This window comes from Vanacampus margaritifer, chromosome 15 (genome assembly GCF_051991255.1).
Source record: "Vanacampus margaritifer isolate UIUO_Vmar chromosome 15, RoL_Vmar_1.0, whole genome shotgun sequence".
NCBI classification, from domain to species: domain Eukaryota; kingdom Metazoa; phylum Chordata; class Actinopteri; order Syngnathiformes; family Syngnathidae; genus Vanacampus; species Vanacampus margaritifer.
The window spans coordinates 8519958-8628677 of NC_135446.1; the positions used below are offsets into that span (position 1 = coordinate 8519958).

General features: G+C 40.4%; 4 protein-coding genes across 11 annotated transcripts; 3 read left to right on the forward strand and 1 right to left on the reverse strand.

Moving 5' to 3' along the window:
* Positions 1–2714: 2714 nt before the first annotated feature.
* Positions 2715–44274, forward strand: ptprz1b (protein tyrosine phosphatase receptor type Z1b). Of its 4 annotated transcripts, none has more exons than XM_077544168.1 (33): positions 13290–13504; positions 14664–14751; positions 16039–16107; positions 27316–27495; positions 29175–29326; positions 29402–29497; positions 30059–30125; positions 30206–30363; positions 30749–30896; positions 32165–32349; positions 32420–32546; positions 32617–32666; positions 32752–33201; positions 33437–33620; positions 33710–33895; positions 34505–34649; positions 34744–34835; positions 34913–34998; positions 37082–37102; positions 37280–37376; positions 37465–37547; positions 38165–38299; positions 38393–38524; positions 38589–38746; positions 38824–38959; positions 40898–41044; positions 41336–41429; positions 41999–42072; positions 42156–42284; positions 42369–42521; positions 42629–42771; positions 42887–43022; positions 43095–44274. In XM_077544168.1, exons 4-33 carry the CDS (start codon positions 27456–27458, stop codon positions 43236–43238), a joined length of 3948 nt encoding a protein of 1315 aa, XP_077400294.1. In that variant the 5' UTR covers positions 13290–13504; positions 14664–14751; positions 16039–16107; positions 27316–27455; the 3' UTR covers positions 43239–44274. The 4 variants fall into 4 exon arrangements, with proteins under 4 accessions (XP_077400292.1, XP_077400293.1, XP_077400294.1 ...); XM_077544169.1 differs by lacking the exon at positions 13290–13504 and adding an exon at positions 14141–14283; XM_077544166.1 differs by lacking the exons at positions 13290–13504; positions 14664–14751 and adding an exon at positions 2715–3033.
* A 68-nt stretch (positions 44275–44342) lies between these two features.
* LOC144034952 (HMG box-containing protein 1-like) lies at positions 44343–49773 on the reverse strand. Of its 2 annotated transcripts, none has more exons than XM_077544170.1 (13): positions 49742–49773; positions 48908–49014; positions 48304–48372; positions 48054–48216; positions 47816–47885; positions 47614–47725; positions 47290–47378; positions 47033–47189; positions 46812–46956; positions 46623–46741; positions 46345–46504; positions 46132–46273; positions 44343–46052 (listed from the first exon to the last, which is right to left on the reverse strand). In XM_077544170.1, exons 2-13 carry the CDS (start codon positions 48996–48998, stop codon positions 46032–46034), a joined length of 1338 nt encoding a protein of 445 aa, XP_077400296.1. In that variant the 5' UTR covers positions 48999–49014; positions 49742–49773; the 3' UTR covers positions 44343–46031. The 2 variants fall into 2 exon arrangements, with proteins under 2 accessions (XP_077400296.1, XP_077400297.1); XM_077544171.1 differs by lacking the exon at positions 49742–49773 and adding an exon at positions 49558–49720.
* A 461-nt stretch (positions 49774–50234) lies between these two features.
* On the forward strand, positions 50235–60525 carry pik3cg (phosphatidylinositol-4,5-bisphosphate 3-kinase, catalytic subunit gamma). The gene is made up of 24 exons (XM_077545299.1): positions 50235–50435; positions 51040–51259; positions 51333–51504; positions 51765–52027; positions 52486–52572; positions 52646–52746; positions 52810–52979; positions 53060–53247; positions 53990–54097; positions 54790–54874; positions 54945–55377; positions 55574–55672; positions 55738–55873; positions 56090–56155; positions 56253–56396; positions 56505–56586; positions 56745–56848; positions 56917–57063; positions 57267–57357; positions 57417–57547; positions 58037–58148; positions 58221–58378; positions 58461–58542; positions 58913–60525. Exons 2-24 carry the CDS (start codon positions 51047–51049, stop codon positions 59110–59112), a joined length of 3372 nt encoding a protein of 1123 aa, XP_077401425.1. The 5' UTR covers positions 50235–50435; positions 51040–51046; the 3' UTR covers positions 59113–60525.
* A 1484-nt stretch (positions 60526–62009) lies between these two features.
* Positions 62010–94376, forward strand: ano2b (anoctamin 2b). Of its 4 annotated transcripts, XM_077544490.1 has the most exons (26): positions 62263–62568; positions 65156–65352; positions 68596–68991; positions 73649–73747; positions 73848–73999; positions 74123–74177; positions 74260–74311; positions 76217–76272; positions 76362–76409; positions 76565–76629; positions 76821–76955; positions 77069–77229; positions 78915–78997; positions 79069–79155; positions 79804–79887; positions 83172–83246; positions 83381–83582; positions 83926–84037; positions 84105–84162; positions 84239–84339; positions 84475–84617; positions 86031–86183; positions 86837–86889; positions 87723–87901; positions 90691–90796; positions 92595–94376. In XM_077544490.1, the coding sequence occupies exons 1-26, from the start codon at positions 62532–62534 to the stop codon at positions 92970–92972; spliced, it is 3267 nt and encodes a 1088-aa protein (XP_077400616.1). In that variant the 5' UTR covers positions 62263–62531; the 3' UTR covers positions 92973–94376. The 4 variants fall into 4 exon arrangements, with proteins under 4 accessions (XP_077400619.1, XP_077400616.1, XP_077400617.1 ...); XM_077544491.1 differs by lacking the exon at positions 79804–79887 and having other exon boundaries at positions 62355–62568; XM_077544492.1 differs by lacking the exons at positions 62263–62568; positions 65156–65352 and adding an exon at positions 65748–66055.
* The last annotated feature ends 14344 nt before the right edge of the window (positions 94377–108720 follow it).

The window sequence follows — 108720 nt, forward strand, 5'->3', positions numbered from 1 at the left end:
TGTCTTATTGCCCTAAGAAAAACCTCTCACTCACTCACTCCTAATAAATAAATAAAAACATTCTCATGATAACCCCCCCCCCCCCAAAAAAAACTCTCACACTGACTAAAGAATTCTTACACAAAAAATATGACAAAAAAATTCTCAATAAAAAAAATCACACTTACACCAAAAACCCCTCTCAAACCTCTCACATAGGTTAACAAAGCTCTTACGTGCACCCAATATGTCATATAAACACCAAAAACTCCCATTCTTGCATACACACACAAAAAAACTCACACATCCACCAAATAAACTCTCGAACACAAAATATAATCACATGCACACAAAAAACACATTGCCTACAATACGCTCACATTTTTCGAAAAGCCTCTCATACACCAGATCTTCTCACACTTCAAAAATAGCTTGATTGCCTGGCACGCACCTGACATTGCCAAAATAAACTCTCCCACTTACAGCAAAAATATTTAGAATCACCAAAAAACAAAAACTCTCTCTCTATAAGAAAACACGCCTACACATCCCCCAAAGAAACCAAAAAAAACCAACAACCCTGTAACATACTAAAAACTTTGGTTGCCTAGAATACTCCAACAATCACATGCCACAAACAAACTCACAATCATCAAAGAACATCTCATATACACACACAAAAATGCACTTCCACGCAATACACTGTACATTTAGAGAAGCAAAAAGATTCTCACGTGCAACAAAGAAAACTCCTCTCATGCATACCAAGAAATACTTTTCTAATGAAACAAATAACCTTGGCTACCAGTATCTCACGCTCACCTGAAAACTCTCATTTGCACCAAAAACCACTCACTCGCCAAAGAACCTCTCACATACACACATAAAAAACTCATTCCCACATAAAAAAAAACGCCATCAAACTCACCAAAGATCTCTACACCACCCAAAAAAATCATCTTACACTCACCAAACTATCTCTCATGAAGACCATAAAAACTCTCTCACACCATTAAACTCACATTTACATCAAATAAAACTCTCACACATACCCCACTAAGACATTTTTTTTTTGTGATTGTTATTTTTGTCCTATGAGGCACCTCATATTTTCCTCATGTTCATGTTTGTAATGAAACATGCCAAATTCATTTGTCACTATCTCACGAGACAAATTCAAGCACTTTGTTAGTGACACACTCTCCCACACAGAGACCTACAGAATATTCCGGAAGCACCGCAGCTGAGAGGATATTGTAACAAACACTGGAACGTCAATGTTGGACCTACAAGTGGGACAAAAAGGCTCTCCTGGCGGAATTAAAGGAGGATTATCTCTCTTAATTTATGCTAATGAATGCACACGGGGTAACGAGAGCAGCTTGTTCTTGTGAGACTCAAGACCGTCTCACGCATTCTCTCACACAAACACTTAAAAGCTGCCACTGCAGTGTGTTTGTGAGCCATTGAAGCCTGTTGCATGTGAACCCCGCTCCCCGACTCATTCTTTTTCCCAGCGCACACACTCGGTGCTGTTCAGTCGGGTCCTTCAGGCGAATGTTGTTCTCCAACCTTTGCCTAATCCTTTTACATTAACACACACTTTATTTCCACTGTGGGAGAGTTTTGTCTCGTTCCGCTGTGTGGGGCTGCTCCAGTTCAGCGGACCAAAGCCTTTCTTGTTAGACAAATTATTCATCAAGACATACTGTGATCAGCGGGGTCTCCATGATTCTGCTGAATCCCGAGTTCCTCGAACGCACCCTCTTGTAAAAAGTAGTCCATAAGAGACTTAAATCTCTTTCTTTTGCACTTAGCAGGGACTTCATGATCATCTGTAGTTGCAGACGCCCGTTGAAATGTGTGGCCCGTTCAAAGCGATATGTCAGAACATCCGCCATATTGGATGTGGCCATCATATTTGCCATAAAATGTGCAAATAATATGCGTAAAATTGCGTTAAAAGCAATGGTTTGCTGTTAATTTGAGTTCTGGCTTGATGCTACGTCTCTGAACGAGGAATCGTCACAAATCACATCACGTTGACAATTCAATAAACACGGCATCCACACACTCAAAATGGCGTCTATGTGTATGTACTGTAAATGTTGTGTATGGTGATTCTTGCCAGGGGTTGCAGCAAAGGACACCATTCAGAGTATGGTAGCATCAAATACAGTACATGGAGCAAAGTCAGTATTGTCTGTAAGGTATTAATAATAATAAAGACTTCATTGTTTGAGTAGGAACCAAATCAACCGGTTTAATACAAGAAATACAGTTTTAGACCAACCCTTGTAGCATTGGTGGTTCCTGGTACATGACATGTACATCTGTGGAGTTTATATGGGAATTTGCGTGCCTTTGTGCAAGAAAAAGGCTAAGGGCATGGTGAGTGGGCCACCAAAGGGGGCTTCGGACAAGGCACCATTCAATCTAGGACCGGCACTGCAAAGCAGGATGTAGGATAGTTCTGCAACCAAAACGCTGATGAAAAAATGCTTTTTGATGCAATTTGTATTTGAATTATTATATTTTTTAATGTTGTTAGAATGTCATGTAATGATTTGATTTTAATGTCATACCACTGTAGGCGATGTATTAAAGTGCAGTTTATGCAACAGGAGCGTTTGAGGGAGAAAAAAAAGACACTGATTGGATGTCAAGTGCACGCACACACACATGCAAATCCCTGGAGTCACATCACCAAGACGCCCCTCATTCATTTTCATTAAGGCAGTGGGCGGCGCTCACTCCATCCCCGTTCGCGAGTCGCAAGTGCGCGTCCCCATTCATCCGGCAAGCCAGCGAGCTCCTCAGTCTCTCAGACCCGAGCCGAACCGCGCCGAACCCGAGCGTCGACTGGGCTGGCGGCGTCGGCGCACACGCACGGACACGGGAACCGGCGTGATGACCTGCTAGCGCATCTTTACGCACCCACGACACGCGTTTCGACATTCTGCCTCTTTTGCGTGTCATTTCTCTCGCGGGGGACCATGGAGACAGGATGGGTCCACGAAGTCTTCTCTCGGCTTCTGCTCCTCAGCCTCGTGGGTAAGAAAATCCGGTTCATGGACATTCAGGCTAATACGTATTTGTGTACAGATTGATGAAACTTTTTTTGGGGCAAAGCATCTCCAACGTGTCAACACTGCTTATTATTTACAAGGCTGGAATTCTGCTTGCAGAAGCAGACACATGTTGAAGAGTGACTGTAGTGATGTTGTCTGCTGCGGTGCATGCAGCCTATGCTACATTATGCACTCATTTATGGAGCCCTAACTATTTTTAATGAGTATGTCTGGCGTGCAAACTGGTGGCTCCAATATGATTTGCAGAATTTACATCTTGCCTGTCTATCTTCCAGTTGGACGCATCTGCATTGACCGTGCTCATTATTTTTTGTTAATTTGCCTCTCATCTGGAAATGGAGCGAGAGGCAAAGCAGCTCCTCCAGTTTATATAACAGAACTTTACACCAAACTAAGGAAGCCAAATGTTTAATCTCACGGTGAAATTTCTAGCTGCATCCTCTGTAAAATTTTGGATATTTTTGGATGACGTCAAAGGTGATATTAGGGATTTAAAGAGCAGATATACTGTATCTCGGGAATGCTTTGATTACCTATGATTTATTATTCAGTGTTGGGAGTCATCAATATATTTTCTACCTTTTTGTAATCTCAGCTCAAGGACAACATTTTTCAGCCTTCACTCTCACTTTTAAAGAGAGTTGTCTTTTCCACTTTGGAATACAGTACACGTTTGCACTCAAAGCTGAGTATGTCTTCAATGTTACTGATTTGGAGGCGTCGTTCCCTGCAGCGATATGACTGCAGTGTTGTCCAACCATCTGTCTCGCAGTATGCCAAGTCGGCGCTCCAAAACAGTTTCTTGTTTGACTCGCGCAACAAACACGCTTGCATTCAAATCTGTGTGATCTGGCGGATGCGCTCGTTGTGACCTTATTTGTGCTAGCAGTTCTGAAACACAGTCTGCCGCGCCTTCGGGGAGGTTTGTTGTTGTCCGGTCGTCCAAAAGAGCATTTGTGAGGATTGGGAAGTCACTGATATTGGATGACAAGGCCTCGCTCATGACCTCCAGTGGAGTAAAAAGCTGAATCATGACTTTATCACTTGCAGTGTCCGCTTGGTGGTAAGAAAGAAGCTGTAGAATATGGATGGCTGTTGCCCCCGACTTAAAGGGAAGTCAACCCCCCAAAATTGTTTTTAACAATAATATGTTCCATGCAGCCCCACTGGTCTAAATATGGTATTCTGGTTAATGTTGCGTTAGTGGAATATGAGTTAAGCAGCGAAATCCAGCCATTTTTATCCATATCAGTGGGCGGCCATTTTGCCACTTGCTGTCGACTGAAGATGGCATCACAGTCGCTCAGGTCTCAGGTGCCAACCAATCACAGCGCAGCGTCAGAAAACAAGTGAGCTGTGATTGGCTGTTGCCTGAGCCCTGAGCAACTGTGATGTCATTTTAAGTCGACACCAAGTGGCAAAATGGCCGCTCCCTGAGATGGATAAAAATGGCTGGATTTTGCTTCATAACTCATATTCCAAAAACATAACATTAATCATAATGTCATGTTTGGATTAGTGAGGTCACGTAGAACATATTGCCAAGAAATGTTTAAGGTTGACCTCCATTTTAATGATCCGTTCTGAATATCAGGCGTTGATTTACTAGCGTGGCTGTCACTGCGCCAAATGCTATGCATGTTCTCTCAGTTGCGTTCACACCTGCTGCACGTTATTCCATATGTGCTTGTATCACTAAAGAACACTGACTCCAAAGCAATCAGACCGAATTCAGTGTTGCTAAACGTGTTGTAATTCCGCTCATAAACAAATCAACTAATCGCAGCCCAGTTTATTGTTGTTGGAATGTTTTAGGCGTTCGCTTTCACCCCTTGTGACACTGAATGATTGCATTGGGCTATTGATGACTTGCTAGTGCGTGACAATTGGTGTGATGGACTCTCACGGGAAAAAAACAGCCAGCGTGCTATTGATCATTTCGCAGCTCACAAGGCTCTCTGCCAGCTATTGTGAGTGTGCGTGCAACCAATGTGGGCGTGTTGGTGTCCAAATGAGATGGAAACAAATATCTAATGAAGTTTATGTGAATGCCATCACCATATTGTGAGTTTGGTGATTGTCTTTGCAAGATAGCATCGGACGGAGCGAGGCATCCAGAAGCTTATAGGATGCCTAATAGTGTTGTAGTAATTGCCTTAAAAAAAAAAAAACTGGCACACTCACTAAGTGAAAGCATGAATAAAATATAGAGAGCAGCAATGGCAGTCTGGACCATGAATTATTGTATGGATGAAATCTGTCTGCTTCGTAGGTGTTCATTTATGCTTTTATTTACATGAAATTTATCAAGATCATTACAATCTCTGTATGGATGACGTCATACGCCGCTGTGAGCTGGCCCCAGATTATTGATTAAAGTGGTGATTAACAAGCAGCCATCGCGGTATTGGTTTCAGATGATGTCATTTTTGGATTGAACTTGGCCTTCCTGTATAGGAACAGCAAATAAAAACCATAAATAATAAATAAGTACATTGTCATCTACTGACATAAAAACTTTGAGGCTCGTCTCATTTTTCTTCAAATCAAAAGCCTATTTTTTAATTACAGCACATCATGAGATATTATTTGTAATTTGCTCCTCTTCTACCATTTAACTCCCTGCGAGAAGAGAGATTATGGCTGCACTAACTTTACTGTCCCCAACCCCCCTCACCCCCCACACCCCCTCCCCTGATGGAGTCAGGCTCTGTAAACCAGCCGAATAAAAACCTTCCGTGAGGGCAAATAAATCTTGTTAGAAAGATTTCCTAAAGCCTTCTTAGCTGTCTGGTTTTTAGTGATTTTGATAATTTCCTTTATATAGTTGTTTGAGTCTTTCCGAATTGAATGTGAGACAACAGAAGTGGGTTACACGAATGTAACCAATGAGTTGGCATTGAGACAAACCACAGATGTTATTTAAATAATTGATTTACTTCCTGCTGAGGTATTTTGCCTTCCCTCCTTTTGTCACTTGTTTCACCACCCCAAACATTTTATTCATAAATTTGTCTTTAATCCATTTACAGCCTCTTTTTGTGCTAAGAGTTGATTTGAAAAAGCCAGGCTGGGTCATGAGGACAGCTGTTCGTCTCTTTGATGGCGAAAAGCCTGGACAGGAAGTGGTTCGGGCAACACACTCCACAAAGTTTTCTCAGGAGCTGCGCTGATTGATGGAGCCAGCTCCGTTTTACTGGGATGGCGGAAAGCAAGCCAGGATTTAAGAGGAAATACAACAAATGCACCTACTGCAGCTCAATTAAAGGGGAAGTCAACCCCAAAAAATTCTTGACAATAATATGTTCTATGCTAGTCTAAATACGGTATTCTGGTTAATTTTGCTTTAGTCGAATATGGGTTAAGCAGCAAAATCCAGCAGTTTTTATTCATATCAGGAGGCGGCCATTTTGCCACTTGCTGTCGAGTGAAAATGACATCACAGTTGCTCAGGTCACAGCTAACAACCAATCACAGCTCAGCTTCAGAAAACAGGTGAGCTGTGATTGGTGATTGAGCCCTGAGCAACTGTGATGTCATCTTCAGTCATCAGAAAGTGATAAAAACGGCTAGATTTTACTGCATAACTCATATTGCACAAATGTTTTATTAATCAGAATGTACCTTTTTACAATTTTTTTTTAACACAAAATGTGTCCCTATAACTTTCTTTACTGGTGTTATTTAAACAACAATAATAATAATAATAATACATTTTATTTGTAAAGCACTTTTCAGAAGACTCAAAGACACTTTACAAAAATAAAACTGATAACAGCTACTGAGTTAAAAGAAAAATGTAAGTAGGATTTAAAAATGAATTAGAAATTAAATTTAAAAAATAATTATTTGATATCCAACTTTGGTATTCAAGTAGCACTGCGCTGACAGAATGCTTGTTGAAACAGACTGTGGAAATGATCCAGTGCTCCCAATGTGCTCATTTAAAGTGTACTTCTCCGGTTTTATTTTGACAGATGCCTCGCTAACAGCCAGCAACAAACTTTTAGCGGCCGTCGCACAACATTGGATGGCACACTGATCATAGCAGCACTGATAGTGTCCCACTTTGCAGTTTGTTAACGAGAATTGGACGGAAACTTGGGTTGCCATTTTTAATTTGCAAACACTGTGAGCCAGTCAGACTTCACGAATGAATCATTTGGCACCCGCTGAGCTTCGCATTCTGACATGGCCTTTGTTGTGATGATCTGTCGAGATCAACTTGCTCATTTGACTTCTTTTTTAAAAGTTTTGACACAATTGCAACGGTTCTGTGGGAAACAGAAGGCTTCATTGTTAGAATTGTCAAAAGTGAAATGGAACCCAAAACTAATTGAGTCGAATGAACGTGAAATGCAGTGTTTTGTATTGCGTCTGCCAGGGAGAAGGGTCAACTCGGAACTGTGACCAAATTTGAGTTGATTAACGCTCAAGCCGTCCAACTTTCCCGCAGAACCCCCAACCAGCCTTAAAACATGCTCACATTCCAATAGTAGGAGTTCAGAGAATGACAGTCTGGCCCATTTCCAGTTCCCTGCTACTCGCTCAACCGGGTGGTGGCCCTTCACAAGCAAACAACAAGGGGTACACATCCTTGTTACACCACTATAAAGCGTTCCAACACCAGCTGACGTCACAGAAATGCAATAGAATCCCGCAATCCATTTTTATCAAGGCTAAGCTTGTGGAATTGGGGACAGCGTCCTTGTGCTCTATTTTGGTTTTTGGGGCAGTGGCTGGCAACTAGTGAGTGCGCCAAACAAGTGAGGAATTGGGGGGCGGCACCCTCCGCTGAAAGACGGCGAGGAGGGGAGATTGTTGCGTCTCCATGGCGATGGAGAAAGTCGGATCAGGAAGCCGACAGGAAGTCAGGGTGCTCCACGCGCCAACGGGGGCTTTTTCGTTGTCATGGAAACTCCACTCATTCACACCGAATGTTGATGGACAACATGTTGACATGATTCTTTCATAAACATTTTCCGCTGGCAGACATCACAAATCAGATTTCAGAGTTGGTAACGTGCGTTGCTTTCCGACGGCACAAAACCACCGAGACAATCTTTTATTTTTTTATTTTTTTTATTTAAATCCGTATTAGGATGCAGGACCGCTCTGCTGAACGGACGCAGGATTACTAATCGCACACGCACGCGCACGCAGCATTTTCTCAGTTTGTGCCAAGCAGATGGGATTGCTGCATCTCACTGCTCAGACTGGGCAGGCAGATTAGTGCGCCGCACAAATGAGGTGAACTAGAACAGTCCGCTCACATGCACAGGAAGCATGCACGTTTCCGTGTTTTGGAATTATTTGTGATTATTATGATGATCAGATATAAATGATACTCGTCTCTTAAAATGTGTCCTGGGTCGCCTGGTTCGATTCTTAGCCCGAGGCTCCGATTTGAAACCAGTCAACAAGACTAGATAGTTTCACCACACACTCGCAACCCATCAAAAATATCTTAGCTGCGGGGTAGAATGCCGGAAAAAAAAGCTTATTCATCCTTTTACATTCGACTTGAACACCAGCCGGAGGTGAAAGGTTGTAATTGCAAAAAGGTTTGTGGAAGAACAATACTCCTATTGGGCTTTTGAGGCGACTGACAGAAATTTTATTGTGAATTAAACCAGCTTTCCTGATGACCTTCTGTTGTTGCGATTTTTGTAGTTAGTCAAACAGAAGTCATTCATTATCACACTGTGCCTAAGTGATGTAATAATAATGATATTCAACTCCCTGATGTTGTGCTCATTAATGTTTTTTTTTAAATGCAAATGTGAAATATTACATCCCCAGAGATATAGCATGTTACACACATAAACAGCCAACATACATGATGGAAAATAGGGCAAGTAGATGAATATGTAACATTCAGAGGCTGGCATTAGATCATAAAAGCCTACACACCCCTTTTCAAATGCCATGAGAAATCATTTGAAAACATTTCCTACCTTTGATCTGTACAACAACTCAATTGAATTTTTAAAAATATATATATATAATATAAATTATACTATTTAATCATAAGATTTTTTTTTCAATGTTACTAACTGAAGGTTTTGTATCTAAATATTATTTCTGGAGGATTTTTTACAACTACATAAAACATATGTCTAGTAGTTGTCCTATTTGGCTGCAAACCTGACGGATTAAAAACCAAATTGATGTCAAAACAAATATGTCGTAAACCTGTGGATTTGTTGGAATATTTCTGCGCACGTTCCATGTTTGCCAATGTTAGTGTTTGTCGGAGCGGCTCTCTTTTTTCATCGCCGGCATGAAGAAAGGGCTGAACTTTAAAAGCAGCACTCAAGGCGCTTCAACGAGATGAAATTGTGGGGAAAAGCTAAGCTTTCATCATGCAGAGAGTCAGGCTGTCAGAGTATTTATTCATGTGAACCGCTGCCTTTTATTAATCCTGCTGTAGTTCACCATGCAGTGCGAGAGTGCAACATTGATTTTTCTTCATCCTTAGAAGGCAAGATTACGATAAACACATGCCATGATTCAGTGTTTACTACTTCATGGTACATATTACGCCAGCAGTTACACAAATATAAGCCTTTAAACGTGCAGAGGGCGCCTCGGGCATTTTAATATTTAATAAAGGTGTGTTATACATTTGAGTGTGTGGAGTTAAAGAATGTAAGGTTCTTCTGCTGTGTTGCCAAATGGCAGACGGGCGATGTGACGAACGGGGTGTTACATTTCACTCTGTCTTTGGATGTATATGTGTGTGCGCACATGTACAGCTGTCCAAAAGGGCCCCAGCCTCTCACGGTCACCTCACATACGCACTCATGCACTCTCTCACACACACACACACAGATCCCAGTGATAAGCTTGTCTTCTTGGGTTTTAAATTGCAGCTTTTTAATGCTGCCCAGGCCTGGCGGAACAATGTACGGTTTGTTTAAAGCTCCACTGTCCTGCACTTAAACATAAAGCCTGATCCCATTAACTGCTTCCTTCTGCTGCTGGACTTGAGTGTGAGAGAGATGAAGACAGTAAAATGTCTGTTGTGCCGCCCCATCAGCAAAATGGCCCTCAAAGTGCTCGTCTCATGCCAGGTGGTTAGTTATCAACCTGGCCGTCTGTTAATTAAAAAGTCATATCACATTCTGAGAATATCGCCGGCTCAAACTTCATTTTCAGCATGTCAGTTGAAACTCATGACAAGTTTCAAGAGATAACTTGGCATTGTAAAGCAGAGAATTGGCACTACCAATCAAGCTCGGTGCATTTAATTAAATTTCTGGTACACCTTTGAATGAACTCTTTCGTGGCAACTTCTGAAGTGACAACAAGCTTTACTCTAACATTCCTATTATTATGACTAAGGCACATTCAACCAAATGACACAGAACACAGCTGAACGTCTTACGCCAGCCAGGGACATGTGGCCCTTGGATTAGTGCGGGATACTCTGTTGAAAAGGGGTTATATGACATACAGAATCCTCGCAATGCCACTCCATATATTTTAAGACTACTGTAGGGGTGTCAGGTGATTGATACGTAATTAATCGTACCACTTTAACAGTTAACTCACGATTAATCACAAATTTTATATTTGTTCTAAATGTACAATAACAATATTTTTTTAGTTTTCATACTCTTAATATTGGAAAAAAATATGGCTGCATCGTTTAGTCGTTGATACAGTAATTTCATAATTATTCATAAAATTAAGTTAAACATAAAAAGATGTACTGTACTGTAAAAAACAAGTGTGATATTGATTTGTATTAAGGTCATTATTCTGCCACTAGATGGCATGATTGCATTTGTAAGACGTTGGTGACAGCTTAGTGCATTTTTCTTTTCATATTAAGACCTATCTAATCTTTAACATGAAGTAACTTGTAAAATTCTGCACATTTTTAAAATTGTAAAATACAACTTCATAGGTTTTTGAGGCCAATGCCGATATCGATTTTTGGCAGAAAAAAGTACCAATTGCCGATTAATCTGCCGTTTATTTAAAAATACATATTTAATGCATAAAATTGTTTTCCCACAACAATTGTGTGTAAACATTGGTTATTTGAAGGAAAAACACTCCCTTAGTCGATGCTAATTTCCTGTTAGCATTTTAATGGAATTTGCCCTTCACTTTTAGCATTAGCGCTAGGCTAGCGATGTTTAAAAACTAAGCATGTTTTGTATTTAAATATAGGCTACAGTGGATGTCATTGTTATTGTTGTGTGTTTAGTTTTACAGTTAACTCCATATGGCGTGTCATTAAAAAGCTTAAAGGACGCTTAGGAACAACAGAATAACCGAAATAACATTCGCTACACACTTGCTAGTTGCTAATGCTACACAAGCGAAATGGTGCATTCAGGGTACTTTCACAGCGTCGGAAACTTCCATTTTCTTGCATGACAACGTTTTGAGGGGAGAATAATCAGCCATTTGGCTCAATTGGCCGATGTTTGAAGGTCAATAATCGGCCGATTATAATCGGCGGCCGATTAATCGGTCGAGCCCTACAACTTGCCCCCAGTCTCCACAAATATATGCATTATTATTTATTACTGCTAAATTTTGACGTAGACGTGTCTGCTGCTTTGCGACTGGAATTCCCCCAGCACAGGCTTTCCAAGTAAGTGGCGGTCATTGAAAAAAAATTTAAAAATATGTAGAGTTAAAGGAACTTTAAATTAACTCAAAATGAACGCACTGATTTTGACACCCCTATTTAAGACACTTTGATATGTGTTGCAATGCTAAAAACGAGCTAAATCAGGGGACAGAAATACCAATGAGGCACAATGTTTATTTAGGAATTATATTTTGATGGAGCCACATAGAGACATTGAAACGATAAAGCTCTTGGAAAACTAAATAGGATGACTTGGTATTTGGGCTTCTTTTAATGGGACGACTCTAAATCAGTTTGTGCGGCTATAAAGGAAGCCGACGGACGATTCCCTCATTGGAAGGATTTGGGCTAAATCAGCCCCCAGGAGTCCGCTAATCCAGTGCTGTTCTATTCGTTAGATTTCTGCTGAGACAGGCTCGATGATCCCAAAATGATCAACAAGCCCGCTTGCAGCATCTTCACACAGCTTGAGCTCATGGGAGTCGAGTAGGATTTTGTACAAAAAAGACTGCCTTGTAATTAGTGGAAAGAGAGCTGGTTTTGTTGCATTTGCGATTTTATGAATTGCTCTCAGTTTTTAGTATAACATGTCCATAGATTGGAGTCACGTTCATCTAGACTTGAGCATCACTTTCAGCAGGATTCCTACTAACGTCCCGCTTCGCTTTTCACCACATTAAGAAAAATATCACCCAGAAAGTCCATTGTGTCCAAAGCATATAGTATGGGATGTGAATTTTCAATTAACGAGCTTTGGGGTTGACAAACTGCAGGAGGCCAGCTAAGCCTCAATCTGCAATTGACTGTACAGAGCCGCCATGCCTCCATCTGTTGAGAAGAAACTTACTCACTGCTTTTCTGATCATCCTTCAGAAAAAGAAATCCCATATTGATATTTGTGGTACTCACTTGGCGGACTTTGAAACTATCTAAACCAACAATGAATTTCGGAGAGCAAAGAGAACAGTGAGTGAACATGATCCAAGCGGAACACTGTAGCACAAAGAATGAAACATTACACTGAGAATTCACCAAGCTAAACAAAGTCACTCTTTTTTTAACGTATAAAGTAAATTTTAAAAAAAGTATAGAACTGGACGATAGCACTTAATTGACGTGCGCCAAATTTGAACTATGGAAGTCATTCCGACTTAACGAGGAGGAATGACGGTGAGATAAGTGAATGAGGGCTCAATAAAAGACAGAAGACAAGAAGTAGCTGCAGGCTTGTGGCATCAGTAATTGCCTCATTAACGTCCCACAGCCGCGTTTCATGTAATGTATTCTTTGCTGCACACACACAATTGAGGCCAATTATTACCTGTTGTTTCAGTTTGAACCTCTAATAGCTTTGTAATTTAAAGGCAGAACAGTATTGTAATGATTATGTATTCAAGGCACACGCAAGCTATGTTGTTAGATATTGTAACAAACTAAGTGGTTGTGTGTGTTATGAGTTTACCATCTATGTTGAGCACTATGATGTCTGACTGTTAGTGAACGCAACACAGGTCTCGCGGGAGGGAGGGAGGGGACAAGACGTGCGGTTTGGTTGCGTGTGTTGTTGTTTTTTTCTGCTAGCCTCGTGAGTTGTTGTACTCTGTTCTCTGGCGTCGGCTACGGCTAACAGTAGACAGATTTCCATCTAATTGTTTTGAATTTTTTAAGCGAATTTACTGAAGATGCGCAAAACGGACATGCGAGTGTTTTTCTTCTGCGAATATTGAGATGAGACTCCGCTGCTATATGTGGCGCTATACACCATAGAGATGTGATCCTCCAGTAATTTCAAAGAAGAAGACCAGGAAGCAACTGCGCCGTGCGTCGTATGAGTTTGCTTTTGTAATTCTTGATCAAGTGTAGCGTTTCTTTGCTGTTTTCAATCTAAAATACCATTAATATTAGCTTCTTTAACTAGTTCACTGCCATTGACGGCTATAGACGTCATCAATTCACTTAATTAATTTTCACTATTTCTATTAGTTTAACATTTTTTTCCACTTTTGTTAACAAGAGTATGAAAACCTAGATTTTTTTTTGTACATTAAGAACAGATACAATTTGTGATTAATTGTGAGTTAACTAGTGAAGTCATGCGATTAATTACGATTACAATTTTTTATCACCTGACACCCCAATTTTTTAATAATCTTTTCTTTTTTTAAATAAATAAATAAAATAATTGTAATAATTTTTTTCAAATTTTTAATCTTTTTTTTTTTAAAGAAAAAATTAGGGGTGTCAGGCGATTACCATTTTTAATTGTAATTAATCGCATGACTTCACTATTTAAATCATGATTAATCACAAATTTTATATCTGTTCTAATACAATAAAAACAATTCTAAACGTACGTTTGACGTAATATCCGGTCTTTCCAACGTTTTTTCGCAAAACCTGTTTCCATAGACAAAATTCACATTTTCCTTTTTTCGATACGCTTCAAAATCCACCCCCTCAAAGCGTAAAAACTTTGCTGGGCCTTTTTTCGAATTTCTAGCGTTTCCATTCAGTTTTATTTTCGCATTTCCCTTAAAATTCAAATAAAAATGGGTGGATGAAAACATCTAGTGGCGTTTTGTTGAGAGGAATAAACAGGTGAGATCCCAATCAACATTTGCTTTTTCTTAAAAAAAAGCTACAATATTAAAATGTACAACAAGCTGAAAAGTTGAAATTATTTGTAATTTCTGTTTCATTACGCTAGCTCGGCTTTTTTCCAGTAAAACTAGCAAGGAAATGAGTTAAAACAATTGATGTGCAACATTGAATCCCATGTGGCTAACTGCATCGGAGTTCTCCTGAATATGCATTCATGCAGATGATTTTACACATAATAAAGAGCTTTGTTTACTGGCTCTATGCACAGTAGATCCATTTAAAAATATATTTATTAATAAGCAGCTCACAAGTGATTTTGGTGTTGGAAGTGCTCGCTGTTTACGCTATCTTTTTCATCCTGCTGCGGTAAACAATAGGATTATGCTGACTTCACGTCGTGGTTGTGATGGTAGTTGCCTCTGACCTAAATTTGACTCTGCTGAGGGTTTGCAAGTTGGAAGAGAGGTAGGAAGAAAAACAACGATCTTGTTTTATTCACCTTCTTTTTGATTTATTCATGCTCATGTGGCATCCCGCTGCATAATTCACCATCATTATCTTATTTTGCTCTTCTCATGATGTTGACTCTTCCTTCCGCTCCATCATTTTAATGCCATGACTCACCTAATTTGCCCACTTCCTCATGCTCTTCCCTACAATGACATCATGAAATGGCCCCAAGTGGATGCAGCCAGCAGTGTGCATCCGCTGAATTCAAAATGTAGCTCAAGCATGCTTTGTCAGATTATGTGTGCTGCTACAAAATAATATACTACATGGAATTCTGACTAGTAAAGCAGTCTATACAAAACCGCTATGTGGGTGAGTACCGATACCAAGTATCGGTATTGTGCCGATACAAAGCCTTATTCCAATGTACAGGTACTTGCGGACTCTTGTGGCCTTGTTATGAAAAATGTCAATTTCTAGGGTTGGTGAAGGACTCTGGTTGGTGGCCCGGTGGGTGGTGGGTGGTGTCTGGTGTCTGGTTGGTGCTGGATTTCACTTTCCTTTCTTTTCTTTGGTCCTTCCTCTGGTCTCCTGACGGGCTCACGACTCTGGCTGGAAGTGTTCGGTTTAGGTGAACGGTATGGGATTTTTTAATAGGTTTTAGGTGAACTAATGAATACACACTCACGCACACACGCACATACACATACTCACTCAAATACAAAAAAAAAAAAAGAGAGCAATGATGATGACATGTCAAATCGGTAAAATTACTGAATGAACAATACTGAGCTCTCCAGAAAAAAAGAAGGAGAAAAAAAAAGAAAATGTCCATTCATTTCATGCAATTTAAAGGAAAAATGCAATATTGAAATATATAGTATATATTTTTTAATGTAGGGATGGGCGAGTACCGATACCAGGTATCGGTATCGGTGGCAATACCAGATTTATTTTAAAGTAGTGGTACTCACGATGGCGACTGATCTTGTGACTCTTTTATGATCAGAAAGGTGAAATTAGCAATTAGAAAAATTGGTATTAATCTTGTGCATTTTTAACCCTCCTGTTGTGTTGCGGGTCAAATTAAACCTGTTTAGAAAATCTAGGGGTAAAATGGATTAATACTGAGACTAGTGGCCACTGTATTTTTTTCCCCCCATTTTCAAACATGTTAAATAAACTCAACAGGAGGGTTAAGGAAAAATGCTGTGAGATATATTATCGGCCTGAAAAAAGTGGTATCAAACATCCCTAAAAAATGCCATTAATTAACATTTGTCTTCTTTCTTTCCTCTGCAGTCGGAACAGTGGAGCCTTTGGTCCGAAACTTGAAGAAAGTCCAAGAAGATATCGACTGGTCGTACACAGGTATGCAACCGTTGGAATAAATAGATGACAGACCTCCAGCCAATAAATGCGTACAACACCGGCTGCTGCATAAACCGCCACCCATCAAAATATGTTGTGTGCCACCGGTTCCCAAACTGACAATCGACGAAACGCGTACTGACATTTAAGAGTGATCCGCTCCAACATTTTTAAAAACATCCAACAGTGACAAAAAGCCTCAGTGACAAGCCCAGCGTATGTCAGTCTCAGATCACTTGATCTGTCGGAATTACCGTATCTGTCAACATCTCCCATAGGAGAGCCTTGATCTGCACCCGGGGCCATATGCTCACATGACTGCAGCTAACTCAGCACGGAGCCCCGCTGCGCTAAGCCGGCCAGGAACAAAAGTGGTCCGAGGCAGACCAATAACAGTCCTGGTGGGGGGGATTATGGCTAAAGGAGAATCGGGTCTGAAGGGGTCATCGCTGGGCTAATGGAGGGCTATTCAACTTATTAACATCTCATGGATTTCTAGCGATTCAGTGTGTATATAATCATCAAACACAATATCTCGAATGTCAAAAGGCTGTAAAATGGCTGAATTTACATCATTATGCAACAGCATGTTTGATTGATTTACAATGCAAAGATAACACTTTTAAGCACAATCTAACCCAAGATTTTTTTTTTTATCTCTTTGTCACACACTATACTGATTATTAATTGGTGATCACAAGCAGGGACGTGCAGTGACCTTGGGAGGGGCAGGTGCTCAAAGTAAAAAAAAAAAAGGGGCACATGATAATGTGCCTGGCCTGCACTTTCCACTGACTCGGGGTTCGAAGTTCGAACCCATGCCATCGAGTCGCTCTGCGTGGGGCGGGGAGCTGGGGGGGGATGAAAAATTGATAGAGGGTGTGTGTATGTGTGTATGCACAGTATGTGCGTGCATGTGAAAAAAAAATCCATTGTAAAATTATTTTTTGAAATAATGGCTAAACATGAAAATCACATATGACAAAAAAAAAACTGTTTTAACATTTGTGCATGAATAATCAATTATGAACAACAAATTTACATAAATAAAAATGATTATGTAAAATTGTGCCACTAATTTCTGAAAACACTGCTACCTGTTTCCTAGGACCTCATTTTGGCCGCAAACCCCACCAATGTAAAAAAAAAAAAACGCACACCAAAATGTTGGGTATAATACAAACAAAGATCATGACGCAATTTCCACAGATACACAGACGATGAGCACACGTCTATTTTTTTTTACAGACTCGTGCGTGCTGCTCGCAATAGCAACGCCAGAGCTGCGCGCTCCTAGAAAACATGTAACTATAGTGTTTACATGATTAGCAGATAGCATCAATTCTATGTCTGCCTTATTGAGTTGGAGATCTGACTTCAGGAAGAGGGTTAATTAAAATTCCGACATTTTCTGTGTACCTTAAACGCATCAGTAGTTGTAGCAGATGGGGGAGAGGAACATTTGTTTTACCGGAGATTTTTGCCGTGGCGAAAGAGGACGGGAAGGATCGTGGTCTTTATTAAACTGAGGGGAACGTGTGCCCCGCGTCCTCAGTGCACTCTATGACTTTGGCTTTTGTTTACTGTGAGTGAGACGGAGCGACCAACTTACCGATGGCAGGCGCAGCGGCAAGCGACCTGGCTTCGAATGTCTTCAAATAAGAGCGCGTCTCGTAGTATGACGTAATCTTCGAGGATCTCGTGACCAAAGACATTGTAATAATAATTTAATTTATGTAAATTATGTTGAAGAATTTTTGTTTTGAAAGGCAACAAAATGACTTTCACACACACACCACCCAAAAAAAAAAAAAAAGGACAAAGGGGCACTTTGGGCATCAGTTTCAAAAGGTCATGTGCTCGGGCACCCATAGCCCCCCCCCCCCCCCCCTCTGCACGTGTCTGGTCACAAGGTGAGAAAAGCACAATAACATGCAGGCAAAATTCTCTCGATATTAATTTACTTATTACATCCGGTTGACCCAATTAGTCGACTAGTCGATTTTACTACTCAGCTTGAAGTCGACTAATGGGCAATGTTTTGCCGTTTCCTCTTCCAATTGGCAAATTTTAATTATTGACTCACTCACCTGTCGCTGGCAAAAGATAATCTACCCTACCGTACATTTTAATTGAGCAATGAAATGCCCCGCCAACAATATTTGTGTATTTCAATTATTTATTTTTATTTTTTTGTTTCTTTACCACTCCATGGAAATATGTTTTGACGTGGAACCGCTCCGTGGTACAAACAAGGTTATGTGCTGAAAATATATTGATGATCGATTAATCGACTTTGACTCTACTTTTATCACATTATATTTTACTACAAAAAGCCTTTCAACCCCTACTTACCTCTCATAAAATCAGATTAATGCTAAAGCTCGGCAATAAATCGAATTAATTTGATTAGTCGTCATTTAAAAAATCAAAGCATTGAAATTTTGCTAAATTGTGAAAGCGAATTTTGTTTTCTGGATTATTACAAGCTGTTGTTGTTATGTTGTGTCACATCCAAATGTTATTGTGAGTTGCAATTTTGCACAAGTGTTGGATGGGTGGTTTGCAAGCCATGTTTACAATAGCTACCAACTACTTAATTGTGGCATTTAAGCACAAACTATGAATGTTAAATTGATGTTAAAACTGATTTTCAATCAGTATACATTATTGTTGTCTGAACATTTTGCACATGATTTTTTTTAAATTAAATAAAACCTTTGAAGAATAAATGTTTGTTGGGTTTATTAGATTAAAATCGATTAAAATCGTAAGCATCCCGAATGAATGAAAACTGCGATTTAACTTTTTGGCCAGCCCAGCCAAGCATATTTTTGTTAAAAGGCAATGATTAATAATAATTATAATGCAGTTGCTGAGATCCCCACATGTAAATTCTTTTGATTTGCCTTTTTGGCAATCTCTTCCGCCAGACTTGTTTTCCTCATTTTACAGATTAATTTTTCCCACCTCTGTCAAATCTTTCCAATCAGCTCTCAGGCACACACTGTCCATTTGTCAGAGAGTGACAATGTTTTTGTGTTTTTGTGCTTCCTCTTCCTCACTTAGTTCAATTTGTAGTCTTATTTTGGCTTGTTTATCACGCTACTCGCCTCTGACGCTCATCATCACACAGGAAGGCAGGCTGGTGCCAGTTAGTGTTGCTTCACTGTAACTGGAGACACTCCTGCCATATGCATGAGTGTGTGTGTGTGTGTGTGTGTTCTGGTCACATTCGGGTCTTTCTGAGCAGCTCTGTTCTGTTCACTGAGCCGTGAGTAAAAACATTAACATGTGAAAGAAGGGCACTTCATTGTGAGGCAGCATGCGCTTCTTTTTGGAATGGTTGGGAAGAGGTTCATGATAAAATAAAAGGAAATATGTGCAAAAGGGGTGCGGGAGAGTAATTGACAGTGATGAGAAGTGTGAGGAACTCAAAAGAAGAGATTGGCTGTTTAGCTTTACTATTATAAGTTCAAATTGCGCCTTGATAATGTAGTAACATTTCCAAGGGCCCGTTTAGGCAGCAAACGAAAAACTGGAGCAGCTTCCAAGTAGGCAACAAAGCAGAAAATGTTTGTCACTGGCACCCTCGGGGCTTTTTACACATCTCACACTTGATGCTTGCTTCACCAGACCACACATCCCCCTCGGTCACCTTGGTGTCACCACCAGGGGGAATACATGAGGATTCACGGTTATACATGTCGTTTTTTGACACACCTCTGTCAAGTCTGCTCACTTGGCCGGAAGCGACCTGTCAATCTCTACTCCTGATAAGAAACTATGTTGAAGTTACACATCATATATACTGTATATATATATATATATATATATATATATATATATATATATATATATTATATTTCCCATTGGAATATGTTGTTTTTTAAGGAGGACCAAAGCTGACAAAATAAAAATAAATAAATGACTAAATAAAATAAAAAAAGACTAAAAATGAAAATATAAACATATATAAAAATATAATTTAAAAATTAAATCCTCAAAAATAAATATAAATGGAAATAAAAATGTATTATATATTATATATTATATATTATATATTATATATTATATATTTCCCATTGGAATATGTTGTTTTTTAAGGAGGACCAAAGCTGCCAAAATAAAAATAAATAAATGACTAAATAAAATAAAAAAAGACTACAAATGAAAATATAAACATATATAAAAATATAATTTAAAAATTAAATGCTCAAAAATAAATATAAATGGAAATAAAAATGTATTATATATTATATATTATATATTATATATTATATATCATATATTATATATTATATATTATATATTATAGAGCTCTCCAATGCGAGACTTCCTTGTTCGCCGAGCCGTTCACTCGACCAATGAAAGGCAGTTTGCAATGACGGAGTCCAACCCAAGACACGCTTAGGACCGCCCCCTCATTTGAATAACATTTTGTCCTGGCAGTATTGACCAAAACTGAAAAAAATTCTAAATAAATAAATGACTAAAGAAATAAATCATTAAATAAATGACTAAAAGTGAAAATAAAAACGGATATGAAAAAATCTAAACAAAAAATTTCATACAAATGTATTTATTTATGCATATATATTTGAGTTGTTTTTATTTCCATTTCTATACATATTTTTTTATAAAATTTTCGAATTATATATTTTTATATCCGTTTTTATTTTCACTTTTAGTCATTTATTTATTTATTTATTTTGAATTTTGGCAGTTTTGGTCCTCCACAGTCGTCTACTGCCATCATTAACAGTTGTTGCGGATAACAATTGTGATCTTTTCCTATACAAATTGCGAATTAGATTTTTCGGTAAGCCATGTACACAACTTTTTGAACAAACTTCCACTTCCTTCATGTTGTGCTCATTGGTGTCCCTGGTGGTCCTGGGATCCTTCTGCCTGGAGGATCCCCCCGGGGTCCCATCTGTTCGTTTGCATGCAAGTATGCACTCTGGTTATCTACAGCAAAGCGATGGCACGCATTTTATCTTGCATGTATCTCCTATATAAATTGCATTTTCCATTATTCCCTGTGTGACTTTGTTGCATGAAGAGCAAGTTATAAAAGCCTAAAAAACAGTTTTGCATTGATTTGAATCTTCTCTCTGATTTGAGTCTTTCTCGTCTTAATGCAAAAGTTTCATCGCCTCTGGTAATGCGAGCTTCAAAACTCGTCTCACGCTTGATCCCGTGATTACATGGAAACGCACACAGATTTCGGAAATATATATATTTCAGCAAGTCCTGCATTTTCCGCACACACGTTCGTAAGAGAAGTGGACCGTGGCAGGATACGGCCACAGGCGTTGTTCACATATGATCGCGTTTAACGTTAGCTCGCATTCTCTGCTGAACGATGTAGAAGCGTCCAAGAAAATGTCCTGCATTTCCCCTGTTGTTGAAACATTTCACTAACAAGAATCTTGGAGGGAGAAATCAGTTACATTCACATCCTTCCAACTGTACTCACATCTGTTAGTTCCCCTTTCAGTAGGCACCACCCGACCGACTATTTGGATGAAGCTCGGAGCCGGGTCGCAGCCCGGGCAACGGAAGCGACGGTCCAATTTGGGTCAGATCTGTTTAACGTAGTGAAAACAGTTTTTGCCTTCCCTACATTGGTGCGAGTGTAGGAGTACTGATGCGATGTGATGTACTGACCTCAGACCAGCATTCACAGCTGGAGCCTGCAGCGTTCCACTTTGCTCTGTTAATTTGTTTCTAAATACAAGCTGTCAGAACTGTTTGAAAGCCATTCCGCTGTGCTGGCTTCAGCTATGACGCTCTTTCCAAAAATAATGACAGGGACTTGACAGGGTGCGAGGATCTCATTGTGCCAGCATAAATGGGACCAGCCCGTCAACTTGCCGTGAAGGCATATTTGAAATGAATGGTAACAGTGCAAAGTCCCCTGGGCTCTGAAAGAGGAATCCGATTATTTTGTCCTCTTTGCGTGTTCCAAAAATGAAGATAGACTTAATGTAAGAAAAATACACCTTTGCAAAAATGATTTTTAATCAGTCAGAGATCTCTGGACAGATAACAGCCTCTAATTCATCACTTAAACAGGTGGGATTCAGAGCGTCAAATGTAGTTCTTCCGCATGTACAATGGTTTCTTATAGTTAAAAGACCTCCTCTCTTTCATTTGTAGACAAAACATACTCTCTGGGTATTTTTCCATGAGCGATGGCGAAGTCAGGTGTGGGTGTTCAAAACAGATTCTGTTCTCAAGGACCAAATGTGTTTTCGCACAAAACGCTGAGAAGGAACTTTTTTAGACTAAATAGTATGTCCCAGTTTAAGGTCAGATTCTACCGAAATCAACACCATCTGCTCTGCTAAGGACACAAAACATTTCGACAAGGTTAATATAAAGAATTAAAATGTTAATAATGTGTAACAATGGTTAATAAAATAAAATGAAGTATTAAAAATGTTATAATATCTATCAGCTCCCACGTCACTCACCGGGCCATGCAGGGCCTTGCTTTTTAAAGCCACACACAGTCAAAATCAAAGTATTAGATTGTGGAACGCGAGGATGGAAAAATGGCTGTACAACAAAAAAGTGTTGGGTCAAAAGTAACAGAATTATGGATCAAAAATGGACCGATCCACTTTATGGGTCAATTTGACCCAACTTTCTTGGTTGTTTTATACAAAATGACCCAATTTTTTGACCCAAGTAAAGCATCTGACCAATATCTATGAGTTGTTTTACACTGAAAGACCCATTTCTTGACTCAAAAGTTGGGTCAAATCGACCCAAATAGAGGATCGGTCCATTTTTGATCCATAGTTCTGTTATTTTTTACCCAACTGTTTTTAGAGTTTTTATTGAATCCCTGATTCAAAACAGAACTGCGATCACTGATTAGCACGGTGAGTCAAATTGAGAGTTGCATTCGATGGACAGCCCCCCCCCCCCAAAAAAAATGTACCACCCACTCAGCCCTACAGCGCTTCCGACACAACATAGCGGGCTTGTTATGTTGTTTCCTTCTGTTTCACTTTTAAGAGCTTTCCTGTCTTGTATCCGTCACAGATCCCACCTTGAATATTTTAGCCGAAGACGCCCGCGAGCTGTTTCGACGGCGTGCTCCCTCCTCGCCTCTGCTCGTGTCTGTTTTCCCGCACGCACATGTTCGCGGCTCTCCAGCGCTCTCCCAGTCGCCAAATACTTGAGGCCGGCCTTTCTTCTGCTCTAGTTGTTAAGTATTCTGGTGAGGCTGCTCCCGGAGCCTTGTTTCAGACGTGGGTTAATGATGGCGAGGTGTGCGCACACATGCGCCGCTTCCTTGTGTGCTTGCTCTGCTTTCTCGCTTTGTACCTGCTGATACAAATTGGCGAATTTCAGCTTTCGTTTGTACCAAAAGGTAATGGAATTACTGCTCAAAGACGAGGTTAAAGCCGTAGTCGCCGTGGTAAAATCAAGGATGCAGAATCTCTAATGAATTCAAATAGACATTAAAAATAAATTGAGGTAGAAGTTCGTATGGTTAAAATTGGATACAAATACAAAATAAAAAAATAAAAAAACTTTCTTGACACTGATGGACCAACCCCAGCCTCTAAACCGCTAGCATATTAGCAAGTAGCATGTAAGTATGCAAATATTGAACCCTATCGCTCATCTAATATTCATACATGCAATCTACTGCGTCGTCTTGTCTCGGTTATTCTTTTGACATGTTTTCGTGTCGAGACGATGCTGAGAAGAAACACTTCCATATAGATTGTCACCTTGCGTCTGCGTGGGTGCGTCGCTTCCGTCTTGTCAGCTTTAGGCTCACTCTTTTATGTCAAACAATGTGAATGCGTCGCCATGAAGAGGCACTCGCGAGTAAAAATAATTATAAGAAGACATATGAATACTGTACTCTGATTGGCAAGGTGAGGACGTACGCCCAATGGTTTAGCAATCGTAACTCTTTTGCAAGCATGGAAATCATTTTCAATGATCATTCTAAATGCTGAATAAAGAATCTCCTTCGATTTTTATGACATGCCAAAATCCTGTCTGATAATCATATTAAAATGTAACATTTGATTTGAATGAGAAATGAAGCCAGAAATGAAAAGCGCTGGCTAATTTCAAAAGGGAGAACCTGCGAGCATGAAACGAGGTTAAACTTCTTGTGATGTTTTCCCCGTGATTCGATGTAATTCATATTCAAAAGTTTTAGCATTCACTTAAACAGCTCCAGCAGCGACGTTGGGGCTTTTAATATTTGATAAGAATTCGGCTATTTTTTGCCAGGGTTGAGGCAAACAGAAGCAGACAGTCTCCCCCAAAAGTTGAGCCCTACATAATTTAACTCAATAATCTTGCATGTATTTCTGAATGGCTCCCTGGCTCAGCAGGGCTGAACCTATTCACAGAGGGTGAAATTAGCACTTTTGCTACGTGTGCACGTCATCCGAGGGAGCCTAATTGGTTAAAGCGTGGGCAGGAGGCGAGAGACTATACTTCAGCATGTTCATTGTGTATCATTAAGGTTGAAAACACTTCTGTATGAATTGTGTATTCATTCAGTAAGCGTGTTCAGTATTTTGCTTTGAGTTGTATTAAGTTAACCAAATAAACTGAGTTTTCTCTATTTTCTAACCTAAACAGCCTACTAAGGACACTGAAACAACATTTTATTTAAAAAAAAAAGTGACTTACTAGATTTTGAAGGGGTAACTTTCGCCCAGAAACATCCCTCTCAACAAAATGGCAAAATACAGTTTTTTGTTTGTTTTGTTTTTAACAAAAGCCCAGAGTTGTAGATTGAGAAGGATTTCAGGTTATGAAGAGTGAAAACTTAAGATCCCACGTTAAAAAATAAAAAAATAAAAAAATGGTAGATAGTGAACAATTATTCAAAAAATAAGCTTCAAGCTGATGAAGTTCACTGTTGAACTAGGAAAATTACATATTGGTTCGCCTTAGGTTGCCTTGCGAAAGTCATCTTAGCTTAATGCTAAACACAATGCAAAACTCCATAGACAGGCTCATGGATAGCATCGGTGAAATAATAAAATAAATCATAAATAATATATAACAATAATGTAATATAATGTATGATATAATATAATAATAAAAAAATAGAAATAAATAAAATAATAAATAAAATAATCAAATAAATCTAAAATTAGTCACATTCTAAGCTACGGTTCATCAAATTTGTAGTTATTGTTGTCAAAGCAACAACCCTATTGATACTGGATCATAATGTACTTGAGGTTCCAAGATCATTTCACTTTGCATGTGTTATCATCAGACATCCAAATTGCGCTTTGATTTCACTGTGACTTCACTACACGCCGTCCTCTGCCACCGTTTTTCTCGCTCATTGCTTCCCTTTATGCTCCACGGAGCCTCATCCTCTTTATCGCCACTTCTCCGCTCACTACAGCAGAGTGAGCAGAAATGATGAGCGGAGCACCAGAAGGCGAAAATGGTTTCAGTCCTGACCACTTTAACTGCATGGGAGGGATCAGTCTTCCCAAAAGTTTTCCTGGTGCTTCAGTATTATCACACTGCTATCCCCCGCAGACTCCCGACGTCAGGGTTATCGAATGTAAATTGCGTATTCATTCATTTTAATTTCGGTACCTGACAGCGAAGAAAATTTCAGTGAGCCTTGGGGGATATATTTTCATCCTTTTTCTCGCTACCTGAATGTGCCATATTTAATGTTTTTTTTTTTCTTTTTCTAAAACCATCATCTCAGACTTCATTAAGTGTGTTGTCCTCATTGCATCCTAGAAAAACACACTCTGGTTAAGCAGTGTGTAATTCATTCACCACTATAATAAACTACATGCGCCATACACGTTAACTTATTCACTGCCATTGACGGCTAGAGACGTCAAAAATTCATTTGAACTATTTTTTTTCGTTTAAATTTTTTTCCCACTTTTGTTTACAAGAGTATGAAAACCTAGAATTTTTTTTATTGTACATTTAGAACAGATATAAAATTTGTGATTAATCGTGAGTTAACTATTGAAGTCATGGGATTAATAATGATTTTTAAAAAAAATATCGCCTAACACCCCTAATTTGCTATATTTTCTTTTTTTAAAAGAAAAGATTATTAAAAAATGTAAAAATACTTTAAAAAAAAGAAGATGATTAAAAATGAGGGGCGCAGGCGATTCAATTGTTTTCGTAATTAATCGCATGGCTCCACTACTTAACTCACGATTAATCACACATTTTATATCTGTTCTAAATGTAATTTTTTTTTTGTTTAAGGTTTTCACACTCTTGTTAACAAAAGTGGGAAAAAATGTTAAACTAATAGAAATAGTTCAAATGAATTTTTGACGTCAATGGCAGTGAATAAGTTAATAACTGGATTTGTGTAATCACAGCGCACCTCTTCAGTCCGCATACACACTCTTGAGCTCCGTATTCCCAGTTGTGGTTCTGACGCAAGCTTTCCGAGCTGTTACTTTACCTCCCACACCGACACTTCTATTAGCCTCTGACTGACAGTAGTTCTATGAGAATTTTGAATCTGCTGTGAAGTTTTTGTGGGGCGGAATATGAAATGAAATTGCTCGGATTTACATCACATGCTTAGTCATCGTACAAAATGCAACATTTTGCCGCACAGAAAGGTTAAACTAGTTACACTTTGAATCGATGTATTTTGTATGTCGGATGACGTGTTGTTTGAACGTGTACATGTACTCTATCAGGAACAATTTGTCATGAATAAATGACTTTGTGTGTCATGAGTTTGGCTGCAAATTTGCTTGTGCTGCACATTTTGTTCCATTATTCATGAGAAAAACACACACACACACATATCCTCGCGGTGCTATCTTTGTGGGGCCATCTCATTGACATAATGCATTTCCTAGCCCCTTCCCTTAACCCCAACCATCAAAAATGATTGCCTACCCCCATTCCTTACCCTAACCTCAAACATAACCCAATTCAAACCTAAACTCTAAAACCAATTTGTGACCCTCAAAAAGAGGTCTAAACTTGTTGGACCCACAACTCTGTGAAATCCCGATAAATTGGCCCCACCATGTAACAAGTGATTCAGTCTATGTGTCTTGTCGAACATTATTGCATGTCTTGAGTGAATAAACACACACATCCTAATCATAGATTAGATGCACCCGGGGGCCAAATCAGTTTGACCTCAACCGTACCATTTTTTTTTTACATTTTGAAATTTGTGTGCAGGTGCCCTGAACCAGCGTAACTGGGGTAAAAAGTACCCATCCTGTAACAGCGCCAGACAGTCCCCAGTGGACATCGACGAGACGTTCACGCAGGTCCGACGTCAGTACCAGAACCTGCGACTGGATGGCTGGGATCGGCTCATGGCGGAGTCCACCACCATTCACAACAACGGGAAAACAGGTTTGACGTTCCTCTTCAATTACTCTCACAATTAAAGTCTAATTTCACAACTTTATTGTGACCATTTGCTGTATATGGCGCAATAAAGGTTGAGCAACACTCATATAGAATATTTTCCAAAGCTCTTAGTCCAGCATTCTCGTTGATATTCCACTCAAGAAGAAAAAGAACATGTCTGCTGTCCATTTCAATCATTAGAAATAAATCTGATATCATTCAACTGCTGTAAAACACAACATCTTAATCCCTGGATAAGGAAAGAAGCTTAACTTTCCAGATGCAACAAAAAAAAAAAACCTTCACAACACGGGGGTTAACGAAGGAGAGGAGCTGTGAGGATTTAAAAGAACGGAGAGAAAAGGAGTCATTGAGGGAGAAGCAGCCAGAGGCACAACACTACAGAGCGAGCGTGTGGAGAAGGGAAAAAAAAGATCAATGTCAAGAGGCAGAGATGAAGCTGAGTTAAAGAAAAGAGTCAATAAGGAGCTGGAGGCTAGAATGTATAGGCGAGAAGTTGCACTCATGAAAAATCGAGGCAAAGGGGGAACGTGTAACGACGGATGTCTTGCCTGATAAACACATGAATCCTGTCGGAGCAATCTCACTGTGCAGGCACTGTCTATACATCCGAAATCCTTTGATTTAATCTCTTTCTCTCTCGCTTTCTAAAGTCGGGAAGGAAATTAGACATCGGGGCAGGTAGCGATGCAGAGCATGATGAAGAATAATGTATGAGCCGTACAGTCTCACTTAACTCTATTTCATATCCTGTTAGGACTTAATATCCTAGAGGAGCTACTTGGAATTTATTAGGCACGCATGCACAATTTAATACAAGAGAGGCGCAGTTGTACAACCACATCACATGCAGCATTTTCGATAAAACTTTTGGATTTGATTTCATTTGATTGCGAGGACCTAATATTGTTATATGTCCACTATCTCACAGAGTCTACAATTGCTTTTTTTTTTTTTTTTTACTGTCCCCATAAAATAAATCAACACACAATGTCTAAACTGCTGGCAACAAAAGTGAGTACACCCCTAAGTGAAAATTGTGCCCAATTAGCCACTTTCCCTCCCCAGCTAGTGTTACAAGGTCTCAACTAGGGGTGGGAATCTTTGAATGTCTCACGATTCGATTCCGATTTTTGTGCCTGCGATTCGATTCAATCGATTTTCGATTGGGAACGATTTTTGATTCGAAATGATTTTTGCTTCAATCTTTAGATGTGCAAGGAATTGTAATGACCTACTCCAGTCTGACTCGCTAATGCTAATTAGCGCGCTAGTCGCGGCACTTTTATCACTCATAAGAATGACTCCACGTTATAATTTTTTTTTTTAAATTGGAATAATTTGATCGTGACTTTTTCCTTCTACTCTCTAATGTGGCTCCAACTTAAAACTGTGTATTAGACCGCGTGGAACCACACTGCCCCTCAGTGGCCAAACCGGGTACAACATGAACAGCGCTCCAAATAAAGGCACACACAGACAAAGGGCAAGACAGTATAAAGTAATTTAAATGAAATCAATTTTGGGACATTTAAAATTGATTCTGAATCGTACTAAATGAGAATAGATTTTTTGGGGCACACCCCTAGTCTCAACTATAAATGGGGAGCAGGTGTGTTGTACTTGTTACACCCACTAAAGTGCATGTACGTGTCTTTTAGTGGCTATCAATGTGGATGGTGACTTCTACATAAGCGGAGGTGGACTGAGCTCCAGATTCCATGTGGATACCATCGCCTTCCACTGGGGGCGCTGCAATGCTACTTCAGATGGATCTGAGCACAGCCTCAATGGGATGAAATACCCTCTTGAAGTACTCAAAACAAACTCTCCACTGATGTGTTTGCCCTTACCCACGCTTTGGGCTAACTTTCTGAATGTATTCCAGATGCAAATCTACGCTTATGATCCAGATGCCTACCGAAGTCTGGAAGAGGCCATCAGGGAGGGAGGCAGGATTGCGGCATTAGCTGTGCTCTTTGAGGTAAGTCAACATGTTGATGTCTGCCTCTGCGCTGGCAGTAAGGCTTTTCCGCTTTAAAGTGGAAGTCAGCCTTAAACATTTCTTGACAATAATATATTATATGTGACCTCACTAGTCTAAACATGGCATTCTGATTAAAATTACATTTGTGGAATATGAGTTATGAAGCAAAATCCAGCCATTTTCATCCATCTCAGGGGGCGGCCATTTTGCCGCTTGTTGTTAACTGAAGATGACATCAATGTTGCTCAAGGCTCAGGCAACAACCAATCAGAACTCACCTGTTTTCTGAAGCTGCGCTGTGATTTGTTGTTACCTGAGACCTGAGCAACTGTGATGTCATTTTCACCCGATAGCAAGTGGCAAAATGGCCGCCCTATGAGAGGGATAAAAACGGCTGGATTTTGCTGCTTAACTCATATTCCACTAGTGCAATATTAACCAGAATACCATATTTAGACCACTGGGGCTGCATAGAACATATTATTGTCCAAAAAAATTGGGGGGGGTTGACTTCCCCTTTAAATAGAGTACATTTACTGAGGAAGTGCATGTCTGCAGACCAGCTTGGATGACAACGAGAACCTCAATCCTGTCATCGATGCTGTCAACACTGTTAGTCGATTTGGTTAGTCCCCTTTAAAAATGTTTGATTTCTCTCCACAAAATGTGGGAAGTGGTTCCTTACTGTTTCCTGTTGCCGGGCAGGTAAAAGTGGCTCAATGGAAGCCTTGGCCTTGCAGTCCTTGCTGCCAAACAACACCGCCAAATACTACATCTACAACGGCTCACTGACTTCTCCTCCCTGCACGGAGACGGTCGAGTGGATCGTCTTTAAACACACCGTGGCCATATCGGAAACGCAGGTGAGTAGCCACAAAGTGAAGTACACAATTAAACGAGAACCATGAGTATGCTCAGATTCATCCTTGACAAAATAACAGCCCTCAAATGGAAGCTCTTGTCTTCTGCTAATCGCCTCTAAATGCTAACTGTAGAAAGACGCGGAGGTCATCGCAGGGGTCGTTTATAGCACAAGCCATATGTGTCGCTATGCGCATTTGCATGATGGAAATGAGAGTGACAAGGCATGACATGGGCACATAGGAGCCAACTAAAAATAGAGCGGTGGTCTCTATTCGCCTGGCACTAACGCAAGCCTCTTTACACAAAGTGTTTACTTTGCCATGGGTATCAAAACAAGAGACACATATTTGTTTTGTGTTCCTGTGGCTGTGCTTCTCCCTGCAGTTGGAGGTGTTCTGTGAGGTGATGACCGTGGAGCAGGCGGGCTACGTGATGCTAACCGATTACCTGCAAAATAATTTCCGAGAACAGCAGCAGTTCATGGGGCAGGTGTTTGCCTCGTACACGGGAGTTGAGGACGTGCCCACTCCCAGTGAGTCAGGGTTGACCCCAAACGCATTCTCACACAGCAAAATCGGCAGCGTTAGATTAACACTTGAGAGTGTTAAATCGAACACTAGAAAAGTGTTTATATGTGTCCACACCAATGAGTGTAAAGCTGACACTTTTCAAAGTGTTACTTTTTTCACACTTGAGCAGTGTTACTCCAACACTGTATAATGTTACAAATCTACACTGGTAAACACCGAGTAGTGTTGAAAGTACTAGCACTAGTGTCAGTTTTAAAATGTTTACTTAAACTACACTTTACTCTGGTAAAAGGTACTTTACTTCTTTACTACGTCTTTCCTACAAGGCTTTCAAAGCGCTTTACATTTTGACGACTGATGACTTGGCATCTGGCCTGGGATCGAACCCACACTCGCTATTGAGATGTCGACAGCGCGCTGCAAAATTGGAAAGTTCGTCCTTCCCTGGAAATGAGGGTGTGGTCAATTTAACACTCTAGAGCTATTCAGATTTACACCCAACATCCACCCCAACACTCAATTTTTACTCTGACAGTGTTAAAACAACACTGCTTTTTTTTTATTCTTCTTTTTCCTTTTTTTCCCTTTTTTTCTCTTCTTTTTTTCTGTTTTTTTCTTCTTTTTCTTTTTTCTTTTTTCTTTTTTCTTTTTTCTCTTCTTTTTTCTTTTTCCTTTTTTTCTTTTTTTTCTTTCTCCAGAAAAAAACAAAAAAAACAACACTGCTTACTGCATATTCGAACGAACACTGGAAATTTAACACTGACCGATTTGCTGTGCACATTTCTGTCTCGTGTGTGAATGCAATGCAGGTCCTTTACCTGCGCTTAGAAGAAAGTATATTGAGGGAGGCCACAAAGGCACCTGCATCCGCTTTCAGCATAATGTTGTCCACCAAGGTCAGCCCACAGTGGCAGTCATCAAAAGCTGTAATACGCTATCCTCGCCGTCTGCATAAATTCAAATTCTGAAATATGAAGCAGCTCTTTTAGGTTGCCAGGGAGCTCGACTTTGTAGATCCGGGCCCCCTTTTTCCCCTCTCAATTTATTCTGCAGTTCTTTTTGAAATTGAAATAAAGTATTCAGTATTTCCGAAAAGGGCGCTTCTGCCTGTAACAAAGTGTGCCGCTCACGCACCGACCACTTTTTGCCAAGCTTTTTCTTATCCATCTGTTTTTTATAAATAAATTGAATCAATATATATTAGTCAAGCACAGCTTTAGTATTCTGATGTATTTGTACCTAAAATAATTTCCACACTCTTCGACTCTAGCCTGCAGTTCGCCACCAGAAAATGTCCAAGCTGATGCCCAGAATGAAACGACCATCGTCGTGACATGGGAGCGTCCCCGCGTGGTTTATGACACGACCATCGACTGGTACACGGTCACCTATGAGAGGTTGCAAGGGCAAAACCAGAGAAAGCAGGAGTACAGGACTGACGGGGATCAGGATGTGGTACGTGTGTATATGTTTGTTTATGTCCATCCTCAACTTTTATATTTCAATTGAATTTGCTTTCTTATAGGGAGCCATCATCACCAGCCTGCTGGCCAATAGCAGCTACGTGGTTCAGGTGGTGGCTGTTTGCACCAATGGACTTGGAGGAAGATGGAGCGACCAAATTATAGTGGACATGCCGTTAGAGGATCCCGGTACGAACACACTAAGAGCACATATTTGAATTTCCTACAACACATTTATGTTTTTATGATTCCTTTCTAGAGAGTGATACCTTTCCTGATGTCTCCAAAGACTTTAAAAGCAGCAAAGAGGTAAAAAGCCATCTTAGAACTTATTTATTATTTTTATTATATTCTATTTTTAATTGTGTTATTTTATTTTTTCAACAAATGGCAGAAGCCGGAGAATCCCAATCCTCTAGGTTTGACGCCAGTAGATCACAGTCCAGTGGAGGAGATCCCAGCAGAGCAGACCAGAGTTTACCAAAACCAACCCACCCACCACCCTCGGATGCAAACAACCCAGATCCCCCCGGTCCAGGTCGCCACTCAGTCAACCCCAAAGCCTGCTCCTCCCGAGCCCCCCACACAGAAAACACGGCTCGATCCAAATGTGAAAAAAAAAATCAACAGGTCAAAAAGTGACGACGCGAGCAAAAACCAGATTGATGACGGGCGAAGAAGTCGAACGCAACGGATATTTACCCACGGCGGCTTGGATGGCAATGGTGCAATCTGGGTAACTGGCATAACCGAGCAGCCGGGCTTCCTGTTCCCTGTTTCTGCGCCTAACACTCAGCCTACCGTCCGCCGCCAAATCACAGAAGAGGCCTCTCTGCCGCATCAGGTAGTCACCATTCAATGAAAACAGTGAAAACAGCAGAGGCCCCAGAGTTGAACCTTGTGGAACACCATACGTTCCGTTATACATGTGAATTCATATTGCACATCACAACAGCGCACCAAATTCCCTACGGCACAGATAGGCCAAGCAATGTAACACCCGGGGTTCTATCGAACCCAGGTTAAGAATTACTGCTCTAGAGCAATCTACTCATGTCGTGATCATTTTTGCGTTCCAGTCAAAAGATCCCAGCCCAACAGATCCAAATGAGAGTGAAGGTGGCCTCGCTTCTCCAGAGTCGGACCTCTTCCCCTCCTCTGTGGAGGACATCCAAGTCACCGATGTTTTCTATGAAGACTCCATCAACAATTCATCCCAAATGGCCACTTCCTCTTCACTGGGATCTGCTGTTACGTTGCCAGGTTAACTACAAGATTTTAAGGTTTAACATAACTCAACTACTCTGAATATGATATCAGCGGTCCTCCTCATCAGCATGTTCTTCCTTCAGGCACCACCGAGTCCTCTCTGGACAGCGATTCACCTGTGAACAAACCTCCAGAAACCAGCACCTGGTTTTGGATCCCTGAGAGGACGGCGACCGGCAGCAACACCCTCGCCGACAGCGTCTACAAGTCGTTCACGTCTTCGTCTCTCCTCAGGGTGCTCATGCACACCACCCAGCCCATGTTTAACGGTAAAACACGAGTTGAACGTGTGTTCTCCTGCCTTTAGAATTACATATTGAATTGACAATATTGTGGGTTTGATTTATTTATTTATTCAGTGAATGCAGTTAATAGCTTGACCTTGGTAATGCTACAGAGTTTGCTCCTCGCTGCTTATCACAAATTACTGTCAATGTGCCTGATTTTCATCAAATCGTTTTGTTGGCATCAGTCTCTATTGTCTGCTTGGATCCACTTAACCTTCTCAAGTGGGATATTTTCTTCTGAAAGTGAGATTAGTCCTTTGTGTAACTCAAGTGCGCCCTCTAGTGGATATTTTTCCCATTATCAAGCTATTATTTGAGGTTGTTATGATTTTTTTTCTTATTAGCTGTAATGTCTTGATAAGAAAAAGTTAGATATTTTTCATTAATTTGAGATCAATTTTCTAATGCTAAAATTCTTTTTCAAGATTATTTTTCTTTTAGACTAAAAATGAGAACATTTTTCCAGAAATAGTTTTTTTTTTTTTTTACTTTCTTAAAAATCTTTTTTTTGCAGTGATGAAGCTCCTCTTTTTTCGCCTTTGACTTTCACATTTAAAGCTCGACACGATTTTGCTTCTCTCTAAACATCAGAGGGAAGCAACAGCAGTCACGAATCTCACGTGGGGTTGGTCGGCATTGTGGAGAGGGAGAAGAGGACCATCATTCCTCTGGCTGTCGTCTCCACTCTCACCATCCTGTGTTTGCTGGTGCTGGTGGGCATTCTGGTCTACTGGAGGTACACATCACAACACAAGCTAACCTCCCGCTGACCAACATCACATTTGTTCATCCGTCTTTCTTTTTTTTTTTTTGACTCGCTCATGTCACAGAAACTGTTTCCAGACGGCTAACTTCTACCCCGACGACAGCACATCGCCTAAAGTCATATCAGCTCCGTCCACTCCTCTGCTGCTCGCCACTGGTAACCTTCACTCCAGTCCCTCGTAACATGGCTGTTCTTATTTGAAATGGGAGTTCCATTCTCGCCTTGTGTGCCAGACGGTCACGAGCCGCTGACGGTGAAGCAGTTTGTGAAGAACGTCATGGAGCTCCACAACACCAGCACCTTCTCCAAGGAGTTTGAGGTGTGTGTGATGTCTGTGGCTGTACTGTACTTTGTTTTGTTTTTGTGCGTGGAGCTATTAGAGGCAGACTTCATAGTTTTTTAATAACACACTTTCATATCTGCTAACATCATGCTGTTTAGGAAAATCTTTTAGCAAGGGAGCAAAAAAGGATGTGCTACATCAGGGGTCAGAAACATTTCCTGTCAAAACAGCCATTTTAGGTCAAATATATAACCAAAAATCTGTCTGTAGCGGTAAAACATTGTGATGAAGGAAACTGCGTGTTAGGGTTAGTCTAATGTACTGAGCGCAAAAGAGCTAATAAGAGCTGCACGATAACACAAAAGTATGCAGCATCCAATACATATGTTCATTTTCTTTCATTTTCCATTTTTATTTAATTTTTTTATTGGTGGGGATGGGGGGGATAATTTTTCAGACTTCGTTATCCATGCATTTTTAGACTTTTCTGTTCTGTAAAATTTTCAGATTTTTTGTTTTGTTTTTTGGGGTGGGTGTAATTTTTCAGACTTCGTTTTTCATGCATTTTTAGACTTTTCTGTTTTTTGGGCAATTTTATGGACGTTATGACAATTTTCTGCCTCTCTTCTTCCTTTAATTAAAAAAAAAGACATTTTATGGCTATTTTTGACAATTTGTTCTGCATTTTTTGCTATAATTTTTCTTACATTTTCAGCAACTTTGTGGACATTTAATGGTAATTTTCTGAATTTTTTCTTTTGTTTTTGGATATTTTAGTTACTTTTTGAACATTTTCTTTCTAGCCTTTTCTTAAAGCTACTTAATGTAGAATATTCCGTTTCGTATCGCTACTGCTACCTGCTGACGAAAAATGAAACTGCACATACCGTTCTTCACATACACATCACTCACATTACGTCACATCCATAAACAGGACGCGGGAAATTCTAACCCGATTCCAGTTTAAAAACTTTTGGCCACAGGCTTGTAGGAGTACCCATTGTGAACAGCTAAGGTGTTAATCTACTAATTAGAAGGCATTTCAGTCATAAATGGTAAAATAAAAAGCTTACTGTTAAGTTATTTTGGGGAAAAAAGTTCCATATTTTCAATTTTCTGACTTTTATGGCAATTTCGTGGACATTTTATAGTAATTGTTGAGAACTTTTATAGCTACCTTTTTAACATTTTCTTTTCTGCCTTTCTAAAAATAGTTCAGATTTTTGGCAATTCCAAAGACATTTTATGGTAATTTTTGGGATTTATTTTTTTATTTTTGGATATTTTATGGTTGTTTTTTGATTATTTTATTTTCTGGCTTTTTTTTTTTGATTCTCTGACATTTTTAACTATTCCATGGACATTTTACGATCATTTTCTATTATTTCTATTTTCATAACTTTTTCATCTACCTTTCATCTCTTTTTTTCGGTGTAATTTTTTGAATATTTAATTATTCATTAAAAAAAATCTAAATCAATTCATTTAAAGAATATTTAATCTAAAAAAATAAATATGTAAAAAACAAATTAATTTCTAAATTTTTTTTATAGAGAGAGCCACAAATAAAGGGACCCACAGAAAGAGGGACTATCGAGCCACATGTGGCTCCAGAGCCCTGTGCTACGTGATCCCCACAAACTTACTAGTCATCACTAGTAGGGATGTTCGGAACCTCGTCGATACCTCTTGTAACTAGTACTGTTGGTACTTGAAATTTAAGACTAAATTTAAGTCTAAATTTGCTTCTTGGATTGGTGTCAAAACGGGTGCATCTGCATGGCATCAGTCCCCTCTGTTTCCTAGCATGAACCTCCAATGTAACACACAGAGACAGGAAATCCACTGAATATTGATTGCCCTCTTGTAAGTGCCATTGTCTTTTGGCCCCTTTGTAACAGATAAGCACTAAAATGTGCAACTTTGAGAGAACATCACAGTCGTAATGGGGGGATCACAGCTTTGGCGCTCAACCTCTCTGTGTGTATATGAGCCCCTTGTACCTGTACCTGCACTGACTCCCTGTCTGCCTGTGTGTCACCACCCTCCTGCCCCCCAACTCTCCTTTCACCACCGCCATCGTTGTGCTTTCTGCATCCTCACTTCCACCCTCCATTAGATTGTGAAAGAATCCTATGAGGTAAGACGCTCGACACCGCTTTGAAGTTGACTTTACTGACAATGTATGCATTTGCTCATGACATACTACTACTGTATGTTTTCTTGAGACTGATACATTTTATTGTGTTGGGACTTTGAGCACTAACCCCTCATCGCCACACTGAAACGTGTGTGTATATTTTGTGTTGCGCTGCAGGAGGTGCAAGCATGCACAGTGGACATGGGCATCACCGCCGACAGCTCCAGTCAACCCGAGAACAAATCCAAGAACAGATACATCAACATCCTGGCCTGTACGTCTCTATACAGCGTTGCTTTCTTTTACAGTTCCACTCAAACTAAATGTGATCTAACTTTTTTGGGGGGATTCCGCCATCCCAGATGACCACAGCAGGGTGAAGCTCACCAACAGTTTGGACAGAGACGGCAAATGCGAAGACTACATCAATGCCAACTTTGTTGACGTGAGTGTGGTTTTTGTTCAGAGACAATTCCAACGGAGGTTACAGTATTTTAAGGCATATTTCATATCGTTGCGAGCTAGGTACCTTGAAATACTGTTCAAGTGCTTAAACATTTTCAAAATAGCTTCCCAAAACGCAATAGCGAATACTTAAAGTGGAAGTCAATCTTAAACATTTTTTGACAATAATGTGACCTCACTAGTCTAAACATGACATTCTGATTAACATTAATTTTTTTGAAAATGAGTTATGAAGCAAAATTCTGCCATTTTTATCCATCTCAGGGGGCGGCCATTTTGCCACTTGTTTTCAACTGAAGATGACATCAATTTTGCTCAGGCAACAAGCAATCAGAGCTCACCTGTTTTCTGAAGCTGAGCTGTGATTGGTTGTTACCTGAGACCTGAGCAACTGTGATGTCATCTTCAGTCGACATCAAGTGGCAAAATGGCCACCCTGTGGATTTTGCTGCTTATCTCATATTCCACTTATACAATATTAACCAGAATACCATATTTAGACTACTGGGGCTGCATAGATCATATTTTAAAACAAAACAAATACAAGGAAAAATTTTTCAGCGTATTTTTTCGATGAAGTATCTGTTTCGTCCGTAGGGTTATGAGCGTACGAGGGCCTACATCGCAGCCCAAGGTCCTCTCAGGGCAGGCAAGGAAGACTTCTGGAAAATGATCTGGCAGCAGAACATCGGCATCATCGTCATGATCACCAACCTGAAGGAGAAAGGACGAGTGAGAGCGCTTGTTTTCAGCACTCCTGATTATGTCGCTTGCTCAAATCTACGCGATTCATCCATTTGTGTTTTATTCTGTTTGACCCGACAGACCAAATGTGATCAGTACTGGCCAGAGGATGGTCAGGAGGAATATGGTTCATACCAGGTGACCTTAAAGAGCAGCAGGACCCTCGCTTACTACACACTACGGACTTTCATTGTCAGAGATACCACAAATAAGGTAAACGCTCGTATACACTAACCTGACTACACAAAGGCCACCAACAACATTTCTGATTTTCCAGGCATCTCAGAGGAAAGTTGAACACACAGTCCAGCATTATCATTACACCCAGTGGCCAGACATGGGCGTCCCAGAATACACTCTGCCTGTCCTGTCCTTCATCAGAACATCCTCTCGGGCCAGAACGCAGGAAATGGGACCCGTCTTGGTGCACTGCAGGTAGCGTCTTCATATTTGTGCGCGTTTACCTCGCGAAAAATGCAGAGTATCACGATTGTTTTGTGTCTGCGTCACAGTGCTGGTGTCGGGAGAACAGGGACCTACATTGTCATAGACAGCATGTTGCAGCAGATCGAGGATCAAGGGACGGTGAATGTCCTCGGTTTCCTGAAACATGTGCGGACGCAGAGGAACTTCCTGGTTCAAACGGAGGTAAACAAACACACAGTTGAGATTGAGATGCTGATACGGATTTTTGGCAGAAAAAAGTATCGATTAGCGAATAATCTGCCGATTATTTAAAAATAGATATTTAATGCATAACATTGTTTTCTCACAGCATTTGTGTGAAGTTGATGCTAACTTCCTGCTAGCATTTGAATGAGATCTTACCCTAACTCTTTCTCTCAAAAAAAGAAAAAAGAATGGGATCTTACCTTCACTTTTACTTTTAGCGCTAGGCTATCGATGTTTTAAAAACGAAGCATGTATTTAAATATAGAGTGTAGGGATGCATCGAAATGAAAATGTTTGGCCGAAACCGAAAAACGAAAATGAAAAATATTTGGCCGAAAACCGAAACACCTAAAAAAAAATTATGCCAATATTAAGTATCATTGCAATTATTAAAATTAATTACAATTATAATAGTATTATAAAATATTTATTTAGCACTGGCATTTTAACAAAGCACAATATAAACTGAAATGTGCCCACACCGCAGACATGTTGGCTAATGGTACATTAAACACCAAACGAGGGTTGAACATTTTCTGGCGGTGCGATTGCACTTTATAGTCAATGTAGTCCACACCGGCGGGCACAGATGCGTGCGGCGGGACAAGGTGTGGCGCACTTAAAATCCGCGCATTCACATATTCACCAACTTTTAAAAATAAATAAATACATTTGTTCGCACCAGCTAATCGGCTTCGGGAACGGACTGCAAAGTCACACACAGCGTCCTGTACAGGTCTGTCACCAACCGGAGACAGCGATAAGTGTTTCCGTGTTTAAAACTGTTGATAGTAATAGTGCTAGCATTAGCTTAAGTATTTAGCACGGCCACCGGAATGCCGGTGAAAAAGTGGAAGCGTTTGAGGGGCTTTTATAAAAATAAAAATAAAAATTTTAAAAAGGGGAGGCGCTGCAGGAGAATGAGTTTTTAGTTTTAGAGTTACGGTAATTTTTGGACTATAAGGCGCACCTGACCATAAGCCGCGCTAGCTAAATTTGGGGAATACTCGAGTTTGTTACACATATAAGCCGCACCCGACTGTAAGCCGCAGGTGTTTTAATGTTACCACACCGGGTTCCTGCTACTTTCTTTTCCATAGTGAGGGCGCAAATTGTCTCGCTCTACTGCATTTGGGCTCTTGGGCTTCCTTTATAGTGCGCCCCCTTGTAATCTGATATATAAGACACACCTTTGTATTAGCCGTAGGGTCGAATGCAAGTGAAAAAAGTAGCGGCTTATAGTTCAGAAATTACTGCGACTCCAATTGGGAAGTCATTAAACAGTTTAAAGGACGCTTAGGGACAACAGAATAACATACGCTACACCAGGGGTGGCCAAGTTTGGTCCTCGAAAGCCATGTCTCCCTCTTTCAGCGCAGCTGAATCTAATGATCAGCTTATCAGCACGCTTTGCAGAAGCCTGATCCTGATCACGAATCAGGTGTATTAATGGAGAGAAACATGGAAAACAGGCTGGATAGTGGCTCTCAAAAAACCGAACTTGGCCATCCCTGCGCTACACACTTGCTAGTTGCTAATGCCACGCAAGCATTCAGGGTACTTTTACAGCGTCGGAAACTTTGGTTTTCTTCGATGATAACGTTTTAAGGGGAAACTAATCGGCCATTTGGCTCAATTTTGGGCAATAATTGGCATATTAATCAGTCGGGCCCTAAACAAGTGCATAACTTTGTCATAAAGTCTGGTAGCTTAATGCTAACAATGAAAAATGTCTTTGACGGCTAATGAATAAGAACTATTTTCTAATGCTTTAGCATTACATCAACACCTGCATACAGACAACATATTACTCGCTGTATAAGTCATGAATCAGTAGTAGGGCTACTTGCGCTGTTGACAGAGACATTTTGGAAAATTCAAAACTTACAAGGTTGTGGTTGGTCTCGCCTCTAGGAGCAGTACGTGTTCATCCACGACGTCTTAGTGGAGGCCATTTTGAGCCGCCATACTTCTGTCACCTGCGACAATCTCCACTCGTACGTGTCAGGCCTGCTGACACCCGGCGCGTCAGGCCGGACGCGCATGGACAAGCAGTTCAAGGTACACGTTGACAGAATTGTCAACAAATCCCTCCACATGGTTTTAGGGACCATGGCAATATTTAAAAGAAAACGTTTTCATACGTTTTTGGGAGCAAATAAGTTAATAAGTATAGGTGTCTCTCCTTTCTCAATTGGGGCGATCTTGCAAGGTCGCTGGAAAAGCGATAAGGTAATACTGCCCTCTAATGGATTATCCATGTAATGCACGTGTCAGATGATATACGTCAGGGTTTTAATATATGTTTGGAGTTATAGGGTTAATAAGATATGCTAACGATGCATTTTTCAGTTGATCAGTCAGCGGCAAGCGAAACACGCCGACTACAGCACGGCTCTGCGAGACGGCAACGCGATGAGGAACAGAGCCAGAGCGCTCATGCCTGGTGAGCCTCACGTTCACATAAACTACCCCAAGATACCATCAAGTCATGTTTAACCCTGGAGAACCCATGGGGTCAAATTTGGCCCCTATAAATTCTGCTACTCAAATAACAAAGACCCTTTTTTTTTTTTTTTTTTTTTTACAAAATTAACTTCAAAAGTCCAGAGTGCCACTTCTGACCCCTGCATGGGGCCATCTAGTGGATGAATATTGCACCTACATGAGCCAGAGTGGTGGTGACAAGATGGCTAAAATGCAACAAATAAAACAAAAAATATATATTGTTCAATGTAGCTGTGTATTTGATTGATTATTTTCTTAAATTCTAAATAGTTTACTGACAGTTTTTGTTATTCTGATTTTTCGAAATGATACCCCTAAATCCCAAAGGGTCAAATTTCAGACTAATCCTAAATTAGGGAATAAAGGGTTAAAATTGAAAAAACATATATTTTGGTGTTCAGTGAACGTATAGCAGTCATTTAATGTATAATTCATAATTTTCCAAAGAAGAAAAGGGTTCTTGGGTTCTCCAGGGTTAAGCTCATGTGTCTTTGTTTGTGTTTGCAGTGGAGAGATCAAGAGTTTGTCTAACTGCCACGGAAGCAAACTCCTCAGGCTACATCAACGCCTCCTACGTGCTGGTAAAAAACAACGTCAACAAGTGATTTTTCTCAAGATGCGTTTGCGTCATCCTGCCGCTTTTTTGATTTGCTTTTCATCACAGGGCCATCGCCACAGTAAGGAATTCATCGTGAGTCAGACGCCGCTCGGCAGCACCGTGGAGGATTTCTGGCGAATGATCTGGGAGCACAACACGCACGCCGTGGTCCATCTGCCCGACCCACATTGTCAGGTTCGTGCATTATTTATAACGTGCATGATGGCAACTTCAAATGTACGAATATGCACGGATTACACGCTACGTTTGTGTTTGCAGAGCGAGGACTGGGACTTGTGCGTGTATCGGCCTTCTGAAGAGCACATCATGAACTTTGAGGGATTCACTGTGTCACATTCAGGGGAGAAGCACGTTTGTCTCTCCAATGATGACAAAGTGCTTGTGCAGAACGTCACGTTAGAATCCACGCAGGTACGAAATTCACGGGTTGCTCTCCATTTGTAGTTGTCTAGTTAGAAAAAAAAGTTACAAGTGGTCCAAAAAGTTACAACTCTGAGGTGTCATCTTCTTTTTTGTAGAACAATTATGCTCTGGAGGTGTGTCTGTACAGCGCCCCCTGCTGGCCCAACCCTGACAGCCCCATTAGGAATTGTTTTGAACTCATCAACATAGTCAGTGAGCACAGCAGGCGCACACCTGGACCGACAGTTGTGCACGACCCGTGAGTACGCCACTCATTTGTTGTGTGAAAGTGGAAGAGTATTCCCAAATGTGTCAAAAATAATTTAGGACTACTTATATTTACTATGATCCTCTGCTTTATTTTTTTTGTCTAGGTTGGGAGGCGTTACGTCAGGTCTCTTCTGCGCCCTCACCACTTTGTCCAATCAGCTGCAGGAGGAGGGGCAAGTCGACGTCTACCAGGTGGCACGCATGACCAACCTCATGAGGCCGGGGGTGTTTAATGACATAGTAAGTACTCACACACACACGTGAGCCTTTCGTTAATCCGCAATCATTAAGAGACCCGTCGCCCCCACTTAGGAGCAGTACCAGTATTTGTACCGGGCCGTGCTGAGTCTGGTGAGCAGCCAGGAGGACCAGCGAGCCCTCCAGAGTCCAGAAACCAACGGATCCGTACTACTGGGGAAGACCAACATTGCTGAAAGCCTTGAGTCACTCATGTAGATGACACACACGCACACACACACGTAATATCAGTACCGGTCAGTGTACAGGTCAGTGTTGAAGCTCCTTTGAAGCATCCATGAGCTGTGAGTATTTTTTTTTTACACACTTTAAAGTCTTTGTTCTATAAACGTCATGACTCGTCCTTCAAAAATGTGAAGCCAAGTTCACGATAGTCATGTGATCACAAAATGTACCAGAATCTGTTCTCAGCTCAGCATCTGTTCATTTAAAAAAAAATAAAAAATAAGATGGACACAGCCTAATTTGAAATTCCATTATCCAATATCCATTTGAATTTGATACTTCAAGCAGAGTACTGAATATTTAAGAAATACAAATGACTACCTATAAAAACGAATACATTTCCTGCAGTAATTCCCTCATTAATGATCAGTTTGGCAGCCTTTATTGACACGTATTTTAAAGAAGTTGTAATAGGGAACTATCGCAAAGGCTGTTGTCTTCCCTGCCATCGGCTCTGTGGCCTTTTGTAGAAATTCATGCTCTTGTACTTTAAAAGCTGTTTTGCTAATGCGACTGTTTGACTAAACCAAAATAATGTTTTGTGATCTTCGTCTTTTTACTAAAGGTGGCTACTGTCTTGTTTGCACTTTTTAAGTCTAATATGAACATTTAGACATTCCATCCAAATTCTGTCGTATTGAACATTTTTGTCAGTATTTTGTGTATGTCCCCAATCAGACATGAGCAATCGATTACCAGTAATCAGCTTTCTTCAACAGTGACGATATTACTGAAACCTTTTTGTGTGTGAATATCCCTTAAGTACCAAAAGGCCAAATTACTGTATGTTTTTACTGTATCTATATTTTCTATGACATTTTTCTAGCCATTTACATATTCTGTATAATTGTGTGGATTCTATTTGATAATTCCACGCATGGATCATAGATTTAACTCATTAACGCTTTTTTATCGTTCCGGTAATTGTAGCAAGTTAGCACATTTATCTGCAGCCACAAATGCGTGCAGTATGTAAATAGCAACAGATTGAATAAAGACTTTAATATGACTTTTTGGAAAATCAAAGTCTCTTATTGTACACTCCAACTCTTCCCTTGCAGTCTCATTAAAGACAAATAAAGCTGTAACGTGTTTTATTATATTTTCAATCTTAATATTGCATTGCCAACAAACGGCAGAACAGACCAGTAAATAATCCAAAAACAAGATATGAAAAATATTTGTCATTATAGTATCACAGTCACACATGATAAAGTGTATATAGTGCGTCATAAATAAACCTCGGAAATAAAACAGACCATGCAATTATTCCTTTAACGCCACGCCTTGATGAATCACTTACAACACACCGAAATAGACATCAAATAAAATGAGGTTGCCAATTTATGTGTGATGATCTCAAAATGATTCCAAAATGCAAATGAAAAATACATTTGAACTATTTTTCCTATGGCACATACTGTACAGTACGGTACATTGGAGAGCCTTTGATATTATTATTGTTGTTGACTTAATGATAGATGAGATCTGAATTAAGCCCCCTTTTTATTTTGTTGACATACCAGGTTAATATAGAGTGTATACACTATTTACATAAAGTACCCTAATAAGCAGTTGGAAAAGACCTGCTCATTAACTTCCAATTTATGTTATTAGGGGTGTGAATTGCCTACTACCTGGCGATTCGATTCATATCAAGATTCATAGGTCACGATTCGATACCGATTAATCCCGATACGAATCTAGAAATTGATTATTGCGATTTTTTTTTTAACTCAAATTTTGAAAATACTAATCGGTAAACTTGTACATGTGCACTGTAAGATTTGTATGATTTTCTTTTTTTATCTGAAAATTCAGGTTGCAGTCTGTTTCAGGTTTGAACAGCACTGAAATAAAATATTAAGGCTTAATGTTCCATTAATATAACATTCTTCCATGCTTAATGTGTAAATCCTAACCTTAAGTAAGACGTTTTGTTGAATATTCCCATAAAAAAATTGATGTTTAAAAATCGATTCGGCCGCATATTGAATGGATTCGAGAATTGCACACTGCAATATCGCGATATATTGCCGAATCGATTTTTTCTAACACCCCTATGTGTTATAGTATAGGTTTACTTAAAAACAAATATTAGAATTAACATAAACTTTATAACTAGCTACTTTGTGGGGGAAAGAGGGGGGAAACACCTGCTTTTAAGCATAGTGCAAGAAAATAGAATTATCAATTGTCATCAAAGTTAGGCAAAATTCAGAATTTCAGAATTCAATTCAATTAATGAATTAGGGGGGCGACATCCAGTTTAGTATTTGTCGTTCGTCGAGCGAAATTCATGTTGTATATTGGCTGCTTCACGTTAAATACACTTTAATTTTGCATCGTGAATTTCTTTGAATTTCCATTGTCCGAAGTACAATTCAAATTTGAATTCTACTTTTTTTTGCCACCTCAATTCAAATTCAAGAACTGAATTGGAATTTTAGGGGTTATTTTTTAATTGAATTTTGCCCAGCCTTGATGGGGATAAACCTAAAAAAAAACATGTTAGCTTCACGCATATTCTCCTTAATGCTGAACATGTGAAGTCATCCTGATTTTTTTTTTTAAAGCATGTAAGTTATTGTAGCACCGAATTCAAGCATAAGCTATAAAAGTGAACATTCTATAGAGTTTCATCTGTAGATGAGGCCCCAAAAAAAGTGTAGTTTGCCCACCCGTGATCAGGAATCAGTTCATCAGAAGTCCCCTAAAGCACAACTGAGTGTGTGAATTGTGAACGTGCTGCTACATCACTTGTCTTTACTTGTCTCCTTGAAAAACCTGTTGGCAAAAGTAAGCATTTATTAGAATCATGTCGAAGCGACTTTGTACAACTGTGTGTGTGTGTGTGTGTCCTCACATAGTCGGTGCGTTTGCGTTTCCAACAGTCTGGGTCAAGCCTCTTCTGTTCATCAGCGAGTGCTTTAGCCTGCAAGGTAAACACACGACGCTCTTCGCTTCGCATTTTCTTCCAGTGCTCGCCAAGGAGCACGCTGATCGCTCTGAAACACACACACACGCACATTTTACACGCATGACAAGCACGGATACCGCCGTTAAGGCGCGCACCAACCTGTTGTCCTTGCCCGGGTGCATCTGTGTGTACTGCACCCTGAATTTCTTGGCATAAAGCATGAATGCGTTCATTGGCCGCTTGCACTTGGGTGTGCTGTGGTTACTTCCTGTTTGGCGGACACGGTGAGGACAGCGGGAGTGGCTGGGCGTGGGAGCGTCTGTGGGTTTGAGACGGGTTCAGACTACTTTTTCTTCTTTTTAGAGATGTTTGATACCAATGCCAAGTTCCTTTTTTTAGTGGTTGATTGTCAATAAAAGGATTCAAGGAAGTCAAACCTTGTAATGTGTCTCTGTGTGGAGAAAGAGCGCCCCCACTGGGCTGGGAGGCATATCGCCGCCGGGCCATGCTGCTCAGCAGGTAAACCGCAGAGGAGTCCAGTGGTGTGAAATCATAACTAAGAAAGTGGAAGCACAATTGTAATTGTCTCAATCATATATGCACGAGGTCATGTTGCTTTGAAATACCTTTTAAATGTGTCAAAGACAAGCGAGTCATCTGTATGTTCGGCATCTCTGTGACCCGGAGGAAGGCACACGTTACCTAGCTCCATTTCATAGCTCGCTATCCCATAATGCACCACGGTCAAGCTCGGGTAGAATGATGACCAACCTGATAAAAAAAATACACATAAGTCCTATCTGTAGAAGTGCTAAACTGGACATACAAAATTGCTTCGCTTACTTACCTTTGTTTTTAACGTAGAATGGGTGGTCAAGTTGGCAGCGTGCCGTTAACAAGCTTTGACCACAAGCACCAGGGTCAAAGGTCAGCTGCAAGATGGCCTGACCGGACAACACATATTCCGAATGTGCTACAAGCTGCAAACCCTCACTGCCGTAACTCTGAAAAATTGGAGTTTTTTTTTTTTTTTTTGTCAACTAAGCAATTGATCATACTTGTTGTCGAAGGATTTAAAAAATATATATATTTTTTTAATGTTACCTTCAAGGATAGGGACTGTTGCTCACACTGGAGGTCCTCAACGTTACGCCACTCCACACTGAAGCCACTATGGAAACGCAGGTGAGTACCTGCACATACAAAACAGCTTCACTGAAACTACCACTGTACTGACAACCCATTCAAAGAGTTCCAACGTAACTATAAAATGACTGTCAATAAAAAAAATTTTAAAAAGAGTATTTTTAATTCCAGAATGTCATTTATGTTTTGGTTTTGGATGAATACTTATATCTTAAATTTCCACATTCTGGCAGACCCTTTCAAAACTGTTTGGAATTCATAATTAAATACTAAAATGGCTACCTTTAAGAAAGCAATGCCAGGCAGTGGCAGGCCAGGAGACACTCCAAGCTGTGTCCTCGTCATCGGACATTGAGGACCTGGTGGACATCGCAGAGCTACATTTGCTGTTCGTCTGTGTAAACATAAAGTAAACATGTGAAGTGGGTCACTTGCTTCATTGATGGGGGGTTCAAGTGGGAGTGAAGAGAGGCGTTTTCTGTACTCTGCCTCTGCTGGAGTTAGGAGGGGGTGGCCGGGCGTAAGAATGGAGATCACTTCTGGCAGAAGAGGAACTGAAAATGACAAACCAAGATACACTTACTGAACTTACTTTACTTATGCTGTATGTTTCAGTACTTTTTGCACACACAAAAAAAATCCAAGCTTTTATTTGTAGTTGATTATATCTAAGAAAGTCATGCTATTTCAAAATGAAATGGTATGCCGTTGTGTGATTAGACCTGCTGTGGGAAGACTCCTGTAGCAGTGGGCTCTGAGGCCCCGTGGCAATGTGAGCCAGCTGTGTCAGCCAGCGGGTGTCCCCAGCTGCCGCGCCGGCCTCCATTTGATAAATCGCCGTCATCTCTTTGTCCTCTGGAGGCTCCTGCAGGTTTGGAAGATCAGCTGAGGAAAAAGCAGAGGGAATTTTCTGTCTTTATGATGCAACGTACAACTATAAAAGTCATACTTGGTGTTTTTTTTTTTTTTTACCATATTCCATATTCCTTGGGCCAGGTAATGAGTCATGTGATTGGTCCTGATCCACTTCCACAATCTCTTCTGTGACAAATCAAGACACCAATGTAGGTTTTGAGAGTGTTGCTTAATAGATGCCACCTATGCAAGTGATACTTGGAAGATGACAGCAACGATAATCAGGAAACTCAATGTATTCCAGTAGAGATGCTTGAGAATAATTTTAAAAGACATTTAAAATTTTAAGACAGAATCACAAATCAATATTTTTTTTAATAGCACCTAACAACGAAAACTCAGAAATAGTAACTGAAAGAATAATTAGATTGGCAGGCCATATATTGCGAATAAATGAACATCAAAATGCCTTGATAGCCCTGAAATGGATCCCAGAACAAGAGAAAGCTGGAATGGCCTAAAAAGACTTGGCGTGCAACTTTCAAAGATCTGAAAGAAATGCAAGTCAAATGGTCTGACATGCAATCTGTTGCAATGGATAGTTTGAAATGAAGTAAACTTGCTGCCCAATGCGCCACAGACACTGGAAGGACTAATGTCTAAGGGTAAGGGGCTTAATAGATAAGTGATTCCTGACTGTTGCCATGGGGATGGTGGATACCTGTGCAGTCGCAATCAGACTTTTTAGTCTCCTCGTGTTGTTTGGGGTTACCGCCAGACAGGCTTTTTGGGATCACCACCTCCCACATCATGATGTCAAGTTGTGAACTGAAACATAGGATGTAATTAGAAATGTAAATGTCACGCGAACAGAAACACGCCTTTCCACTAGTTGAATTTCATTTTTTTAATTCCTTAAATAATCATTTAATAATTTTAGCTAGCCCAACCAAAAAGTAAAATCATACGTTCTTTCCAGTGTTGCACAATACGTCATGTGACAGCCTCTTGTTTATAAAGTTCGAGAGCGTGCGCGCATGCGCGTAACGACCCATTCATTCAACGCTGTGAATGACGGCGACAAACAAACGAGGAGAAAATCGCAATATGTTGTTAAATCATTTATTCAGACTTCATTTTGTTCAAAGAATCCTATTTGTGAGATGTAAGCACAAGAAGAAGCAGTTTGATCGGTCGCTACACGAAAGTGCTATTAAAATGTGGATTTCTGTCGACGTATACGAGAGAGATGTGTGTATGAATAGTATCTATTCATATAAAAAAAATGTCCGTGTTGAGAAATCACGAACAAATATAATAATCCGTCGAAAGGGTTTAGGGGAAAGGTCCGTTTCAACAAAAACAACTAACGTCAACAATGAAGCTTTCAGAACGATCAGCGGAGCTCGTATTTGTGAAAACGACAGGCCTCGTCATCTCAACGTTGTCTCGTATTTTCCAAGTTTAGAGCATATTCGATACACTGGTGCGGTCGCTTTTCGAATTCGACGCTTTAAAACGCGGAAAAGTTTTAATGAACTTTCTCTTTACTCACCCAAACAGTGGCCTTGTACGGGAAAAGTAGGTTGGTATAAAAACATCATCCTCACCGATCCTATTGGCCCAACCTACTGTCAATCAAAAACTATTAGCAGCCTCATCCTCATCGAAGTTATTTGCAGATGGCTCTGCGTTAAAATGAAATAAAAGATTACGATGATAAAACAATTTATGTTTCATTATTCAAGAATATTGTTTTTTCTGTCTTATTTGCAGTATTCAAAGTTTTTTTGTATGTTATTGCAATCAATTCATTAAATTGTTAGGTAGAACATTTCAAAAAATATTCTCCCGATTATTAAATATAAAAAAGGTCGAGATAGAATTTATGCTAATTTTAATGTAATGTATCCAATTCGTTATGTTCCTAATAAAGAAAAACACAATAACCATCCCGTTACCGAACTCGGCCGCTAGAGAGCAGCAAACATATAAAGCTTCAGACAGCAGTAATTCACTCTTGGACCAACTTGTTTCCTAATGACACCTTATTTTGAAGGAGTAACCGGATGGGGATAACTCTTCTTGCAATTTTGGCACATCAACTTTTTACCCAGGCAGCGAGGCAACGTTGTGGAATCTTTTAAAAGTTTTTTTCCCTCTCTCTCAGTAATGTCCCGTATTCACCCCATTTAAATGCTGAAACTTGGGTTTTGTGCTGCGGGTGTCATCACCCTACGCGTTTGTTGGTGAGTTCAGTTTTCCGTCGAGACTTTCTGTCACTTGTACCGTTACAGGGCACCCTTCTTGTGTGTCGCTTCCGCTGAAGTTGTGCCGTCCGGTCTCATATTGTTCCCAAATAGTTATTTCGTGACATATGTGTTTGACATATTCACCGTAAATGTCTAAATACTTAAAGCAAACGTGCCAACGCAGAGTCATTTTGTGTAGCGTTGTAGTACTATCTACTTGGCTTCCTGTTTTCTGTAGAAAAAAGAAAAACAAATCCAGTCATTACATCCTGTTTATTAAAATAAATGGCAACACAGCTTTTAACAGATATATTTTAGTTTCCAGTTGTTTTTCTTAGACATTTTCTGACTATAGTTGGTGCATTTTATACCGTTTCATTGATTAAGTGCTCCAAATCTTAAAAGATTGTGAGGGCAGTTGTATTTCCTTTGCATATCCCCCTTTAGGGCACCCCCATCCATAGCTTTCCAAATGGATTTAGGTCTGGGTTGTGGCTAGACCCTTACTTTTATTGACCTGGGATCCTTTCTCGTCATACAGAAAACAATGTGAAAATGATTCCACTCAAAGTTGGCGTGTCCCATTCTATTGTTTCTCAAGCTAGGCGATGGACGAGCAGCCGATCCAGGTGAGCGACGAAGAGCGAGTGGTGTTGCGAGAAGACAGCAGCCGGCGGAGACGAAGGAAAGCCATCATGTCGTCCTCCTGCGCCTCCATGGATCACGTTGCTGTGGAGTTTGTTCTCCCGACAGCGGCGCGGGGCGGCGACTGCCCTGACTTGCTGCAACTGGAGGTTGCAGGAAACTGGACAGTGGAACAGGTTGCTCATTGTTATTTAATTGTCCACACAAGTGTCAATGTCTTGAGTTGACTTTGAAGATATCTGTTCTCAGGTGAAGGCTCAGGTGTGGCTCAATGCGGCGACGTCCAACCTCTGTCCGGAATTCTACCAGCGGTTTTCTCCTGACCACTGCATCCTGCTTTACCAGAAGAAAGGCAACACATACGAGATTTACGACAAGCACCAAGTATTCCAGACGCTGGACTGCGTACGCTACTGGAGAGGTTGGTTTGCAACTTCCTGTCAACAGCAGTAATTCCCAACCGTGGTTGATCCAAGGCACGTATTATAAATGAACAGGTTAATTGCACCTTCTGCCATCTTGCGGAAGAGCGTTGAGTTGCTCTGGTTGTCACTACAGTATGTGTCGCTAGCATTGACTGACTAAAAAAAGATGCATTAAATGTTGTACATGGATAATTCACCCAAAGCAGTTGGGGATCACTGCAAGATGAAACAAGGATCTTTTCAATTTATTTCAAAGCCTTGAAGAAGGACGTTGGCCGGATCAAGCTGGTTCCTCGTCCGCAGCCCTCGGACGAGACGCTTCAGTATCAGCGTTACTTAAACTACCTGATCGGTTACGATGTCACCGACGTCAGTAACGTGCACGACGACGAGCTGGAGTTCACGCGCAGGAAGCTGCTGACGCCGCGACGCATCGAGCTCTCGGACCGCGACGCAAAGCTCTACTCCATGGACCCATGGGTGACACACAAGCCGCTGCTGGAGCACCTGCTGGGGAAGGTATGTTAAAATTTCGGGGGTTGATATTTTAATGGCACGAGGCTCCATATGGCATAATGCATGTCCTTATTAGGGTTGCAGGGGCAAGAGAAGCGGCAGTTAAAAAGGCCAAAAATCCAAGAGAGTTGAAATAAGTTGCAGTCCAGATTTAAACAGTCACTAAAAATATTTCAATGTTACTTAATACGTACTGTCACTTATTGAACTATTTCCATTTTAAATCCTTCTTTTCAAATCATGCAGCCTGAAAAGAAATTCAAATAGTTCCTTATAAACAATTCAACTGTTCTTTGGTCTAAGAATACGCGATTGGTTAATGGGTCCCATTTTATGAGGAAGTAAGAGCTTCTAGTTTCCCTCAAAGATGAGTCATATCTTATCTTGACTGTACAGATGCTGTGGTTCCATTAAAACTGTGTTTCTCTAATATTATTGGGCTGCTCTGTTCATCTTCTCAGGTCAGCAACGGCCACATCCTCGTGGTCATCCACATCCGCACAGCCAGTCAGACCATCAAGGTGTCCATTGACGACACACCAGCACAGGTACAATAGAGTGTTGTGCTTCAAGCTCTCGATTTGCTTTGTGATATCTAACATTCTTATTTGTCCCATGCAGGTTTTGTCGAGCTTCTTCTCCAAAACGGCAAACAAAAGAGGCTTGCTGGGCATCCCTGACAGCACGTGCGAAACGGACTTTGTGCTGCGCGTGTGTGGAAGGTTTGTTCAAATCAAGTCAGCTATGAAGTTGGTGGGATCAGATGAGTTGGTTTGATTGAACAGGGAGGAGTACCTGTATGGAGAGAAACCACTGCACAACTTCAACTGGATCCGTCAGTGTCTGAAGAATGGTGAGGAGATCCACTTGGCTCTGGAGACGCTGCCGGATCCTGAACTGGATCTGGTCCATGAAGAGGATTGGGCCCAAGTGGACGATTGCACTGGTGTTGCAGGTAATCTTTTTTTACAGTTCTCAATGTTAGAGTGACGGCCAGTTATTTGGTGTTATTGTCCGATTTTTGCATCACCCCAGGCACGCATGAGCAGCTGACCATCGATGAGAAGGACCATGAGCGAGTGTTCACCGTGTCCATGTGGGATTGCAATAGGAAGCTCCGGGTGAAGGTGCTGGGAATCGACATCCCAACTCTTCCCAAAATTCCCGATTATGTCGTGTTCATTGAGGCCAGCATCTTCCACAGTCAGCAGCTTCTTGCCCAGGTAGATAAAATACAGCAATCCATAAATGACAGATGTGCTGTGTATTGTTCCTGGCCAACACAAAGCAAATATCTTAATCATTTATTTTTTTAAATCTGAAAGAGAAAGTTGAAATTAATTAATTTAAGCATTAAAAGGAAACCCAGCTGTAATGACAAGTTTGCTCTATATTATTTATTTGGTTGTTACAAACATAGCTATGAGATTCATTTTTCAAAAATAATTTCCAGTTTAATACATTTTGTAGAAACTTTATTTGGACGTACACCGCCATTGTTATTTACGTTGCAACGCATTCAGTGCATAGTGACGTAAATGGCGGCTGGCTCTCATAAAGAAAGCAAGATAAGCCTCGTAGCGTTCCTAAAGAAACAACATGCGATCAGGAGAGTCGCCCTCCCCCCCACGCTGTGCTCTCGTCATTCACCGGACGCATTCAAGAGTTTTGATCGTCTCTTTAGGAACGTTACGGAGACTTACCTTGCTTTCTTTATAGGCGTTTCACATGAGAGCCAGCCGCCATTCTACGTCAGTACGCACTGAATGTGTTGCAACGTAAATAACAATGGCGGCGTACGTCCAAATAAAGTTTCTAGAAAATGTATTAAACTGGAAGTGATTTTTGAAAAATGCATCTCATCGTTATGTTAGTAACAACCAAATAGATGATATAGAGCAAACTTGTCATTACAGTCAGGGTTTCTTTTAGGAAAGAATATAAAGACTACATTTTGTACTACAGGAGCGGACGACTCCCAAAGCCTTTAATGAGGAAGTGTTGTGGAACTGCTGGTTAGAGTTTAACATTAAAATCAAGGACCTGCCAAAAGGATCCAGACTCAACCTCCAGGTAAGGATTAATTGACTTAGAAAAAAAAAACATTATAATTTTTGAGCCTGTATATTTGTATTCTGCACCATGATTGAAAGAATGGCACATCCGTCTCGTAGTTCTGAGGTTGGTAGTTCAAATCTGGGCTCTGGCCTTTCTGTGTGATGAATGATAAAAGAAAAACATACTTTTCCTGTCAGCACCGTCCAACATGAAACTCTAATCCCACCTAGTGGCAGAAACCTCAATACAAATGTACGACTCAATTATTTACACTCCTTTTAACTGTTAACTTCAAATAACTATTAATTACTTACTATACAATTACTGTATCAATGGTTGACCACATTTGTATTTGATAACCATACTTGTATAGAAGAGTATGGAAAAACTTGAAAAAAAATATTTTATTGTACATTAAGAACAGATATAATTTGCGATTAAACGCAAGTTAACTATGGAAATCATACAGTTAATAATAAAAAAATTGTATGTATGTATAATATATATACATACAAGTTGCATTAAAGACAGCATTTAATTAGACATGCTGATACCTACAGAAACCCTGTATTCATAAACATAATTTTTTTTTTTTTTTTTAATATGGTCTGTCTATACTACATTATAGATTATAGAACTCCTGGAACGAATGAGGGATCACTGTAATAATGTGGTGAATATATTACAGCATATCACTTCCTTCCCAGGTGGTGTGCAGGAAACAACCCCAGACCCCAACCTCAAAAGGATCTTCCTACCAGGATAACACATCAGGAGGCGGAAGTCACGACGGTAAGTTCGCCTCAAATTCGGCCCAACCTCCACAAAGCGAGCCTCACCTCTTCTGCTGCCGTTTCTTAAGGCAAGGCGAAGAACCGCCTCTTGTACTACGTCAACCTGCTGCTGATAGACCACCGCTCGCTGCTGCGCCAGGGGGAGTTCGTCCTGCACATGTGGAAGATGCCCGAGAAGAGCGAGGAGAGCAGCAGCAGCAGCATCAATGCCGACAAGCTGACGTCGGCCACCAACCCGGACAAGGCTTCGTCGATGGCCATCGCCATCTTGCTGGATAAGTACTGCTACCCCGTGGTGCTTCCCAAGAGCCGCGATCTGAGTCGGGATGGCGCTTCGGCAGCGGAGGATCCTGAGGGATGCGAGCGAGGTCAAAGGGAGATGCCAAACCACCTGAAGAAACAGTTTGGCGCCATTGTGGCTACCGACCCCTTGCATCCATTGAGTCCTGAGGACAAAGAGCTGCTCTGGCATTTCCGACACGAGTGCATGCGTGACCCCAGGTAACTTGGATGGTGAAACATATTATAAAAAGTCTACACACCCCTGTTCAAAAAATATTTTATTTTGGCTCTCAGAAGATTTATTTATTTTTTTTTAAGTATCATGCATGTAAGTCACATTATCCATTCTAACGGGTGTGTAGACTTTATCTAATTTTGCACAAGGAAAACAAACTTTACACGCTCTCCCTGTCAGGGCCTATCCAAAGCTGCTATCATCAGTCAGGTGGGGGAAACAGGAAGACGCCCTGGCTACCCACCGGCTGTTGGAGCGCTGCACTGCATGGGACAGCAGGTAAGAACATTTCCACTCTTAATGTTGGTAAATGGTTTCTTACTATTCCTGTTGTTGTTGGTCAGTGTTTTGGACGTGGGCTTGGCCATGCAGCTGCTCGACTGCCATTACTCTGACGCTCAAGTCCGCTCCATAGCTGTGAGGAAGTTGGAGACATTGGAGGACGACGACGTGCTGCGATACCTTCTGCAGCTTGTCCAGGTCTGTTTACCACCAATATCGCAACAACACACAGGAACTTTTATTGTTACAGCCCAGCAGCCTCTTAAATCAGGCTTTCAAAAACCATGTGATTTTGTAATATGTAAACAGGGTAAGTGTGTGTGTTCTTTCACGCAGACACATTCATAGTCACAGTCATTTTGAAGCTAAATTGATTTTACATTACTATTGCCATATATGTGTGTGTGTATGCAGGCAGTCAAGTTTGAGCCCTACCATGACAGCGCCCTTGTCAGGTTCCTGCTCAAGAGAGCTCTGCGGGTAAGCAGTATGAAAAGTGCATCACATATTGCTGTCATCTGCTACAATGTTTGGTAAAAAAAAAATATCTTGCATCGTCTCTATTTTTGCGTTTCAGAGTAAGCGCATCGGCCATTTCCTCTTCTGGTTCCTACGCAGTGAAATCGCCCAATCCAAGCATTACCAGCAGAGGTTTGCGGTCCTGCTGGAAGCCTACCTGCGAGGGTGCGGCGAGGCCATGCTGCAAGATTTCGGGAAACAGGTGAAAACGTATTTGCGATATCCCTACGAAGGGTATCACTAAACAACGTCAAAGATCCATTTTTACTGGGATAGCACTGAATGAGTCAATACCATCAACGGTTTGCAGGTGGAGGTGACCGAGGCTCTGCAGAAAGTCACCCGAGAGATCAAAACCATGTCTCCAGACAAGTATGACGTCACACCTCAAGGTGAACGTGGACTCTTAGTTTTAAAAATGTACTATTTCCTAACTTATACTTTGTATGTACATCCCGAAAGTGTCCACATTCCCCATTTTGTCATGTTACACCCGTATTCCAAAAAAAGATGACATCAAGTGCTGTAAACTAAAGTGTTTGCCTTTCAGTGGTGTGCCAGATGCGTCAGAAGCTGGAGACACTCCAGTTGTCCGGTCTTCCACAGGGTTTCAGGGTCCCTTATGATCCCGGACTAAGAGCTGGAAGCCTGCTGGTAACTCAGACGCACACTGTAGAGACTCTCATGTAATTCCTACCTGAAAGTTTATTTTCTGGGCTCAGATTGAGCAGTGCAAAGTGATGGCGTCCAAGAAGAAGCCTCTGTGGCTGCAGTTTAAAAGGGCTGATCCCACCACCCTGTCCAAGGACCCCATTGGTATCATTTTTAAACATGGGGACGACCTCAGACAGGACATGCTCATCCTGCAGGTGGCGGACAGTCTCACACTTCACACTTCATTTCACACATACATCTGGATTGTCATCTTGCATTGGGCAAATAAATACATGTTGAGTAGTACACTATATATATATTGATTTTGGGTGTCATAAGTTTTTAACGAAACACATCATTGCAATAGTATGTAAAACTGTTAAAAATGTTTTGTGTTTTTTTTTTTTTTTCCTGACAGATTCTGCTGATCATGCAGTCCATCTGGGAGACTGAATCTCTAGATCTCTGCCTGTTGCCTTACGGCTGCATCTCTACCGGAAACAGGATAGGTCCGTCACATAGCGGCCCCTTTTTTCATTCCATATTTCATCCCCAAATTGTCTTTCAGGTATGATAGAGATCGTGAAGGACGCCACCACCATCGCTAACATCCAGCAGAGCGTCGTCGGAAGCACCGGGGCCTTCAAAGACGAAATCCTGCATCAGTGGCTGCGGGACAAGTGTGTGGGGGAAGACAAGGTATTAAAGCAGAGGTGGGCAATCTCGGTCCTCAGGGCCGGAGTCCTGCAGGTTTTGGAAGTTTCTCGCTTCCAACACAAGCTGATTCCAATCAACAGGATCGTTATCAGGTTAATGCAGAGCTTCCTGATGAGCTGATCATATATCAGCTGTGTTGAAGAAGGGCAACATGCAAAACCTGCAGGACTTCGGCCCTCGATGCCCACCTCTGTATTAAAGGATTTGAAAACGCTTTTAAGTGTTTTTGTTTTCATGTCAGTGTTAAAAGGAAGTAGCAAAAACGGCAGACAGGAAAAGGACGCGAGCTTAGTGGTTTCCTGTCACACAATGCTCATATGCTACTTTTAGACTTGTCACCTGCACTAACTTATACATGTGTTGTATGAACTTGAATTATGATTCTAAAAGATAATGTGGCAATTCCAGTGAATTTCTTAGCCCACCAAAAGGAAGTGTTTTTACTGCATGTGACCCAAGTTGTGTTTCCAGTTTCAGCAGGCCGTGGAAAGGTTTTTGTATTCCTGTGGCGGTTACTGTGTGGCCACCTACGTCCTGGGCATCGGCGATCGGCACAACGACAACATCATGATCACTGAATCTGGTAACCACGCTCGTCTTTCGCTTTCACATTCCCAGTATGTACATGACAAGGAAAATATTTGCGCTGCCTCAGGGAATCTCTTCCACATCGACTTTGGTCACATTCTGGGGAACTACAAGAGCTTCATGGGAATCAGTAAGGAGTGGGTTCCCTTTGTGCTCACGCCAGATTTCCTGTATGTCATGGGAACGTCAGGAAAGAAAAGCAGTCCCCACTTCCAGAAATTCCAGGTGCTTAAACCGGAATGAATTTCTCATGTCACACATGTGCTGTATGTACTCTTATTACATGCTCCTTTAATCTCTGTATAAGGATGTGTGCGTGAAAGCTTACCTCGCGCTCCGGCACCACACGAACTTGCTCATCATCCTTTTCTCCATGATGCTAATGACTGGTAAGATGTCCTTCCGGACAATGTCAAGAAATAAACAGTTTTATACCTCATGATTTAATTCAATAGGCATCCTAAGCTGCAGTAATATTGTTTGTTTTCCGTCTCTATGACGTTTCCTATTATGTATTAGCATTAAGCTAACATACAAATTCACCAGTTTTTTTAAATTGTTAATCTTGTAAGATAAGTTTGAAATTTATATTATTATTTTTGGCATCATATGATTTAAAATCTAGGCAATTATAAACACTTTTCAGGCACTTTGATTACTTTTTTTTTTTTTTTTTTAATTACACTATGTAGTAGTAGTAGTAGTAGTAGTAATAGTAGTAGTAGTTGTAGTTAAACACTTTTTCTTGTCTCATACTAGGAATGCCCCAGCTGACCAGCAAGGAAGACATTGAGTACATCCGCGAGGCGCTCACCGTCGGCCGCAGCGAGGACGACGCGCAGCGCCACCTCCTGGACCAAATTGAGATTTGCCGGGAGAAAGGCTGGATGGTGCAGATAAACTGGTTTGTTCACCTGGTACTCGGGATCAAGCAGGGGGTGGAGAAACGCTCCACATGAGGGTCAATCACCACGAGGAAAAAAATAGACAAGATGTGTGAAGGACAATCCAAAAAGAACAAAGTGTGATCGGGTTCTGCTAAAACAATAGTTTTTATAGTAATGATGACATGCTGAATTACATGTGATTCTTTTATGCAGCAGACACCAGCTGTTTTTGAACATATGCACTTGTCTGTCGCATAAATCTTAGCTTTATTATTGTTTATAGCGAGTTAATTTAATAGGATTTTTCATCAACCTTTATTTCTGTTCTCTCCCAAACCACCACCTATTGAACTCCATACCTTAGGCATTACTGTCATCTAGTGGTGTTTATGGCACAAAGCACTTATTACAGTACAGTATTAGATTTTTTGGGTGTTCAAATATGGCATAGAATGTGTTTAAAATTATTATTATTTTTTTTACTTGGGTTTAAAAAAAAATATTATATGGTCTCTCAGGGATTGTGCACTTAGGTAGGCAGAGCCTCACCTGCATCATGAATAGTAAAATAAATGAATACAATTATTTTCAATTTTAGTTATTATTCTTTTTGAATCATTGATTGCCCAATCTTAATGCATAATTTGATTGAGCAGGCTTGTAACTGGCAAGTGCCATTTCCTATCTCTCTTCACTATTGTCTGTTTGTATTATTATTATATTATTTGTAATAATATTAGTGTATTAGATAGATTAGATATTTAGTTTTACTGATTACATAAAAACAACGGAGGTCAACAACCTACTTTGGACATCAGGTCAGAAATTCCAGATTTTAATGTCAAGCTGCTAATTTCATGGCAAATGCGCTACTCTGTTTGGCTGATAAATTTGTGAATGTGATTGTTGGTGCCTCACCATGTGTCACTGGTGTCTTTATATTTCTTGATTTTCACGGGTTCAGAGTTGATTTGATTTATAGTATAAATTTCCACCACAAGAGGACGCACTGTGACATACGACAGGCCTTTTGTGTGGGGGACACAAAATCATATCTCCCACCCTGTCATCATTCCTCCCATCTCTTTCCATCTTAATTATTGACATTATTGTCTCAGGAGATGAGTGGGTGCAGGTGGACAAGACTGACACCCTTTGTTCTTGTTTCGTCTTCTCACTGTGCCTTTGAACTGTAAATGGATTCGTCAGAAAAGGAAAAAAAGCCCCCTCGTTCCTCAGCTCTTTATGGCTCCTTAAAGCTTTTTAGCACGCCTTCGTGAATCGTGTGGAGGCTGAAGTAATTCACTGAACACACAGAAATGTGAATGGAAATGCGGAGAGGGGAAAAAAGCTTTGTTCTTCAGCATTTGTACTTAGAGAAATGTTTTATGCGTTCTTATTCCTCATTGCAACAGCAGAAAGAGGAGAGAAAAAATCTATTAAGTGCAATGCAGACAATTCTTCAATAAATCCAAATTGTGAAAATCTTTTCTCAAACATGCTTACAGTTAAAAATTGTTTATTTTGGGTGGCTTCGCTTCCAAAATACTGCATTAAAATAGAGTGAAATGGTGTGCGCGTGCGTGTGTGTGTGTGTGTGCGTGCGCACACGTGTTAATAACCTTGTCAACTAAGGAGTTCCTTTCCAGGAACTTCTGAACCAGATCAGACAGCAAGGGAGTTTGCTTGTTCCGTGTGTGTGTGTGTGTGTGCGCGCGCGCGTGCGTGTGTGTGCATGTTGGTATGTGAGTCATGCCCGTGTCTGTCTGTTTCCAATGAATTTGCACAACTATTTGTTTTAAAACCATTGGCCATGTTCATGCTTGACTTGCGCTTTATAAACCTGAATTTGTGTAAAAGAACCCACACAAACGTGTAATGTGTGCCAATTAGCATGCGTGGATATAAATGAACATAACATATTCTTGACATCAATGCATATGATAATGACCCGTGGGTGTGTGATGCACCTCTATTTATGTTAAATGAGATGTACGTATTTGTTTGAAGATAATAGCAATGTGAAATGTACATGGCAGATGTTAGGGCATCCATGTGTATAGTTGTCATAACATGTCCAGTAGTATTTGTGATGGGTTATGGTCGTGTTGTACAAATTTGAGACAAAACTCAAACATGACTCTGTAGCTCCTTTTTGTGTTTGACTGCCATCTAGTGCTGTCGTTGTCAATTGCGTTTATGAAAGGCTGCGATTTGATGATAAATTATTTTTTCTTGTTTTCCAGTAGATTCTTCTTCTAAATGCGACAGGCCTCAGAATCCTATTTTCTCAGAAAGCTACCTACATAAGCAGCGGTCTTCTCTCATTCGCTGCAAGTGAGAGATGTTATTTTTGTGGAATATTTTGACAGAAGCAAGGGGCTTTCCTGCTGTATGTTGCCATGGTAACTGTCAGTCATATCTAATTAAAACACACCCACACACCTCTCATCTAGCAGTTTGCCAAAAGATGTTTTCTTTCTGCAATTATCATTTGGTAGTGATATAAATAAAATACTTGTGATCCAACGCCAACATGTCTTGGGCTATAAGTCCCATACGTTTTTTTAATAGGCAAAAATGTCTTGGACAATATTTGGAGGAAAACATCCATGACCTTTTGAGAGGCATCCTCAATTACTACATATAGCCATTAATACTTAAAATTTAATGTCCTGAATATATCTGAACCAGCTGTAATTGGATATTGAACATGGAGGGGTGTGTGTGTGTGTGTGTGTGCGTGTGTGTGTGTGTGTGTGTGTGTGTGTGTGCGTGTGCGTGCTGGTCACGGTGCCACATCAGATACCCTTGCTGACAGAATGTCTGGGTGCATGAGAGTGTGCCCGTGTGTATGTTGGATGGTTAAATAACTAGGCTGGGATGAAGTGGGAAATAATTATTGATCAATAGAACAAGGTGCCTTGAGTCACAATTTTAATAAATGGATGTCCTGCTGTTGGTGTCCCCCAAGGTTCAATTTTAAATCCTCCACTTTTTTCTAAAAATGACTGCTTATTCAGACATTTTTCTTGATATCGTGTGCTCTTTTGAAGTAAATATACAGCAGGTTAGGGTGATTAAGATTGAAACATTTGACAACATAATGTATTTTGCATCTTTGAGACTGTTGATACTTGTCGACTTGCATCAAGTTGACCCTCTGTGTGTGTTTAATTTACATGGGAACGCCATCTCAGTCCTAATCCGTAAGTAAGTAGCCCTCTCGGCAGTTGTACACATCAACAGAAGGCCAAGTAATTAATGCACATTAGAGGGTCCCATAATCTTTGCTTGTCTCTGCATGGTTGTCAGCCTGGCGCTTGTCCCCTCCTGCCGTTCATCCACTGGGCCAGTTGGAGTAATCCCGGCAAAGCTAATCTTCCACTGATTTGAGGATTGCACTGCTGAGTTACTGGCTGTCCTCTCACCTGCTGGCAACAACATGCCCGACTGACTGACTGAGTTGTCGAGCTGGGAGTCGACGGAGGATGGCTTTGGGCCGATCGCCCCCCTTTACCTGGACAGGTGAGTGTCACAGTAACATGTTGGCTAGGCCTCTGTGGAGAAAAGACGTGTGCAGGCTTTGCAAGGCAATCACCACCAGACTTCTGTCATATGCGTACATGTGTTGAGACGTAAGTGGACTTCCTGTTTATGTTTAGTGTGTGTTTCCTAGCAATAAGACTAATCTCCGTCGATGTTATTGTGCTGTAGTTGAGGTGAGGAAGCCACTCGGGGTGAAAAACAATGATATTATTGGTCGACCAACATTGGACACGGGACCAAAAGCAAGTCTTGGCTCAGTTTTTATCCGGTCATTGATTGTCACAGTAAAAATCATTTGTCAAGCAGGCCATTATTTTTTTTCCCCCCCAGTTATTAATATGTTTCTTATGACAGTTCTTGATGTTGCCCAGTGTTTAAAAAAGAGAGAGAGAAAGAGCGAGGAAGTAACTTCAAGTTAGTTAATGTGCTGTTGTATTCTACAAATGCATATTCAGTGGATATAAAAAGTCTACACAACCCGTGCAGCTGACATTTTTTTTGTGACATAAACAATGAAACAAGATGAATAATTTTCCCTCCATTAATATGTTCTATAAGCTGTATAACATATTTTTTTTCTGAGTGGAAATAAAAACGGAGATGATATGGTTGCACAAGTGTGCACACCCTCATAACTAGTTACTGTATATGTGCCAGTGTTCAGAATTTACTAATCATATTCAAACTCACGTTAAATGGGAGTTAGTATACACATGTCGCCATTTGCAGTACCTCTTATTAAAACCAAATAAAGTTCAGCTGTACTAATAGGCTTTTCTTGACAGTTTTATTTTTTTTTACTTTCTCGTACAAATGTTCATAATTCCCTCCACCATGTATAAGGCCCCAGTTCCAGCTGAAGAAAGCAGCCCCAAAGCATGAGGAAAAGCCTACTAGAGCACCTGAATTTTGTTTGGGGTTAATCAGAGACACTTTAAATAGTGGCAGGTGTGTGTTGACTCCCATTTAACATGAGTCTGCATGTGATTGGTTAATTCTGAATCCCCAGTAGTAAGAGGATCTGCGTTACTACCCCTCTTGAAAAGATTTGGGTTTTTTGTTGTTGTTGTGCGCTTTATAGGTTCCATTAATGGTGGAAAAGGTTTCTGATTTATCTTGGTGTCATTTTTTTTTATATCCACTGTAGGAGGTAAAACAGTGATGTGCTTCCAAAGCACATAAGATATGTCGACTCCCCAAAAAGTTTTCTTGAAGCAGATCCTAACTACCATAAACTCAAATATACATTACCGTACTGTATGTTTTTTAATAGCTCCTGAGAGAGAGAGAGAGAGAGAGAGAGAAAAGCTCAACAAAATGCCAATCCAATCGAGATTAATGCATCTCCAACTATGTAATCGTCAAATCTGATTACATAAAAGCACAAGCACTGGATCATGTGCTTCTTTGCGTAAATATCGCTCTTGACACATATCCCGTGTCATAAACATATGCACGAGGGATTTTCTCTCAGCTTGTCCTCCAGCATTTCAAACTGGCGACCCTCCAGTTGCGAGACCTCCTTCTACAGTCTAACCCCAGGCAGGGTACCACTATCAAATGAGCCAAATACAACTGCTGCCATGGAATGCGCACACAAAAAAAAAGTCATCTTGACCTCTTCATTTGCATATAGTATACGTTGAGCTGCGGGGAAAAAAAAGACTCAATGCTAGAGTGAGCTGTCCGCTGTACTGAAATGAGAGCACAGTAAGAAGCCTGGTTTGTTACTATGGCTACAGATGCCTGTATCCCTAAATAACCACCCGTTATAACCTTATTATTAAAAGAAAGAAGAAAGAAGCCATAGAAATTGGGCATGTGGACCTTATCAAAATTAATCAATCACATTTACGCACAAGTTAAATAGGAGTCAGCACACATCTGCTACCATTTAAAGTGCCTCTCATGAACTCCAAATACAGTTCAGTGGCTCTAGTAGGCTTTTCCTGACATTTTTAAATGTTTATTTTAACATAATTCATATTATCAGTTGTTTATTTTTACCTCCTTTCTGGACTGTGCGATTTAGACAGGGATCTAGACTTTTCATATCCAAAGATGGCCTGATACGTTTGCACATGATCCATAATATGCTGCTTAATTATACAGCATAACGTGACCAATTTCCCTTCCCCGTGTCGTTAAATAAGGTGATAAGTGTGTAAGTATCAGTCACAACTGTGCATTGTTATATTTATAAGAATAGAAGACTTGATTTAAAAAAAAATTGCATTAAAAAAAGAATGTGATTAAAAATCGTAGAATGTAATTTTTGTATTTGAAACACTTACATATGGTTGTTTGGTATTTCCAGCATGAACATTGATGTTGATAGGACAATTCGTGAGACGATAGCGTACATTTGAATCAATAGAGCTGAATCATCCAAGATGCTCCTCTTTCACTTCAGTCTTTTGTCCCTAGTGGGAAGTATTTTCAGAGTAAACTCAACACCCCGCACCAAAAACAAGCAAACATGAGAACAGTCCTACAATAATGCAAGTATGTCGATGTACACTGTTGCAATAAAAATACAATCAAATCTTCTTCCACTGTGTTGCAGAGTCACGGGGGAACGGACGAGGCTTCATCCCAGTGGCCACAGCCATCAGTGAGTCCTCATCCATCCACAGCGACACCCTCTACCACCTGACCAGGGATGTGTCCAGGGTGGGCCTGGAACTCTTGTCCTACAGCATACCGGAAGCAGAACCTGACAAAGAGGATACTTGGAATGAGGAGGCTCAAAGTCTACTTAAGGTGACTAACCAAACTGATGGTCGATTTAGTGGCAGTAAAAGAGGCCAAAATCCAGATGTGTTTGATTGTGAGGTACATACAGTACAGTGACAAAGGGACAGGAACTTTTAAAACAACAACAACAATAAAGTACATTTTGTTTTTCTAATATTTTAGTTACCACATTTAGGTCCAAACTATTAGAAACAGTATGCGACACTGCATACAACCATAACGATAAACATCATTTATTGTTGCTGTAGCTCTTGTATTGGCTTGTACAGGTGTACCTAATGAAGTGGCCGCTAAGAGCACACACTTTACAGATGGCCGCGCGCACTATTGCCAAAAGCGCCGGTGGTGCGCACGCAGCCCGCGCGCACGCACGCACGCACACGCTCACGCACTCACTCAGACACTCATCACACACTCACAGCGTGAAAGCTAGATGGATGCCTCCTCCCGCGTGTGGATCATGCTGCCGCTACGCGCTTCCCTTTCGCTCTGAGCCGAACCCCGTTTAGGATCCGCGCCATGAAACCTGTTGCGTCGGCACGGCGGACTAAGTGGAGTGACCTGTAGTGTCATTTTCGGAAGGATGGAGGTGGTGGAGGCGGCGGGGATGAATTCGGATGCCTTTTTGCCAACTTTTACTCAACGTCTCCCTCAACTTGTCTGATTGTGTTTGAAGCGTCACAGCATGCAGACTGATGACAAGATCCCAGTGAGTACAGCAGCGTGTTCTTTTAGTTTCAGAACTGCTCCTACACCTTTTAGTGATTAGCTTTCCACTCGCAATTATCATTGCAAACACTGCTTAGCATTTCATATGAAACCTGCTGGTTTTAGCCGATTTTTGCACATTTGTTTTCTCAGCCCCCCCAAAATATGCAAAAAATCGTCCGATTGTTCTCTCTTGTGCAGTTAAACAAATACTAAAAGACAAGGTATTGTAAAACCGTCAACAATCTTTATTGTCGTAAACATTAAGGGACCAAGAGAAAAGTTATTTTATTCACATTTTTTAAAAACACCTGAATTTTACTCCCCTGAATATCAGAATCGGCATTGACCTAAAAAAAATAATTCATATCGGTCGGGCCCTAGTTTTAGTTTACTGTCGAATTGAACATTAAATCAATAGAGTATTACTATTCAAAACAATCGCATCACTTTTTCTTTCAAGCTGATAGCTTAATGCTAAGCTTTAATGGGGAAATGCCATAGACAGGCTAACAAATAGCATCTCTTGGGCGGTATAACAACAAATGGACATTTGAACACAAACAGTGCAGCTACATACATTATGTCGACAGATAATATAACAATGCTCACTGGCATATATTCTTTATCCTCTTTGAAATATAGCTAATATTCCCACAAATTTTGCGTCAGGTGAGCCATATAGAAATTGACTTACCCTGTAGTCTGATTTTTGCTAGTTTACTTTCTAATATGATTTGTGGCGATGTTTCTTCCATCCAAGGAGGCATAAAGTACAGGCAGGTATTCGGAATGGTTTCGTAATGTTGCAGCCAATCCAGCAGGGGACCCAACACAGCACGTGACCGCGTTTGGATGGTATCCAAGGGAAACACCGGGGTCTGTGTACTAAACAATCCCGAAAAAGGCTCCCCCATTCTTTGGACACCTAACTGACGTTTAAAAAAGGCCACGCATGAGAGAGAATGTGCATGCCTCACTCATACTTTAGAGCAGCTGCATTGTGCAGGGAGTCTTTGTGCGCTCGCGTTGCTCTCTTTCTGGTTCTCACTCTGCCTGTCAATGTGTCCCCGTTGGCCACTGTTGTTTGTTTTACTCTTCTGACCACCTGGCGACTAAATCCAGCAAATATGCGCATGCTTTCGTTTACTTTATTGGGTTTAGTGCAATCAAATTGAGGCTCTTTAATAGAAGTTTTCTAGTTGGAATACAAAAAATATATATTTATAAAATAGTCAAACAGTAAAACGTCCATTTTCTACTAACAACACTTTTTTTCTTCTTCTTTTTTATTGCATGAAATCCTGCTAAATTCTCCATGACAACAAGAGAAATACAAAAACGTTGGCCTGCATTTCTTACAGCAGAACTGAAATCAGCACTAAAATCTCCCATCATGCCCCGGGCCTATAGAGCCTTCCCTCTTGTGTCCTCAATGTTCCGTCTCCTTCCAAACAATCTGTCTAAATAAAGAATCAAAGTGGCAAAGGTGATGCGACTGCCCACTCTGCTGCGAAAAGGTTCTCACTTCAGTGTTTTTGAGAACCTGCCAATAGCCACTCTGTGTGCTTGTGTGCCGACGTAGCCGTCCGTGCTCAAGTTCATTCAAACGCTTACGTAAGCTTTGCTTTTCATCTCCGTGCTAAACCGGGTGTTGTGATTTACTATTATTGATGCAAACAAACCACAATAGGATTTTTTTTTTTGAAGTGATCATTTGCTGTGTGGGCTAATGATTGGGTTACCAGTAGGGGTGGGTCTTTGAATGTGTCATGATTCGATTCAGATTTTTGGGTCTGCGATTCGATTCAGAATCGATTTTCAGTTAAGAATGATTTTTGATTCAAAATGATTTGATTGACAATGATTTTTGCTTCAATTTATAGATGTGCAAAGAATCACAATGATCTATTCCAGTCTGACTCGCTAATGCTAATTAGCGCACTACCCTTTTATCACTCAAAAGAACGGCTCCACGCTGCAAAAAAATAACTTTTATTGGAATAACTTGATTGTGACTTTTTCCTTCTACTCTCTAATGTGGCTACAACTTAACAGTGTATCAGACCACACTGCCCCTCAGTGGCCAAACCGGGTACAACATGAACAGCGCTCCAAATAAAGGCACACACAGACAAAAGCAAGACAGTATAAAATAATTTAAATAAAATCGATTTTGGGACATTTAAAATCGATTCTGAATCATACTAAATGAGAATCGCGATTCTTATGAGAACCGATTTTTTGGGCACACGCCTAGTTACCAGTATCAAATGTAGGTTCAAATTAGGGCTGAACAATTTTGAAAAAATAATCAATATTGTGATTCTGATTCAGCATCCAATTATTTTTTTCCCAAGGTCCTCTATTCATGTGGTTTTGAACAAACTCATGCAACAAATGAATCTGTTTTGCAACAACTTATTTTGATTGGCTTATGTAAAGCAAATGAACCTAACGCTATGCTTTAACGTACTTAAACTTGGCATACTGTATGTATCCATATACTAACGATGGCGTCTTTTGGTTGCTTTTCTACAGGTTGTCAGTTCTTCATCAAGCCCCCAAGACAACGACGAGGGCCTCCACTTTTCAGACGGCCGGCGGAAAGTCGACTACGTCCTGGTCTTCCACCAGCAAAGACACGCCTCTGTCCGGTCGCCCGCCAGCACGTCGGTTTCCCACGACCGACTGTCCATCGTCTCCAACGGCAACTTCCCCCCGTCGCGGGGCTCAGACAGCAAAGGAGGAGGAGGGGGCGGGAGCGGCGGCGTTCCGGGAGGGGAGGCTGTGAGCATCGGCGAGGTGATCATGGAGCTCGACAGTGGAGGAGGGAACGAAGCGGCGGAACCCGCCGACCATGAGATGCATCTCATCAGACAAGAGTTCGAGGCCAACCTGCTGGAGGCTGGCCTGGAAATTGAAAGAGACAGAGAGGTGAGTGTGATCTGTCAATCAAGACTGAGTGTTGCTTTTGGAACTGGCACCATAAAAATACCCCAGTTTGGGTAAAAAATTGTCTGGTCCACTTTTTGGGTAAATTTGACACAACTTTTTGGGTTGTTTTGTATTAAATGACCCAATTTGTGGGATTTTATTCAAAATGACCCAATTTTTGGGATCGTTTTATATAAAATGACGAATTTTTTCTTTTTTTAAAAATACAGTGTCTCAATTTTTATGTGTGTGTGTGTAAAACAACCCAAAAGTTGGGTCTTTAAAAACAATTTTTTTTTTTTGCCAGTTGGGTTATTTTTTAGCCGACCGTTTGATATTGTCAATGTTTTGTTTATGTTTTTTTATTCATTTGAATGTGTTATCCATACATTTTCAAACAATAATGAAGAAGAAAATTCCTCTCTAGCTGGGAAAAAGCTTGGCCATCTGCCTCAACTCATTGGATTGAAAGGGCGAGCGAGAATGAGGGGGTGGGATGACAGAACAACGTGCATAGTAATATAGTAGTAGTAGTAGTAGTATGATATGCAAGAGTAACCATTGTAAAAGACTGCAGCTTAGGGAGGAGAGGCATTTACTATCCGAATGTTACAGATGGAGGGAGGAGATTGCATCATGGGAAATACCCATGCCAGTGCGTGAGTCAGGACAAGCCCGAGCCAGCCTAGAAAAAAAGCATTCATCATAAAACAAATTATATTCTTAAAAAACTGTTAAGTATTGAGAAACGAGACAAACATGATCTTCCTAGTTCTAGGCACCACTCGCGCAAGAGAGTCAATTTCACACGACTCACAAAAGTTAATGTGATTTGGCAGCTTTTCCTTCCACTTGCTGTGTCCACGCCAGCTGCTGGCTGTGCCCTCTTCCGTGCCACTTGCCTAATTTACCCTGCGTACCGCCTCATTTAGATTTTGACATTCAGACGTCCTTCCACCGTCGATGAGTCAGCGTCGCAGGCTTTGGTTTGAGCTCGTGTGTGTGTGATGGCGTGCGCAGTCGGCGCTTGGCAATACACCCACTCGCCGTTGTTGTTGTTGCGGGCCTGTGGGCTGCGATCCTACAAATGTGGTTATTGTGAAAGTTCTGTCACGCTTTGCCTGCTAACACCAAAAGGGACTGTTTTTGGCGACTGCCATGAGTGATATTTGGTCGCACGTTGGCGAGCGTTGCTGGAGTCGGGTCCAATAATTCAAGAGGAATCGGTGCAATTTTGAATGCAATTCTGTCCTTGTGTGTTTGTATACTGTAATTTCCAGTGATTTATAATATTTTTGTAACAATTTTGTTTTACGCTCCTAAAAAGTGTCATCTTATTTCTCCTTAGGTGAGGTCATATATACTGCCTATGCAAATCCTGCCTCAAAAACACTTGACACAAATTTAAGTGCCAAAACCAGTGGCAACAAAATTCAGTACACCTCGGGTCTAATTTGGACATTTTCACCAAGAGGTGTACTCACTTTAGTTGCTAGTGGTTGTTAGATATTATTAACATTTAAATTATTTATTTTCATAAATTAACCATTGTTATACTTTATTAACATCTTAATTCTTTATATTAACCATGTTGAAAGGTTTTATAGACGTGTAAAGCAAGTAGTGTTGAACTCAGTATAATTTGACCTTAAGCTGGGACATATTATTTGGTCTAGAAGTTCCTTCTCTGTGGGAAAACACATTTGGTCCTTGTGAACAGAATCTGTTTCGAACACGCACCCCTGACTCTATTTTCGCCATCGCTCATGGAAAAGTACCCAGAGAGTATGTTTTGTCTACAAATGAAAGAGAGGCGGTCGGTTTTAACTATAAGAAGCCATTTTACACGCGGAAGAGACACATTCGGTGCTTTGAATTCCACCTGTTAAGTGATGAATTGGAGTCTGTTACGATGTCCAGAGATCTCTGTTAGATTAAAATCATTTTTGCAAAGGTGTTTTTTCTTACATTAAATCTGTCTTCAAGTTTTGGAACACGCAAAGAGGACAAATAATTTTATTCCTCTTTCATGGTCTAGACCAAAATGTCTGTGTTGTTATTTTGAGGCGATCCATAAACTAACTACATTGTAGGAGAGTGACTTCTTCAGTCTACACATGAAAAAATCTACCAAAATAGTATTTATTGGTGATGTGAGGTCTGCAGGCAAGCATTAATCAGATTACCATTGAATATATAAGACTTTAATCTAGTAAGAGATTAGCTTCCTGATAGCTCCTTATCTTATCTCATAGATCGACATATTGAGTACTCAACAGCCGGGAGAAGCCAGAAAGAGATTCTCATTCCCTACTTTGACTATATAGTACAGGATACCCTTACAGGGTGACTGACAAACATAATTACACTCCTTCATTTGAATATAGCGGGGGGGGATACGCTTACGGAATGACTGGCAAACATAATTACACCCTCTCAGCTGTAGATGTACTTTCAGAAGGTGCTGGCACGTAGAAGGAACAGCGGTCTAAATGGCGTGAGTTCTTAATGGGCGGTCCTTAATCTTTTTGCTAGGGCAATTTATTGCTAGTCAATAAGTATTAGTCACTACTAAACCACTTCAAGTTGAAGAAATTAGAAGAGAAAATGATTGTACATACGAAAAGTGTTGTGTCAGGGAGATGCATTTGGTGGATTTTCCTGAATTTTTGGTTCATTCTTTTTGCTACTTTTCTATATTATACATAGCGCTTTATATGTGTTGAGTACCTCACACCTACTGCACATCAGTCATCTTCACCATCGACGTTTCCTGGACTCCCACCTCTCACTCGGCAACATGCTGTCGCCCAAACGATCAACCACCCCCCCCCCCCCCCGGCTGCGTCCTAGTTACCCCCCCCCCCACCCCCTACTGAGAGAAAGAGCTCATTGGAAATCCCTCTACTAATTAACCTTCTCCAGACTCAAATGTATTTATATCCGCTGCTTTTTGACACAAGTGGGGAGGAAAGAGGGCAGGAGAAGGTGAATGTGATGATAGTAGAATTTGGTGTTGTTTATCATTCGTTCCTTATTAACGCATTCACTGCCATAGACGCCGAAAGACGTCAAAGATTTAGCGAATTAATTAAAATATATTTTTTTCGTGATAAGAGGATTTGTAGGTCTGTGCATTTTAAAGTCTGTTATTATTATTAAGAATACCCAAAGGGAGACACTTATTATTGCTCAGGTGTGCCTCTGGCTGCCCACAATAAAAGGCCACACTGCATTTTCCCTGAACGTGCACCAAAAAGCCCAAATGTTTTTGTGAGTAGTGTATCCAGTAGGCTTCCCAATGTAGCAGCAGGGAGGAAGTAGCTGATGTGATAAGAGAGGAGATAATGAAACACAAGAGCAGTGAGAGTGGCAGTTCAATGAGCCGACTCGTCAATCAAGCCTGTGAAAGCGTTGCCTGCCGGGTACACAAGGTACAGTCATGCAGACGAGGGTTGGCTGAGAGGGAGTGAAAGATCTCAGGGACGTCCAAGTCGAGAAAGGGAATCGGGTTTCCACCGTCGCATATCCCTCCCCCCCACCACTCCATCCCCTTACAGTAGCCGATCGGGGTCCGAGGAGTGTAACGTTACCTGCGCGCTTGCCATCCATCCCCTTTTGCACTCTCGCTGCAAACAATGTCGCTCACTTTGATATTCACAAATCAGTCACACACTCCATCCCAACACATTACTTATTTGCAAGGTTGCAAATGTGTCTGGAAAATGCTCCGTAATGGCGGCGAGGGGGCGATGATTCATCATCGGCAGCGCGGGACGTTATTAAGCATACAGTGTTTTCCAGGACACGGTGATGCTGGACAAAGAGGCAAAACGGTGTGCCAGGAACAGGCTGCACCATGCGAGGAGTGTTGAAAACAGCCGCAGGCGCCGCTTTAGGAACACGCAAATCCTCTCTTGGTCGGGCCAAAGTTAATGTGTTACAGTGCGATAGGATTGTTTATGCTGGGATGGCATTTAAAATGGGTCAGATAATGGACTGCTGGGTCAAAACTGAAAACAGAGAAGCATCTTAAGTGTGACACATGCTCAGTCTGTCTATCCCAATTAAGGTAAACACCTTCCTAATGCTAACGCACAATGCAAAACAACATAGAAAGGCTAACAGATAGCATTTTTGTCGCAGTGGTAATACATGACACACACCCGACTCAAGTGAATTCACGAGGATACATCCCGCTTGGCCATCATCATTCTCTATGTGCAATACGAATTCACATGTATAGTGGAACATATGGCGTTCCACAGGGATCAATTCTGGGGCCTCTGCTGTTATCATTCTATCCGTTGCCCTTGCAGGGTTCCGTCTTATGAAAACAGCTGTGGTTGTTTTAAAGTGGTGTATAAATATAAAGTTGAGTTGAATAATGAATTACGATGCCAAGTTGAGCAATTGTAGTCCGGCACAACAAGCAATCTAGCAACGCTAAAGGAGCACTTCCTTAAGCTGCATGGAGATGCTTTCTGAATTCATTCAAGGTGAAGAGATCCACATTTGTTGAAAAGCTACTCACACTATACCTGTTTCTTGAATTAAAAAAATAAATAAATAAATAAAAATTCCTTAAAGAAGGGTTCTCTTCTGTGAATGCAAAGTACCTTAAACAAGGTGAATAACCACTTGACTTTGTTTTTAGGTGAAGGCCCATGGTCTGAGCTTCACCCGTCTCCACGCACCCTGGCCGGTGCTGTGCAGGGAGGCGGAGTTTCTCAAAATTAAAGTCCCAACCAAGACTGTAAGCGCAATACATAACATAATATTTTCAGTTCTGCCTATGATGTCGAGTGCGTAAATGGAGTTATTTTCTGCAATACATGATCCGATGTGTTTGACAGCGTTATGAAATTAAAGAGGAAAGTGCGTTTAGCAGCAGCATGAGCAGCGTGTGGAGGAAGATGAAGCAGCCTTTCCAGCCCAAAGTGCTCCATCAGGACCACGGAGCCACCAAGTTCCTCACACACTGCTTCTCCCGGGACAAGCTCCACCTGTGAGACCAAAAACAAACACACACACACACTCAAACATCCTACTTGTGTGTGAAATTTAAATCTGAGCCTGTTAAGTTGAACCCAAAAGCCACTACTCTGTTAAATCATGTGTTGTTTGTCAGGTACAACATCACATCGAAAGACACCTTCTTTGACAACGCCACAAGGGGCCGCATCGTAAGTGTTAGCTCACAACATGTTGGTGGTGAGAATTCATTCCTAAATCTTGTACAATGGTGTCCTGTGTTGTGCCTATAAGGTGTATGAAATCTTGAGGAGGACCGTTTGTGCACGGACCTGTCAAACCATTGGTAAGAAGATGCCGCTGTCAGCTCAGCTCTCCTGTGCAATGCATTCAAAACAGGTGCCACTAAACCAGCCCTGGGCAAACTTTTTTGTGCTTTTCGGACAACCGGGCGTAATCCTAACCCCAAAGAAAAAAAGTGTTAAATATGTAAAATAATTTTTTTATGTTATAAGATAATTCCTGCCCCCCCCCCCAGATGTTATTATTAAATGTAATATAGTTAATCAACACATTATTAAATGAAATGAAAATAATAAATATAAGTAATATGGGGAATAATATATCAGTTTCTTTATTTACAAGTCAATTGTCAACTTTCTAAATGAGGAATTCATTCCAAAATAAATGCATACATTTTGATGAACATAAAAAAAGCAAAATTCATCTGTTTATTCTAATTTTTAAATATTATTTATAAAACATATAAAAACATTTTCAGATTAATTTGATTACTTTTTAATACACCATTTTTAATATTTTATTTAATAAATCAATTCAACAGTTATTTTATTTATTTATTTTAGATGTATGATAATGTTTTTCTTAATTTACATTAAATCATTTGCAAATTATTTAAGGAGGAATTAAGTGAATAAAATAAACAAAATAAAATACACTTAAACTAAAATTTAAACGTAATTTCTACAAATTTAACTTAACTGAAATGTATAAATACAGTTGACCCATGGATGCAACTATTTCTGGATGTTTTTTCAATATTTAAAAAAATATATATATTTAATTCTGTATTTCATTTTTGAGTCCAGCAGAATGCAGCAAATACTATAGATCAGGACTCTTGATAATAAAATGCTCAGTGGGCGGGATTAAAGAGCGAAGCGGGCCATACTTTGCTCTGCACCAATGAAGCCTAAATACTGTAGTAATAATAATCGCTATGTGCCATGTGTAGGGTTGGCTTGCCCATCACAGCAGAAGGTGTCAGCCGGAGGGTAGTGCCTAAGCTGGAGGCAAAGAAAATAGAATTGCATCTCTTTAACCTAATTTCCCCCCCTTAGTTCTTACTGGCAACATTTTGTCCTCTAAACACACAGAGATCCCCTCCTCTTTTCCCCCTCCCTCACCTGCTTGTTGCTTCCCTTCTACCTCCACAAGTGGGTCATGCGTCCGCAGGGCAGGCCCAGCCTCAAGCCTCAAGAGTGTGTATTAGTCTGTGAGGTTCATTAATAGCCCAGCTAATGGCAGCACAGTCCTCTTTGAGCCACTTCATCATTGACTTGCCACTTTGATGAAAGAGGCCTTGTCGGTCTGTCCTCCGATGTGCCGCCGTCCGGAGCTCCATCCACAGGTCATGTCATTCCTTCCCCTGGAGAAGACTAAATGTGGCGCTCCCAGTTTGCCTGACACTAAAAAGCCCAGCTTAAGTAGCGCAGCTTTTCAATCAGCTGATGAAAAGCTACGAGTACACTTAAGATCCTCACCAGCGTTGGTTTTGCTGCACCCGAATGACATCAGTTGGATTAGCTGCTTTTGCTAACCACACAAGGAAGTACACGGCTGCCGGGCCAATGGCGGGTACAGCTTTCGTTACCATGACGGTTGGAGGGTGGAGCTAGGCTGATGCTGATTTTTGGAAGAATAAACATCTGATAACCGATTGAAAAAATATAAAGAATAAAATCAGCAAAAAATATTTGGGCAGGGTGTTTGAATGTCATTATCTTTGTCTTATGTGATGAGGTATTAATGTGTTGGGGTAAAAAAAATATTTTAAAAGAGCTAATATCAATTATTATAGTATTTTCACTCAGAGCCATACACAAATTCTCCAAGCAATGAAGTATTTGCCACTTATCCAAAGTTGTGAGCTAATGTTACCTAATTGCAGCTCTGCTTACCTTTTTACCTTTTGTGATAATTACATGGATTTATATGACTTCACCCACAGGTATCACAACATTGATAGCAAAGGGTGTCTACGACGCTGCCTTCCCTCTTCACGATGTAAGTTTTGGCTCCCCTTCAGCATTGTAAGAACAAAAAGTGATGGCTATGCTATAAATCTGCTGCATTTTGTGTGTTGTATTCCTCAGGGAGATTACAATGCCACTGGACATCCCGACGAGAGGAATGATCGACAGGTACCAACTCCGTCGTTCACATTTTGCCAGATTTCCTTCTCTCCAAGTGACCCTGAGCATTTTTTGTGATGTGTGGGTGGGGGTGAAACTTTTAATAAAGGTCCTCCATGCCTTTGAGGATTAGCACAGCAGCTGTTTCATGTCTGTCTTTATAGGTTCTCCATGAAGAGTGGGCCAGGTACTCGGCCTTCTACAAGTACCAACCCATTGATTTGGTCAGGTAAATGTTAGGGTTGGGTTAGGTTAGGTTATCACCAAACAGTGATGCTAGTTAGCCTGTCAATAACATTTAGCATTCTCTGTACTCTGTAAACTTTATTTCTCAAATAAAATGCAATTAACGTATATAATCAAGTGCAGGAGTCGTCTTGCCCACAGTGGTAGCCTTTATTTTACTTTCTCGCCTTACAGGAAGTATTTTGGAGAGAAGATCGGCCTGTATTTTGCCTGGCTTGGCGTTTACACTCAGCTGCTGGTGCCAGCCTCCATCGTGGGAATCATTGTGTTTGGCTACGGGGTAGCAACAGTGGACACAAACATACCCAGGTAAACACATGGCTGCTAATAGGATGAATCCACTGGAACCGTGTGCCCAAAGTTACCAATTCTCCGATTTGGTCCAAGTATTGCACTTGTCGTTCCCCTCCCCCCCCCTGAAGCCTGGAGATGTGTGACGAGCGCCTCAATTTCACCATGTGTCCTCTGTGTGACGGAGCCTGCGACTTCTGGCAGCTGAGCACGGCCTGCGGCACGGCCAGAGCCTCGCACCTGTTTGACAACCCCGCCACAGTCTTCTTCGCCATCTTCATGTCTCTGTGGGGTGAGCGTCAAATTAAATGATTGAATGAATGGTTTATTTCGCTTCCATACGAAACACAGGAAAGAAAAATGGCTGAAGCACCAGGCTTAATATTTCCTAGAATGCTTTGACTAGATTATTATTATTATTATTATTACTATTATTATTATTATTATTATTTTTATTATTACTACTACTATTTTTTTTAATTTATAACTCAGTAAATCCATTCCATAATTTTACCCCCAAAACTGAAAACACATACAGTAAATAAACCCCTTAAATTATAGTTTATTATATTTATTTTATTTATTATTTGACTGTCTCACGATTCGATTCCGATTTTTGGGTCTGCGATTCGATTCAGGATCGATATTTGATTCTGAACGATTTTAGATTCAAAATGACTTGTTTGACAATGATTTCTGATTCAATTTATAGATATGCAAAGAATTGTCATAATCTACTCCAGTCTGACTCGCTAATGCTAATTATTAGCGCGCTACTCCTGTCACTTTTATCACTCAAAAGAACGACTATTCATACAAAACGCTTCAGGAATATATACAGAGAAGCATCTTAACATTAGTGATCGACATATGCTCTTCCTACACTGCAAAAAAAAAACAACAACTTTTATTCGAATAAGTTGATCATACGTTTTTGCTTCTATGTGGCTACAACTTAACAGTGTATCAGAACACGTGAAACCACACTGCCCCTAACTGGCCAAATCGTGCACAACATGAACAGTGCTCCCAATAAAGGCACACATAAACAAGGGCAAGACAGTATACAATAATTTAAATAAAATCGATTCTGATTCATATTAAATGAGAATCGCGACTCTTATGGGAATCAATTTTTTTTTTGGCACACCCCTAATCCTTCTCTTAACCCTGGAGAACCCAAGAACCATTTTCTTCTTTGGAAAATTATGAATTATACATTAAATGACTGCTATAAGTTCACTGAACACCAAAATATGTTTTTTCAATTTTAACCCTTTTTTTTTTAAACTAACCCAGAGTTGCTAATTTATCAAAATATATATATAAAACATACTCCTAGGCATTCTGCAACATGATATGAAATAGATTAACAAAAAAAACACAATTTTACCATCTGATGGTTTGCTGAGAAGATGGTTTTGTTTGGATTGATTTCCAGCTCAACAAAACAGCATGTTGCCAGCCATCTTGTCACCACCACTCTGGCTTGTGTAAGTGCAATATTCATCCACTAGATGGCCCCATGCAGGGGTCAGAAGTGGCACTCTGGACTTTTGAAGGTCAATTTGTAAAAAAAAAAAAAAAAAAGGTCTTTGTTATTTGAGTAGCAGAATTTATAGGGGCCAAATTTGACCCAGTGGGTTCTCCAGGGGCTAATTTAAAGACATTATGACAAACAGGTGCCATTGGTTACACACAAAAAACAACATTTCCAGTGTTTTCAAATACACAAAATTCAGATCAGATCCTATAAATAATTCTCTGTAGCCAACTTGATTCATTATTCTAATAGCTTTTTCCTTTAATTAAAATAGTTGGGTCTATATTTGTTTTATAGACAGTATTTCCTTTACTCGTACTAGTTTTTTGTTGCTGCAAATAAATGAAATTCAGCATTTAAATTCATGAAAGCAGTGCAGATTATACGATGAAAATGTGTCATTCTGACACCCATCTGTGTGTTTGTGGGCGTAGCGGTGTTGTTCCTGGAGCACTGGAAGCGTCGCCAGATCAGTTTAAGCTTCAGTTGGGATTTGACTGGCATAGAGGATGACGAGGTAGCGGCATTGCGCGCACACCTTTAAAATGTGCCCAAAAGATGCCGCCATAAATGTTCCCTTCCCTGTAGGAACACCCCAGACCAAAATACGAAACCATCCTCCTGCAGAAGAGGCAGCGGAAGCAGAAAAATCAAAAGAAGAAGAAGAAGAATCAGGTAGGGGAAATGGGATTGATTGGTTGACAAATCCTGGCGCACACAAGCTGCTCACAAAAAGTGAGAAATATTTGGCTTTTTAGGTGTGATTGCAGGATGAACCTAAAATGCACTAGAACCTTCACAGGTGAACTTTCTTTCAACTTTTCAAATCGGATCTCATTCGTAATGCCATAACCGCATTGCGTGTATGCACACTTAAAACAATGCCGGGTTAGCCTGGAATTCCCATATTTCCTCCAATTTGCGTCTCCCTCGCAGCTTTGCGCTTATCTTAATAATATCAGCGAGTGATCTAGATTGTCTCCGAATTGGGTCAGTCTCTCCCTGGTTGGCCCACATACACTGTACGTCCTCTCGTCACCGCCACCGTGCAGACACATGAATTAATTTCTATGGTAATGTGCCGCTCAACACGTTGTACCCAAAACTGAGACGGCACCGGCCAAAATCGATCCCATGTGTTCCCACCGTCTGTGTGTGTGTGTGTGTGTGTGTGTGTGTGTGTGTGTGTGTGTGTGTGTGCGTGCGTGTGTGTGTGTGTGTGTGTGTGTGTGTGTGTGCGTGTGTGTGTGTGTGTGTGTGTGTGTGTGTGTGTGCGTGCGTGTGTGTGTGTGTGTGTGTGTAACCTGTCCCTCTGTCCCGCAGCCAGTGAAGCAGGAGGATGGGACAGTGACAGGGAAGGACAGATGGAGGAGAAAACTACTTTCTGCAATGGCTGCAGGAACACCGGTAAACCCCCCCACTCCGTTCCGCTGCCCCTCCTTCCTCTTCTTTCCCTTTCATTTCCTCTCCTGCACGCCGATCTGTTCTTCTCTTCCTGTTCCATCTTCTGGCTGCTGCGCTCTCAGGTATTTACGTGAGCAGTTTGCATGTTCTACCTGTTCTTAAAAACTCCCAAGGTGCACTTATCTGTGCATGTGCAAGGCATAAACCACCAAGTACCAAAGATTGAAAGCCATTGTTTGAAAATTAACGCTGGGCTTAAACATAGGAAAATAGTCATAATTAATACTTCAGTAATGATACTATTAAAATGTATTAAAAATAAGAACAATATAAAATGCGACGTGTTTAAAAGCAAACAGTTATGTATGATCTATGTTGCCCTATGGAGGAATTTGCCCCAAAATATCTTTATTTTATTTGACCATTTATGACTCAAATATCTTCTAATTAGCAGCTTAACACCTTAGCTGTTGAGTACTTTTGCAAGCCTCTGGCCAAAAGTTTACAGACTGGATTTGGTTTAGAATTTTGCCGCCCTCCATCTGCCTCATGCATAGGGATGGGAATTGATAAGATTTTTACGATTCCGTTTTCGATTCTGCTTAACGATGCGATTCTTTATCGATTCTTTTTTTGGGGGAAAAGGTGAATAAACATAGATTAGTATACACTTTTTTATGTCTTAGTTGTAGCTGTAAACAAGAGACATGTTTAAAAGTACCATGGCCTGACAAAACCAACAGTGACGTTTTAAGGTCCACATTTGAGGACTCCTCAATGGGGTGCCATAGGGTCCCAAACAAAAAAGATTTGAAAATAAATCCATTTACATAAAAAAAAAAATCATCTTCTATAGAAATTTACAAAATACAACCTAGATTAATTTGTGACAATAATGTCCAACTCCATTAATATTTCAACATTGAAATGAACTCTGAGCACTCAAAAACTCCTCCTCCAGACGCAGCCTAGCAGCATTAAAAAAGTTTAATGTTTGGATTAATGGTAGTTTATTTTGATTATTTTTTTTGGGCACATTTTTACATAGTTTGAAGAACTTGAGTTTTTTTTCTTAAAGCATTTTTGTCATCGTTTTAAGTGGCCCTGTTCAGTTATGTAGTTATTTTTAATATATTAAAATAGTTTTTATTTTATTGTTTTTGCACATTGTTGCTGCAGTGTTTTTTTTTTTACCCAATTCAAATCCCAAATTTATTGCACATAAAAAATAAGAAAAAAATATCCATATATATATATATAGCTGTAGTTTAAGTTGACAGCATACATATGTATGATCAATATTGTCAACGTTATATACAGAAATAGAGGTCTGTAAAATCTAATTTTGCTTGGGCGTGAGCCAGCTCTGTGCAAGTTAAGTGTGAATGGTTTGTCTGTTTGTCTCTGTGGTTTCCCTCCTGGTGACTTGCTTGACTGACTCAATGCTGAACTAAACAGTGTCTTCAAGGTCTGTGCACTAATAAAAGCAAATAGAGCGGCTGCTTTATATAACATGACCCAGTTGTGTCACTTCTCATCCGAGATGTTTCGGATGTCGTTCCAACTGGCCGGCACTATCTGGGGGAATTATTCTTGCCCTTTGTGTTCCACTTGTCAACATTCAGATGCGATGCCAAAAGTTTCTGTCGTCTTAGTTTAACGTGAAGCTCCTTCGTCACCGTTCCGCTCAACCTACATGTAATGTCGCTTTTACACATGGAAGCCGGCTAGGATGACATAAATCCACAATTATGAACAGAGAGGAAGCAGCAGTGAGTCTAAAATATCAGCACACACTTCACAGCCCCCATCCAAACAAGTCAGTGTTAAACTCAAAGCCAGTAGGAGACAGAGTGTGAACAAAGTGTCATATACCCAGTGGCAAGGAAACCACAATGAATTTTTATATCATCACACACTTTCTGAGGTGGCAAAAGTACTCACGCCATGTACTTAAAAGGTACAGATAATTGATAATAAAAAAATACTCAAATATTCAACTCCTTAAGTGAAAGTAAAAAAAAAAAAAAAAGACTCTGAAATGTAATTACAGTTGATATAAAAAGTCTACACACTCTTGTTGAAATGCTAGGTTCAATTTTTGGTCCCTCCTGACCGCCAGGTGGCAGTGCTGAACAGCACTGAAATTGTCGTTTTTGTGTTATTAAAAAAAGAAGAAGAGAGAGAAAACGGTAAATCAGAACTTTTTTCACCATTAACGTGACAACCAATTTCCCTCCCCGATTTTTTTTAGAGAGATTAAATGAAAAATAAACTCAACAGTTTATATAAAGGAAGATATTCATTTACAGTGCAGGTTGTTAATATCGTGAGGTCTTAATCGGACATATGACTTATTTCTCACTGACTAAATCATGGATCCTAAATAGCTTAATATCTAAGATCTTAATAGCAAAATCCTGCCCAAAGAAGCAGATAGGAATCTAATGGTGTATAAATGGGCCCAGTCCAAATTAAGAATGTTTGGTGCACTTTGACTACTAATATGAGCTCCAGGAATCAAGTCAATTTTATACCGTGAGCAGCTTTTGGCTTCCCGGTGCAAGTTCTTAAAAACAAATCATGTCTGACTGTATATTAAAAAAATAAGAAGAAAGAGGAGAGGGCAAAGCGGTAGATTCAAGTACAAAAAAACGACATAGTCACGGGATGGTGAGAAACAGGGGGAGGGCTGAGTGGGAGTGATACATGCTGGGCAAGGAGCCAGAGGTAAGATTAGTGACCGTCACTATGGTGACACACATCTCGCTCCTCACACATAAGCACACATTTGATTTGATTTATATATTTTTTTAATGGTTGAATGAAATGTGCAGTTGGATCAGATATGGAGTAATTAGAGTGTATTTTTGAATTGGCCCTAAAGTTACCGCATTTTGTATCATATTAAAATGAATGATGAGCGTAAATTAGTCCGCTTTATTATCCGTCATCTACGCAAGTGATGTTTGTGGGGTGTACAATTGAATGGGGGAAGCTTGTGCAAGACTACTGCAATGAGCCATATCGTCCACTAGAGAGAGCCATTGAGTTTGTAACGGAAGTCTTCAAAACCGTTTCTCACTCCCTCAATCGTGAATGTGTGAAATTCCATTGTGTCTATGTCTGAGCTTGTCCACATTGAGAATGTGTTTTTAGTTTAGTAAGTAGTTTAGTAATGAACCCGAATGTGAGAAGTGTAACATAGAAGTAAGAATACGACATTCAATTGTTCATCTGGTAGATTATTGTTTTTTCTTTCTGACAAGCATTATTATTCCTCTCAGGTTGCTGTTGAGAAGTTAACCTGGAAAGACCGCCTTTCCGGATATTGCATCAATGTTTCTTCCATTCTTTTTATGGTCAGTACAATCATACCTAATTGCAACCATACATGTTCAACATGCAATGCGGCAGGTAGTAATTTGCATAAATTAGTATGTGAACTCCATGCATAGCTGATGAAGTACTAACACATTTCTGTCTTTGCCCATAGTTTGGTCTGACCTTTTCAGCCGTTTTCGGCGTCATCATCTACCGCATCACAGTGTCTGCGCTGATGGCCATGAGCCCTGACCCGGAAACAAAGTCTAACGTGCGCGTGACAGTGACGGCTACGGCGGTCATCATCAACTTGGTGGTTATTCTCATCCTGGATGAGATCTACGGAGCCGTAGCGGTGTGGCTGACAGAGTTAGGTATGTCTTACCTGGATTCATTTTATTTCTGCATAAATTAGTTAAAAATTGTATTATGATCATTTTAGTCACAATATGTGAAAGGACAGTGTAGAATGTTTAATGGCGTGTTTCGGCTAAGGAGAAATCTCTGGCGCCTGCTCGCACCTCTGATGCCAAATTTTTGACCAGTACAACATTAAATTAGAGTTGATGTCATGAGATTAGGAAAGGAGTTTGAAAAAGAACAAGGGCAAGTATGATTGGACGACAAAAAAATGCGTTCCCAAGTTTAGCTCAACAGCTGATGCCTAATGCTGCTTGCTAACGTTGTCTATCATGAAGTTAATGTGCTGTTTTGCAGAAATTCCGAAAACAGAGACCAACTTTGAGGAGCGTCTCATCCTTAAAGCCTTTTTGCTCAAGTTCATGAATGCATATGCGCCCATCTTTTACGTGGCATTCTTCAAGGGGCGGTATGTTGTGAGTTTGTGGACTATTGCCTCAGCCCACAAATTCAATTAACTTCCAATGTACTTTTAGGTTTGCAGGTCGACCGGGAAGTTACGTGTATGTCTTTAACGATTATCGAATGGAAGAGGTGAGCGCGAATCTCGTATGCAAATCAGCAGATGGAGAATACACGGCCCCCAAAAATGTGCGTGCGTTTCCTTCAGTGTGCACCAGGTGGCTGCCTCATTGAGTTGTGCATTCAGCTCAGCATCATCATGCTGGGGAAGCAGCTCATCCAAAACAACATCTTTGAGATCGGCATCCCGTGAGTATGATGCATTCCTTAGTGACATTTCCTGGAGTTTGTACATTTAAGCGCTTTACTTTGATGCCTTGCCAGCCATGCAGCGCTGCTAGTCTACTTTATAGTGATGTAATGTACAGTTAACCATCCCGACAGCAAGTTGAAGAAGCTGGTGCGGACGCTGAAGGATAAAGGAGGTGCTGAGAAGGAGGAGGAAGAGGAGAGGCCTCCGCAGCAGTGGAACCTGGACTACGCCCTCGCTCCCTTTGAGGGCCTCACGCCCGAGTACATGGAAATGAGTGAGCCGACACTAAAGACGCACGTGTACACACACATACTGGATGTACTCCTGAACATTACTGCAGTTTGTCTGAGATCCTGTTTGGGAAATGTATTTGTTAGCGCAAGCCCATGTTTATACTCTGTATACACAAACTCTTGTTGACGTTATTATAAGGTTACTATTTTATCACTTTTTTGGCCTTTTATAGTGTTCAATTTGGACCATGTTTACTATTTTAAAAAAACATGCAATCACTAATGTGTTGACATGCCTTTGTTTGATGTCAACAGCTCAAATTTAGCAGGCCAGAAGAGAGCACAAAAGTTTCAATTGAGTTTTCCAGTTTTTGCTGTACAGATAGAGTAAGAAGGTAAAACAAGGCAGGGCACAGAAAGGAATGTCAAAATTGTCTGAACTTTACAATACATGCCAACGTACACTTTGTACAATTTGTAGCATATGTTTTGTGTCAACTCAAGTTTTTACCCAAATCATCAAACTTGGCAAACTCGGCTCAGGTGGGCCAGTGAGGCGCTAAGCTCGCCCCGTGGCGCTCGCCTTGCCTCTCCCCCCCTGTCACGTCTCTTTGTCTCGTCGCGTGGAGTCCCGAAACGCCGCCGCTCTCCGTCTCGGTGGAAATCCCCGTTCTCACACTCCTTAAATTCCACCGCACAGACCAGCTCGTCTTGTCTTCCTCTACATCATCTTTAGAATGTATTTGGGGGGGAAACAACACATTTGTTTTTTCGCATGGTTATTACATTCTGATCTGAAAAGGCTGTAAAGAAAGACGGTTATAAACGTCAAAAATTAATTTGAACTATTTCTATTAGTTTAACATTTTTATTCCACTTTTGTTAACAAGAAACCAAGAATTTTTGTTATTGTACATTTAGAACAGATATAAAATTGGTGATTAATCATGAGTGTTATTGAAGTCATGCAACTAATTACGATTAAAAATTGTAATCGCGATAATTTTTTTAAATTGTAATTAATTGCATGACTTCAATAGTTAACTTACGATTAATCACAGATTTTAGATCTGTTCTAAATGTACAAAAAAAAATCTAGGTTTTCATACTCTTAACAAAAGTGGGGGGGGGGGGGATGTTAAACCAATAAAATAGTTCAAATTAATTTTTGACGTCTATAGCCGTCAATGGCAGTGAATGAGTTAAAAGTAATTGAATGAATAATTCACAATTGTATTAGCAAGTAAGTCAAGATAGCGCTGTATTTGAAATATCACATTCTTGCATGTGCAGTATTTTAGCTTCATTGGCATGTCAAGCACAAAACTAGCGACGCATTGACCAGACGTCTTGTCACATCCTGCTGTCACTCATATACAGGAAGTGTTATGACACATCATAAAAAAGTATTCCAGCGGGTCTAAAGCTAATCTTGCGCTCTCTTTCTCACACAGTTATCCAGTTTGGCTTTGTCTCGCTGTTCGTGGCCTCCTTCCCGCTTGCTCCCCTTTTCGCCCTGCTGAACAACGTGATCGAGATCCGACTGGATGCCAAGAAGTTTGTTACAGAGCTCCGCCGGCCTGTGGCTGCCCGCGCCAAAGACATCGGTAAAATCGGTTCACGGATTTTTTGGTTTCAAATTCATGCTGGCGTACCTAATAAAGTGACCAGTGAGTGAAAACTGGTTGTTTCTTTGTGGAGATGCTATCACCTTGACGACCATGACACTGTTGGAGCGGGACTTAATCATTGCCCCTAAAGTGAATTGGTAGATATAAAGGGCTGTCAACCTGACTATTTGGAATCCTCAGAAATTCCCCCTTTCTATTTGTAGCGCCGGATGATGTCACGCGGCAGTCAAAACTTAACCAATTTTAAATTCTTTCAAAGTTCACTGTGACTTGAAGCGGGTAGCTTGTTGGAGGCTGGAGGGCGAAGAGTGGTTTGGGGAGTTGGTGGGGGTGGCGGTGGATGTCACACATTTGTTGCTCTGCTGCTTTTGGTTAGAATCCCTGCAGCTCCTTCATGTAGTCACTGCAAATCTACTTTGATTCCTGTTTGAAACGAGTCCAAGCTACCCTTCATCCAGAGGCTTTGGGAGGGCTCTGCTCGCATGTTCTTGTATGGCCCTATGCTCTTTTTCATTAAGCCAAACAGGCCCGTGCTACATTGAATAAAGTCTACACAGTTTTGTTTGTTCACTATGCATAAAACCCTACGTTTTTTTTTTTCTTGGAACTAATTTTATTTTCTTCCGCAGGTATATGGTACAACATACTGAGCGGGATGGGGAAATTCTCAGTTATAATAAATGTAAGTAAAGACAACTCTTAAAGCAATAATATGCATCATTTATCTACATGCTGGTTTGTATTAAGAATATCATCCCTGCCGTTACCATGGCGACACCAGATGCCCTTTTATTTGTTCCTGTCTGCTTTAATATACACCAGTTGACAACATTTGACAGCTTCATTTGTTGATGTTGTCCAGACTTAAATTCATTTAAATTATATTATTTAAAAAAAGAGAGAGAGGGAGAGAAAAGTATGCAATATCGGATAATAAGTGAGTTGCAAACAAACTCAAAACTGGCATGTTTACGTTCAATCAAAGCAGATTTCTGGAGGGTAGAGGTAAGCAACCCAACCTGCAAAGAACTATGGGTAACCTCGACTTTATCTACCTTGGGAGGATTTTGACTACAGAAGCAACATTACCTCAGGTCCAAGTGCTGTATTCACAGAATAATGTAGGAGAAAAGATAAGCCTATACAAAGTGGCTTGCACTGGTCATGCCTCAAAGTTTTTTTTAACATTTTCGAAGTGAGAAGCCCACTTAGGCCTTGAGCAAACTTGAGATGTGAATTCCCCCATCACAAGTGCTGAGAATTTGCCTCTTTGAAATCAATTTGCGTTATTTTAATGTTTTTCAATGTCACAAGGTGCCAGACGAAAATCCCATGATGCGTACACAAGTTAATTGTACCTTCTTCCATCTAGTGGAAAAGTAGATAGATGAGCAAATGTATAGATTTGTCATCAATAAAATAATGACCACTGGTCGGCGCTTTGTGAACAGATTTGAATTGTATCCAACTGTGAGCGTTATTCCTCACTCTTCTTCACTCTCCTTCCGCCCGGAGGCCTTTGTGATATCCTTCACGTCGGACTTCATCCCCCGCCTGGTCTACCAGTACATGTACAGCCAGTCGGGGACCATGCACGGCTTCATCGACCACACGCTCTCCCACTTCAACGTGTCCAACTTCAAACCCGGCACGGCGCCGCAGAATTCCGACCACGGCGATGTCACCGTCTGCAGGTAAAAAATAAATCATCCGCTTTCACCACGTATGTCAAAGACTTTTTTTTTCTCTCTCTCTGGAGAGCTCAGTATTGTTCATTCGATTTGACATGTCATCATTGCTCTCCTTTTTTTAAATTTTTTTATATATATATATTTTATTTTTTGTTAATTTTTTTTGTATGTGCGTGCGTGCGTGCGAGTGTGTGTGTATTCATTAGTTCACCTAAAACCTATTTAAAAAAATCCCATACTAATAATATAATATAATAATAAATTGCCAAATGCAGAAACATCAATGTAAGTTATCACGATGTAGTGGCTCTCGCTAACAGGCAGAATTAAGTAACCAGAATTAGGTTAAAAATTTCTATATACGTAGACCATGTTTCTATAAATTTTGATATTTGGTTTTTATTTGAGGCAGATATTTTTTCCATTAAAATGTGATTTATGAGGAGGTTAGACCATTGGTCGATATTCAGAGTTTGTTTATTTTTCCAGTTAACAAGAATTGTTTTTTTTAGCGATAGTAAGGGCTACAAGTGTAGATTGAAATTGTTTATGGGGTAAGTCAGTTGTTGTTAGGTCACCTAGCAAACACAAGTTTGGAGATAAAGGTATCCTACAGTCCAAAATAGCGGAAAGTTTTTCTAAGACTTTAGTCCAGAAATACATAACCGGAGTACATAACCATAAAGCATGAACATAAGTGTCTGTAGTGTTTTGTAAGCATTGGAGACAAATGTCGGAGTCTGAGAGTCCCATTTTCTTCATCATATATTGAGTAATGTATGTTCTATGAATAATTTTATATTGGATAAGTTGTAAAGTTGTGTGTTTTGTCATTTTAAATGCGTTTTCACAAACTTGAATCCAAAAATCTGATTCCGGCGCTATAGACAAGTCTGTCTCCCATTTCGAGATGGGTAAAGACATTTTATCAGTATATGAAAGTAACTTATATATTTTTGAAAGTTTTTTTGTTGTTGTCGGAGAAAGCTTGTTAATATCTTTAGCTAAAACAGGCGGTTGGAGCGTACCCTGAAGTGTTGGGAATTTTTTTCTTTATCATATTTTTAACTTGTAGATAATGTAAAAAGACTCTTATAAACTTTTGAGGTGCAGTGTGGCCACAAACCACGTCATGAAATGAATCTCATGCATCACTATTTCATAAAAGCAATACAAATCACTCCAGAGTGAACGGGCCAATATACTAGTCTGACCTCTACTTGCATAAGAAACCGAGTAGTGACGGTAAAAGAATGCCAGTCTTTGTGCCAGTGAATGTCTCGGGCATGATGTATGCCTCGACTACTCCGGGCCGTGAAATTGGCTGTTAGGGCTCCAATAAGAGTTCGAGTGTGTACAGCCGTGTTGCCGGTGACGCCTCAAGGCTCAAGGCAAACCATCTCACCCTTTGCCCTTCCGTGTCAGACCCCCGAGACACTTCATTTCTTTGTCCATCCGCTTGGGCACGCAGTGGATGATGGATGGTTGTATGTAGGAAGGAAGAAGTTCAGGGTTCAAAGATATGAAAAGGGTGTCAAACAGAAAAAAATTGTGGTCCGAAAGGAAAAATGCATTTAAGCAGTGTTGTGGTAAACCAAATTCAACTTGTCTTTGGATGTTACATCATGTCCCATAAGGCACTGGCAATTATTATTATTATTATTATTATTTAAATCTTTCAATTCTCTCATCATAATCTCTTAAGGTGTCTTCTGAAACAATATTGACGCTCCCGTTGCTGCAGACTTGCGCTCCTATCACCAAACATGGAAAGATACAAAACTCACTCTCCAGTTTGACTGGCTTCAAAATGTCAACATTGAGATGTGTGGCAACATATGAAGATACTGGCATGAGAGTTACAAACAAGATGAATAATTCGGGGGAGGGGGTGGGGGGGACAGATTTCCTTACACATGACTGTATAAGGAGAATAAAGAGGAATGCACTCGCATACGCACACTTTTATTTCTATACTGCAGTTTATTCTGGCTTTAGTGGGCTCTATTCATAGAGTGTGTGAATGTTCAAAAACGGAATCAAACTCAAATGTTAAGTTGCTTTTACTGCAAAGTGCACTAAAGTATGATTATAGTTTTTTGGGGGTATTTTATTGTGACTCACCTATAATCTGGTTTACTTTCCATGGCTGTCATTAAAAAAAAAAAGTGGTTTTAAAAGCACGTGAAGCTAAATGAGAAGTTGAATGTAACGTGTTTAAACTACATTATGTAGGAGCGCGTGAAAAGAGATTTTCAATTTTTGTTCACTCAGCATAATAAAATGTATACTTTATTCTGTATTGAAAATCTTACAGATGTCATCGTTTATGAGAACGATATTGGACATGAAACACTATAATAAGTTGTGCTAAATATAGATCTTGTGTTGTTTTATTGGCGCCAAAGCAGTCATTTCTCTTCTCTTGGACTTTTTCTTTTTTAATAGCAGCTGAAGTGTGTTGCAATGTGTTTGTCTGAAAAGGATTCTTCACGCTGCTCAAAAATTCTCCAGCCAATACCAAACAGACCGGCTGTGAATTAAGCACACATTTTCACCCTAATGTGTATTCTATTGGCATCTTCCTCCTCCTTATTCCTTGTTTTTGTATTTTTCCACGTGGAACATGTTAGCCATTAGCTACACGTGCTTGGCTGTTTGCTTTGGTCGAGTGTGTACTACAAACGTAATAATGTAAAGGAATCTTAATAAAATGCATCACCCTTGAATCTGAGCAGGGATGGAAGATGTTTTAATGAACCTACCCCCCCACCACCCCCACCCCATCCCAGGTATAAAGACTACAGGGAACCGCCCTGGTCTACAGATGCGTACCACTTCTCCAAACAATACTGGTGCGTCCTGGCAGCAAGACTGGCCTTCGTCATACTCTTTCAGGTATGAGTGCTTTTTTTTTTTAATTTATGACCTGTTGATTATGTTCATCGGCTGCTAAAAAAACAAATAACAGCCATAGCGAGCAGACAACACAAAAAACAACCAGCATCTTAGTCAATAGACAATTAAATAAAGTTTTAAAATAAAATAAAAAAATGTATTAAATTTTGAGTGCTGTATTGTGTATGAGAGTGTGTGAGTCAGAGTGCAAACAACAATACTGCAACATATTTTTAAGTTAATACCTCCTTAACATTGTCAATAAAAAAAAAACAGTTTGTGTACTGGATCTCATTACAAAGTTCAGGTGTACCTCATAAAATCCAGTCATCCCTAAATTGTTGCGTGATCCGAAACATTACAGATCAGTCTCAATTAGTTAGGAGAGAACAACTTAATTTGATAATGAGTTCCTCTCCTTTGTGTGCCTGCGTAACGGTGGAACTGCTGTGGGCCAAATGGGACGCGCATTACAACACTTGCGCCTATTTGACGAGAGCAGAGATTCTCAGGGTTGTGCCACTAGTATGAGGGCTCCCTCTAGTGGTATGTAAAAGAATAACTGAATTAAATGTACAGCGCTTGAACTTTTATCCAGTAACTTTGCGCATTATACACGAGTACTTACTAAATTATTTTTAAAATTGTCACACATGATGCAAGTCATAAAAGGACCTAGGGGGTTGTGAAAAAAAATTGTATAAATCTCAATCTGTCAAATTCACTGTTTACAGTATTAGGGCTGTAACGGTTTCAGATTTTGGTGTACGATTATTGTCTGAGGGGGAAAAAACGCGATTTTACGGTTAGTATTGTAGACAGTAGACATAAAAAAAAATCACATCCGCATTCTTTAAAAAAAAAGTTGCTGCCTTTTAAAGCAGATTAGACAGACTCTTAAAATAGGAAAATAGGGCCTGGGCACTATGTATAACAAGTGGACGGTATGTACCCTCTTTTTCTTTCAATTTCATTCCATTTCCATATTTACAGGTGAAATGTTCGTCCACAGCCTTTAAACATGCGATTTGTGCAGTTTACCGCCACACTTGTAGGCATTTTGCAGCCGCAATGCGTATGCCGAGATACGTTTCTTGGGAGTCCCAAGATGGCGGCCCGGCGGCTTCAAAAGCCCATGCCTATGGCCTCTCAGGCGGGCAGTCGTGGATGGCGGGGTCGCGGGAGCTTCCCGCGTGCCGCAGACTTGAGCCCCGGGGTTGAGGAGGCGGCCGTCGGTCGGTGGCGACGGAGCGGCGAGCGGTGTGCGGGTGGTTCCCGGCGGCTGCGACAGCCGAGCGGCCCGACCGTCGCGCCCCGCTGGGCCTCCGTGACGCTCGCCGCCGCCTCATTTCGGCCTCCCCTGTCCCCACATCCAGTCAGGCCGCCGCGGAACCATGCCCACGGCCGTCGGTTATGCAACTCTCCCCGCACGGCGTTCAAAGCTGAGCCCTGTGTTGTTGTGCGCCCGCTAAATGGGCCGTGTGGAAACGATGCCGCATGGCTGGTTTTGCGCCGCGCGTGAGCGGAAATAACCGGTGTTGTTGAACGGCTGCGGTTATTTAATCCTGATGTTTAAAAACCACGGTTAATTGCTGCACCCCTATACATTATATAATATACGAGTGTGTTATTTTTGAGACATGATGGTAACCTGTGTATCCAGTCAACCACCTTTTACTGTTATTTATACACCTAGCAGGCCCAGATTTCACACTTAGTATCGGTAAATATGCGATTAAATTGACATCAGATAATTTTTTTCCTGTGTACTGTATACATTTTTTGTGACCTCCTATAGAACCTGGTGATGTTCCTCAGCCTCGTGGTAGCCTGGGTGATCCCGGACATTCCCAAAACCATCGTGGAGCAGCTGAAGCGGGAGAAGAAGCTGCTGGTCGATCTCTTCCTACGGGAAGAGAAGGACAAATTTCAGCTCATCCAGAGCCTCTTCGCCAAGGACGCCCCCGTCACTCCGGGCAGCCACGTGCTCCACCCGGGGGCTCAGGGCTTCCCCCTCCCGGGCCGCTACAGCACCCTGCCCCAGTGTCCGACTCAGGCGCCGGTCGCAGACGACGGAGGGCCCAGGGCGAGGTACAGGGCGGCCAGTTTCAATCTATACACGAGGAAGGTTCCCCCGTCACCTAGAAATGAAAACTCCAGACATACAGCTGTGTGACGTGACACAACACATACCTGAAGGTGTATCGGGCTCACTAAAACATTATGTTTAGTGATCCCTTCCTATAACTGCCATTTTTATGTCCTGGGCTGTACTGGATTTATTCTCAGCTTTACTTCAAATGTGTTTTTGTCATTCCTGCTTGTGGTGACTGTTCACCTGATCAAGTTTTTTTTATTTATTAAAAGTGGAGCTTGTAGCTTCATTGCGTAGACAAGCAATAATACTGTATTAAGCTGAAGAACATTTTAGATTACAAAAAACAACAACACTTTGATTCAGAATTAAACTATCAATATGTATGAATTTATAGATCGTGGATACATAAATTAAAAACATGATTGTACCTTTAGGGCTACAGGAATAGTATTCTCAAAGGTACCTTTTGGTTGCGGAAATTGTCCAAATAGCCCAAAAGTGTAGTTTGTTCCTTCGGGGACAACAAATGGACTCCTACTGGAATGTAATACCTTTTTCTTTTCTTTTTCTGGGGGGGGGGCTATATGAATGGATGGATGTCTCAGTCCAATTTTTTGAATATTTCTGCTTCATGTGCTTTATTATGCTCTGTGTATATATTTATTTTGAACTCGTAGCAACAACAGAACACAAGATTCTATAGACTTACTGTATGTATTGTTACTGAAAGCACTTATGAGCATCCTGAAAGTGCAAATTGTTTCCATCTGTTTACATCGACCGTCTCAATTCATTTTACCCCCAGATTCTTCTGTTTTGTTTTGTTTTCCTGTTGCCACTATTTGTTTCTCCACTATAGTTATGGCCCTCCATGTTTGACACTATGAGGTACATGCCAATTTGCTTAAGTGATACACGATGTAATGTACTCAAGAGCGATTTTATGTAAACATTTGTTGCAGCACTGAAACTGAGCACACTCAAGACTCAATTTAATCCATTGCACATACACAGGAACATGTTCATCATCATTGGTGCATTAAAGTCAACTGTTTTCATACTTTGAAGTAACTGAAGGTATTTATTGACGTACTTTTGTTTATTGCAATGTTAAGTTATAGCTGCTGTCGTGCAAAAAAATTCCATGTGTTTCAGAGGCCTTGTAACATGCTCTTGTTTTGCCATAACACAACATCTGTGTGCTCACTTACTATCCAGTAACAGACTGTTAAACTCTTTATGTATTTTAGATTGACTTAGAACAAGCAAATTGTGACCGTGGTGCATAATATGTAGACATACACAAATGCATAGGTTAATTGTTAGATGTCTTACAAAATAATTTCAACACTATTTGTGTGAACTGTTTGGGTTTTTATCTCACTGTTATGTTCTTTTTTCTATTTCTCTTCTACCTTTCTTGAGCGCGAAGTCCAAAAGGGTTTTAAATGGAGACAAATAAAAAGGAAAGAAAAAGGCAAACCTATGTTGCTGTGGCATATACGACCCTTTTCATACATTTTTCCAATTCATGTACTGTATGTACTGTGATTGTTTGTTGACACATTTTGAATATGGTTAAACAATACAAAGGTAATGTTTTTTTTGTTTTGTGTTTTTTTAATCACCTTTGTTCTTGTGTTGATATTTTGTTTGTCATAATCATTTCCAAAATACAGAACGGGCCATTTGATGACTTGTAATACCAGTGTGATCCTCAGGTGGTAATCCTAAATCACTTTACAAGCATCTGCTCAACCTCACTTATGATTTATTTTATTACAAAAGTATGGCACACTATTGCTTTTAATTGTTTTAAGCATAAACACTTTTAGAAGCAACTTTTTATTCTGGTGAAGTTAAACCACGTTTGAATTTTTTTACTTGTGTGTGTAATTACGTGCGGTCAAGTAGCATTCAATTACCTGTGTAAATTCCACGAACCCATTTGGAAAATCAAATTCTAGTTTTTACATCTGTGCTAACCTACTTAATAATGCATTGAAAGTATGCAAATTTTCATTGAAATGTGTTACAGTGTAATCTGAAATTTGTAGCATGAATAAGCTATCAAGTGCTGGCTATTCTATGGTTCAAGTTACGCGGTCTCGTAGATTTCATGAACGCACCACTGATTTCATTTCCTGTTTTGCTGATTGACACGTCCAATATGCACGTCTTCTGGTCACGCGGTCAGAGAAGATTTCCTAAGGTATGTGAAAAAGATTTTGTATATATTTTTTGAAATATTGCAGTTTGACAAGTGAATATGACAGTTTTTACTAATTTTACTAAGGGGTTTCTCTCTTAATGTCATGCTTTCAAACATATGACAAAAAGAAGACACACCGGACGACTGTATCATTAATTATACATGAATGCAGTGATTGCGTGCGTGATGCTTTTAAAGGGTTCGAGAGAATACAATACGTTGTTTAAAAGTCTAAATGGCAACGAGCCAGGTCAGGATTAGGCAAGCTATAGCTGATTGTGGCAATCTATTTGTTGGAGGTAATGTAACAATCAGCTCCTGCTGATTTAAAGGGGTTGGCAGGAGAGGAGGAGAATAGCAAGAGGAAGTGCTGCTTAAATGTAAGCAAAAGAACTCATGCGAGTGATGTTGAAGCCAAGTACTTGCGAAGTTGAATTATGTGACAGGGAAAAAGACCTTTGAGGTTATTTTACATGCGAATGCTTGCCCTAAATGTTGCACTCGTTCGTCTGTTGCGTAACTTCCAGTTTAACTTTTTTTTTCTCCTTCATTGTTCTGCTACTGAAATGGTTCTTATTTATTTGGTCATTGTTTTTCTACTCCTACTTAACTCTTTGACTGCCAGACGTTTTCAAAAACGGGATGTCGCCAGTGCCAGGCGATTTAAGCATTTTGAGTGATCTTTCAAGGTCCACAGAAAATGTTGTGTTTGGACTATGGAAACACACATACTACCAAATGAAAGAATGGACACTCAGCTTTCATCAGAAAAAAAAGTTTGTTTCTACCTTATTCCGTTCTTCAGTAATCAACAATAGAAAATGGTTACTTTCACCAAAATTCTCTCTTTTGAAACAAAAAACGGAGAAAAATAGCTTTTTGTGAAACGATGTTATTTCATGCACTCTAGTGAATTGTACACTTCTTTTTGTCCATGAATGATGCCACAAACACCTAAATAGTGCTTTACTTCTGTAAAACGCTTTCACCAACAATGAAAAAGTGTTTTTTGATTGCAAAATACGTTTATTTCCATTCAACAGTGTAATAATTTGACAAAACAATTTCGCAAACTATTTACAAATGTGTGCAACTGTGGTACTACTTACAATTTTGTGGATGTTTCAAATACAGTTTTTCCTTTTGTAACGCTCTCCTGCGTGCAAGGAGACGCCAGGACTCGCACAACAGTTTACTTTCACTTTCACATTGGTCCGTTTTGCGTGCAAACGTTACACTTTCTTGACGGCCTTTTTTTCTGGGGAATAAAAAGCAAGTAGCAGACTGTACACACTTCCTCCGATGAATATGCATTGGACTCGGGGCACTCTCCGTCGTCCGATCGAACGTCCGCCCGTGCGTGCTCGGTTGCGCTCCGCGTTACGACACCGTCATAGCCGCAGCGTCAGCGGTTCCAATTTCGCCGTCAAGCTCGGATTCACCTTCATCATCATCGTCATCAATGTACTCTTTTAGCGTTGGTCGATGCCTTTTGTCTTGTAAGTGTAGAGCTGCTTGCAAACGCTCGCCATTGCCCGTTCCCTCCTCCATCCTTTGTTTTCCATTCTGATCTCCTGCTCAACGCTCTAGCTCCGCCTCAACTGACGCCCACCCGATTTTGTTAAAAGAGAGTCATCGCTGCCCTCTAGGGGCCAAAAATAGTCATTAGGCTCACGAGACCTGCTTAAAACTTTCAGGAGAGCTCCGCAAGCCTTCCCGGCACCCGTTTCAAAAAAAAAATTTAAAAAATGGGAGGACGTCTTTTAACGTCTTTGGCGCTCCTCCGTAGGTTTTTGCAGAACGTCATTTAACGTCTTTAGCAGTAAAAGAGTTAAAATTTTATGTTTTATTTTTAAGTAGGAACAGATTCTTTTTTCAAATCAGGTAGAAGTGATGTGAGCACTTGCCAATACCGCGTACTGATACTTTATAATGAATGGCTTTATGTATAAGTCAAAATTATTTATAAAGCAAAGAACAGCTTTGCTGATTGGCTGGAACAAGTCACATGGTTCTACTGACTTTCTAGTGTGTGTGTGTGTGTCGGCAGACATTTTTTGACTGATTTGTGAGGAGGAGTGAAGCAGCCAATAAATGAAAGTCACGAAAACTGCAAGCGGGCTGTCTCGATCCTGGCTCCCCTTTTGAGTGCAAATTAGTGGTTGTATGTGCCGCTACATTCTAACCCTGACCTCAAATTGGACATATTAGTCTGTCAGATCCAGTTTCCTACTGTCTGAGTGTGTTTCCATGACTTTAACACACAAGTGTATGGAAAATGAGGGTTTTTTAGGAGGAAGATGCTGGAAGATGCTTGAGGCCTGCTGCCTGTCATCAATTAACGTTTCCTTCTGTTTTATGAGCAAGTCAGGCGACTGCCATGATAGAGGAAGTTTTATGTAAGCAGTTTATATTAAATGTCAGTCGGTTTCAAGAGAAAGGCTTGTTGAACAGTTCGGATACGGTTTCCTAAATGATCTTAATTTGAAAACTGTCAGTACGGTGGGGGCTTTAGGACCCAGATGCGGGAAGGCAGAGGTGCAGTCCAAAAAGAGGTTTTAATTTCTAATCAAAAAGCTAACTTCAAAGAACAAAATAAACAGAACTAACAAAACATGAAGCTAAACATGACAAAACAACTCAGGCAAAACTAACATGACATGGATCCTGATAAGGCAAAAAGGTCAGCGTGACGTGGCGAAAGACTTACGACAGTGGCAACAATGAACCGACACAGACAGGGGGGAGACAACCGACTAAATACACCAACACTAATGACATAACAAGACACACCTGGCTGAGGGCACTGATTGGATGACACATGAGGGTAATGGGGAAAGGTGGACACAATCAGGGATCAGGGTTGACAAAGACACCAAACAAGGAAGGGCAAGTGACCTGAAACGAGAGGAGTCAGACTTTTCACAATAAAACAGGAAATGACAAGACAAGGGGAAAACACAAGGAAAACAGAAGCTAAACATGACAGGGAGTAAACAAGACTGAAAATAAACATGACAGAAAACCACAAGTGCGCCACTGATTCCTTGTAGTTAATATCGCTTATGGCCAACAACTGTGCTGAATTGCCAAGCAGTAGTTTGTCAGCGATAAAACGTACTTCAATATTTAATAATTGCGTTAGTCGCTCATGCCTGAGTAGATGAATTATTTACTTGCACTGATGAGCGGTTCACAAAATGGATGGATGAGTGTCCTAAATTGTCAAGGGCAGTCTGGAGCCTTGACTTAGTACATTTACATTACATTATATTAATGTCTTTTAGGGGTGTGAATTGCCTAGTACCTGCCGATTCGATTCGATACCGATTAACCCCGATACGAATCTATAAATGTATTATTGCGATTTTTTTTTTAAACTCAAATTTAGAAAATACTCATTAGTAAACTTGTACATGTACACTGTAAGATTTGTATGAAAATGTATTTATTTATCTGAAAATTCAGGCTTCTAACTGAGCCACTGCATTTAACAAAAAGGTTGAAGTCTGTTTCATGTTTGAACCGCACTGAAATAAAATATTAAGGCTTAATGTTCCATGAATATAACATTCTTCCATGCTTAATGTGTGAATCCTAACCCTAAGTAAGACGCTTTTTGAATATTTCCATAAAAAAATGATGTTTAAAAATCGATTCGGCCGCATATCAAATCGATTCAGGAATTGCGCGCTGTAATATCGCGATATGTTGCCGAATCGATTTTTTTTTAACACCCCTAATGTCTATAATTCCTTTCAAATTTCAACATGCACTAGAACTAATATGCATATGCGTTAGAGCTGTCAAACGATTACATTTTTTAATCGGATTAATCACATTTTAGAATTTTGATTAATCACGATTAATCGCGTAATTAAAAAAAAGAAGGCTTTTTTATTAAAAAAATGTCCCCGCCAAATTTGAAGAGCACCGGTTATGTGTTAATTCTTTTGACATTTAATGTTATGAGGACGTCTTTAACATTTTTTTGCACACGCTCATCCTGCTTTTTTTCTAATCCGTTAATTACTTGCACAATTTAAAATGGGAAAAAAATGACCCCGATATTTTGACACGCACAAATATTCTTAACGTGATACACAAACATTTATTAAATGCTTTACTTTAATGCATGAAATCTTGTTTATTGCTCAAACACAACCTGTGCTACCTTAAACGTAGCCATCCGCTGTCACGCTAAAGGCTAATCTATGGTCAACATTAATAGTGTGATTAATTTGCGTTAATTCATGATTAATGCAATCATTTTTGTGATTAATTAATCAATTAATGCTTTAACTTTGACAGCACTAATATGAAAACATATATTATGCATATTCGACAGTATATATTTAAAGTTACATGAAGCCTTGTGTGTCCCATGGCCTCTAATGTGTCCTGTCAGATTTATCGTTTTCCAGCAGAGGTGTAAACAAAATAAATAGATATCCGGTCTTGTGATTGACTTTAACTTTAGCATTTGCTGGCGTGAGCGTATAATTGGGTTAAATTCGGGGTCCACTCCAATACTCGCCGCAAAGAGCTTGACATCTCAGAAGGATCCGCTTCATCCGTCAGTGTTTGTGTGTGAGTATTTGCAGGTTAAGCCAAAAGTGCGTTCCGCGCCGAGGCGTGCCAGGTGTGATTGACTTTGTGAATGGTGTGTGTGCGCTGACAACAACAGCCCACGTCCCTTGTTGACCTCACACACTCTTGCGAGGAATGTGGCCGCTACCCAAGGCACCCACAGCTGTTTGGTGAATGTGCGTGCATTCCATGCGAATGAGGATGTCCATCTGTTGCGTTTGACTCCATCTTTGCTCGGAACACACAACATGAATTCCGAAATGTCAAGCGAGTAAGCAGTAGCATTTTACGCCGACATCGTGAATGAAGAGACTTCGATTTTCCTGCGGGCAATTAAAGGGAATGTCAAGTTCCCGCACCTCACTAGTTCCTAAACTGGATTTGTCATGGCATTGTTTCCATTCAGTTCATTATTCAATAGCCTGATCACACGCAAGCACTTTGACATTGATTTTTTTTATTGTACATTTAGAACAGATATAAAATATGTGATTAATTTGAGTGAACTAGTGAAGTCATGTGATTAATTATGATTTAAAAAAATTAATCGCCTGATGCCCCAAATTTTTAATAATCTTAAGAAAAAAACAATAAAAACAAATAAATAATAATTAAAAATACTAAGAAGAAGAAAAGATTATTAAAAATTAGGGGCGTCAGGCGATTACATTTTTTCGTAATTAATAGCATGACTTCACTAGTTAACTCACGATTAATCATAAATTTTATATCTGTTTTAAATGTACAATATTTTTTTCTTAGGTTTTCATACTCAACAAAAAAAAACAACTTATTAAAAGTGGAAAACATTTTAAACTAATAGAAATAGTTCTAATGAATTTTTTATGTCTATAGCCGTTAATTGGCAGTGAATGAGTTAAATAAACGTTTGTTGAGTTTATTAGATTAAAATCGATTGAAATCGTAATCATTCCGATTGACTGGGAAAAAAAATAATGAAAATCTCTAAAATAAAATACTGAATTCTCTGATCATTTCTATATCATTTAGTGCATCAATAAAAGAAAGACGAGACTTTTTGCAGAGAACCTTTCGATCATTTCTCGAGCGGGCTTGTCTACCACAATATTGATAATAATTGTAATGAAACCACATCGAGCACACATTGTAAGAAAAAGTACAAACGTGATGATGGACTGTCCCAACTGGGCCCTCACGACCACAACCGCATCTAAAATGCACACCACTGGGTCCACTTTCGGGTCCCAAAGCCCCGAAAGTACTGACATCATTCGTTATTCTGTTCAGCACAGGAAACGATTAACCTCCAAGTGTTTTTCTCTGTGAGCTGCAAAAAAATAACACGGATCTTGTAATATTTGTGTCAAATTGTTTTACTGTTGGTTTGCAACGAACGGGACAGTTTAGCTTGATTGACTTGAGCTAAAAATGACAATCGTTCGTTTTTTTAAATAATAAATACATTTGATTTTAGTGAAGTCAACCTCTTGACGGGCACGGGAATAAATATCTGTGCAGTGTATGAAATTCAATCGCGTTGCTTACAAAGCCACTTGAGAGCTGAGGCCAACAGAGGTCAGCAATTGCTCTGTCATCGTCTTCCTGCTTGACTTTATCGTAACAAGAAAGACTTTGCTAAGCAAAATATGACTAAAAAAAGAAATCGAATGGAAGATGATTAGCTAATGCTCAACTAAAAAAAAAAATCAAATCTAAATCTATTTCATAAGGATTACCACCATTTTTGGATGGTAAAAAAACAAACATGACTCATTCACTAACAAGATGTACGTACACGTCCAAGCAGGGCTGGACTGGCACAAATAATCAGCCCTGACATTTTGTCCTAGGCCCGACAGCCCAGCCCAATTCCTGACCAAAAATGGAGGGAAATAATAATAAAATAGCACCCAATTGGCCCCCAAAAGACACCGGCCCATTTGGCATCTGCCCTGTATGCCAAATGGCCAGTCCAGCCCTGCTTCCAGGTGGTATTTAGAATAGTGAGTCCAGCCTCACCATAAACCAAATAATTTCTCTTGAAAAAATAGAGTTAGCATTTTGTTTCTTTTAAAGGGTAAACATGACCGAAACTTGCTTGTTGTGAGAAACTCAGATGAGGTATTATTTCAAGTGAGTGGGTCAAACTTATGACTCCACTTCAACAAGGACTAAAATAATATTATGTCACAGAGTTATGGGAACAGTTGTGCTGTGATCGTACACCGCTGTGCTGTTTAGAGAGAGAGAAAAAAAAAGTTTGACTCATACAAATGAAATGTCACCAGATGATGAAAAATCTCGTAAACTTAAAATACGTAGTGGAGATCCTTGTAAAAACATAAACAGAATGTTATAGGATTCCCATGGCCACCGCCTGTAGACGTTACGAAAACAAAAGTCAGAGCCAACAGAATTCCCGGTGATCCAAAAGGTGGGAATGTCGTCGTTATTTCACCTCTTTCGTCCAATAAAATAAATGTACTTTTTTTTAAAATTACACACTTGCATGATTGCGTCAAATGTAAAGAAATGATAGTCACCGTCTACTGTAAGATCCTTTTTTTTTTTTTTTTCAGACCTGTCTGTAGGTTTGCAAAAAACATGATTTTTTTTTTTTTCAGGCCTGTCTGTAGGTTTGCAAAAAACATGATTTTTTTTTTTTGCCACTTTTTTTCAAACAATTCCCTGCGGTTGAACATAGCACATGTCATTTCATCTCCAGCTTCTGCCACAAATGCACATGCTTATTAGTCTGACATGGATCACATTTGGTGATGAAATGTGGATGCATTTGTGCAAATTGAGGCCACCTTGAAGTACTACAGAGCGCAAAGGAGTTGAATATTGAGCGTTATGCGCAAAATGTTTTGTGCTGTACACAGCAAAATTCCTTGGATTTAAACATATGGCGTTGCAAATCACAGCTGTCAGAATGCATTGACGTGGACTTTTTGTTTTTATGGATATATTGTATTTTCAGACTATACTCCTAAAAAGGGATTCCATTGAGCTCCTAGTAGTTTTAAGACGCTTGCCTCCATTCATTTCTCTTGAATTTAACCACTAAGCCTCCTTTCAATACGCTGGAGTCCATTTGTTTGTTATCCAGAGCAGAATCTAGTCAGGTGTGTGGTCAGCGGAGTTATAATAACAAGGTCATGGTGATAAGATGACCACTTTGAATTTGGAAAGGAGAACTATGATTGGTTTTATGAAGAAAATCTTTTCTTTTAGTATGCTCGTAAAATCCACTTAATAGCCTCCTCGGCTTTATTCATATTTGAGCTGTAATTGTTTTGAATACATATCATGTTATTTTTTAATCACTTTCAACATTCTGATTGCAGTGCAGTGAAATCCAAAGTGAGTAATATTCCTGTTAAGGGCTGAACGATGAATCCAATTCAAATCGGCATCGCAATTTAGTACAGGTCAATTTTCAGTTTCAGTTTTCAATCGCAATGGATGCAATTTTAGGGAGAGAAAAAAAAACGGTAAAAAAAATTCAGGGTCATTCCGGTCGGCTTCGTTTTATGCATACGTTCTTTCATGAAACATGAATGAAAAGTAATAAAGCCACACATTTGTTTGCATTATTCTCATAATCTTACCTATAACTTACTGACTTATGTTTTTGCAATACTTGATCGGAAACATGAATTCACGGTTCAATAACCTTTTAGTTTAGTAAGCCTAACCGATAACATTACATATTGTGTATAATAAATCTGGTATTGTTTATTGTAATACAGATCAAAATGTTGCTTGTTAAAAAAAATACATTGGAAGGACCTTGAAAAAAAAAAATCGCATATATTGAATCACAATCATAATATTGATTTGATTATTTTTGAAAATCGTTTCTTCCTACTCCTATTGAGACTGCATGCTAATAACACTTTTGTAACACGCATGTTCTCCGTCTCCCGCACCCCCTCCGGCGTGCACACGTCCACCGAGAGACCCAGTGGGTGGTCAACGGCGCGTTGAGCTCCAGATGTTCCCGACGCCCTCACATCTGCAAGTCATCTCTGCGAAAAAAGCACCTTCCCGTTTCCGTCTTTCCCTCCTCTGCTCGTGTCCCCCGATGTGCGTGCGTGCGCCAGGACGGTCTCGCCCTCCGCCGGCTGCACAGGCCTTCTATTGTCACCTGATTAAATGTGGGCCAGTTTCACTCAACTGCGGCCAATGTCAATAACAAATGCACCCCCCCCCCCCCCGCCCCGACAACCTTTCCCCACCCTGGAATCAAGGGTCAAGTTTTGCTTGAATGCGATCTCTTTGGCTGGATATAAGCTTTAAATCTCTATATGTTACAATATCCTTTCTGTTGAATCCTCGGCCCGAAATCTCTAAAGCCCCTTACACCATTTGACTTGTAGGCCAGCTTACATGCAGACAACGATGTGAAACTGCCTATTTTTGGCAAGACACTGATGGTTGGTCTCCCCGAGGACCATATTAGGACTTTATTCCGAAATAGCGAGGAGTTTAAAAAGATGGTATTTCAAGGCTCCTTCAAAGCCGATATGTGGAATGTCTGATGTTGAGCGAGGCAACCAGCGCCGTCCTGGCCTTCTAAAGCGCTTGGTAATCCATTGAAAGTCTCAAGTATGCGAGATGGAGCGGATGCAGGTTCGAGCGGGTTCTCACGCAGAGGAAAAGTCGTTGGACGATGATGAAGATTGGGTTGCAGAAGATGAAGACGGTTCACAAGCATAATAAGCCATTAGACATGAATGCTGCTGTTAGCGAGAGCCACCACATTGTGATAACTTACATTGATGTTTCTGCATTTGGCAATTTATTATTATATTATATTATTAGTATGGGATTTTTTTTAATGGGCTTTAGGTGAACTGATGAATACACACACGCACGCACACACACACGCACATACACATACTCACCCACATACAAAAAAAAAAAATATATATATATATATATATATATATACGTATATATGTGTGTGTATATACATATATATGTATATATATTTAAAAAATTCAAAAAAAAAATAAAAAAAATAAAAAACTTTTTTTATTATTTTTTAAAAAAAAAGGAGAGTAATGATGATGTCAAATCGAATGAACAATACTGAGCTCTCCTTAGAAGAAAAAAAAAAGACATGAACGCTCGAGAATGTGATGACATTTACACAATAAGGTCGATATACGGGTATGTAAGATTATTCTGTATTTTACCTGATTTAACCCTGGAGAACCCACGGGGTCAAATTTGGCCCCTATAAATTCTGCTACTCAAATAACAAAGACCCCTTTTTTTTTTTTTTTTTTTTTTTACAAATTTAACTTCAAAAGTCCAGAGTGCCACTTCTGACCCCTGCATGGGGCCATCTAGTGGATGAATATTGCACTTACATGAGCCAGAGTGGTGGTGACAAGATGGCTAAAATGCAACAAATGAAACAAAAAATATATATTGTTCAATGTAGCTGTGTATTTGATTGATTATTTTCTTAAATTCTAAATAGTTTACTGACAGTTTTTGTTATTCAGATTTTTCGAAATGATACCCCTAAATCCCAAAGGGTCAAATTTCACCCTAATCCTAAATTAGGGAATACATTGAAAAAAACATTGAAAAAACATATATTTTGGTGTTCAGTGAATTTATAGCCATTTAATGTATAATTCATAATTTTCCAAAGAAGAAAAGGGTTCTTGGGTTCTCCAGGGTTAAATTGATATTTTTCCTCCAGCACTTTGAGACAAGATGTTCTGCACCTGTATTTCCATTTAATTTGCATCATAGTCAGATGACCTTATTTGGCTGCATGTGATGGTTTCAATGAATACCCAAATACTCCAAACAAGAAAACATTCACCAAAATCTAATCAATTAGTGTCGATTTAATATTTCAAAACAGCACATAAAAGCCACTTTATAATGTGATAATAGTTGGATGTAATTAATTGGCTTTGCTTCCACAACCTTCAACTAAAATATTATTGTGAGCCTTCCATCTTTTGAAAGGAACCCCGACTGTCATGATGAGTTTGCTCTATATTATTTATTTAGTTGCTACTAACATAACTGAGATCCATTTTTCAAACATCATTTCCAGTTGAATACATTTTGTAGAAACTTTATTTGGACGCACGCCGCCATTGTTATTTACGTCGTAGAATGGCGGCTGGCTCTCTGCCGAGCAATGTGAAACGCCTTTAAAGAAAGCAGGGTAAGCCTCCTAAAGAAACAATATGCGATCACGCCGTGCTCTCGCCGTTCACCAGACGCATGCAGGAGTTTTGATCGTCTCTTTAGGAACGCTACGGAGGCTTACCTTGCCTTCTTTATATCACATGGCTCGGCAGAGAGCCTGCCGCCATTTTACGTCACTACGCACTGAATGTGTTGCGACGTAAATAACAATGGCGGCGTGCGTCCAAATAAAGTTTCTACAAAATGCATTCAACTGGAAATGATGTTTGACATTTGAATCTCAAAGTTTTTTTTTCCTTTTTTCTGGAGGTGAATTAATGAATACACACTCACACGCACGCACACACACACGCACATACACGTGCTCACCCACAAACAAAATTCAAAATATATATATAAAAAAATTAAATAAAATTTAAAAAAAAAAAGAGAGCAATGATGATGACATGTCAAATCGGTAAAATTACCGAATGAACAATACTGCGCTCTCCAGAAAAAAGAATCTCATAGTTCTGTTAGCAACAACCGAATAAATAATACAGAGCAAACTTGTCATTAAAGTCGGGGTTTCCTTTTAAGACATCAACTCATCAAGATACGGGACACTGTGAACTACACATATCGCCAAGATACACAATCACCCCGTGACCTCCCGTAGCTATCAAGACTTGTCAGCAAAAACCTCAGCAAGACCTTTTCGCACCCATGTCTGTCAGAGTGCAGCTATCCGATGCCGAAAGACTTCTGTAATCCACTTTCCTTTCTCGCTTGTCAAGCATGCAAGGATGTAAGTTAATACTCCGGCACCAAAGTCGGCTTCATCTGGGTGTTAAGGTTTATTTGGCGACTTGCAGCTTTATTTTCACAGGTTAGAAGAACATACAGAGTGTATTTGCAAAAGCGTGTTGGGTCAGACCCCAGACGAAGATGAAAATTGGCGGACGCTTGGCGTTTTCGCCCGTGCGTGTAATTGATCTGCGCAGTTTAATCCACGGTTTAAGGAGGGATGCTCAGTGGCTTCTGACAAAGTACGACCACAATTCTAAAGTTGTGCTACAGTGCAAAATAGAAATGGAAACATGATGAAGTGGTTTATGTCTTTGACGCGTCGGATTCTACAACCACAATAATAGCACATTTTTCAATAAAGTGCCAAGGGAACAAAACAATGGCTTTTGCGATGAGTAGCAGATTTCAGAATTTATCATAGTCAAAACTGGGATCCACAAAAAAAAACAACTGGACAGTATGCTCTTTTGAAAGGCATTATGAAATCCATATAGCTCTGATATTGGCTTTCATAAGATTATGCAGGCGGACAGATATGGGTGGTAATGAGCTACATTCAGCCAGTTACATTTAATCAGGAATTTTGAGGGATGAACAAAATCACGGATACAAGCGGCCGAAATGAGTTTCCTCCGCAGGGTGTCCGGGCTCTCCCTTAGAGATAGGGTGAGAAGCTCGGTCATCCGGGAGGGACTCAGCGTCGAGCCGCTACTCCTCCACGTTGAGAGGAACCAGTTGAGGTGGCTCGGGCATCTGGTTCGGATGCCTCCTGGACGCCTCCCTGGGGAGGTGTTCCGGTCACATCCTACCGGCGGGAGGCCCCGGGGACGACCCAGGACACGCTGGAGAGACTATGTCTCTCGGCTGTCCTGGGAACGCCTTGGGGTCCCGTCGGAGGAGCTGGCTGAAGTGGCTGGGGAGAGGGAAGTCTGGGCTTCCCTGCTAAAGCTGCTACCCCCGCGACCCGACCCCGGATAAGCGGAAGAAGACGGACGGACGGACGGATTTTGGGGGATGAATTGTACTTACTGATTAATCAGACAGTAATTTTTTTTTTAAGACAAAAATAATGACATTTATCACCCCCCCTCCCCCCAAAAAGTGCAAAAAAAACCAATAATCATTTGCATCAGTCTCAGTCAGGCCATAGTTTTAATACTTACATACTTTAACTTGAGTATTTTTGTTTCTAATTTCACTTTTCCTTTCCGTTTGCTACTTTTTATTTTTACTATCCACCTTTGACTCGATTTCGCCGAACAAATGGAGCCAGCAAGGACACGTGACTCGCTGTCAGAAGATCAGAGCATCCCTGGCCTCACATCGACGCTGCTCACCTTGCAGACAATGAAAAAGGACAGTTGTCATGGCTGTCTAAAAATGTTGTACAAGTACAAGGTCTCCGCTTCGAACCTGCCCTGTTTCATTTAAGATCTTGATTTGATTTCATTTATGATTACGTAATCATGGGAAATGTTTCATATTTTTATGCAACATTTGTGCTGTGATTTACAAATCAGAAGTTACTCACCAATTACTCAGTACCTTATTATTTTGCATATTACTGTAATGTAAAGTAACTATTGTATAAAGTAATTACTGGCCACTCTGCCCACCTCTGCAGGTGTGCTGAAAAATAACCCCCCCCCCCACCCATCCAAATTGTGTCCTATCCAGAGACAGCAAAACGATACCAAGGCTCGTTCTGTAGTCTTTATAAGGTGACTTCAACTTGATGCAGGCGTTTGATCAGAACATTGAAGGCGTCGCTGATCTCCTCACTTAAGCCTGGCAAATGAATAAGATCCTCTTAGAATAGGAGATTACGACCTTAAATCCCAATTGGGCATGTATGCACATCTCCTTAAATCAGATTTGCCCCTTTATGAGACCCCCAGCTATTATAAATGGCAAGTTTCGCCGCGGCCTTGCATGACTTCTGAGACCTCCGCCATAACAACAAAACACCTTTGTAGGAAACGATTGAATAGGCTGAAAGAGAAATGTTGAGTTTAACGTGCCTCCTTCTTGCAATGTCTGACTGGCTTTGATGTGCTGAATCTG

Coding starts and splice junctions, on each gene's coding strand:
- ptprz1b (XM_077544166.1), top strand. CDS start 2,976: ATGGAGACAGGATGGGTCCACGAAGTCTTCTCTCGGCTTCTGCTCCTC. Junction 30,126..30,205: donor CAACACTGTTAGTCGATTTG/GTTAGTCCCCTT, acceptor GTTGCCGGGCAG/GTAAAAGTGGCTCAATGGAA. Junction 38,525..38,588: donor TCAGAGATACCACAAATAAG/GTAAACGCTCGT, acceptor CTGATTTTCCAG/GCATCTCAGAGGAAAGTTGA.
- ano2b (XM_077544490.1), top strand. CDS start 62,532: ATGGCTTTGGGCCGATCGCCCCCCTTTACCTGGACAG. Junction 62,569..65,155: donor GCCCCCCTTTACCTGGACAG/GTGAGTGTCACA, acceptor ACTGTGTTGCAG/AGTCACGGGGGAACGGACGA. Junction 86,184..86,836: donor TGCCCGCGCCAAAGACATCG/GTAAAATCGGTT, acceptor TTTCTTCCGCAG/GTATATGGTACAACATACTG.
- LOC144034952 (XM_077544170.1), bottom strand. CDS start 48,998: ATGATGTGGGAGGTGGTGATCCCAAAAAGCCTGTCTGGCGGTAACCCC. Junction 48,373..48,907: donor GTCTGATTGCGACTGCACAG/GTATCCACCATC, acceptor GATTTGTCACAG/AAGAGATTGTGGAAGTGGAT. Junction 46,053..46,131: donor AACGCAAACGCACCGACTAT/GTGAGGACACAC, acceptor TTTTGCCAACAG/GTTTTTCAAGGAGACAAGTA.
- pik3cg (XM_077545299.1), top strand. CDS start 51,047: ATGGACGAGCAGCCGATCCAGGTGAGCGACGAAGAGCGAGTGGTGTTG. Junction 54,875..54,944: donor AGGAGGCGGAAGTCACGACG/GTAAGTTCGCCT, acceptor CCGTTTCTTAAG/GCAAGGCGAAGAACCGCCTC. Junction 58,379..58,460: donor CCCACTTCCAGAAATTCCAG/GTGCTTAAACCG, acceptor TCTCTGTATAAG/GATGTGTGCGTGAAAGCTTA.